General features: G+C 44.0%; 2 protein-coding genes across 9 annotated transcripts in view; both read right to left on the reverse strand.

The window, feature by feature from the left end:
- Positions 1–394: 394 nt before the first annotated feature.
- On the reverse strand, positions 395–76,651 carry CHAF1B (chromatin assembly factor 1 subunit B). 7 transcript variants are annotated; one of them, XM_029603481.1, is made up of 15 exons: positions 76,435–76,651; positions 70,431–70,557; positions 65,121–65,253; positions 45,490–45,607; positions 44,518–44,621; positions 44,004–44,100; positions 43,479–43,563; positions 42,431–42,524; positions 34,551–34,620; positions 34,315–34,406; positions 27,293–27,455; positions 12,360–12,797; positions 11,993–12,087; positions 2,666–2,736; positions 1,740–1,878 (listed from the first exon to the last, which is right to left on the reverse strand). In XM_029603481.1, the coding sequence occupies exons 2-14, from the start codon at positions 70,554–70,556 to the stop codon at positions 2,714–2,716; spliced, it is 1,638 nt and encodes a 545-aa protein (XP_029459341.1). In that variant the 5' UTR covers position 70,557; positions 76,435–76,651; the 3' UTR covers positions 1,740–1,878; positions 2,666–2,713. The 7 variants fall into 7 exon arrangements, with proteins under 7 accessions (XP_029459338.1, XP_029459336.1, XP_029459337.1 ...); XM_029603478.1 differs by lacking the exon at positions 2,666–2,736 and having other exon boundaries at positions 395–1,878; positions 76,343–76,649; XM_029603476.1 differs by lacking the exon at positions 2,666–2,736 and having other exon boundaries at positions 395–1,878; positions 76,435–76,648.
- Positions 76,652–95,488: 18,837 nt separating this feature from the next.
- MORC3 (MORC family CW-type zinc finger 3) overlaps positions 95,489–144,179 on the reverse strand; it is a 246,006-nt gene continuing 197,315 nt past the window's right edge. For both annotated transcript variants that reach the window (XM_029603483.1, XM_029603485.1), the window contains 4 exons: positions 123,232–123,431; positions 121,656–122,526; positions 99,205–99,365; positions 95,489–98,564 (listed from right to left, as the gene is read on the reverse strand). In XM_029603483.1, coding sequence (XP_029459343.1) covers positions 98,414–98,564; positions 99,205–99,365; positions 121,656–122,526; positions 123,232–123,431 — 1,383 coding nt within the window. In that variant the 3' untranslated portion in view covers positions 95,489–98,413. The remainder of the gene's footprint in view (positions 98,565–99,204; positions 99,366–121,655; positions 122,527–123,231; positions 123,432–144,179) is intronic.

A 144,179-nucleotide genomic window follows, 5' to 3' on the forward strand; every position in this document is an offset into this window, starting at 1 on the left:
TGACCCAAGACATTTCTAATGAGTCACCATAAAAGTTGGTTGTCAGTAAAGAAAATAATTAAAAAAAAAAAAATCACCCCCCCCAGATTATCTGTAAACATGTCTCTTGGGTGTAGATTTCCAGTATGCTAGAATTCTCAAAAGAAAAAAGGAAAGAGAAAAAGATACCAGGACTCAGGAGACATGTACTTTTTACAAACTTACCAACTCTAGCCCTCAAGAGCTGTAATCATAAAAATCAATCCAAGTCTTATTTAAATAAATCACTGTATGCAAATCTCATATGCCCCAAAAACAGCTCTTCACAGCCCTCAAGGACTGACGCTGGTCGTGCCTGTGTTAAAAGGCTAACAATGCAACCATTCTTCACACATGGAATGACACTCAAGCCTGATAAAAGTATAGGACAGAGAATCTTTAATCTTAGTTCTGAACACTGTTTCTCCATTAACATTTCACACAAGTGTTACAAAACCATGTGGTGACCTTTGAAACTTTTCATATTAAAATATGGTTGCAAAAGTATGCCATAATAAATTTAAATGTGTATCTAAATTGAGTCTGGATATAAGTACACCTGGGGACTAGTAGCTTTTCTCATTTTGAAAACAGGAATTAAAATTTAGTGTGCTGTGATTTGGTGAACACTGGATGTCTGCATTTGGTTTAAAAAAAAAAACAAAACACAAAACAAAATAAAAACTACTATACAAATGTCCCTGCTACCTAGAGAAACTGAATTGGGACTAAATGGATAACTATAAAAATGTAGTTTGTCAGCAAAACTTTGTCTCCATCTGCTGGCAGGGAGGCAAAACCCGGGAGTCTGGGTATATACAGGGAGAATGTAGTTTATATCTTACTTGAGTTTCCAGACTCACAAGAACAAGAAATGTATTTTCTTGGTGAGACCAAGAACAAGCCTGGAGACAGCAGAAAGGAAGGATAAAGTTGTACAAAAACAAGAATCTCTAAATACAACAAAAATAAACTTTGGCAAGCACAAAAATAAACAATTAAAATATGCTTCTTTCCTACAGCTATGTGCAGATCATTCTCTCTAACTAGTGCCATCTTTAAAAAAAAAAAAGAGATGCATGGGGGAGATATTACTATCAGTATCAGATCAGTGGATATTGCATGGAATTCTTAGATGTCAAGTCCGCAACTCCACGTTTTATCACGTACTAAGATAAAAAAAAAACAAAGGCATCGGAAATGGAGCTGCTGCTGGTCACAGCTGTACCATATATCATCTCCAACTGCTTGCAGGGAAGAAACGTTTCAAATGTTCACTTCCTGAACCGGTGTTAGGAGTCCCTCTACACTCAATTATCTTTTCCCCTGGATCCAAATGGAATAGGGGCATTTGTAACTTTAGAAATCTTCTTTCACAAACTGATGGCAGCACAAGGAAAACTGTTTCTGCACACTGTGGCGTTTTACGATCCGAAGGCATTTTGCAGTTTTGAGTCACCATCAAGCCACACAGGGCTGTTTTGTGGGTTTGGATCAAGCTCCCGTTCTGCATGTTTCTATTTCTTTCTCTTCCACCTCACTGCACAAACAAACATCGGACGGGAAACACATAGCACCAGGTACAGTGTCATTTGAGCAGCAGGAATTACAGATAGGACCCTCGGCGACTGCTGCTTTGCTGCCACAGGTACTGCCAGGCATCTACAGATTGATCTCCTGACAGGGTTATGTTGCACCCAGAATAATCAACTGTTTGGCCCAAGTCTGGCACCTACTGGGCTGGTGATCCACTGCTGCTCCGGGCATCAGGCAATAATGTAGAACCTGGGGTGCAAGTGGTCCGGAGGCGCTTACTTTCTGGAGATTTACACAGCAAGTCTTCGGAGGAAGAGGACTTCTCTAGAAAATTTAAAAAAAAAGATGCATGCGGTCATATAGTTACCTGGCATTTCTTCCACAAGCATTGTGTGAAAACTCTAAGAACCATTTTCCCCACTGGGTACAAGTGATCAACATTTATTTGCCATCCACAAAGCACAGCAGTGACGCAGCTTTCTAAAGTAATAATATTTAGAGGTCAATAGTCAAAAGGATTTTTGTCTGGCACAGTTCCAGAATTAGCTCCCACTGACTGGCCAAGTTGTAGCTAGATAAGTCATTATTTGGTTAAAACTTAGCCAGATAAAAAAAAAGGTGGTGCAAGGACATACTGGGACGGAGCAATGTTATCCAGCAAAGCTAGGTAGATAATTCTAGGACTGCCTCACAGTAACCCTAAAGTTCCAGCAGAATTAAAGGAAAAAAGAGAAAGATGTGGCTGAGCGATCAGAGGCTGGCCCCTGCCCACCCTCCTCATGGTATCACGTGAATTATCTGAGCTCCCTTGTTCCCCCTGCCCCCCCACAATCCCCCTGGACCTCCTCCTGCAAACTCCAGTTGGAGCATGGTACTGTCTCATCTGCTCCCAGCCAATTCCCACAAAAAATACTGTCAGAGTCTGCTCCAACAGCAATGTCTGTGTACACTTCCAGTGTCACTTGCCCAATATTGCTATTAACTAGTCCTAGTCTGCAGAAGCTTGTATTTTTTTGCACTGCAAAATGGCCTTAGTCACTCATTAGGGTATTCCTTCCATGCTGCACATACAACTAACATCCCTTTATGAACGACTTCCTACATTACTTACAGGCAATTTTGTTTTGTCAGCATCAACTCAAGGTTTCAGATTTTAGCTTTAGAACTGCCTCCTAAAATGTACTACACAAAAGGAAAGCAGATAGGAGAGAAAATAAAATATGCACAGTTGTATATACATGCAACCAATGCATCATCATGGTGTCAACCTTGAAGTCAAGTAGAATGCTCTGGAGTGAGGAACTTGTTGATACAAAAAAAACACAACTACAGTCCTCTGAGCAGAACTGGAGAATGAGGACAATGCACCAATGTTCCTAATTAGAAACAGAGCACCATTTAGAATGGTCAGGACAAGGCCATTATAAATAATGGATATTTCCAATCAATGGGAATTGTCCTCCCCCTCAAATAGCTCAATCTGATCCCCTTCCCCCACTGTAATCTATGCAGCCTGAACAATTTAAACAGTTTTGCTGAGACTGTTAACTGAGCATGAAGGAGAGGGAATAGAAGGTGTACTGTGGGATATACTCCATTCTGGATAAAAAGTTTTTCATACAAAGGGCCACTATTTTTTTTTTTCCAGAAAATGGATGCTTCTGCTTAATGGATCTTTGGATAAATCTTACATCAATGTACAACAGTTTTATTATGCCATGTTCATTAGCTGAGTAACTGCTTTAAGGCCCATAGCTCAAATGCTGAAAGTTAGAGTTTATTTAAGCTTATCAGTTATGGAAGCTTGCATTTGTTAAACGAACAGCATGTTCAAAACATAGATCTGTGTTGGGCTTATGAGCAGGGTATATGAAAGTATTAGACAGCATAACAAATTTAAGAATGGCAAACCAGAGTTGAATGTTTAAAAAAAAAAAGGGGGCGGGGTGTGAAAAGAAGTAATGCTTACAGGACATACAGTTGAGCTCATAAGTTTACATATCCATGGCAGAATTTGTAAGATGTGAGTTTAAAAAAATATGAGTGATCAAACAAAAGATGTCAGTTTAATTTCAAACACATTAAAAATGTTTTATACATCACAGAAAGGAAAATTGGTTCTTACCTGCTAATTTTTGTTCCTGTGGTACCACAGATCAGACAAGACCCCTGGGGTTTGCCTCCCTGCCAGCAGATAGAGGTAGAGAAAGTTTTACTGATGCTGCCACTTAACCTTGTATGCCACCTATAGCTCCTCAGTATTGAACTGTATCAAAGCTTAAGAAAGAAACTCTTCAAAAAAAAAAAACTTCCAAATACCAAAAATACTTTTAACTTGTATACATTTTCAAGATCTCTTTTTTTTTTTTTTTAAAGCGGTCTGCATTATATACAACTAGAAAATAGTCTGAGCGAATGACTCTCCTCCTCCACAGTTCTGGACTGATCTGTGATACTACAGGAACGAAAATGAGCAGGTAAGAACCAATTTTCCTTTCCCTGTACGTACCCAGATCAGTCCAGACTGCTGGGATGTACCAAAGCTTACTAGACTGGGTGGGACCTGGAGAGTCCCGCTTGCAAAACACTGCATCACTCACATCCAGACGATAATGCCTTGCAAAAATATGCAACAACTTCCAAGTCACCTTCCTGAAAATCTCTTGCGGAGAAACTAGCTGGGCCTCCGCCCACAAATCAGCCTAAGCACTCGTCTAATGAGCCCGTAACCCCTCAGGAACCGGTCGACCTTTGCTCATGTAAGCCGACCCAATAGTTTCCTTCAGCCATCGTGCAATGGTAGCCTTCGAAGCCTTAAGACCTCTCTCCTCAGACCACTCCAGAGGACAAAAAGATGGTCCGACCTTCGAAAATCATTAATAACCTTCAGGTACTTTAACACCACCCTGTGGACATCCAACAGCCTAAGTTCCCTCACATGAGTAGCCGAAGCATCCACCTCTGGAAAGTTTGGAAGCTCCACTGTCTAATTCGTGTGAAAAGTGGAAACGACTTTCGGTAAAAAAAAAAAAAAAAAAAAGAAGGTACCATATGCAGGGACACACCCAAGTCAGAAATCCTTAGAAACTGATCACAGCAAGACAAGGCCTGTAACTCGGAAACTCTCCTAGCTGAACAAATGGCCACCAGAAACATGGCTTTGAGTGGCAAATCCTTAAGAGTTGTCCTGCCCCCCCAAACCCTTAAGGACTAGATTAAGACTCCAAGACTGACACACTCTCTACACCGGGAGACGTAAATTCTTCACACCCCGTAAAAACCACACAATATCAGGATAAGTTGACAAGGCAGCACCTTCAATCTTGCCCCTAAGTGAACCTAAAGCTGCCACCTGACCCTTGAGAGAGTTTAATACCAAACCTTTAACTAAACCTTCCTGCAAAAAAGGGCAAGATGTCCACCAATGCAGCTTCCAGAGGACGCACCCCATGAGCATCTCACCAGGTCTCAAAAACCTTCCAGACCCTGACATACGAGAGAGAAGTAGACTTTCTTCTAGCCTGTAAGAGTGTTGTCACCATTGTCTCGGGATAGCCCTTGTGCCTCAATCGCCTCCTCTCAAAAAGCCATGCCGCTAGACAAAAGTGAGCAGCCTGGTCTGAAAATATGGGTCCTCGGTGAAAAAGACCCGAAATGAGTCTGAATCGAATCGGCCCATCCACGGCTATATTGACCAGATCCACGAACCACGGATGTTGCAGCCACTCCGGAGCAACCAAGACCACCGCACCTTGATGATGTTCTATCCGATGCAAGACCTTTCCCACTAGGGGCCACGGCACAAATATGTGAAGCAGAACTCCCCAAGACCAGAGCATCTACGCGCTCTGCCTCAAACTCTCTTCTCTGGCTGAAAAACTGAAACACTTTGGCATTCTGACGAGTCACCATTAGATCCACATGAGGATCCCCCCATCTCTCCTGGATGAGCTGCATTGCTACCTCCGACAGCTCCCAGTTTCCAGGATCCAACATCTTGCAAATCAGAAAATCCACTTGCATGTTTTCCACATCTGCTGTGTGTGAAGCTGCTATGCACTCCAAATTTTGCTCCGCCCATTGAATCAACTCCTGAGCCACTACTTGACTCTTGATCCTGCCCTGATGATTGATATAAGCTACTGTAGTTGCATTGTTGGACAGCACCCTTACAGACCAACCACTGATCAGAGGCAGGAAGGCCCATAGAGCCAGTCGCACCGCCCTGGACTTCAACCAATTGATCTACCAGGACGACTCTAGTCTGTCCCAGAATCCTTGAGTAGATTGGTGCTGACAAACAGCACCCCAACCAGAAAGCCTGGCATCCGTAGTAAACACTACCCAATTGGGAACTTCCAATGGCACACCACACAGCAAATTGGAATCCAGCAGCCATGAAGACTGTCTCGTGCTGCGCCCTCGAGAAGCAGAGCAAGAAAACACTCCTCCAAGAGTGGATCCCAGTGCACCAAAAGAGCCCCTTGCAAAGGTCTCATGTGAGCAAACACCCACGGGACCAGTTCTAGGCTAGAAGCCATTGAACCCAGAACATGCAAACAATCCCACACTCTGGGACCCAGCAAACACCAAAACTGCCTCTACAGCTTCTGAGCCCGCTCCTCAGTCAAGAGCACCATACCCTGTTGCATGTCAAACCAGGCACCTAGATATTCCAGAGACTGAGAAGGGACCAAGTTACTTATTGCCAGGGTTATCACCCAACCGAGCGATTCGAGCAAGTGGATCATCTTCTGCACTGAGAGCCTTGGATTTTGCCCTAATCAGCCAATCGTCCAGATAAGGATGCACCAAAATACCTTCCCAACACAACACCGCCGCAACCACTACCATCACCTTGGTGAACGTACAAGGCGCTGAGGCCAACCCGAAGGGAAGAGCCTGAAAGGAAAATGCTGACTGAGAACCATAAACCGCACAAAACTCTGATGATCCCAGCAAATGCTAATAGGCCTCTGTCAGATCCAGCGAGGCAAAAAACTCACCTACGCGAACCACTGCAATAATGGATCTGAGGGTCTCCATGCGAAAACCTGGAAACCTGAGCACAGTATTCACCTTCTTTAAGTCCAGAATCGGCCGGAAAGTGCCTTCTTTCTTTGGGACGATGAAGTAAACAGAATATCTTCCTGTTGCTTGTCTCGAGGGATGGGAACCACTATTCCTAACTGCTACAACTGACGCAGTTTCCCGAACCGCGAGCTGCTTGCTGAAAGACCCGCATGGAGAAACCAGGAACAACTCTTGAACGGGCTTTGCAAACTCTAAGTGGTAACTGTTTCATCATTGAGGACCCACTGATCTTGAGTGATCTTGGTCCACGCCCCATACACGCGATTAATCGGCCCCCTATAGAAGGAACAATGGAGTAAACCAGCCTCGACTCATTGGGATGATTTAACTCCGCTGTACTATTGGCGACTGTATCACGAAAGGGTCTCCTACCCCCACAAAAGGACTGACCCCAGGCATGGCACAAGCCAAGAACTGCTTTTGCGGTACCAAAACTACCTCTGGTTGAACAGGACCACTTGATATCTTGAAGACCAAGACCTCGCCTGAAAGAACCGCCTGCCCTTAGGCTTGTCATCAGGCAACTTATGCACCTTCTTTTCCCTCAAATCCTTTACCAACTGCTTCAAATCCTCACTAGACAAGAGCTTGCCTTTAAAAGGTAAAGACCCCAGTTAAGACTTGGAGGACACATCTGTCAATCAGTTAAGAACATAAGAAATTGCCAAGCTGGGTCAGACCAAGGGTCCATCAAGCCCAGCATCCTGTTTCCAACAGAGGCCAAACCAGGCCATAAGAACTTGGCAATTACCCAAACACTAAGAAGATCCCATGCCACTGATGCAATTAATAGCAGTGGCTATTCCCTAAGTAAATTTGATTAATAGCCGTTAATGGACTTCAACAACTTATCCAAACCTTTTTTTTTAACCCAGCTACACTAACTGCACTAACCACATCCTCTGGCAACAAATTCCAGAGCTTTATTGTGCGTTGAGTGAAAAAGAATTTTCTCTGATTAGTCTTAAATGTGCTACTTGCTAACTTCATGGAATGCCCCTTAGTCCTTCTATTATTCGAAAGTGTAAATAACCGAGTCACATCTACTTGTTCAAGACCTCTCATGATCTTAAAGACCTCTATCATATCCCCCCTCAGCCGTCTCTTCTCCAAGCTGAACAGCCCTAACCTCTTCAACCTTTCCTCATAGGGGAGCTGTTCCATCCCCTTTAATCATTTTGGTTGCCCTTCTCTGTACCTTCTCCATTGCAACTATATCTTTTTTGAGATGTGGTGACCAGAATTGTACACAGTATTCAAGGTGCGGTCTCACGATGCCGCGATATAGAGGCATTATGACATTTTCTGTTTTATTAACCATTCCCTTCCTAATAATTCCTAATATTCTGTTTGCTTTTTTGACTGCTGCAGCACACTGAGCCGACGATTTTAAAGTATTATCCACTATGATGCCTAGATCTTTTTCCTGGGTGGTAGCTCCTAATATGGAACCTAACATCGTGTAACTACAGCAAGGGTTATTTTTCCCTCTCCACGAGTTTCCTTACAGACTTGTGATAAGGAAAAATGCTTGGCGGTCCCCTTAAACCATCGAGAACTGGATCCGCACCTTCAAGTTCTGAATCTGCCTGCGGCACCTTAAGACCCAGCTCCTGAATCAACTAAAGAATCAGCAGGCCTAAGTCCTCCTTACAGAACATACAACCTTCAGGTCGTTGCCCTCAGACACCGGAATGTCATCCGCATCTGCGCCCTGTACAGGCCTTCCCGGGTCAAGGTCCAAAGGCAAATCCTGCCCAAGAGGGGTCCCCACCCCCACTGGGGAATCATCGGAACCATATGAATCCTCCCCCTCCGGGACCACAGGGGCGTGACTGGCCAAGACCCGAGCCACTATCGGATCTCTCATATACCCCTCCGAGTGACTACCACACTTGCGAGTGGACAGATACGCCTGCTGGCTTGCTAAATAGGCCTCATGCAGCAAAAGCACAAAGTCAGCCGAAAATGGCTGAGACTGCGCAGGCCGAACTATGTTGGGCTCCTCAGCCTGATCAGAGTCGCTCTAACCCCCTTCAAGGCCAGCATGGATCAGGGACAGACACGGGGGGGGGGCGGCTCTCCCTACCCTGCGCGCGCAGGAATGGCCGAAAAAGAATTCAAAATGGTTGCTGTTCCCGCGCTGAAGGGGGAAGGGATCATCCCCCTGCCACGCCATTTGACAAGTCTCTAAACGCAGCTGGGAAGACAATTGCAAGCATTTCACACTGCTTCGATCCTCAGAAGGCCTCTCCCCTGCCATGGCACACATCTAACACATGCCCTGCCTGTTCAAACTGGCGTACACTGAGCCGCATGCATGGCAGGCTGACCTGCGCCATCACACATTGACCAAGGTCCTGAAAAAAATCCAAACACTAACTTGAGCCGCTAAGGAGGAAAAAACACACTCAGTAAATTTTTTTTTTGTAAACTTTATAAAGCTAGCAACCCTGGAAAAAAAATGAACCGGGGAAGCATTCAGCTTAAAAAATGGGAATCAGTTCCCGAGCGGCCTTGTGAAGGGGAGGGATTTGGACCACCGGATTTACACCCCATGGGCGCCTGGACTGAACCTACTACTAAAGGGTCACCAAAACCCCGCTTGTCCGCCTCAACCAGACAGGGAAGAACCACCAGGATCCAATCCAGCCCTAACAACTTCAGAACTGCAGATTTTGCATCTATTATCTGCTGGAGACAGAAATACTGAAGAGTTGCAGGTGGCACATGAGGTTAAGTGTCAGTGTCGGTAAAACTTTCTCTGTCTCCATCTGCTGGAAGAGAAACAAAACCCAGGGGTCTGGACTGATCTGGGTACGTACAGGGAATATCACAATCATTTAAAAAAACCAAACCATAGCAATAAAGAAAATAATAAAATGGTCCTGTTCAAAATTTGCATATCCTTAGCTCTTAATATCGTGTATTGCCCCCTTTTGCATCAGTGAAGGCTTGCAGTCGTTGGAGATAGTTGTGAATGAGGCCCTTTATTTTCTCAAGTGGTAAAGCTGCCCATTCCACTTGGCAAAAAGCTTCCAGATCCTGTAAATTCGTTGGTGTCTAGCACGAACTGCATACGAGTTCTCCACAAAGTGGCTTAACAATGTTGAGGTCAGGATATTGTGATAGCCACTCCAGATTTATTTTATTTAGTTATTTTTTTTAATTTAATGTTTTCAAGGGATAACTGTCAAACATCAAACTAGGCCATAAGGCCTTCAACAGTACAATAGGAACATATTAACAATAATACAGCAGACAATCCAATAATTCATCCCGTCCTGTTCGACTCCATAGTACCCCAAATTTGGTAGGTTACCCTTCCCCACCTTCCACATCCCACCCCAGCCCGTATGGTAGTTTCCATGCTGTAGAGAACCTAGCAAAGCAAAGCAGCGAAAGTCAAAGCCATGATAGGCCTTGGCTTCCCTGGCTCTCAGCTCATTGCTCTAACCACAACAAACTAACTGAAAAAAACTCAACTAAAGACTGTATATCTATCATCTGCTGGAGTCAGAGAAATACTGAGGGACTGCAGGTGGCACTCTAGAATATATGGCAGTGCCCAAAGTTTTGGTTCTCTGACTCCATCTGCTGGTAAGGATGCACAACCCACTTCTCTGGACTGATCCTGTACGTACCGGGAACTATTTATACACAGATACTAATTACAATCAAACAAGGCACAGGTGTAGATACCTACTTTTTGCCATCTCAAACTGTGTGCATATTATCAACCCAAAGGGTATGTAACTAGGGCTATTTTATTATTTCACTTATTGCTATGGTTTATTTAATGATTGTGCTATTCTGTGATGCATAAGAGTTTAATTTGAAACACATTAAAAATAACAGATTATTTGTTTGACCACTCAAGTTTTCTTAAAATGCTACACATCTTACAAATTCTGCCAGGGGTATGTAAACTTATGAGCATAATTGTAAATGCAGCAAGTTGGCCTATGACTAAAGATAAGTACTGAACTTTCATGCTTATTTTTAATTGCAAAAGAAAAATCTTAAAAAAATAGCAGCACTTGTTTTAAAATGCAACACGAGTCTTTGCAGACCAATGATTATATATAAGGCTTATGGATACCAAGTGCATGTAGCATACCTGATGATGCCTATACAGTGGTCCCCTTGACTTATGAACTCAATTGGCTCCAGAGGGCTGGTTGTAACTCAAGTTGGTTGTAAGTCAAGACTATTTTTTCCATAGGAAATAATGGAAATACCCATAATGCGTTCCAAAACTCCCAAAAGCACCCTTACCTAACCATTTCTATAATAAAAAATGGTTGTATAATGTCTGTAATTACCAGAAACACCAATAATTTCCTAGTGTACTCACCAAAAAGTTATAAAATATGCCTAGCCTACCAGAAACAATTTCATCTCCTCCACCAGTTCCTTTATGATATCTGAATATGGACTCTACCTGGGTAACATCAAGCTAGGTTGAGAGAACATTGCACAAATCTCATCTTTGGGTGAGTTTCCTCACTCCGAAGGTCATCAAATCTTCACAAGAGAGCACTGTTTTGTTTGTATGCCACACTCTGAATGTCAAAGTGGCCCCTAATTCCTACACTAATACCTAAACCTCACTTCGAGTGACTAGGGGGGCCTCCCATAGAGATATAAATACCTAATCTAGCGTGAGGGCATTATAGCTAGGCTCTCTCTCTCTCCCCCGGGAATGGAAATATTTTGGTTATAACTCGAGATCTGTTTGTAAGTCAAAACCAGAATTTTGTTCGTAACTCGAAATTTGGTCGTAACTCAAGACCGGGAATGTTGGTCGTAACCCGAGCCGGTCGTAACTCAAGGGCCCACTGTATTAGGATGGTCATTTAGAGCGGTGATTTAAGGTTAATTTTTACTTAAGTGGGTTATATAGTAGTGATACATACATTTCCCACTGAGTTAGAGTGGAACAGTATTTTCATTCATTAGGTGGTACCAAATAAATGAGATAATGACAATTACTAATCAGTATCAGACAATGTAACAAAACAGATTATAGAAGTAGCTAATCTGCTAGCTTGTATGGAAGCTTAAAATAAGGAGATATGCAAATTTGTGATTTGCCCAATGCAATGTAGAACACAATCAGACGAGCTCAGAACTTTTTCTGCTTTTATTTGGCTCTCTTTCAGTAATACCTGCTATAACTGTAAAGTTCCTAATAGTAACAACAAAGAGAAAACAGTTATTCTATGATTGCCTTTTCATGGTCTCTGGGGGAAGAGACATCACAAAGAAAATCACAGATTTAGGATTTACAATTGCATGGGAGAGAAACTTAAGGAATCAGCTCTACAAGCAAATTTCTTACCATGGGCAGTTGTTTTGGAGGACGGTGAGGTGGAGGAGGGCGTTAGCTTAAGAGAGCTGGTGGTATCCATCTTTACAGGAATTAAGTTTATTCTCCTGGTGGTAAGTTTAAAAAAAAAAAAAAAAAAAAAATCAGTAGCATATTTTTGCATATTAGATTTTACATACTCCTCACTGAAATCAGTAGCAAGATTATTTCATATACTTCTGCATAACAGCCCTGTGACCTCTGGCCCATATCACTTCAGCATATGCATTAAAAATCACTTTTGCATATTGTTCCCTCTACTATGGAAATGGAACATCTCACAAAACGTGTTTTTCCCTGAGCTGTCATTACATACAGTGCTGCTAAATTAGGAACTTACCGTGGTGGTGGTGCACCTGGCTTGCTCCAGGCTTCCAATGTATTAAGTGTAATCCTCCGGGACTGCCCTGCTCTGTTATTTTGACCACTTAGCTGTGGAGTCTTTCTCTCCTCTGCTGTAGGAGTTGGAGGGAAGAGTTTGATGCCAGTGGGTGTGGAAAGCACTTCCCTGTTTGTGGGTGCTCGAGTCTGCAGAGGTGTGCAAGGACTGGGAGGGTCTATTGTCCTGCTGGTAGGGGTCCCCTCTGCTGACCGGGGGACTGGGGAGGGAACCCTGCTCCCTGTCACCTTCTTCATCTTCTTCTCCACAGTGGTGGGGGTCTTCACTATTAATACTGGCTTTTCCTTCAGTGGGATACCAAGCTCGTTTTGTTCAAACGTGACAAAGGAGCAGTACCCATCTGTGGAAGAGACAGCCAAAAAGGAGCCATCACTGGACCTATGATTGGAAGGAGAAAAGAGAAAACAAAACAGATCCTATCACTAGAAAATAAGTCAGGAGCCATGAAAAAGAGGCAAGAGACTATAGTAATGTACATACCAATAAGCAGGACTGAATGATCAAATGCTCTTTAAACAAATTCCCAAGAACATTCGGTGCCTTTAGTACAAACTACACTAACCCGCATCATTCGCCATCTTTCCACCGAGACAAAGAATCTAGTTTAAAATCAGTTTGTTTCTAATTAATCCAATGTCTCAGTGGCAGTGTTGTGCACTGCCAGAGGCAGGACTCTGGATTGATCCTGAGCTTGGTTTCTGCTTCTTGGCCACCTGGAGCCAAGGAATGCTGTGGAGGCTGAATACATAATCCTATAGTAGGGGAATGTCATCCCAACCAGTGCACAACAGCAACATCTAGTGGCCCGACACAGGGTACATGCTTATCAATTCAGATGGGAGCTGCAATCTGTGGCCCCTGCCTGAGGAAAGTTGCAACAAGAGCTGGGCTGAATGGGAGTGGGAAGCTGTTATAAAATGGGAGAACACCAAAAGTAGTGGCAAATAAAGGCACCATAGCCTTGCTAGAGGCAGGATTCAATTGAGTTGGGAGCCCAAAATGAACAGGAGGAAATTGCAGTGCCAAAAAAAAAAAAGTAATGAATAAAAAATCCAAACATTTAAAAAGGTGTTTCAAATGTGTGCAAATTTGCGAATTGTATTGTATGGAGGCCAACTCCATGTCAAAGCTACCAAATGCAGTGCACCATCCCAAACGCACACACTGAATACATAAAAAGATGTGCATAACAAAGGTTTTTTTCTCACTGATTGTCGATGAAGGGAGAGTTTCTACAACTCTGCAGTTCAAAAGCAGCAAGTTAGTTATGGAAACCATCCCTTTGCAGGGAGGATAAAATTTTGTTTAAATGAGCATCCATTCTTTTATTATGTGTAAAAAAAAAAAAAAAAGTGTTCAATTAACTCCTTAAATTTACAACTTCAGGCTAAAGCCATGCACCTCCCTACCACTGAAATTCTTTGTAACCCCTTTCTGGGGATACTGAAGCACCAAATCGAATTTGTTAAGCTCTACCTGCCTGTTTGACCTATTGCACCTGTGTATTCTAAACTAATTGCAACTTGCTTTGAACTCTTTCTGGTGGAAACGCATGTCATAAAATTGGTTATCATCTGTTAATTTTCATCCCTCAGATCCCATAGATCAGTCTAGACGAGTGGGTTTTTCATCCCAACCATCAGATGGAGGCAGAGACCAAAAGCTTCACTGAACAGTGATATTTAAGCCATTGTGCCACCTGCAGTCACTCAGTATGAACTGTACCCAAGCAAATGAATAAATAACTAACTCCTGCACTTTACAATAGGCAGGGGGAAAACTATCTACAGACTGGAGCACTCTAGAATACACCTTCTGACATAATTCATACAGAAAACAGAGCGATCTTCATAATAAATTCAGGGAGGGACTGATCTGTAGGACTTAAGGAATGAAAATTAGCAGGTAAGAACTAATTTCCCTTTCCTTCCCCCAGATCAGTCCAGATGCATGGGATGTACCCAAGCTCCCCAAAACTGGGTGGGAACCTGACAGACCCACTTGCAACACACACTCACCAAAACTAGCTGATTCTGGAGTCCGAACATCCAGTCCGTAGCGTTTGGCAAAAGTATGCAAAGACCAAATTGCCGCCCAATAGATCTCCTATGGCACAACTGACTGACACAGCCCAGGACACCACTTGCACCCTAGTGGAATGAGCTCTCAGACCCTCCAAAACTTTAAGCCCTTTGCTTAGAAAAAGCTGAAGAGATCGCCTTGTTCAACCAATGAGAAATAGTCGCCTTAGACACCTTCTCTTCCTTGCCACATCCGGAGAATAGCACAAATAAATGATCTGTTCTCCAAAAGCTATTGGTGACTTTCAAATATCTCAAGGGAATATGACGTGGATCCAACAAATGAAGTTCCCGAGCCTGAGGAATCGATGTCTCCAAACTCCCAAAGACTGGCAATTCCACGGATTGGGCTCAGATAAAAATGGAAACCACTTTCAGCAAAAAAGTCAGAAACAGTGCAAAAAGAAAACCCCCCCTCCCTCAGAATTGGAGGAAAGATCCTTACACAACAAGACTTGCAACTCAGAAATGTGTCTTGCTGAACAGAAAAGTCTTCAAAAAGACGGTCTAATGTGAGATCCTTCAATGAAGGACTCCTTCAAGGGATCAAAAGGCACCTTTCACAAGGCTTGTAGTATCAAGTTAAGATTCCATGGGTGACATACCAGTCTCATTGGAAGATATACATGTTTCACTTCTCTGAGAAACTAATGCCCAGGTGAGACACTAGGGAGGAATTATCCACCTTTCCACTATGACAAGCCAAGGCTGCTACTTGAACCCAGAGGGAACTCAATGCCAGACCTTTCTGGAGTGTCCCCTCTGCAGAAAGGGGAGAATCCAAGGAATAGATGCCCGCAGAGGAGCTTCCTCCTGCTTGAAACACCACTCCTCAAACACCCTCCAGACCCACACATAAGCCAAGGAAATTGAAGTCTTCCTAGCCTGAAGCAATGTTGTAATAACCTCCTCCGAGTAACCCTTCAACCACAACTGTCTCTGCTCTGGTCGTGAGACAAAAGCGAGCCACCTGTTCCAAGATGACTGGGCCTTGACGAAGCAAGACAGGGAGATGTGTAAATCTCAATGGACCATTTAGTGCCAGATTCACAAGGTCTGTAAACAATGGTCTCCGGGGCCACTCCAAAGCCATAAGAATTACCTGCCTGTGATCAGTCTATCATTCGCAAAACCCTGCCAATCAGCAGCTAAGGTAGAAATACGTATAGTAGAATCCTGCAGGCCATGGCTGGGAGAGAACATTGAGACCTTCCGCCCCAACTCTCATCTACCACTGAAAAACCTTTGAGCTCTGGTATTTTCCCTGGATGCCATTAGACCCATCTGAAGAACACTATCTCCAACAACTCAGACATCACCTTGCTGAACAACTCCCAGTCTCTGGAATCCAGCATGTTCCTGCTGAGAAAATAGGCCTGAATGTTTTCCATGCCAACTACATATGACAGTGACCAAATAAATAAATTCCTCTCTACCCAGCGAAACAACTCCTGGGTCTCTAGAGACACCGCCTAACTCTTGGTACCTCCCTGACCATTGATGTAAGCCATCACTATTGCATTTTATTTATTTTACATGTATTCATATACCGTCCTTCCAAGTATGATCGGTGGGATTTACATATTTAAAACATACACAGTATGAAGTTAATATAGTGCAACGATACAATACAAAACTGAAAAACAGTAAAATGAGCATTTCTCAAAGAACATTTGAGTTCATTTGTAAGTCTTAACAATAACAGCAATTCTCACTGCCTGATCTTGGATTAATGGACAAAACGCTATCAAAGCCAACTGAATCGCCCTGGTCTTGAGCTGGTTGATAGACCACGATGCTTCTGCTGACAACCAGCACCACTGCATAGTCTTATTCTGGCAAATGGCACCCCATCCTGTCAGTAGCATCTGAGGTCACCATTACCTAATCCGGGGTCTCCAATCCTACCCCTTTCTCCAAGATGGCACATGACAGCCACTAGGACAAACTCAACCTGGAAGCAGATTTTGCCCATAAATCTTTTGCTTGAGGACTCTATCGAGGATGGAGTTATGGCAGTTAGTATAACTGGGTTTAAAAAAAGGTTTGGATAAGTTCCTAGAAGAGAAGACCATAAACTATCAATCAATAAGGAATATTAACTTGGGATCTATTTAATGTTTGGGTACTTGCCAAGTACTTGTAACTTGGATTGACCACTGTTGGAAACAGAATGCTGAGCTTGATAGACCCTTGGTCTGACCCAATATGGCATGTCTTATGTTATAGAAGACCAATAATCCTGCTATTGGGGCTATTATTTCCTCACAATGTATACCTATACTCAATATTCAAAACAAATGAGGACTACCAAATTTCTCACTCCATTTTTCAAAATTTGTCCTAACTCAGGGAATTAGTATCAGAATGTTTTGTGCTCAATCGTTTAGGCTCTTGCTCTTACAGGGCTGCAACCATATTCATGGCAAAAACAGCACTTAGTTGTTAACCTCATTTACCAATTCCCATTAAACCACAATTTTTATTTATTATTTTAAAACTACTCATGAATTTACTAAATCACTTATCTTTTAAAAATGCTCCATGAAATCTCCAATTACTTCCGTCACCTCCTCTCGTGGCTCAAAACCTTATGTGCTCATTACCATCTGTTCAGTGTATCTATTTTTGTGGCTGTTAAAAACTTTTCAACCTCCCGCTTCAGGGGATTCTTCTCATTTAGTTGGCCGCTCACGGCTCCACCCTGCAGCACAAAAACCATACGGTGTCTCCACGCTTATGTTATGACAGAAGTACCTTGTGAAGTAGGCGCATATATGCAAAGGCCCAGGGAACCAGATCTGGCACCAATGCCATGGAACTTGCAAATAATCCCAAACTCTGGGAGATCACAGACAAAGCAACCTCTGAATTTGATCCTGCAACTTCCAAATCCTGTCAGAGGTTAGGAATTTCTTGCCTATTTCGGTCTCAAAACAGGCCCAGATGTATTCTAGTGTTTTTGAATGTATTAATTGGCTTTTTGCAAAATTCACCACCCAACCTAGGGACTACAGACACTAACACCCTCTGAACAGATTGCTGGCAAAGGCCCTTTGACTTTGCCTGAATAAGCCAGTCATCCAGATACAGGTGTGTAGTGGGTGGAAGGATGGAGGTTTTTTGCCTTGTAGTCTCTGAATCATATAAACACACTAAGAAAATGATACTTGGTTATAGCTTACATGAAGATATGAAAAGCTATATTTTCTGTATAATATATGCCCAGAACAGATGCTTATATAACCTCTTCTGTGACCCAGACATTCTTATATCAGCACAATAAGCAAGGGTAAATATCTTTCCCCAACTAATAAGGATTATAATATACAAAAGGCCTAATAAAAGCTTCACTTTCCTGAAAAAGTGCTCTCAAACTCTTCAGTCTGTGTCTGTATAGCAGGCTCCCTTTGGAAGGCTGAACAGTGTCTTCGCCAAGATGGGTCTTGCTGAAGTAATCTGATGCAGCTCTTGGCAAAAATTTGCTTGTCCCACTTTGTGCTGGAGATTATATGTCTTTTGGCTGGAACATGCACTGTAGGGATTTTCTTTGTTTCCCTGATCTCCTGAAATATTGCCAGACTACTGATAAGAAAAAATACTGCGTGTCTATTCTAAAATGGTGGATTTCTTGTCTTTGTTCACTAGACCTTCTCTCTCACGTGTGGGACCACTAGCTTTGTACATTCCCTAAAATTAAACACTGTTGGACACCCCAAATTAACAAAAATTAGCACAACTATCATTAAAGTTATTGTCATGTAAATAAAGGCAATCATATAATATTTCAGACAGCAAGCAAAACTATTGGCAAATCACAATAAAAGGGCAAGTAAATACCATGTGCAGTTTATATTATGTCTATAATCCATTATTTAATAAAAAAGTTTTACCGTAAATTAATCTGGGCATATGCCAGGTGTTTTCCAATTCTCAGCACTAGCAAAACTACTTGTGTTGTGCTTGGCTGTTGCAAGCAGAGCTTCTCAAGGACAAGATTTAACTCCCTAATGGCCAGCTGACACTAAGTTGTATCTTCCAACTAAGGTCTGATGTCCATCTTGTATTCTATACTTCTGTTTTTAACCTTGAAGTGTTCAGGCTTCAAGTTAGGAGGAAGGGAGGACATGGGGGGGGGGGGGGGGGGACGGGACTGAGAAAGGGGACCATGAAGGGAGGGGGGCTTATTGGGGAAGCAGTAGAGGAAGGGCTAATTAACTGCACAGAATAAGAACAAATTGCAGCCACCTTGCTTCTTGCAGTACAAGTAGAAACCATAAAGGCCTCACATATCAGATAAACTGTCAGGACCCACTGCTCCAACTTTATCTTGGTGCACCCCTCATAAGAGACAGCCAGGCATCCCAACTTTCTCTATCAAAGAGCGGACCAAGTGTGTTTGTTGTGAAGCCTTAGGAGCTCCAGAGTTCAATCCAGAGTTTTGCCGGGTCGACTTAATGGACACCCAAAAGGACTGTGGCCTTTTGGAGCCTTGCTGTTGGGAGGAGGCCCCCCACTACCTGGTTTGTAGAGTAGGGTGTCCCGGTACCTTTGTCTATTTGGGAAATTTTTTCTGTTTCCCTTGGGCTTTCCTTGGCAAATTATGCCCTTGGATTCCCCTAGGTGTTGCACTAGTTGCTCATAGCCTTCTCCAAACAACAACTAGCCCTTAAAGAGGAGAGAACCAACCTGTAACTCTGACCAAACATCAGTTGCCCAATTACTGAACCACAGGAACCTCCTGGCAGAGACTGCCAACATGCTTTTGGCCAATGTGTGAAGCAAATAATACAGGGCATCCACTATAAGCCAATCCAGCCTCTCCACCTCCTTAACAGAAAGAGGCCCCAGAGCCCTGTACCGGAATTTTTGGAACCCAGTGCAAACAGGCCCTAACCTGAAACTATGGCACACTGCCGCCCTGATACCCAAGGCAGAGACCTCAAACAGCCTCTTGAGATGGAACTCCATCTTGTGGTCCTGCAAATCCGGCTGAACAGTCCACTACTGGAATAGTGATTTTCTTAGTGACTGTGCACACTAAAGCATCCATCTTGGACAACTATAAAATCTCCAGTGCTTCCTCTGGCAATGGACAGAGCTTAGCCATGGCCCTTCTTACCTTCAAGCAGACCTCAGGTGTAACCTATTCCCTAAACACCAGCTTCTTCACCATCCAGTGAAAAGCCTAAGCAGGACCCCCATCACCTTCCATGCTGGGATCCTCTCCCTCATACTCTGATTCCACTTGCTTTATGCAGAGCTCCTGCAGCACTTGGACTATCATGGAAAATAATTCCTCCTTGTGAAAGAGCTTAACTACCTTCAGGTCATCTCCCTGTGCTATGGGGACCTCTTCCACACCTGAGTGATCTCCAGGCAAATCTTTGTTCCCTGGGTGATCTGGGACAGGATTCTCTCCTTCATTCTCCTCCAAACTTGGCGACTCAAGAATAGGGCCGGAAAGCCATTTCCTGTTAGAGGGCCAAGACGGCCCTACAACCCCTCCTCGGAGGTCACCTTCCACACTTTGGGGTGGAACCTTTGTTTATTCTACGTTGTATTCCACCAAATCCATCTCTTCAAAGCAGATTACACCTTTCACATTCACAATTTGCAAAATCATAAAAACAAAAAAAAAAAAACACTTCACATAATATACACATTAAACATTTAAAAATAATAAATTGTGGAGAGGAAGTGACGTCAGCCTGAAGTTCCGTGGGGCTGAACTTTAATTGTGGTAATACACCATCACCGGGGTACCCCCCGATCGCAAAAAATTACCTCTGGGTCTGGGTAAATCCATCATGATATCCCAGCGACGCACAGTAGACCTGGCCGAATTTTCTTACAGCGGCAAAGCCGCTAAAAATAAAAATAAAACGGCGGCCGCTGAGGGGAACAACAGGGCTGTACAGGAGGAGCATGAGCCTGTCGGGTTGACATGGAACGCCGGGGAGGAGTCTGGGCCCACCCACACAGAATTTTTGGCCTTGTTTGCGGACATTAAAAGAGAAATTATTGCCGCAATCAAAATCGAGATTCAGGAAGCGATCGGGGATCTGAGAAAGGAGGTGGAGGACCTGGGAGATCGGGTCCAAGAGCTGGAGCAGACAGCTGAGGAACAGGCCTCATCGATGACACAGCAGGCAAAAGATATTCATTCCCTCAGACAAACTACTGAGGAGCTCTCATCCAAGTTAGAAGACTTGGAAAATAGAAATAGAAGGCAAAATATTAGAATTAGAGGAGTGCCAGAGGAAGAAGGCAATACAAATTACGTTAAGCTGGTTCAAGACATCTGCCACGCAATTTTGAATACGGAGGGCAACCCAGTCTGTGACAAGGAAATACTGATTGACCGGGCTCACCGTTCCCTGGGTAAACCAGTTAACCAGCCCAGGGATATAATTGCCTATCTGCATAACTACCCCATGAAGGAGGCGATCATGAACAAAGCCAGGACCCTGGGGAACATAATGTGGAAAGGAACTAAAATCCAGTTATTTAGTGATCTCTCTACCATCACACTACAGAGGAGGAAAGCTATGAAGTACATTACAGATACCCTAAGGGCTGGCAACATCAGATATAAATGGCTTTACCCATTTGGAATCGCGTTTGCCATCTGTGGACATTTCTGCACTGCTCGGTCAGCAAAGGTGGCGGAAAACTTAATCCGGCAGGAAGGAATTGAAGTTAAAAGCCCTCAGGAACCACCGCGAAGTTCCTCAAGCAAAGACACCACCCAGTGGCAGAGGGCTGGCAAAGGTGGCAAAAGGTTAAGAAGAAACTCCGGTGGCACTGCTACGCAGAAAGATCCACCATCCTGAGATAGTCGGGAGTCTACTACGCTGGTTTCTCTATTTCAAAAGTTTGATACTGGGAATGTTTGAGTTGAGGGGTGGAAAGATTTGGAATAACTGTATTACCACTTGTAAGTTAACATGTTATTAGGCCGTGTGAGGCGACATCATTCCTCAGGACACAGGAGAGGGTGAGGGGGTAGCTTCACTTATGGAAGTGTATGGGGTGGGGGGGGGGATTACGAAGGGGTGAAAGCTGGGACTGAGCAAGGGTGGCACATGTATAGGGTTATTAGGTAGCGGGAAAAATGGCATTCAGGAGTAGTTAGTAAGCACTTATAATATCAAACCAATGGATGAGATAATCTTAGTATCTCTTAACGTCAAGGGGCTAAACCATCCGTGGAAGCGGCAACTGCTATTTGAGGAGCCTAATATGCTTCAAGCATGTCTTTTTCCTACAAGAGACACATTTGCTTAAAAAAGATCAACGTCTAATTCGTAATAAAATTTGTCCCAAATTTACTTAGCTTCTAACAGAGAAATGTAAAAAAGGGGGAGGTTGGAATCATGATCTCTAAGGACCTTAAAGCCGAAGTGTTAGACTGTAAGGACAAACGAAGTCGCTATTTGGCACTAGTGCTTCGAATGGATACCGTATTGGTTACATTGCTCAATATTTATGCATCCACTGTGAATGAAGGCAAATTTTTTACATATTTAGAGCAATCTTTGAGTGACTTCATACAAGGGTCGCTAATGATGGGGGGGGGGGGGGGGGGGGGGGGATTTCAACATAACAATGAATCCCAAAGTGGTTCAGAGCAACCTATCAAGAGACAACTTGAAAGCACATAGGCAATAGTTAAAGGTACTTATGAATACATGGGGAGTGCAGGATATCTGGCGCTGTAAAAATCCCACGGAGAGAGAGACTACTCCTTTTACTCCAGAGCACATGAAACCTACTCTCGACTAGATATGTGGCCAGATAGCAAGATGTGGACCATGGGCTGCAGGAGAATGAAGATGGGCTCCATTACGTGGTCTGACCACGCCCCTATAATGGGATCTTTTTGTTTAAAAGAGGAACAGGAGGGGCAAAATATTGGAGGTTGAACAATACCCTTTCTAATAAACAGATAAATGAGGAGGTGAGGGAAGACATTAAGGATTATTTTCTCACAAATGATAATGGGGAGGTGAAACCAGGTATAGTATGGGATTGTTTTAAGGCGGTATTGCGAGGGAAATTAATTGCCAAAGCAGTGGCACAAAAAAAGCAACACCAGCAAGCCCAATGCGAGTTGCAACAGGATACAGCTAGGTTGGAAAAGCTACATAAAGCCCAGGGGGGAAGTAGCACGCTCCGTGCTCTAGACAGTAAGAGAAAACAACTCCAAACCATTATGGATGGGGCCATACTACATCAGATGGATAGGACCAAACGTACTTACTTTATCGAGGGAAACAGACCAGGAAAATTGCTTGCCAGGCAATTGAAACAAGTCTCCCACAGTCAAATTTTAAAAATCAAGGACATTACAGGGTCTTACGTGATGGATAATACTCATATACGAGATAGATTTGTTCAATTCTACCAGGAACTCTACACCAATAAGGCCTTGATCTCTGAGGAGGATATTGATAAATATTTAAGGGACATCCCGCTACCTGCCCTCCATAGACCAACCAAAAACATTAAATGGCTTGTTCACCCAGGGAGAGATATTTATAGCTATATCCTCTCTTAAACCTAACAAAGCCCCAGGGCTAGACGGATTTTCCGGGTTATTTTATAAAAAGTATAATGACCTCCTCATTCCCCACTTGCAAAAGGTATATAATGAATTATTACAAGACCCGACATTGCCCCCCACTCTATGAATCTCGCCGGTATTACAGTGCTCCCGAAACCAGGCAAGGATAAATCTCTGTGGCTCTTACAGGCCTATATCCCTCCTCAACTTGGACTTAAAAATACTAGCAAAAATATTAGCTAGTAGAAAATAGGGTGCTGCCCCTTTTGGTCCATGTAGATCAAGCAGGATTTATCCCGGGCAGACAAGCGGAGGACAACATTCTCAAAATTGTAAATCTTATATGGAAGGCTCAAGAAAGTAAGATACCAGCCGTCTTAATGGCAGAAGATGCCGAAAAGGCCTTTGATAGAGTTCACTGGGGATTGTTTAAGGTCTTACAAAAAGTGGGGTTGAGAGAAAATTTTCAGACCTGGTTGCAAGCAATGTATGCCTCACCTCAGGCCTGTATTAAGGTCAATGGTGAATATTCACGCATAATTGAGCTGGGTAGAGGAACCAGGCAGGGGTATCCATTATCACCCCTGCTTTTTGCTCTCTTTATGGAGCCCCTGGCCACCACCATAAGAAATGCTACTGATATAAAGGGCATCAAAGTAGGGGGATCAGCAATATAAAATATCTCTCTTTGTGGACGATATTCTGTTCTCCATGGCCCATCCTCAGCTGACTCTGCCTGGGTTGATGCGGGAACTTGATAGGCTCAGTGGGATCTCGGCTTTAAAGTGAATATGTCTAAATCCGAAATACTAAATGTTTACTTTCTCAGGCTCAGGACTTAAAAGTCACACTTCCCTTTTAAATGGGCGCCTCAAAGTATTAAATATTTGGGGATCCAGTTCAGCGCAGACTGGACAACTATTTAAATTAAATTACTGATCGTTGCTAGCTCAAATGGCTCGGGACTTGGACATATGGGGACCATACACTCTTTCCTGGTTGGGCCGTGTGGCAACTATTAAATTTACGGTACTCAGACGGTGGCTTTATCTCTTTCAGACGCTACCATTAGAAGTCCCACTCAAATTTTTGAAATCCCTACATACTAAGATTTTCCATTATATATGGAGGAGACGACCACCGCAAGTGTCGAGACGGATCCTGTTTAGGGCTAAGAAATTGGAGGGCTAGCAGTGCCAAACTTTATGCAATATTATCATGTGGCCCAGCTGAGAATAGTTTATGAGTGGTCCTCACGTGCCTATGTTAAACAGTGGATAACTTCAGAGCAACAAGGAGTTCGAGAATGGCTATATAAATCGGCTGTGGGGCCTTCCGCCGAAAGAGGGCTTTGGCAGGGTGGATAATCCGTTCACTAAATGGTCACTGCGGCTACGGGATAGATGGTGTGGTACACTAACAGGAAAAGCCTCGGTGATACTGATGCTACCACTTGGTATATATAAAGGGGCATTTATGATTACAGATATGGGGAACATTTTTCAGCAAAGGGTTTTGAGGGGAATATGGTGCTGTGGGCAGCTGTTTGACAATTGTAAATTATTGTCTTTTTCTGAATTACAACAGCGATTTCCACTCTCCGATAATGAATATTTCCACTACCTCCAAGCACAACACTGTCTTAATGCCCGGTCAATGCAGCCCCATGTGACTAGGGAAAAATCTGACTTTGAAGAAATATGTTTTAAGCATACTACGGTTAAGGGGCTTATTTCTAATATTTATCTATGGCTAGGGTCTACGCCTTCTACTCCCAGTTTGAGCCAAAAGAAGTGGGAGAGGGATTGGGGGATAACCTGGACTGAGACACAATGGTCTAGATGTCATATGAACATCGCCAAAAGCTCTATTTCCGCTAGCATTGTTGAAACTAATTCTAAACTGTTATATCGCTGGTATCTGTCACCTGTTAAGCTGAGCAGGATCTACCCTTCTCGGGATAATAAATGCTGGAGACAATGCAATCAAGAAGGCTCCTTTTATCATGTTTGGTGGCTATGTCCTAAGATATCATTATATTGGAGATGGATTGAAGGACTGCTTAAACAGGTGACTTCAGCAGATGTACCATTTGATCCCCAAACTTACCTTCTTTTGGCCTATCCCACGTCATGGGCGCCAAACTTGAGAGCCCTTATTAACCAGATTCTGTGTGCGGCTAGACAGGTGATTGCTATACATTGGCAACAGATATAATCACCGCCAGTAGACGATGTAATACAAAGGTTATGGATGGTTCATTACTGGTATTACCCGACAGCTACTCAGACGGACACAGTGGAGAAACATTTTCAAGTTTGGGAGCCGTTTTTGTGATGGTACAGCCATCTATAACTTAAGTGCGGTATCCGGTGCTACATAAGGACTTAAGATGTGAATCACTCCTGTACCGCCAGAAAGAGGCGACATATCTTTTGACATTCTTTCAGACAATATAACGTGCTATGCCCTGAGTAACATATGATACTATATTAAGGTTCTTACTAGCCTTTTATGACCATGTACATAACCAAGATGCCAGATCTCTCGCTATTTGTGCGTGCCTGCTCAGAGTCGAAGTGTGTTAAGCTGAAGAGGGAGGGGTATGGAGGGGGGTAGAGGAGGCAGGGGGTACAATAAAGCTCTTGGATTGGCAGGTTGTTGGTGTTTTATGGCATGATAACCTATGTTGTATTGTGTTACTGTGTTTTATGAAAATTAGTATTAATGTATACATTAATGCCAATGCAAATAAAAATTTCAATTAAAAAAAATAATAAATTGTACAATTATAGAAACCCACTTTAAATCTGCAATGTCTCAGCATATACTTTCGCAAAAAGAAAATGCCTTTACTTGTTTCCTAAACTTTAAATAACCTCTTTCCTAACATACTATTATAGGCAGTAAATTCTACAATGACAGAATTGCCAAGGAGAAAAGCTCTATAGACTGTTGATTTCAACCGAACAGGTGCAACAGACAGAAGAACAAGTAGATTTTGCCCTGATGATCGTAACACACACACACACAGGGGCATACCATTTTAATCTTCCCTTTAAACAATACTCATTCATAAACATTGTTTTATGTGCCATAGTCAAACTTTGAAACAGATTCTTACATTTACCGGTAACCAGTGCAATTTTTTCCAATGTTACTTTGATGATATTTTACTTTTATACCCCTATCTCCTGTTTCCAGCCATGGTCTCCACTCCATTGAAGCGTCCTTCTGCCGCTAACACAGGAATTACAGACCTCAGAAGACTTTAGCTTGGCCTTGCATGTACCACATGCGCTGCAGCATATGCCATGCTCTGTGAGAGCCGCCATCGTGGAGTCGCATGCAATCCCCTCACACATGGCAGCCACCGCTCCCAGGCCAAAACAAATAAGGGCACTTACCACCACAGACTCCCAGATCAAGTCTCCCAGAGAAGGCCCCCTCTCCCTCCTGCACCGGCCACAATATAATGCTGAAAACCCTCCTCCTGAGAGCCTCTTATTTTTATTTTAAAGGAATAGGATCCCTTCCAAACCAAAGAAAATATTTCCTTGATCCACTGCCAGGAGGTCCAGGAGAGAGAGAGAAGTTCAGGGAATGAGGAAGCCAGATCACTGGCTATAAAATTCTCTCCAGCAAGCCAGGGTACTGCTAATCCAAGGGTCACTGATCTCCCTGACTGCCCCTATTCCACCAGGGGGATAGCCCTCATACAGCCTAACACCCCTGGGAGCAATTTAACCAAGTTCTTTTGAATATCATGTCTCTAATATGACTGCAGGGTTACACACCACAACCATCTGCTGGAGACAGAATATTGAGTGACTGCAGGTGGTACCCTGGCTTAAGTACCAATGGTATAGTGAAGCTTTGGTTTTCTGCCTCCATCTGCTGTTTGGGATGAAAAACCCACTCATGTGGACTGATCTGGGTAACAAAGAGGAATGATGATTTTGGATTGGCTAGGTGCCTTTGTGATGTCACAGACCATGATGAAAGTGGCTGATTGTGATATCGATCATAACATAACATTTATAATCACATAAGGGTGGCCACAGCTCTACTACATCACTGCATTCCAGTTCCAGAATAGTGTTAATGCTAGAAAAGCAAAGAAACATATGCTGTGAATCTTGAAAAGGTTATCTAAGAGCTGCTCACACAAAAGGTTTTTATAAGGTGTCCACTGATCCAAAATATAAGATACAGTTATTTACCAGGCAATGTCGCTAAGCGTATGATAATGCACATTTGACAGGTAACCAAAGGGGAACAGCTGCTGGGTATCATAGAAAAGCACAGTGTCTTCCGAAGCCACTGCAAACACCATCCGATAGGGCTGGTTAATAAGGCCCTGGTTTGGCTTCTCTGAGGTTTCATCTAAGGCAGAAACACCAAAAATTGTTAGGGGATAAAACAAAAGTAATACCAGCCTTCTGACCCCATTCCAGCAACAGAAATATCAACTCTATGGTCCCCATGGCTGGCAGAGCACTGTTCATGTGGGAGGTTTATTTGCTTATTTATATTTATAATTCGTATGTGATTTCTGCTACACATCAGAAACTGCAGAGCAAGTTACAATAAAAAGGAAAATTGGTTCTTACCTGCTAATTTTCATTCTTGTAGTACCACGGATCAGTCCAGACTGCTGGGTTTTACCTGCCTTCCAGCAGATGGGGACAGAGAAAAACTTGAAGAGCATCTCCTCTTAATCTGGTGTGCCACCTGTGTCTCTTCAGTATTAACTTTACCAAAGCAGAATAACCAGTTTAAACAATGGTCAGATCAAGCAAGGACAAGAAGAAACCATACAAATTATGAACATACAAGAAATAATCTGTAATCTTCTTCTGCAGCATGTAGGAGATCAAACAGAAAATGCTGTGAATAGAAACAACGAGCGGATTCTCACTGCCAATTCCCCCCCCCCCATGGGTGGGTGTCTAGACTGATCCGTGGTACTACAGGAACAAACATTAGCAGGTAAGAACAAATTTCTTTCCCTGTACGTACCCGGATCAGTCCAGATTGCTGGGATGTACCAAAGCTTCCCTAACTGGGGTGGGACCTGGAAAGTCCCACTCGAATGACACTGCTCCCAAAATAGTTGACATCTGGTGCCTGGACATTCATACTATATGTCTGGCAAAAGTGTGCAGAGACTTCCAAATCGCTGCTCTGCAGATTTCTTGCAGTGATACAACTGGTTCTCTGCCCAGGAAGCAGCTTGTGACTGGATCGAATGAGCTTTAATACAGTCCGGAACAGGCCATCCACAGCAAATATAAGCAGAAGCGATAGCCTCTTTCAACCAGCGGCATTGGTAGCTTTCAACACTTTATGCCCTTTCTTAGCACCACTCCACAGAACAAAAAGATGATCTGAAACCTGAAAGGCATTGGAGACCCTTTTGACATCTAGGATGCTTCAATTCTTTAGTGTGAGGAGTATCCCGATCGAAAATAGGAAAGGCCAGAAGTTCCACTGACTGATTTAAGTGGAAGGCCAAAACAACCTTTGGAAGAAAAGAGGGAACCGTTCTGAGCAACACCCCTGAATCAGAAAACCATAGAAAAGGCTCTCTACAGGAGAGGCTTGAATCTCAGCGATCCTCCTAGCCACCAAAAATACTGTCTTGAGAGTTAAATCCTTTAAGGTGGATTTCGAGGGGCTCAAAGGGAGGTTCACAACACCTGGAGCACCAAATTAAGACTCCACGAAGGACAAATTGAACGGACCGGAGGGTTCAAGTGCTTCACTTCTCTAAGAAAACTTACCACATCAGGGTGTGCTGCCAAAGCCGCACCCTCAATCTTGCCTCTAAGACATCCCAAAGCTGCTACCTGTACCCAGAGGGAACTAAAGATAACCCCTTGCTGAGGCCTTTCTGTAGAAATGCAAGAATCTGTGCCACTGAGGCTTGACGAGGAAGGACTCCTTGCTCGCTAAACCAAGAGTCGGAGACCTTCCACACCCTGACATAAGTTATAGAATTAGAGGTTTTTGCGCCCATAAGAGTGGATATGACATCCTCAGGATAACCTCTCTCTTTCTCAATTGTCTCCTCTCATAAGCCAGGCCACTAGACAAAAGCGATCCACCTGGTCTAAAAATACCAGACCCTGACACCAGTTTGGAAGATGACTTAGGCGCAGAGGACCGTCCAAGACCAGGTTGACTAGGTCCAAGAACCATGGTCTCCGAGGCCACTCTGGAGCTACTAGGATGACCGTCCCTGGGTGAGCTTCTATTCGCCTCAGAATCATGCCTACCAGAGACCATAGAGGAAACAAGTAGAGCAGAATATCACGGGGCCAAGGAAGCACTAGTGCATCTACCCCTTCTGTCCCATGTTTCCTTCTGCAACTGAAGAAGCATGGTGCCTTTGTATTCTTTTGAGTCACCATCAAGTCCAAATGAGGAGTCCCCCATCAGTGAGAGATGAGCATCATTGCGTCCCAGGACAGCTCCCATTCTCCGGGGTCCAGTCGTTGACAACTGAAAAAAATCCACCTGTACATTATCAACCCCCGCTATGAGAGAGGCTGCCAGCAGGGCTAGATGACATTCTGCCCAGGCCATCAGTTTCTCTGCTTCTAAGGCTACTGGACGACCTTTGGTTCCCCCTTGATGGTTGATATAGGCCACTATCGTCGCATTGTCGGACAATACTCTCACCGCCCGATTGTGGACTAGAGGGAGAATTCTCTGCAATGCCAAGCACACTGCTCTCGTTTCCAGGAAACTGATGGACCATTGCGCCTCCTCCTGCGACCACTGGCCCTGAGCCGACTAAGACTGGCACACGGCTCCCCAACTGGATAGACTGGCGTCTGTGGTTACTATCAACCATTGAGGCACCGCAAGATCCACACCTTGCTTCAAGTGGTTGAGGACAAGCCACCAACCAAGACTGGACCTGGCGGACTCTGTGAGTGGTAAGGGAACCTGGAACTCCTCCAAAAATCAGATCCCAGCGGGAAAGCAAGGCCCTCTTCAAAGGCCTCATATGAGCAAATGCCCACGGGACAAATTCCAGAGTAGATGCCATGGAACCAAGAACCTGTAAGTAATTCCAGACCCTGGGTACCAGCAGTGTCAAGAGACGATGAACTTGCTACGTCAGCTTGGTTATCTGTTCTTCCATGAGGAAGACTTGCCGACCCAGGTATCGAATCGCGCCTCCCAAGAAGTCAAGGACCTGGAAGGAAGCAGATGGCTCTTGGACTGATTGATGACCCAGTCGAGGGAGCACAGGCGGTGTAAAACTTTGTGTATCGCCAGTCTGCAAAGGTCCTCCGATTTCGCTCGAATAAGCCAGTCATCTAGGTATGGATGAACCAGTACTCCCTCTCATCTGAGAGTTGCCGCCACCACCACCATCACCTTGGTGAAGGTGGGGGGAGCTGTCGCCAAACCGAACGGTAGGACCCGAAACTGAAAATGCCTCCCTAAGAACCATGAGCCAGCGACATCTCTGATGATTTTTGTGGATTCTGATGTGCAGATATGCTTCCGTTAGATCCAAGGAAGCCAAGACCTTGCCACTGTGCACTGCCGCAATGACTGGGGGTAGGGTTTCCATCTGAAAATGTGGCACTTTGAGAGCATTGTTCACCTGTTTGAGATCCAGAATCGGACGGAAAGTGCCTTCTTTCTTGTGCACCACAAAATAGATGGAGTAACGCCCAGTCCTGTATTCGTCTGGGGGAACTGGATCTATGGCCCCAAGGCCTTCCAGCCTGTTGAGGGTTTGAGTCACAGTCTGCTTCTTTACCAATGCCCCACAGGGAGAAATCAGGAACAGGTCTCGAAGAGGCCGAGCAAATTCTAATGTGTGACCGTGTTCTATGATGTTTAGAACCCACTGGTCTGAAGTTATTTTGACCCATTCCTCATAAAACAGGGACAGCCGTCCACCGATGACCGGAAGAGAGGAATGGGTCGGCTTTATCTCAATGAGAGGATCTGGGTCCAGAAGACTCCGTCGTGGGCTGGTCTGCGCCCTCGAAAGAGTAGGACCAGGAATGAGATCTCCCCGATGTTTGCCGCTGTCCCAGGGAAGCTGCCCTGCTCTGTCAAAAACGTCTCTGACCCCAAAAGCAAGAATGGGGAGGGAGGAAACTTCTAGTCCCTCTAGGCTTGTCCTCGGGAAGCTTATGCACCTTATTGTCCCCTAAAGACTATCAGCTGCTCCAAATCATTCCCAAACAGGAATTTTCCCTTAAAGGAGAGCACCCCCAGCTGAAACATCAGCTGACCAGTTACAGCCACAAGAGCCTTCGGGCCGAAACTGCGGACACCATAGTCCTGGACGAGGTCATACAAGGCATCCATGTCATACGATACCGCCACCTCCAAGTGCTCTGGCCTGCTCGACTCCTGAGGAGGTCTCTAGAACTGAGGAGTTGTTGAACCCACTTCAGGCTTGCTTGCTGCATGAGACTGCTACAGACGGCAGCCCTCACCCCTAGCGCAGACACCTCAAAGATTCTCTTGAGGTGGACTTTGAGCTTCCTGTCCTGGAGGTCTTTAAGGGTTGCCTCTCCTGCCACTGGAATAGTTGTTCTTTTCGTGACAACCAACACCGAAGAATCCACCTTGGAAACCTTCAAGATTCTCCAGGGACTCCTCAGGCAGCGGATAGAGCTTGTCCACAGCTCGCTCCACTCGCAGGCCGAATTCCAGCGTGTCCCACTCCCAAATCATCAGCTGTTGAAGCATAGGATGAAAAGGAAAAGTCCTAGCTAGACAAGAACAGGATCCACTGTGTCGTGACCCAGGACATCCTGAGGGAGCAAAATTCCCAACTCGGCAAGGACATGCAGGATCAGTGGGTCAAGCTCATCTCTCTGAAATAAGCGAACCACCCTCGGGTCATCACCCTCCACCTGAACGGACCTCTGTTTCCTCATCCTGATCCAGCCCAATGAGGGGGAGCAGGAGGCTGGGGAGAGTCAGGGCCTGGGTGCCCCCACAGGTCCAAGCCCATGTGATCTCCACGAGGTGAGGGACCCTGGATCTTCCGAATCCAAACAGCCCCCTGCGGCTCCAACCGCCTGGGGACTTTCTGGGGCGGTGGGTCTTCAGGCAGTCCACGTGCTCCTACCTTGCCCGGCTGTGATCTGCTCGCTAAATAGGCTTTGTGCATCAGCATCACAAAGTCCACGGTAAAGGCAGGTTGGCCTCTAGGATCCCCTACCGGGAGAACAGGGTAGTCATCGGGGAAATCTTGAACTCCCAGGACTCAAATCCGGGGGAGAAAGTTGTGGCGGGAGATCCCCTCTCCCTGCCGCTCGAGCTGATGCGGCAGCAAATGTATGCAAAATGGCTGCCGTTTCAGAGCTCAGCGGGAACGGGTCAGCCTCATCCCCCCTGCACAGTCGGCTGCTTGCCTGCACCACGGGACTTAGCTGAATTCTCTCTGCCACTTCAGATGTTCCCACCCCGCCGGGGAGGCACCGGGAACACAGGCCTGCTTGGGAGAACTGCGAAGCTGACTCCCCCCAGGCGGCGCACAAAGACATACGCGGTATGCCGGAGAGGGTAAAAGGTAATTTCAACAAGCCTTCCCTTAATCTAGGACCTCCCCAGCTACAGTCACACGCCAAGGCCCTCTAGTCAACGCACCCCACTACCGCTATTGTAAATATTGTTGTATTGATATTGTTTAGTTCCGAATCTCCTCTACCACTGGCTCCTCTTCTTCCCAGTTCGAGTACCCCTATTTTATTGTAACTTTCGCTATCTTGATGTTCATGTTAACGTTATTTCCCCCTTGTTCCATGTAAACCGATTTGATATGATCTGTATCATGAATGTCGGTATAAAAAAAAGCACTAAATAAATAAATAAATGTGTGCGGGCGTCCATGTATGGTGCTGAGCAAGCCCTAAAAAACAAAACAAAACAAAAAACAAAACGAGCAGAGCCCAGGAGCCTGAAGCGCGATAGCAAGATAAAAATACTGCCGCCGAGCATGGAGCACAGCTTTCCTGGTTTGTTTTTTTTTTTTTTTTTTTTTTTTTTTTTTTTTTTTTTTTTAAAGTCAAGCCACTCACCCAGAGGAATTCAAAAAACTTTCCTGGAGCCGATGCGAAAGAGGGGGAGGGACTGTACCACCGGTAATCAACTCAGGCACCTTACTGGATCAAGGGAGCAGGCAGGGTGTCCAACCTCAGAGCTCCGGAGCTACCTCAAACCAGGAGGGATCGTCCCACCAGGCCCTGCCTACTCCTGGGAAGATCAGTATCACTTGTAGGCCTGCTGCACAAGCCTTCCCTTGTTGTCCTGCTTGATCTTTTTTTTTTTTTTTTTGTGAACTTCAAGATCAGTTCAGGACCGCAGGTTCTGCACCACCTCCATCTGCTGGAGACAGAAAAATACTAAAGAGATGCAGGTGGCACACCAGATTAAGAGGGGGTGCTCTTCAAATTTTTCTCCGTCTCCATCTGCTGGAAAGGAGGCAAAACCCAGCAGTCTGGACTGATCCGGGTACATACAGGGAACAATCATTTTCATACAAATTTAAATCCTCCCAATCCTCTAAAGAGACACACTAACCACTCTGTAGTGTTTTTTTGTTCTCCTGCTGATAATTAAGAATATAAAAAATTGACAGAAATGGAGCTAGTGCTAAAATTAGACAGCAACTTTGAGAGTAATGAGCTACCTCCTTCCTTAATCTCCAAGAGGCCCATATTCAATTGGCTGTGTCCAGTTAATTTTATCTGAATTTTCACCCCCGAATATGGCCAAGCTGAATATCCAGCAAAAGCTGAGCAAGTAACTGTAAACTTGCTATATGGCCAGTTACCCAGGTGACTCCGTTTGGACACAGTGAAACCATGCTTTAGAAACAACCTCCTATGCCACCTTTTTCTTCCCAGGCAACAATATGCCTGGACAAAATGCAGCCAGTGAGCAGGAGGAAAGGGGTAGGGAGAAAACTGTAAATCTTTAAAACTCAGGATTTGTCAAGCCAACTCCAAAGGTTAGCTGGAGAAACCCTTTGAATATGGATCTCTAAGGGAAAAGGGCCCTGTGCGGGCAGATACATGCTCTAATTCTAACAGAATAAACTATTTTCATGCTCTTTCAATAATTTTAATTCTACATTTTGCAGTTCCACATCTGTTCCTTTATCTTCCCATTACAATAATGGGTGCAGAGGAGGCTATAGTTGGCTAAAAAGTGAAGCTGCCATTCAAAACTATTAACACAAGGTTCACCGTACCTTTATTAGCGATTGGCCTCAATTCAAAGTAGACTGGACAGCAGCGAACAGCAAGTGTAGCCTTCGCAGGACAAGGCAGATGGGCTATGGGCCTGACAGAAAGGAACATACTCCTTAAACACACTTCGACTGGGAATACTGCTACTACTGTGCACTCAAAGCACCTTCTAAGCAGGACCCCAATGTGCCATGCAATTTAACATTTCAGGAAAAAAACAGAAGGAAGTTCAACGTACCTCTTCAAATTTTTTCTTGAGAAAACATATGTAGTGTTTGTGACATTTTCTCCTACTTCAACACATCCAGCTGTAAGAAAAAATAAAATCACTTTTCTTCACCCCAAACACTGGACATTTTAAAATTAAATTGAAGGACAAAGGGAGACTTAACAGCCTTACTTGTAAATAAATACTTATCACTTAGCACAAGAGGCTAGGATTTTTGGAAAATCATCTGGTTTTAAAAATCAATCCTTTTTATGGAGAAATTTTTACCTGTTAGTTTTCTTTCCATGAATCCTCCTACACCAGTCCAGTCCAGACAAGTGGGTAATGATTCCCTGCCAGCAGATGGAGGCAGAGCTCACAGTTTTCCTTTGTGACATCACCACCACTACTTAGGGGGTAATATAGCACAGAGAAAAAAAAACCCAACATGACAAGGCACTGAACAGATCATAAACATTCAAATTAATAAAACTCCTCCAAAACTTGTGTTTTGGAGAAAAGATCCTCTGACAGCACACTACCTGCTCATGCACAGTGGAAAACCAGGACTAACTTAACAAAAGGAGAGGACAGGAGAAACCAAGAGCTGAAAATGTACACGGCTAAACCAAAAGGGAGTACACTCTGAGTTGAAAATGCTCTTGCAAGAAACAAAAAACGAAGGTAACTGATCTAACTGGATGGGAGTATGAAGATATGCCTCCAAAAGGTCCAGACATGACACAAACACACCTTCCCGTACTACCATCAGCATGGAACAAAATGTTTCCATTCTGAATTGAGGGATGAAAAGATTGCTATGTACTCCCTTTAGGATAGGCTTGTTAGGAATCACAAAATAGAGCGAATACTGACCACGACCTGATCTGGGAGAGGATCCAGAACCATAGCTTGCAACAGCTGAAGTCTGGATAGGTATCTTGAACAGCCAACCTCTTGGTGGCTGAGACACAGGGAGATACCATGAAGGTGCTGTGAATAGGAGAGGCAAGTCCCACGGCATAACTGAAGCAGATAACATCCAGTACCCACCGGTCTGAGCTTATTTGGGCCCATTCCTGGTAAAACTGTTGGACGTGATCACCCAATTAGGGGCACCAAAGAGTGAACCTGCTGCACTTCATTGTGAAACCTGACCGGCTCCTGAGGAACTTGCTGAATCGGGTTTTGGCTTTTTGGAGACATAAAGGAACTGGTTCTTTCCCTTAGGCCTTAAAAAATAGCATGACTGCTTGCCAGATCTATAACTTCTGGAGTTTCAAATTTGACCACAACCTCTGCCTGAATTTTTTTTTTTAAACACAAATTCTGACCTCAGAGAGCTTTTGCAATTTTGGATCTCCGAGATTCTTAACTAGTTGGTCAAGATCTCCTCCAAACAAAAAACTTTCCCTTGCATGGAAGCTTACTCAGCCGAGACTCTGACCAAGAATTTGCCACCCAGTTGCAGAGCCAGAGAAGTTTTCTGGCCACAATGGCAGAAGCTGTTGATCTGGAAGAAATTCAGAGAAGATTGTAGAGGGCATTAGCTAAAAACACTGTTGCCGATTCCATTCGAGCCACTTCTTTACTTTCTGTTAGCTGCTGAATCTATTGCAAGAGCACCCATGTCACCAATCTCCACAAATAGATATTTGGATTGCAAGGGCTGCAAAAGTAAACATATGCCTTAATGGGAGCTCAATCCTCCTGTCCTGAGCATCTTTAAGAGATGTACTCCCCTCCACCAGGATAGTGATTTATCTAGTAACCACCTTGACAAGAGCATCCATTTGAGGCATCTGGAACAAATGCTGGACTGCTTCCTAAGAAAAGGGATACAGCTTACTAAAATTCTTCACTTATTTATTTAAAAATGTTTGTGTACCGCTTTTACAATTTGGAGATTAATCAAAACGGTTAACAAAAAACATACATAATCTACAATTAGAACTAAAATTAAAATTAACTAAAAACAATATAAAATACATAAAAGTTCAGACAGTAACATACCAAACATAGGGCCTTATTTTCCAAGTGGCTCGCACGTGATAAGGGATGTTTTGCACGCGAAAAGTCCCTTATTGCGTGCGATACCAAAATGGGGGCGGAGTCGGCCCCGGAATTCCAAATAGCCACCCTAAAAATCTCTTGTGGTGACACTGACATTCAGCCCAGGATGCTGCTTACGACCATGTTGAGTGAGCTCTCAGACCCTGAGACACCGAACAGCCCATACAAATGTACGCCGAAACTATGGCCTCTTTCAGCCATCGTGTTATGGTCACTTTCAAAGCTTTCTGCCCCTTCTTTGCACCACTCCAAAGAACAAAAAGATGATCGGAAACTTTGAAACTGTTAGTGACTTCCAGATACCGTAACAATGCTCGCCTCTGATTCAGACACCTTAACTTTATATACTTTATGTAGCTCTTCACCTCCTAACCTTTGTTTGCTCTAAATTATGTATATATTTCACCCGCTCCTACCTCCCTTTTCATATAACTTTCCGTTTTTACTTTACCCCTGCCCTCCTTGCACTATATTTCCTTCCCTCATAGCCTTCCCCTTATCTCCACTTTTTCTCCCCCTTTTCTTCTCTCTCCCTATTCCCCTTCAACCCCCTCTCTCCTCCCACATCCTTTCCCGCACTACTGTATCAGTCTTCTCTCTCGGCCCGTTAATCTTCTGCTCTCTCCCCCCTAAGTTTCGTTCCCCCACACCTTGTACCTCAATCATGTTCAATGCTACTTAATTATGTTCATTGTAACCAAATATTATACCCCCTCCAAGTTTTGCTCACCCTGTTCTTTGTATTACGTTCAAGTTCTCTGTAAACCGATATGATGTACCCACGTATACCGGTCTAAAAAAGCTTTTAAATAAATAAAAATAAATAACTCCTTATTCAATGCAACCATCCTATCCAAATTCGGGAAGGCCAGTAACTCCACTGTCTAGTTCAAGTGAAAAGAGGAAACAACCTTTGGAAGGAAAGATGGCACCGTAAGCAAAGAGAAACCAGAATCCGAAAACCTGACGGGGCCTGTAGCTCAGAAATCTGACTAGCTGAACAAACTGCCACCAGAAAAAACAACTTTTAAAGTGAGATCCTTCACTGTTGCCCTGCACAGCGGTTCAAACGGTGCCCCACACAAAGCTTTAAGAACCAAGTTTAGGCGCCATGGACGGCAAACTTTCTGCACCGGGGGGACGCAAATGTTGGATTCCTCGTAAAAAAGCGTACTACATCTGGATGCGCAGCCAGAGACACACCGTGCTTCTTGCCCCTAAGGCTCCCCAAGGTGGCCACCTGGACTCTTAATGAGTTGAAAGTAAACCCTTGCTGCAAAAAGGACAAAATGTGGGCCACTGAAGCCCGAAAGGGATCTACACTATGCTCCCTGTACCAAATCTCAAACACCTTCCACACCCGCACGTAAGCTAGGGAGGTGGACTTTTCTTGCTTGCAACAGAGTAGTAACAACGTCCTCCGGATAACCCTTATCTCTTAGGCGCCTCCTCTCAAAAGCCAAACGAGCCACCGATCCAAAAATATAGGACAAAGAAATAAACTAGTTAGTAATAGTTGGCACCCAATTAATTCTAAATTGTGAATGTTGCTGTATAAAATATAATTGTTTATTAAAGAAAATCTTTAAAGAAAATTTTTTTTGTAAATTATATGGATACATTTTTTTGAAAGGAAATAGACCTCAGCACCGGCCCAATGATTCTGTTAAAAAACAGAAATACATCCTTGAAAGCCGAGTTGGTACAATCACTGGTCTATGATTTATCCTTTTTTTTAATTCTTAATTTTAATCCTTAAAATTGATACTAAATATAGAATTTTATTAAAATTGTTTTGCTCAATAATGAAAAGATTATTTATTGTGAATATACTGTAAATTGGCCAATTGCCCAACCACCCAGATTTAATATTAAACTTAGTTTCTTTTTATAACAATGGTTTTCCAATTTCCTACCTAAATTTGATATTGATCACAAAATTTTTTGATAATGTCAAAATTCAGTTGTGCAAACTTGAACATTGGGTCAAACTGACTCTCAATGATAATATATGGTTGTATCTCAGACACTTCTGTGAAAAGGAGTTAGATTGTATAAAACAATTCCAATCAACAATGGTTCAATTGTATGGATTTAGGCGCTGGGTCAAAGCTAGCTTCCAATAACATTTCTTGTCAACCACAGTCCAAAATTGTAAATTCTGATGAGCAACAATTCAGTTTTAAAGGTTGCAACACAGAGCCGAACTGGCTTGCAGTGATGATGGTGCCACCCGACAGTAATGATAACAGGAAAACCCGTTTACGTGATGGCAAAAGCCTTTCTTGTCCCGACAGTGACTTATCTTATCGTCTTTTAGCCCACATATCTTATGGCTGTGCGGTCCACTTCATTTCCTTTACTGAAGCTGCCGCAATCGCTTCAATTTCTTTATAGAAGCCGCCGACGTTGGCAACGTTTCGGAACCTGCATCAGGGCGAGCTTGATACCGGACAAGACCCGACCGTAGAGATGCTCTTGTTGCAAAACTACTGCCACTGACCGATGAGAGAGGTCCTCCGACTTCGCTCAAATCAACCAGTTGTCCAATTACGGGTGGACCAGGACACCTTCCTGCTGAAGAGCTAAAGCTACACCACCATCACCTTTCTAAAGGTCCTTGGTGCTGCTGCCAAACCGAACGGCAGGGCACAAAACTGAAAATGATTTCCAAGGATCATAAACCTAAGAAACCTTTGATGGTCTGGATGAACGGAATTTGGAGATAGGCTGCGGTCGAATCTAGAGAGCCAAAAACTCCCCCTTGTTCACTGCAGCAATTACCGACCTCAGCATTTCCATCCGAAAACGGGGTACTTTGAGTGCCAGATTCACCTTCTTTAAATCCAGAATTGGGTGAAAGGCGCCGATCTTCTTTAGGACCACAAAATAAATGGAATAGCTTCCTAAACCTCTTTCCTCGACCAGCACTGGGACTATGGCCCCCAACAGATGTAGGTGATTGACAGGTTCCCGAACCACTCACTTTTTCTGCTTGTAAGTGCAAGGGGACTTCATGAACAAATCTTTTAGCTGCCGAGCAAATTCTAAAGCGTAACAGTGTTCTATCACACTTAGGACCCATTGGTCCAACATGATCTTGGCCCACTCCTCGAGAAAAGATGTTAACTGACCTCCAATGCATAGAACAGAGGAGAGGGCCGGCCCTGCTTAATTGGGAGGACTAGGCTCCAGCCTCAAAAGGATTGGGTCCAAGACTGCTGCCTTCCGACTCCTTGTCTCTGACCTCCACCCGAAGGGCGAAACTGACGGGAATGCTGGCTCAACCGGAAACAAGACCGTGTCGAAGAGAAGCTTCTGCTGAGTCTCGGCTTGTCCTCTGGCAGCTTGTGTCCTTTAGTCTCTCTGAGAAGCTTCACCAACTGCTCCAAGTCCTCTCCAAAAAGCAACTTCCCCTTAAAGGGAAGTGATCCCAGCTGAGACTTAGACCAAACATCCGCAGGCCAGTTTCCTTAACTACAAAAGCCTTCTGGTGGAAATCGCAGACATTATCGAATGAGAGGAAGTGCGTATAAGATCATACAAGGCATCCACCCAGTAGGCCACAACGGCCTCTAGCCATTTGGCCTGCTGCGCGTCCTCCGGAGATAACCACTTGTCGGACTGCAATTACCGCACAGAGTGCAATCCGGCCCGGAGCATAAAACTGCTACACACAGCAGCGCAAATACCCAATGCAGACACCTCAAAAGTCTTCTTGAGATGCACCTCCAACTTCCTACCCTGTGTATCCTTAAATGCGGCCGAACTGGCTTCTGGAGATCATTGTCTTCTTCATCACGGCAGACACTGAAGCATCCACCTTCGGCATCCGCAAAAGATCCAACGTGTCTTCAGGCAAAGGATACAACTTCTCCATAGCTCTGCCAACCTTCAAGCCTATTATCTGGAGTCTTCCACTCCCAAAGAACTAATTCCTTCACTGACTTGTGGAAAGGAAATGTTGTGGTCGGCCTCCTAGTGCTCCACATGACTGGATCCACTCCTTCATGGTCCAAATCCAATTGGGCTCTTTAATACCTATTTCATTAAGAACATACGGTATTAAGGGCCACAATTCCTCCCGGCGAAACAGGCGGACCACTTTTGGATCATCCCCCTCCACCGAAGGAGCTTGATCCCGTGCCTCATCTGGGTCCATGCCGTCTAAACAAGGATCTACCCCTGAAGAATCAGCCGCTGGAGAGTCCTTGGCCTCCAAGCTCCCTGAGCTATCTCCAGTCTTCCCCTGGGGCAACTGTCGAGCCAGAATTCTCCTAACTCTGGTTGCTCCACCAGGAGGCCCCTGCAGGTCCAGTGGCTTGAGATGGCAACGTCCAGCTGCCCTTTTTGCCAAAAAAGCCTTGTGCATTATCGAAACAAAATCTGGGGAAAAATCCCCTGCTTCCTCAGGATCCTGCTCCAGGAGGGGTCCTCCTCATCACCCAACAGAGAATCCCTGGGCCCCTGGGGGCCTTTGATCAGCTGGCAACAGCAGTGGGGGCAGGGCAGCATCCCTTCAAGCCTGGTCAGATGCGGTCGTGAAGGAGGACAAAATGGCTGCCATTCCAGCCAAAACCAGGAAGGCACTGTCGGGCTGCTCTGATCCTCCCGCACTAATTGGGGAGGATTGCTGCCTGCTCATTGCCCTCTGCGTGCTCCCCGAGCTGCCTTCCCCCAGGAGATGCAGCAGGAGCAAATGTTGGCATGAGAAAGGCGCGCACGTATGTCCCCACAAGATGCGAACTGCCTGCCATGAGGCACCGTGGCAGAAAAGCATTGGGGACCTTTTTTCTGCCTTTTTTTTTTTTTTTTTTTAAACAAAGGTAAAGTTGTCCCGGAGTGGACCACGTTGCTGGTAACCAATGCAGGATGGCCGACAACCCGCAGAACGCCGAGAAGTAGAGGCACCTGACCGGCAAAGTTTTTTTTTTTTTTGTTGTTGTTTAAAACTTTATATTTGCTGCTTCAGGCTCCAGCTGTCCACCTGAGGTAGGGGGAAGAGTGTACTTGCTCTACCAGGTATCTTCCCCCTCAGTGGGTAAAGGCAACGGGCAGACTTAAGGGTTTCCAACCCCTCCCGCACGTGAGCTCCTCCACCTGAAAAGATGGCCCCACCAGGACCTACCAACCTTCAGGGAGGGCCAAGAAACAAATCTCTAATCTCTTTTTTTTTTTTTTAATTCCTTTAAGACTGCAGGATTTGCACCACCTTCCATCTGCTGGAGACAGAGAAATACAGACAACTGCAGATGGCACACCAGGTTATGTTACAGTGTCAGTAAAACTTTCTCTGTCTCCATCTGCTGGAAGGGAGGCAAAACCCAGGAGTCTGAACTGATCTGGGTACGTACAGGGAAATACAGAGATAGCCATGAGCTATTCAAGCTTCCTGTCCCAATGTGTCCACTTGATAGATACAGAGATTTTTCAGTGCAAGGTCCCAATGCTTTGGAATGCATTACCTGAAATCCTGAGGTCTTCAGAAATCGGCTGAAAGCGTTTTGCTTTCCTCAGGCATTTGAGTTTGCGATCAGATTTCTATCACCTGGGGCTCTTTGTTTATTTTGTGAGTATTAGATTAGTATCTTGTTGGTTCAACATCATGTTTTAATTATGTGTATTTTTATATACCTTGTTTTGAATGATGGATAAGGCGAGATCTTTTTAAATAAATAAGATAAATGGGTGATTTGGTAAAGGGATAAAATATATCAACTAAACATCAACCCAACGCCTTTCTAATCCAGGAAATCTTGCACTGCTATTACTGTTGCCCTGAATAACACAGAGATTTACAAAAATAAAAAAAAAGTGATATATCTGAACTTCCATACCAGGCGTGAGAAGCAGAGATCCATCAGGTGTGAAGCTCAGCCTCCGGAAGAAGGATTTCATACTGTCATCGTGAAACATTCGATAACTTTTCACCTGCGGCATTCCAGAAAACAAGTAAACGAGATAGCCATCCTGACCCCCAAAGCATTAGCAACATAGTGAGACCATTTATCACATTCCTGCATTTATTTCAAGATTGAGGTAGGCAACTCCAGAAAATCCTTAATGAGGCTTGGGTTTCAGAAGATTCACCCTGAATATTTCATCAGAAATATCTGCAACATACATTTTCCTAAAAACTAGACCTGTTAGCGGCTCTTTAGGACCAGAGTTGCTTATTCTCACACTTGATGGTATGAGTGTGTTTACTTTAGAAACTTTTAAAATTTAAGATTTTGTAGCTTAACCAGAGTTCTCTTTAAGTTGAGCAGCCACACAATTCCCAATGTTGCACTATAGTGATTCACAGTTAATGGCACTGGCTAGGCCCCATCACAGGTACTCTGCACAACCTTGCAGCTCCTCTTATAGGAAACTAGGAGCTCAGACTTTCCCCACTAAGACCAGGCAAAGATGGAGACTTGTTTTGTTTTCTGTTGTAGTTTTAGTGATGCTACATCATTTATGCCAGTTTCCATCACATTATTATAGAGAAAACTGTAAAGAAATCTGTAGTGGCCCGTATTCCATGATATGCTCCTCCCCCTAAACAGGGAAAAGGTGACAGATTGATGAGAGACTCTAAAAAGGAACCATTACTTTCTCTCATGGTCAAACAAAAATTAAAGCAATATTACAAACACACTAGCTTGTCTCTTCTCCTGAGCTGTTTTTCTTTTTCAGACATGCGGCAGTTTGAGAGTTAAAAACAACTGCTGTCCCCAATGCCCTAGTGTATTTTCAGTAATCTGTGCAGAAGCGATTCTTCCTATGGGCGCCGTGAGGAAGGCTCTTCACGCGCAACTGCCTGTCATGATCTACAGGTGGAAATGGCTTCGCTAAACCCCAGCACAGTGTGCTGTACCATGTGGGGACAGAGTCGCTCACCTCTCCTTCGGCGGCTGCTCCGGGAGACATCTTACTGACATTAAACGCCACCCTCTTAGTCTGCGTGCTGTACACTCTCATCACACTACACAAATAAAGACAGCACCGTTAACTACATAAAAACTTTTCAACGTGCAGGGATTGTGGGTTTTGGAAGCATGACCAAGCAGTCTGAGAACTGAACTGACAGGAGAAATCTTGTAATGGCCTTGGGCAAGTCACTTCATTTCCCTGTATGTCCGTTCCAATTCCTGGCTCTTCCATGGACTGTGTGGGATCTTGGTCAGGTCATCCCTAATGACAACATTCTGGTGACTGCAGTGCTCCATCAATGCATCAATAATTAATTTGGAATAAAATGTTTGCTGGGGATAAAAATCAGTGGCTTTTGCTTTGGGTCTTCAGCACCTGCAGACAGGACAGCAGCAGCCAGTAAACTGCTCTGTCGCATCCAGATAGAATCGCTACTCAACTAAATGAGTGGCTATCAAACATCAAGAGAAAGCATGCCAGGTAGCAACCTACCGATCACAGCTTAGGGTTGCAATGTACTGTCCCAGGGGGTCCCAGGCTATGCCTTGCACATAACTCTTGTGCTCATTAAAAATTGAAACCTTTTGCCCTAGAAAAGAAATTAAATTTGCCAGGATTAAAATCAACAGCATTCTTTTTCATGTTTTCACTACAAATGACTGTATATCACATGTACCAGTGGCTTTAGCATGTGCACACACAAACAGCTTCTGAAACAGTACTAGTACAGTACACGTCACAGAGGAAAACCACAGAAACAGAAAAATCCTAGCAGAGTAAAAACAAACATTTAAATCAGAAATAGAGAATCCATACATTATTAAAAATATATACTTTGAGAACTGTAAAGGTGCAACATAGCAAAGGTCAGACATTTGGATTCTCTGGAAGGAGAGGAGCAAGTCTTGTAAAAACGGAAGAGATCAGCTGATCCAAAGGAATCCAGCCTGCCTCCTACTGGAAAAGGGCATCCGAGCTCTACACTACAGTCTCTGATGAGTTTTACCTTTACTAACATCCCACATGATAGCCGTGTTATCCATGGATGCAGACGCCATGAAGTTCCCATCAGGTGTCCAGCAGATATCATAGACATCTTCTAAATGTCCCCTAATTAAAGCAAGATATTTCTATTTAGAAAGAGCTGAACACACCAAGAAACAGTAGTAAGGTTTAGCATTTTGGTAGCAGTCATACTATTATCGCCAGTCTTTATTTTTATGTCAAAGAAATTAAATCAGCACCATGAGAAGGGAGGAAGAAAAAAACAGAACTAATGGCAGAGGCTTCGAATGTACAAACTGGAAAGAGATAAAGATAATAAAAGGTGTTGCGCACACAGGTGGCAACAGCTGCCTATGCCCAGTGAGACAAACTGTTCTTGCAGCGGCCATCTTTTTGCACACACCTGAGAAGAATTTTACTCGTAAGTTCTAATAGGGCCTGACATCAGGATGACCTTCACTAGTTGAAAGATTAGGGACATGGCTACTCTGCTTGGAAGGAGGCTTTGTCTCTGTTCAGATCCTTTACACACACTTCAATCAAGTGAAGAACCAACCTCAGAGCACATGCAGAAGAGCTGAGCTCTAGCAAGTAACAGCTTCCATATGCTTCACTGAGCTTCCCTGACTATGTAATCACAAACAAAATATAAAATCTCCAGTCCTGTTTGATATAACTCAAGGTCAATATTTAAGGAATTTGTATGGATGACATATGCTCCAACAGCAAAATCAGAAGCTTTTATTTATTAGGAATAAAGCTGCTTGCATCCCCCTTCTCTCTCAACTGGATTATGTAATTTCAACTCTAGCCTGTATTTATAGCAGTCAAACCGGGGGTAGCTTATCTTCATTTTTCCCTGTTCCAAACATATTTTCTATTTTTAATATAGTCTGTACTATTCCTCACATTTGCTTTAAAGTACTACAACACAAGCCTCAAAGCATTAGATTCCATGAAGGATTTTGTTTACCGTAAAGTTTTAACAACTGTCCAGTTCTCCTTGTTCAGGTGAATTTCGTCCTCCTCCTGGAAGGCAGTTGATTCTGGTTCTTTGCTGTCATTCAGCTTCCACAATAATATAACCGCATCTGTAAGACAAGGGGGCTTCATCATGCTAATCGAAATCCTCAACGGCAGGCCATGTGATTTTTCTCTGCAAACTACTTGTTCATGGCCTGCCGGTTGAGGATTTCGATGGGTCGATTAGAAGATTGGTGTCTGAGTGTGTCTAAGCCAATGCATGTTATTGTTGAGTAGGGTTTTGTGAATGATTGAGAGAGTTTTATAGAGAATTCTATAAGAGATGGGGGTGATATGATCATTTTTATGGGTGTTCGTTAATATTCTCACGGAGGCATTTTGCAGCATTTGTAGAGGTTTGATGATGGAGGCAGAGAGACCTAGGAGAAGGGAATTACAGTAGTCAATTTTCGAAAATATGGTGGCCTGCAGGACAGTACGGAAATCATTATGATGGAGTGGTCTAAGTTTTTTGAGGACTTGGCGTTTATAGTAGCACTTTTTTTTATGGTTGTGTTAATGAATTTTTTCATGTTTAGTTGGTTGTCAATCGTGATGCCAAGGTCTCGTACATGTTGTGTAAATGGAATAGTAGAGGGGGGGGGGGTTGCTATGAGTGGGTGTTATATTGAGGTGGGTAGAAATGATAGAAACATATAGAAACATAGAAACATAGAAATGACGGCAGAAGAAGACCAAATGGCCCATCCAGTCTGCCCAGCAAGCTTCACACATTTTTTCTCTAAATGATGATGATGGGTTTAGAGGTGTTTAGGGCCAGGTGAAGGTCTGTTAGTAGGTAGTTAATTGCAGTGAGGCAGTTTTCCCAAGTTTGGAGGGATTTGGAGAGGGATTCAGTGATGGGTATGAGGATTTGGACATCGTCCGCATAAATATAGTGCATAAGGCCTAGATCCTGGAGGAGTTGGCAGAGGGGCAGGAGATAGATATTGAAGAGGGTAGAAGAGAGGGAGGAACCTTGTGGGACTCCTTGAGTCAGTTTGATGGGCTTGGATTCTTTGTTTCCTATTCTAACTTTGTAGTGTCTGTTCGCAAGGTAAGATTTAAGCCAAAGTAGGGCTGTGCCTGTGATGCCAATTTCAGCTAGGTGGTTAATTAGTATGTTGTGGTTTACAGTGTCAAAAGCAGAGGATATATCAAGTAAGGCAAGAACGTGTGACTGGCCATGATCTAGACCCTTGAGAAGGCTGTCTGTGAGGGAGATTAGGAGGGTCTCTAATGAAACATTTCCGGAAGCTGAATTGTGTAGGAAATAAGATATGATTTTCTAGATGCTCTGAGTTGTCTGTTGACAACTTTTTCCAAAATTTTTGCTAGGAAGGGCAGGTTTGAAATGGGTCGGTAGTTAGTTGGGTCAGTCAGGTCTAGGTTAGGTTTTTTTTTAATAGGTTTGACTATGGCCTGTTTTAAGGCTTCCGGGACTATATCATGTGAGAGAGAGAGAGAGTAGTTGATTATCTCGGCTAATGTATTTGGGATCATTAAGAGAGCTTTGGTGGGGATGGTATCAGAGGGGTGTGATGAGGGATTCATCAAATATGAAGGAAGGTTCCTAGAGCAGTATCACTCCTCCAGCAAGCATTCGGAATCATAGGGTACCATTTTGCCAGTTTGTCAGGGCTCGAATACCACCGAAATAATAGTTTATATTCATTCTCAATCATTGCAGCAGACATGGAATGCCTCCCTATACACTGAAAACAAGAGGAAAATTTCATCTATCTTTTTCCCATTAGCCCCCCAAGTCCATATAAATCCTCTCATCTATATATTTTAGACATTAATTTGGGTGGTTTCTTAGCGGCTACACAAAAGCCTTCCATCAAAGGAACGCCTTTCATGATATCCCGGTGAATCTCAGAGCTGTGTAAAAAGTGTCTTAATTGAGCATAGGCTAAAACAAATCAGCATTAGAAAGAACATCCTCTCCCTGCAAAGTTGGAAACGGCTTTATGGCCCCTGCCGTCCAGATTTAGTGCACCCGAGTGAGCCCTTTCTCTTCCCATGCATGAAAGATCCAAGATTCCCATCCTACTGGAAAGTCTGAGAGTGAACAAAACCTTGCCGGGAAAAGATAGCCTCTCTTCCCAGTCAGACTCTCCCTCCATTTGTACCATAGGGTCACTGTACATCTCAAAGCTGGCAGTATGTATTGCCCCCTAAGATCCGGTCTCTTTCTATCCCAGAATGTGTCTTCAATAGTTCCCCTTCCCAATCTAAATTGTTCAATATTCATCCACTGCTTTTTACTACTTGGGAGGTGGTACTCCACCACTGCTTGAAGTTGTGAGGCAACATAATATTTTTTTTAAATGTGGAACCCCAAGTCCTCCCTTACTCTTAGTCCTATAGAGAACTTGCTGGGCCACTCTGAGGTCTTCTTTTCCAAATATAGGAAAAGAATCATTTTTGCAGGGACTGAAACCACTCATCCGCAATTAAACATGGGAGCACTTGAAACATATAGCTAAGTCAGGGAAACAAGTTCATTTTCACAATTGCAATCCTACCCATCCAGGACATCTATATCTATCCCATTTCTGCATATCTTTGTAGATGTTGTGAAGTAATGGATCATAGTTCACCCTAAAAAGATCCTTCTGATTTAATACTATATTAACACCTAGATAGCGCACTGGACCTTTCGTCCATCTGTAGGGGAAAAGCTGTGTTAATCTAGATTTTTGCTCTATTGTGAGGCTAATAGGTAGAATCTCAGATTTATCCATATTGACATGAAATCCGGAGACCCCACCAAACTGCTCTAATGCTCTTGTCACCTCCCTCAGGGACCTATCAGGATCCGTTACTGTGAAGATATCATCATCAGAATATAAAGATATTTTATATTGGTCTTTGCTTAACAGGACCCCGTGTATATCTTCTGAGTTACGTACCACTTCAGCCAGTGGTTCCACACTCAATGCAAAGAGTAGGGGTGATAGTGGGCACCCTTGCCTTGTTCCCCGATGAATGGGAAAGGTATTTGTATATCCTCCATTTATCTTAATATATGCTTGGAGTTCCTTATACAGTTCTTTTACCCATCCCAAAAAATGCCCTCCCAATCCCATCTTTTCCATCACCGCAAACAGAAATGGCCAGTGGACTCTATCAAATGCTTTTTCAGCATCGATAGTCAAAAGTACTGATTGAATATGCTCCTGTTGCACCACTGAGATGAGATTCATAATCTTCTGAATATTGTCGGAGGTGGATCTCCCCGGCATAAACCCTGCTTGATAGTCTTTGATCAACTCTGGAATCAATGACCATAAACGATTGGCTAAAATCTTGGCCAGTAGTTTCAGATCTCTTTTGTCGGCTCTCCTTCACCCGCGGCCCGCCCCCCGACGACGTCAGAGGCAGCGACCAGCAAGGAAACAAAAGGCAAGTCCCTACCTGCCTTCCTCCTTTTTTGCTGGCTCTCCTTCGCCTGCGGCTCAGCGAATTCAGCGCCCAGACCCACCGGGGTCCCTAAGCCCGAGTCCCCTGACGCCATTGTTGGGGTCCCGAGTACGCCTCTCACCGGTCCTCCCCCCACGCGGCTGAAGAACCTGCCCCCCCCCCCCCCCCCCCGACGACGTCAGAGGCAGCGACCAACAACTCTCTGAGAAACAACGGTCTACCCCTTCACTGTAAGCAACGCCCACCAATCATGTCACTACCGTAAACTACTTCAAACAGCACTTCATTAGGGAAGTAGCACACAGGCGTCGTGCGCCCCTTAGTGAGCACTCTTCACCACAGAACCAACGACGAACCTCACACCGACAGACCTGATGACTCTCAAGTGGACTTCTCCCTCCACCAACCGTAACTACCACTGCGCTTTACGCAGCCCTTCACTCTTCACCATTCAATTCTAAAGAGCTCTCACGGTGTTTATTTGCCATACCAGTCTGCATTTTTTCTGCTGTACCATTTTTGCATCCTACTTATAGCCCTCTCATTGTATCTAACATATCCTTTTCAACCTCCCTCCCCCCCTCCAATACATCCCATACTGTCCATCCCCTCTGTTCATTGCCAACAGTCCCCAATGGCATCCTACCCCATCCCTCGTATCCACTACCCCCGCTCCAGAATACCCCCCTCCCACGCCATCCTTCCACCCCCCTTCGCAAATCCCTAAACCCCATCCTTATCTCCCCACTGACACAACTGTTAGGCTTCACCACCCTCTCCTTAATACTCTTCAATGCACAATCCCTATCTAAAAAGACACCCATCCTCAATGATATCTTAATAGATTGCAAACCAGACATCCGTGCTGTCACCGAGACGTGGTTTAAAGACTCAGATACTGCCCTCATCAACCAACTACCCACCTCCTCTTATGAAATTTTCTCCATCCACAGGCCCAAAAGAGAGGTGAAGGTATCCTCTTGGCAGCCAAGAAACGTCTAAACCTGAAACCCACCCGCATAACCTCTCCACCCAAGCTTGAAATAGGCCTTTTTAGATCAGCTGCATTGCAAATCTGTTTAGTGTACGCCCCCCCCTACCTTCCTCGAGTCCAACCCCTCACCTTTAATTTAATTCATTGTTGACTTGATAAAAACTGATATCCCCTCCATTATCCTCAGACTTCAATCTCCATGTAGACTCCTTACCCCTCTCATCATGCGAAACCTTCATTCAGTCCCTCCACGCCATAGGTTTCCAGCAAATTATAGCATCCCCCACACACAAAGCCAGTCACACTCTGGACCTGATCTTTATCAACTCTAACGTCCTTGTCCCCTCCACTCCCACTTGCACCCCTGTTCCCTGGTCTGACCATTACCTAATAGAAGGCCTCCTCTCCACCAACATCCCTCTCCCAAGCAGCAACACTCTCTGCACCACCATAATATCCAGAAAATCTTGCCCTAGCGATGAGCTTGCAGCTGCACTATCGACCTCCTTACCCAGTCTTGTCTGCTCCGATCCTGTCACAGCACTAGCATCCTGGAATAACCTTACAGGAGATATCGCCAACAAGCTTTGCCCAATCTCCAAACGAATCATAAGTGCAACCTCGAAACCTACAAAGCCATGGTACTCACCGGAGCTAAAGACCCTAAAAAACAGTCTCAGGCAAAAGGAGAGAAAATGGCGCAAGGACCCAACCCCACAACACTCCTCCATCTACAAAACTGCACTACACAGCTACAGACTCTCAAACAAAACACAAACGAGACTTCTACGCCAAAAAAATCCATGATTTCAGATTCAACCCCAAAGTGTTTTTCTCCTACGTCTCAAATCTTACCACACCTATCCCCCCCCACGATATCTGACTCTGATGCAGCATCCAAATGTGAAGAACTTGCCAACTACTTCCAGAGTAAAATCTCTAACCTCCTCTCAAGATTCCCCCACTCCACCAACTGTCCCTCCCCCACCCTACCCACCATCCCTACACCCTCCCAACACACAATGGCTGTCCTCAACTTCACCTCCTCCAAAGAAGTCGAAAACATCCTCAGAAAACTCAAATCTTCCTCCCATCCCAATGACACCATCCCCTCTAAAGCCCTACTAGCCATCCCTAACTCCATAGCCAGAGCTATAGCATCTCTCATCAACTGCTCTCTCACCCATGGGACTGTCCCAGACCCACTCAAGCATGCGGTAGTCAAACCCCTCCTAAAGAAACCCTCCTTGGACCCGAAAGACCCTGCCAATTTTCGCCCAATCTCTAACAGCCCATTTATTGCCAAGCTAATGGAAAGAGTTAATTCACAACTCATGGACTTCCTCGAAAGTCATGCGATCCTCCATGTCTCACAATTCAGCTTCCGAGAACACTAACACTGAATCGCTACTCCTCTCTCTATCTGACCACCTCCTCAGAGGCATGGGCCAAGGCCAAAGCTACCTCCTCGCCCTCCTCGATATTTCAGCAGTCTGCAACACCATCAGCCATCATCACCTCCTGGCTCGTTTGGAAAACATTGGCATCACAGGCCTAGCACTTGCCTGGATCAAATCCTTCCTATCGAACAGAAAGTTCTCTGTTAAAATCGGCAACACCTCATCCACCCCCCACCCCTTACATCAAGGAGTCTCGCAAGGTTCATCACTTTCATCCACCCTCTTTAATGTCTACCTCACCCCCCTCTGCCAACTCCTCTCTGATCTTAAACTAAAGTTCTATCTCTACGCTGATGATGTCCAGATCATCATTCCTATCCACAACTCCATCTCCGTCGCCCTAAAGCATTGGGAAAGCTGCCTCGTGGCCATCAACTCCCTGCTCACCAACCTCCACCTTGCTCTCAATACAAATAAAACTGAACTCCTGGTTATCTCCTCCCCCTCCACCCCCCTAACTATCGATCCCAAGCTTAACCCCTCTACAGCACAACCATTTGTAAAGGACCTAGGAGTTCTCCTCGATCATCAACTAAACATGAAGAACTACGTTAACTCCATCCTTAAAGCAGGTTTCTTCAAATTCAATGTACTTAAAAAACTCAGACCACTACTATACAACCAAGACTTCTGTACAGTGATCCAAGCCTCTACAAACGCTACAAAATGCCACAGCAAGACACTTATCGCAAATACCCGTAAACATGAATATATCACCCCCATCCTTAGAGATCTACATTGGCTCCCTATCCTCTCCCGCATTCATTGCAAAACATTGACCATAGTACACAAATCTATTCATGCCCACAACTCCAAAAGGCTAGACATTCCTTTCAACTCTCCCCTGTCCACCCGACCCACCAGAACTGCCAACAAAGGCACCCGACTTGTACCTTCACTGAAAATAGCCCATCTCTCCTCCACACGCGACCGTGCCCTCTCAATTGCTGGCCCCGCCCTCTGGAACTCCCTGCCTCCTAACCTGCGTCTTAAACCATGTATGATTAAATTTAAAAAGTATCTAAAAACTTGGTTATTTAAACGAGCTTATCCAGAATAGATTTTCCCCCTCTCTGTCAGCCCATATGCCCCTCACAATGTGATTATACATGCTGTATGTTAAGGTTTCTTCTTGTTTTTGTTTTAATCTATATTTCCATACTGCAACTTGTTATCCCCTTCCCAGTTCCATCTCCCTGTTAATATGTATCTTCCAAGCCTAAATGTTCGAATGTAAACCGGTATGATGTCCCCCACTAATACCGGTATATAAAAGCTTTCAAATAAATAAATAAATAAATAAAATATTGATCAGTGATATGGGGCGATAAGACCCGCATAGTGTCTCATCCTTCCCAGGTTTCTGGACTATCATGATCCCAGCAGTGTCCTTGTTAATTTTTAATTTTATGAATATGGGATTGTGTTCTCTGTCCCTTATGTTTAAGTGCCAATAATTTACTGGGTTTATCACCCTGTTCATAATATTCCTGCTTCACTATTTCTAACTGTTGTGCAATCTGATCTGTATCCAATTCTTTCAGTAATTGACGTGCCTCATCTAGTTTTTGGAGCTTTATAGATCCCTGGTCCTGTTTGTGGGTTTGTTCTGGGTCTTTTATTTGGCTTAACAGCTGAGCTCTTATCACCCCTTTCTGCTTTTTATGGTAAGTCCCCAGATTAATGAGATTGCCCCGCAAAGTTGCTTTCAATCCTTCCCGAATTGTCATAGAAGAGATATCTGCTGTGGTATTAAACATTATATACTCCTCGATCTGTTTTTGCACCTTAGGGATATAAACTTTGTTTTTAATGAAGCTGTCATTTAACTTCCAGAAACGCAAACCTGGATCAAAGTTCGGCAAGTCCACCTCCCACCAAAGAGGGGAATGGTCGGACCAGGTAATACATTCGATATCAGCGTTCTGAGTATGATCACACAGAGCCTTATCTATCAGAAAATAATCGATACGCGAATATGTATCATGGGGTCTGGAGTAAAATCTATAGTTCCGGCTATGAGGGTATAAAGCCTCCATATACCAATCAATTGCCAATCATTCATAAATCTTTTAAAAGACCACCTATCCCTCTGAGTCGTGCCTCCCTCTCCCGATGAGGTATCTATAACAACCATGTGTGTCAATTGAAATCTCCCCTGACCACTAAATATCCCCCCTCTAACTGATGCAATTTCGTATTAATTTCCTACAGCACCAAACCTTGTTCCTTGGTTGGGCAATACACATTAACTAGAGTAAATTTGCAGTTATGAATTTCAACCACCAATATTATATAGCGGCTTTTAGGACCTTCAATAGTTTCAAGAACTTTCACACCCAGTGAAGAGGCAAACAGAATCCTCACTCCACTGTACTTACAGTCTGGGGTGCTGGCAGCATAATACTTTTGGGAGAAAAAACGCGGGCGTAGTAAATGCTCATGTCTCTGTTTTAAATGTATTTCCTGTATGAAAACCACGGAGGCCTGTAGTCGGGATAATTCATTACATAGCTGCCTACGCTTCAGTGGGGAGTTTACGCCCTTCACATTGAGGGACAAATTTAAGAGCGGCCATATGCCTTCCACTCTCCCTCACCAGCAGCCCATATGTTTCTATTTACCATTCTAACAGACTGTTGAACACCTGTGTGTCTTTCAGGATTTCCCCCTCCCCACCCCCCCCTACCCCTCAGATATCTAATGTCACCTCTCATTAGGCAGACCCCTAGTGGAGGAAGAATCATACATTCCCTCCCACCCCCACCCCCCCTTGATAGAAAATCAGTTCTCTGTCTCTCCGGTTCCAACGTTGAGAAATACAGTATTATCTTCATATTCAAGATTTAGCTAATGTTCAAAAAGTCTTGGCAATAATCTAATAATCAGGTCCTCCTCCCTAGTAGAACCCCACTGTAATTATAGTCACCATGTCTCCTCTGAGATCCTCAAGGAGGGAGCTGGTCTTTGTTCTCTGATGATGCTGGATTCCACAACTCACTTGAGCCCAATGTCCTCTTCAAGCGTCGGCCTCCTTTCCCTGCCATTTGCCATTTTGCGAGTTTGTAAGGGATCGCCATGCCCGTCGCTTGTAAGATGGCCACAGCATCCTCCACCGTTTTTATCCTTGAGGACACACCTTTAATGGTAAATGCTAAACCGCAAGGCTACTGCCATCGATATCTATGGTGTTCTTTTCGCAAGGCTGCTGTGACAGGTTGAAAGTCTCTGCGCCTTTTCAACGTTGCTGGGGATAAATCATCATAGATTGAGATAACATGTCCTTCCCACTCAAAGGTGTCCAGCTTTCTTGCAGCTTTCATAATAGCTTCTTTAACGGGGAAGCTAAGCATGCAGATCACAATATCTCTAGGGGCATTTCTTGGCGCTGTCCCCAGGGCGGGTAAACCCGGATCTTCCATATCCGTCGCCTCTGCCTTCAACAGCGCACTGCATATCACCGAGGTAGTCCGGCTAATATTAGCATACGCTGCGTCTTCCGGTAGGCCTCAAATGCGAATGTTATTGCGGAGTGAACGATTCTCTAAATCTTCTAACTTCAATGCCGTTTCCTCTTGGATGATGTGTAAGCTTTCAATCTCGGTATTTACATGTTTTATCCGCATGTCGTGATCTTCAAGCTGGGCCTCACTATCGTCCACACAATGCCCCAGTTCTTTAATATCTATGCGGAGTGTTGAAATTGCCTCGTGGAATTCTTCCGTTAGCGTTCTAATATCTTTTTTCGAGTCTTGAAACCAGTCCTGAAGGTCTTTTTTATTCATAGAACCTTCTCCGCCATCTGTCTCCTCTGGCATAGGTCGTTGTTTATCCCCTGCGCCATCTTGATCCACTCCACCCGATGTCTCACTCAAGGCTGCAAATTGGGAGCTGCCTGCATTGAAGGAGAATTGCTGGAGATCTACTGCTTTTTTCCTGGTAGACATGATCGCTGTTTTCCCTTCGGCTCAGATATGTGAAATCCAAGTATTTTAAGAAGCTGGAACCGGGTTATTTATGCTTTACTACTGAGGGGAGTATCGGAGAAAAGATTTAAGCAGCCATCTTTATCAGAAGACGTCACTTCCCCCCCACCCCCCAAAAACCCCTTTTTAAATGCAGCTATGCTAGCTGCCTTGACCACATCCTCCAGCAACAAACTGCATAGCTTGTTTGTGCATAGAGTTTAAATCTACTCCCTGTTAACTGAAAGGAGTGTCTCCTAGTCCTAGTGTTGTTTGAAAGGGTAAATATTCCTTACTTACCTGTTCTACTCCAGTCATGATTTTGTAGACTTCATCGGAAGTCTATCTCCCCTAAATCATCTCATCCCCAAGCTGAAGAGCCCTAACCTGTTGTTGCGCTTGGAGGTGGACCCTTGTCCTGGGGCAGTGGAGAGACATCTCCTGATAGGGAACAGAAGGCAAATGCCCCCAGAGGGGCAGAGCACTGGAGGAGACAGAGGTTGGGATGAGCTTCACCACTGGAAGCCCAAGGTCCCCCCGGGAGGAGCCCGTAGGGACCCGGGCCACTTGGACTTAGGTGGGCCTCGCAGGGTCTCCTGGGAGAGTAGAAGTCTGGCGTGCCCACTGACACAGGGAGAGCGTGATCGGGTTCGAGACTAGAGGTCCGATGGAGCAAGGAGGACTAGAATAGCGTAGGTAATGACAAGGCAAGGAACAGAGCCAGAATCTAGGGACGAAGTCAGACGAGCAAAGGTCAGAATACAGAGGTCAGTCTGTGGAATGGTCAACAAGGCAGAAGTCAGATACCGGAGGTCAGATGAGGTCACAGGCAGGCCGAAGTCAGGCAGACATGTCAAGGGACAAGCTGAGGTCTTGAGGCAGGCGGCAAGCATTCCTGCTGCCGCATATTGAGCTGAGGATTTCAATGTACTATTGACTACTCCTATATCCTTTTCCTGGGTGGAAATGCAGAAACCATCGTGGATGTATCTAAAATTAGGGCTGTTTCCCCTCCCCATCTACATCACTTTGCACTTGTCCACATTAAATTTAAGTCTGCCATTTAGAAGCCCAGTTCTCAATTCTCGCAAGGTCCTTCTGTAGTTCTTCACAATGTGCTTGTGTTTTAACTACCCTGAATATTTTTGTGCCATCTGCAAATTTGATCAGTTCGGGCATTGCTCCCCTTTCTAGGATTATGATGAATAAGTTAAATCGCGTTGGTCCAAGGAAAGATCCTGCAGTCCTACTCTCAGTTTCCTATCTTTTAGCCAATTACCAATCAACAGGACATTGCCTCCTACTCAGGACCTTTTAATTTGCTAAAGAGTGAAGTAAAGAATTCATTTTTTTTTCTGTTTTAGCTGTCTCTTCCCTAAGCACCCCTTTTATCCCTCATATCTAATGGTCCAATGATTCCCTCACAAACTCCTTGCTGCAAACAGATGTGAAAGTTTTTATTTTTTGCCTCTGACTAGCTTCTTTTCAAATTCTCTTTTGGCTTGCCTTAATGCTTTATATCTAACTTGCTGACGCTTATGTTCTTTTCTATTTTCTTCATTTGTATCTACTTTCAGTTTTTGAAAGATGTTTTTTGGCTTCCATAGCCTCTTACCCATCCATTTAACCAGGCTGGCAGTTGTTTGGTCTCCTTTCTATTGTTTTTAATACATGGAATACATTTAGTCTGAGCTGCCAAGATGGTGTTCTTAAATAGCATTCATGCTGAACGCAAACTTTTAATCTTTGCAACTGTTCCTTTTGGATTTTTCCTAATTTCCTCATTTTATTATAGTATTCCTTTTTAAATGAAATACTGCTGCAGTATTTTTAATTGTCTTCCCTTCAGTGATTTTGTTAAATTTGATTATGTTATGAACACTATTGCTAAGGAGACCCACCTCTGTTACTGTGACACTGGGATCTAACGCGAGAGGATGAGGATTATTTATTTAAAAATGTTTGTATACCGCCTTTCCAATTCAAATAATTAATCAAAACGGTTCACAATAGACATACATAATGATAAAATAAACATTAAAACAATCAATGAAATAAAAATAAAAATACAAATTAAGAAGAAATGTTATGCCCCATAAAACAAAAGACAAGGTGAGTCTGTAATTTGGTTGAAATATGAAAGTGTATCAAGTGATGAAGTGATGGTGTTGTGATTTGTCAATGAATTCTAGTTTTGAGAGTTAATAAGTGAACTGTATGCGTTCTGAAATAAATATGTTTTTTTGAATTGTTGTGTAGAAGAAATGAGTCGAAGAGAATCTGGAAGTTAATTCCATAATATAGGGCCCGCTACTGAAAACGCCCTTTTTCTAGTTAATTCAAATTTTGCGAGTTTGATTGTGGGTATATCTAAAAGATTTTTTTGACAGTGATCTGAGTTGTCTAGTTGGTTTGTAGATCCGAAGGTTAGTACAAAGCCATGTGGATGTTACATTATAAATAAGGGAGTGAATGATAGTCAATACTTTATAATGAATTCTGTATTTAAATCGGTAACCAATGAAATGAAAATAAAACTGGTGAGATATGAGTTCTGCGAGAAGTACCTGAAAGTATCCGAGCGGCTGAATTTTGTATTAATTGCAATGGATAAAGAACGGAGTCTGGTAAACCTAAAAGTAATGCATTGCAGTAGTCCAAACCGGAGAAAATCAGAGATTGCAAAACTGTACGAAAACCTCGAAGAAAAAGAAATGGTCAAACTCTTTTCAATAAATGTAATTTGAAAAAGGATTTTTTTGTAATGTTGGAGATATAGTTAACCAATTAGAGATCTGAATTAATTGTAATTCCCAAGCTATTAGTAAAAGTACTAATTAGGATAGAAATTCCCATGAAATTTAAGTGAGAGGGAGGCCCTATGGAAGAGTTAGAAATAGATGAGATGTGCAAGTGTAGTCTTAGATGGATTAGATATACAGTAGTCCCCCTTCGTTGGTACCAGGACCAGCTGCTCCATGAAGCATTCGTTTAAGGCACCTAGAAACTTCACCTACCCAACTTGCTCAAGGAGACATTTACCCAATCAAACCTGGAGTAATTGAGATCTCTCATTATTATGTTGCCTAATTTGTTAGATTTTCTAATTACTGGGCCAAATCAGCAATTAGGCAAGATTACATGACTCCTGATTTTTCACAACTGAAGTTAGCTCTAATTTTGCAACATTTTACAAGATCTTTTAAAAAAGAAAGCATAAGAAAAAACCAGTATCAATGAAGAAAAATATGCCTAACAGCAAGATGTGATCTGAGGATTTAAGTTAGTTGTTAATTGCTGCTTTAAGAAAAACTGCCCCATGTGACTAGTAACTGAAATACAAGGTCATGGCCAGCCCAGAGACAGAGAAGCAGAAGCTGTGCAATAGTGTGGAAAAGAATGAGTCTGCGATAAGAAAGAGTCTAAAGTGCCTGAGAAACTACAAGAACAATGAACTACTGAATAAGCATATGTAACATCTGAGGGGCACATGAAGGAAAATTACCAGCAAATGTAGAGATGAGAAAGCGGAGGGACGTGCAAGCCTTGTTACCAGTGCTTAAAAGACAAAGACAAATTTAAAATGACGAGTAGATTGGCATGGCTAGGTGAAAAGTTAAATTCTGTGATATTTAGCTCCTCTACTCCCAAAAGGAAACACAATCTTGAATCCTTATTGTTTCCGCTGTCTTAACTTTGTATGCATGCATGAAATAAACAAATCCTGCCAGCTCTTATAAGATCGCTAAGCTACTTAATGAATGTTATGTTTTGAAACTGAAAGTCTGTTTCTGTTGTGGTTGTGTTTTGGTGGATCCTTGGGTGCTCTGGAGATGACCACACCCACGGGGAGGAGCCCCGTGAGGAGCCACAGCACTGGGCTAGACTCGTACTATACCAAACACAGAATAGTTCTTTATTAGACAACTTGAAGAGAACCACCAGAGGTGGCAGTAGTGAGGCAATCCACTGGTTGCAGTCTCTGGGACCTCGGCAGAGGGAGCCCTTCTCTCCCTCATGACGTCAGGCGGTTCCGCAGCAGGTCTCCCAGCTAGGAGATATTGTGGATGAGACAGACAGAGTTAGAGTACTCACTAGGTGTTTGCTGTTGGTATGCAATTCCACCAGGTATGCAGTAGAAGTTACAGGCACCGAGGCAGGCCCTCAAGGAGCAAGTACCTGTTCCCTGAAAGGCACATGAAATAAAGCAGGGGGCCCCCGAGGAGTGGGTACCCAGGTTAGCAGATACCCTGAAGGGCAGAGAGAGAGAGAGCTTCCTGCGGCAGCACGGAAGCGGCAGAGTAGCGTAGACAAGAACGGATTTGAGTCCTTGCTAACTCAAAGAGCTAGCAAACTGGTGAAGGTAATATATCCGGATGGCGTGACGTCAGCATGAGGGAATGCTCTCGAGGTTCGCGTCAAGGGTGGTACAAAGACGTGGGTTGCGCGCGCGCACACCCTAGTAGGTACCTGGGAGGAGCAATGGCGGGAGGTTGCACCATAGCTGTTCTGGGGACGCCAGAAAGGTCGGCTTGTAGACGCGGCGGTAGCCATCTTTTAGGTAAGCGGGAGGAGCCATGAATAAGGAGAGGCAAACGGGGCAAAGCCGTCTAGGACCGATGGATGCAACAGTTTCATCACTGGCTATCTCTGGGGAGGAAACCAGGCGGGGTAAGTGTCAAGGTTTTTAACATTTTAGTAGCAGAGAATGGTTTGAGCGCAGCAGGTCCAGTCGGGATCACGGATACTTCTGGTCCAATCGGAACTGCGGGTACGGTTGGAAGAACTGGTCGGAACCGTATGTACAACAAATCAAGACCTAACGGAGCCACGGGCACGATTAGGCACCACGTGAGTTACGAGACCACGTGAGTATATTTTTCATTCATATACATGAGTATTTTTTATTTATATTTATTGTAGCTTGAAGTTGGCAATTTTTTTTTTTTTTTTTAAGGCATTCTAATTTTAAATGTATTATGTCATAAGGTACAGGATCCCCCAGTCCCCTAGCATTAGTTTGTGAATTATTCCCACATAAAGTTAAAATCATTACTAAGCATTGTAAGAAATGGGCATTGTGGGCGGAACGCTGGCCTGAGGACAGCAGCTTTACAGCCCTGGTTTCTGCAACAATTGCCGTAATTCATTCAGCATAAAAAGACAGGACCGTCTTTAACACGATATCTGCATTATTTTAACATGTTTATGGTTACATGGGAGCGTAGGATAGGCACCAGATTAGATTCCCAAGAGTTCAGGATCAGTTTCACACTGTATACGCTGCCCTCCCCCTTATGAGAGCAAAGAATTAGGATTTAACACCTGCTTGGGCTATAGTGCAGGGAGCCTTACAGTTACAGCCTGTTTTTAGAGTTTGTAATAAGATTTGTATGTTGTCCATAGTAGCTAGTTTTGTTTAAAGACTGTAGTTTCTCAGCCCCTGTCTCTTACATTTGTTAGCAAGCATAAAGATTTTCTTTGGCCAACTGTCCAGCACTTAATGAAAACTTATTAAGAAGTGATACTGGTTCATTTGCCTGTAGAGAGTTAAATTTGATATTTTATCCCTATTTTATGTAATGAAATACTATAAATACTGTTTATTTCGGGGAAAGTACCTACATGGCAGGATGAGGAGAAACATGCAGTTAGTTTCTGGGTGCCTCTCTCTTTGAACGGAGCGGATGTTTGAAATTGTTTATACAGAGATCTGATAGAGATGAGATAAGATTCCTTTTTACTTTTCTGCTTTAATAAATTGAAAATCCCGTGGTTAGAACGGATTAGGATTTCTTTCTTTAGTTATAAAATTCACAGTAGTCTCTTTAGTAAATAAAAAGGTCTTCCCAGTGATTAGACAAAAAAAAAAAAAAAAAAGCGTTTCTGCTATTTGCCTTTATTTTAGATGTTGTCTGTTGGCGTTCCTGCTTCCTGCTCTGCACTATAGAATTGAGAGACATGTTTGTGCAAAATGTGCTCATTTGAAGCGATTTTCATATAATAATTAGATTTCGAAAGGCTATGAGTATTTAATTTGTCAGAAAAGGATATAATTGTTTTTCCTTGTTTCAGAATTCCTAGGAGCGTTAATTACTAGTGTTAAAGTTTAGAACTTGAAAGGACACTGGCAATTAAGGGATAACAGAGAGGAAGGGGGGTGAGTGGGGGAATGCAGGGAAAGTATTTCTCAGGAGAAGACACAAACGAAGGAGGAAAAAAAACTCCATTCAATGAATTAATCTTTTAGTTTAAATAGCAGATTGGTGAACAATTTAAAGGTATTAAGAATAATAATAACCTTGATTTAGCAAGAATGTTTAATTTCGTTTGCAGTAAACAGAAATCTGTATCTTGTCAGTACAGGGAATGCGGAACTGAATGGGCTCTTCCTTTTTTGGAAAGAGTTTTGTTTGAGCAGAGCGTTACTACTGTGAGGTTTTTTGAGGGTGCGCGTAAGTGAATCTGATGGAGTAGGTTATGGCACGGTGATGTTATTCAATGTTGAAGCAAGTTAAAGAGAATGTTATATCCTAATGATGCCAGATCACATCCCTGTTTTTCTAAGTGTCTGTAATAAGAGTTAATCACACAAAAATAAATCCTGGCCAGTAAAAACTGACCTCTCAGAGAAGTGAGGCTGTTTTGAAAGCACAGGTCCCTGGGACATTGAAAAGTTATGAGTATTCCTTGGCATGGTAACACTGACAAAGCATCCAAAGATTTGGTCATCACACCGGCACACCTAAAGCACCTCCTAGGTCCTTTTCTTGCAAATCCAAATTGATTTCACCAAATTGTATATGAATTGCCTTTATGTCAAAATTGCAAGTCCACACTAACAATGATTTGCTGTTTCTCAGGGTGGAGAAGGCTTTCCCAGTAGTGAAGGCAGATATCTCTGTAGCTAAGATTCTGCTGAGAGAATTTATTCCAAGGTTAAAAACTAAAACTTGTGGTAGTGCCTCCTAGAGGCATGACAATAGAAACAAGAAAGTAGCTTCATGACCGCTATTTGCTGAATTAAGGCATATCAGAATGTTTAGTTTCAATGGAACTGTAATTTCACTGTAACCATTACCTTAAATTTGTTATATGCCAGGCTTATATTTTTCCAGATTGACTCTGCCATGAAAGATGTAACACTTGAAGAGGACATTTTTTCCCAGTTTAATTTCTTTTCATTTTTAAACTGATCTATTCTAATTCTGACTTTTTATTTTGGATCGATCCAAACACTTCCCAAACAAACACTTTTTGGTCTAATTTTTTAGCTCAAATGTGTGTTAATTGTTGTTTGTCTTTTTGTGTTATTTGTGTGTCATGACACCTGAAGAATGCAATGTATGAATGTGTGTCAGTTCAGTGAAATATGTTTCTATGTAATGTCTGAAAACTTAAGTTGTCTTCTGACTATTGCATGTTACCTAATAATAAAGTAGGAATATTATAGTTATAGTATATATGTAGGGATTACTTGTTGCAGGGAGTTATGGCCATGATGGAATCTTCTCACTGATTAATTTGAATTTGTTTTGATCTTATATTAGGTCCGTAACATACACATCTCACTTAATAATGAATTAAGAAGGCTATGCTTCGATGTCAAAAAGATACGCCATACTAAGAACTATATACGCCATGTCATTGATTTCAGAAATCATCCCATCCTTTGCCACAGAAGCCATCTTGTACCCTTCATTATATGAATTGAAATGTTGACACTTCTTGCCTGATTTTCTCTTTGTGTTTGTCTTGTTCTATGCCTTACCTAGATGCTGTTTCCTTTGTTATGAGGCAATGTACTCTTATTTGACATGTGATAACTTGAGTATCATAACAAAAATATTTTTATGAGATGCCTAGTCAATATCTAGTTAGGTACCTATTTGCAGATGCCATTATTTAGATTTTCAAATTAATGATACAGTCTGAATTAATGCAGTTTTTATTAGTTCCTACATTCCAAGCGTTTTGTTGCATTTTCCAGTCCTATAACTTCTAATTCGTATATGCATTTAGCTAAATGATTGCTTGATATGTTCTCCTCTATCTTTATCATTGGAAGCTAGTCTGATCACATTCAAGGTTCAAGAGGGATGAATAATTTTTTCTCCCTTATTTCTTGTTTTTATTTTCCCGACTTCCTTCACTTTCCTGTGCAGGGACTCGCCCAGGTGGTTTGTTAGCCCTACAAGGACATTATTTTGTATGTGGACACAAAGCATACCGAGGACTTCAGTCCAAGTGTTTTATCCTACACACACATTATCCGAATTTGTTTGTGATTCCAAATGCTAATGATTCCCGATTGAAGAGAGAATTGCAACAGTCATTAGATTTCCTTAATTCTAACAAAATCTCCCTACTTACTGAAGGCCAAAATGTAGGTTTAGCCATTACAGGTGTCATTTCATTAGTTACAAGGGTTCCTTTTTTCAATTCATGGTACAAAAAAATACAGCGCTTACAAGCCATTTTAGAAGTTCTGGCTTGTGAGTATGAGTATGCTTTTAACAAAATTATTAATGAATTATCACAGCCATATGCAGAACTGAATGATTATCTGTTATTCTATTGTAAAAGGTCAAGGTTGTATTTCCGTTGATAATTCTGAATTAGTACTGGATTTGGTCTACTTGGTGGGAACAACTGGTAAACTGGCTCACGTCCCTAGGGGAAATTGCAGGGGTTTCTTGTGGCTTGCTCTGGTTCTTCTTATAGTTGTGATAGCAGTGTGAATGTGTTTGCCTACCTGTTTATTGTTTTATGGGCCTAAACAACGTCACCTTGAATACAGTCAACATTCAGAGGTCAAGTATGACACAGAACCTCCATGCTTCCCTTGATACAGCAGCTTCCCTGGAAAGGAGTACGCCCCCTGACAACCTAAGACAGTCGCATGGCCCTGAGTGTGATGATTGTCCACAATCATCAAGAGGGAAATGAGGATTTAAGTTAGTTGTTAATTGCTGCTTTAAGAAAAACTGCCCCATGTTGACTAGTAACTGAAATACAAGGTCATGGCCAGCCCAGAGACAGAGAAGCAGAAGCTGTGCAATAGTGTGGAAAAGAATGAGTTTGCGATAAGAAAGTGTCTAAAGTGCCTGAGAAACTACAAGAACAATGAACTACTGAATAAGTATATGTAACATCTGTGGGGCACATGAAGAGAAATTACCAGCAAATGTAGAGATGAGAAAGGGGAGGGACGTGCAAGCCTTGTTACCAGTGCTTAAAAGACAAAGACAAATTTAAAACGACGAGTAGATTGGCATGGCTAGGTGAAAAGTTAAATTCTGTGAAACTTAGGTCCTCTACTCCCAAAAGGAAACACAATCTTGATTCCTTATCGTTTCCGCTGTCTTAACTTTGTATGCATGCATGAAATAAACAAATCCTGCCAGCTCTTATAAGATCTCTAAGCTACTTAATAAATGTTTTGAAACTGAAAGGCTGTTTCATCACTGGCTATCTCTGGGGAGGAAACCAGGTGGGGTAAGTTTCAAGGTTTTTAACAGATCTTGAGGACAAGTCACCGCAATGATACATAAAAATAAATAAAAATTACATAAAAAGGTAATTATTTCCAGGATTTCAATGACAGATGACAGTGCCTATAAAACTCAGAATCCATTCCATGAATATATACTTTGTGCGTAGGTCTTCTCCTGTTTGTAACCTCCCTCCTTAATTCTCCCCCTCAAAAAAAAAAAAAAGTTCCAGTACTCACCATCTGCTCCAGATGCCAGAATATCACCAATGGGAGAGAAACGCACAATGTTCACAGCTTTGGTATGACGCATCAGGTTAGACAAGAACTCCACAATAGCTTTCCCATCCGGTCCTTTCTCCACTTTCCAAAGCTGGTTGAAGAAAAGATTACTGTTAATATAAAATAATAAATTGCTGATTGGACTAAAATTTTCTTCTACATGACTATGAATGAAAATGGCGGAGAGGGTCTTATAAAGCCATTAAAGGGTAATCCACAAACTAACTGAAGCCACTCCATTTATGAGAGCAACCTACGAGTATTAGCCCTAAACTTTATTTATTTATTTATGAGCTTTTATATACCGGCATTCGTAGGACACATCATGTCGGTTAATCTTAATGGATAATCAGGTCTGTGCTGTATTTGTCACAAATATTTTATTTAAAAAGATGTTCGAGACCATGTGACAACATGGGGGAAGGAAGATGTTTCCTTCCCTTGGACCTGACCACTCACAATCTGCTCTCATCGGTGCAATTTTCTAATCATTTGAGGCAACATCTGACATTGGAAGAAGCGGTGGGTGACAGATTTTGGCCAATTTCGTTCAGGATTGTCAACCCATCTCAGAAAGAAATAAAAAGAAAGAGAAACCCAAAATGCTGGACAGGCAGGTTATTGTAGACTCCGAGCTAGCTAAACCGGGAAAGATTGCAGAACTAAAAACAGCAGTAGTAGAAGTGCTCAAACTGGAACTAAAAAGACCATGGACAACTAGAGGAAGTCTCTTCGATGGTCACTGATTTTGAATGCTGGTTCACGGAGCTAGAACAAAGTCTCGGATGTGCAGGATGATCTGCGTGATGCTAAGGCCGAAGTGACTGCTCTTCAGGATGCAGTGAAAAAACATGAATGGCTGGAGGATCTAGAAAACAGATCACACCATAAAAACATTCACCTTCTTGACTAACCAAAAATTTTGCTGGGAAAAAAAAGAGCTGCAGGGCTTCCTGGGAACATGGCTCCTGTATGAATTGGACCTTGAGAATGTCAAAGGAAACTTGTGTATAGAGCAGGTTCACAGGCTAGGCCCTCGCCAAGATAACAGTGGCAGGCCACATGTGGTCACAGCGCAGCTGCAAGACTTCATGCATAGTCGCCATAATGCAGGCTTTCGAAGAAAGCAAACAACTGTCTGCAATGTACCATGTATTTGCCCGCCTTTGCTCTAAGCTCTTTGCAATGGGTATTCAATTGGCCCTGCTCTACACGGCTAAATTACGAGTGCAATACACCAGCAGAGTTCATTGGTTTCTAACGGTGGAAGAGGCAAAGAAATTCATAGACGAGCTAGAGGAGAAAGTCACCTGAGCATTTGATTAATTCCGGACCCGGCATGGAGTTATGTTCAACTTTGGAGATGTGCTCTTCAATGTCACTGATAGTCGCGTTGGGTGCTGCATGCATTTTCCTTTATATTTCTCTTCACTTTTCATCGAAGGAACATCAGCTAGGCAGTGGACGTGCTACTACTTCACAACACAAGTTCGAGAGCTACAGTTTTGAATTGTGATGGACTGTTCCTGTTTGATTATTGCACTCATTTAATTTTTATTCATTCAATATTGTTACATTTGTTTTTTCTCTCAGTAGCAGGCAATTAATATAGCTAAGTTTGAGGGAGCTATTGGTTATTGATTTGAATGTGGGAAGATGTGTGGAGCAATTTGGAGGTACTATGAAGGAGACTTTAGATGGGAGCAGGAAGGAGTGGGTTAAGGGTCTGAATGTCTTAGGAGGGTCTCAGATAGGCATGGAGAGATGATTCTTAGAGGAACAGGGGGGATTTTTTTTTTCCCCCCAAGACTATAGGTTCATGGCTTGAGAGATTATGGGAGTGTTACATGCGATTTAGGCAGTGGTTGTTCGGAGCAAATTCTCAATGTGGATTCATGCTGGGAGGCTCATATTTTAGAAAGGGTTTTTTTCTTTCAGGTCTTGTATCTGTTTTTAAACAGACATTGTGACCCATCCTGATCTAAAACTTTTTCCTGGAATGTTTGTGGCATGGGCTCAGTGATTAAGTATACCAAAATTCTTACAAGCCTTAAGAAAAAGAAGATGGACATAACTTTCTTACAGGAAACCCATGTCAATGATTCGGAACATCAAAAATTGAAAAGATGGTGGGTGGATAATGTTCATTATGCCTCAGCAGACACTAGATCTGCAGGAATAGCAATAAATTCAAAAGACTGTGGCGTTGATAGTGCAGAAGTAAATTAAGGACCCTCATGGTTGTTACATCATGTTGGTCGCTGAGCTTCACCACATCTGTAATGTGATGCTCCTACAGTTATAAGCATGGTTTCTTTGCCAATTTGTATAAACCTTTGCTTCCTTATATATACATGATAAGTTAGTGGTTGGGGACGATTTTAATTTGGTTAGGGACCCGCTTTTGGATAAATCACATCACAATACATGACAAAGTTAATAGAGGCAGAGGGATTTCATTCTTGGAGAATAATCTGGAGATGCTTGGCACCTTCTTCATCCTTTGGAAAAGGAATTTACACACCTATCCAGAGCTCATTCCTCACACTCCAGGATAGATTATAGTCTGACAAGCCGTAAAGCCCGTTAAAACGGGCTACATCCCTCTGTCTCTCACTTCCCCCTCATTCTCTCTCCCCTCACTCTTCACCACCCCCCCTCCCCCACCCACTCCTCTCCACCCTCCCTCTCCTCTCACTCAGTCCCCCCTCTCCCTCACTCCCTCCCACTCAGTCCCCCCTCTCCCTCCCTCCCACTCACTCAGTCCCCCTCTCCCTCCCACTCACTCAGTCCCCCTCTCCCTCCCTCCCTCCCTTCACCCACCTCCATTTCCTCCCGGCGCCGTAAGCGCGACTTCCCGCAACCCTCACCCGGCTCCATTAACTCCTCCCGCTCCTGCCGGCAGATCTCGGGGGGGGTCACTCCCGCGCGCGCGCGGCAGTGACCCCCCCGAGATCTGCCGGCAGATCTGGGGAGGAGAAGTAGCGGCACCGCGCGCGCGCGGTGCCGCTACTTCTCCTCCCGCTCCTGCCGGCAGATCTCGGGGGGGGGGGCGCGGGAGTGACACCCCCCCCCCCGAGATCTGCCGGCAGATCTCGGTGGGGGGGGCGCGGGAGTGACACCCCCCCCCCCCGAGATCTGCCGGCAGATCTGGGGAGGAGAAGCAGCGGCACCGCGCGCGCGCGGCGCCGCTGCTTCTCCTCCCGCTCCTGCGGCCCCACCGCCATTTTTTTTTCTGATCGACATCCTTGCCCGCACATGCGCAGTAGAGCTGCGCTCTACTGCGCATTTGCGGGCCGTCGGTCACAGGCCATTTATAAGGTAGATCTTTCTACATGTATTCTCACAAGTTGAAAATTCAGGTACAGATAAAATACAGGTGTCTGATCATTCCCCACTATAGTTATGTTTAACTTGGGGAGGGATGATAGACCCTGTTGGGCTTGGCCTTTTCCTTATTTTTTGGCAAGGGATCCACAATCAAGAATATCTTAAAGCATGTTGGAAAGATTCCAAAAGCCATAATAGGTTTTCGTATATAGCTAAAGCAGTCCTTGAAGGAGATATTTCTTTTGTAGCAAAAAAATGGGGGAATATAGACAAGCAACTTGTACAATTGGATAAATTGACTATGAATAAAAAAAACAATTGGTGGTTTCTAACTCAAGAGAGAATAGAGAGGCCTAGTTAGCTACTCAAGTAGCACTGAACTCCTTGATTCATCAGCAAACTAAGAAATATGTTATCTATTATAAATTTAAACTCTACCAATATGGCAATAAATCGGGCAAGCTCTTGCCGAATATCATCAAAACAAGTTCTGGTCCCAAACATATTTCGACTTTAATATCAAAGATGGGTGTTAAGGTAGACTCAAATAAGGAGACAGTGAAAACCTTGGAGCTGTACATTTCTAGTGGGGGAAATATGGAAAACTGTATTCAATTTCCAGAGCAGGCGAACATGCACAAATTCACTGATGAGTAATTAGATTAGTTAAATAGACCACTTAGCTAGTGGAAGATCAAGGGGGCATTCGTAAAGCAAAAAAACTGAAAGTACCAGGCCCAGATGGTTATAATGCTGAATTCTATAAGATTTTATTAGATTATGTTGCTGAATCGCTAAGTGTGGTATATCAAGCATTATTAGAGCTGGAAGCATATCCAAAGGATGTCAACTTGGCCCAAATTACAATGATACCCAAACAGGGAAGGGATCCAACATTGCCTGCATCATATCATCCTACATCTTTGTTAAATTTTGACAAAAAACTTTTAGCAAAAACTATAGCAGATAGACTGGCCTTAATACTACTTAAGATCATTGGACCGGGTCAGGTAGAATTTGTTGCTATCAGCTATACTGTTTCAGAAATACCATACCCCTTTCATGGTCATTAGTTTCGACGCCGTGAAGATGTTTGATAGAGTGGCGTGACCATAGGAAAATTGGTTCTTACCTGCTAATTTTCGTTCCTGTTGTACCACGGATCAGTCCAGGACAGCTAGGTTTTGCCTCCCCTCCATCAGATGGAGACAGAGAAGTTTTTACAGACTCCGTCCTACACCCCTGAGGTGCCACCTAGAGTCTGTCAGTATTACACTGTACCCAAGCAGAAATATATAAACCATAACTTCAACAATAACCCCCCCAAACCACTCCATAAATGAATGAAATCATGCCCATAATCTCTCCCTGACAAGGGGGGCATTCCGTAAACTTGCAGAGAAACAAAATTATGATTACATCTCGGCCGAGTGGACTCTCCAGCTTTCCCGTGGGCGGGTGTCTGGACTGATCTTTGGTACTACAGAAACTGAAATAGACAATCTCCAGCCAATCAGATTTACCAGTCCACAAAATTCTAAGTGACATCACAGAGGCATTTTGACAAACTCAGGTCAATCAAAAACAGTTGAAGCAACTATATACACACATTTATAAAATAAGCAGGACTGAAGAAGCTTTTGCACTGTTACCAAGTGTAACAATGACATCTAAACAAAAAGGGTAAACATTTTCATCATTAAACGCTCTCTTTAAAACACAAAGTGAGAGGGCATTATTGGTGGGATAATGTGAGGGAGTCTGTACTGCCACTAATCCCAATACCTGCATTCTTACCAGGAACTTGGGGGAGGGGGACGGGGGGGGGGGGGGGGTTTGTAGAGGGCAGAACAAAGATAGTCAACATCAGCTTCTGCTGCTTATCTAGTATCTTTTAAGTATCAAATTCATGGGAAAATGTGAAATGAACTGACTTACTCGAACAGCAGTGTCCACTCCAGCTGAAGCCAGTCGGTTTATTTTGCCATCCGTTCCATGCTGGAAGTCTACGCTATACACAGGCTCCTTATTGTGCCAGGCTATTTCACACGTGATCACCTTCATTCTGCATAGCAAAACAATGGCAATATTGCATTACTATTCTTAGATTAAAAAGCAATGGCACACAGTGCAAAATATTCATAGAAACTATTGAGAGGGTAAATTTATAAAAAATAAATAAAAAAAAAAAAAGTATGTCACTTTTTATTTACCTCACTGATTCTGCCTCCAGATAGTCCTAATAAGGTAAAATTTAATCTTACCTTTTAATTTCCTTTCCTTGAGTCCTGCCAGACTAGTTCCAACATGTGGGTTATCAACTCCTACCAGCAGATGGGGACAAAGAACAATCAACTTTGCTGAAAACATCCTTAGCATAAAAGTTGGAACAGCAGACTACTTATCCTGTATGCTCACTATCAAAGCAACAAGCTGTTAAGAAAGAAAACTTTTATTAATACCATTAATGACATTTGCCAACTGGTTAGTCCAAATATACCCTTACGGTTCTCCCCTCCCCAGGCTCCAACCCGGCTGAAAGAGAAATACCATAGAGAAAGAAAGAACAGGAGGAAATTCTAAAACCCTGGAAGACTGACCAAACAACTCTTAAGGGGGAAACTGGGACTGGTCTGGCAGGATCTGAGAAAAGGAAATTAGCAGGCAAAATAAAAAATGTAACTTCCCTTATCCCATCAGACTAGTCCCAATGTGTGTGCAAAAATCATATTTTATATGCAGAAAATATGATTTGTGCAATCATGTTTTGTTCTGCTCTAAGCATTTTCTTTGAGCACTTTCTGGTTTGTGCGCATTTAAAGCTCGATGCATTAGCTTATTGCATCGTAAGTTTAAAAAAGTTAGCCTGTGCATTAAGAAACTGCGTGCTGAATTTCAGTGCATAGTTTTCACACTCAGCTTTTTATATCAGCCCCATAGACTGCAAGTTCTCTGGGGTAAGGGAAATATCTACAGTACCTGAATGTAACTCGCCTTGAACTACCAATGAAAAAGGCATGAGCTAAATCTAAATAAATAAAGGGAGACGTATCAGACATGCATTTTGGAAGCAAAAAAAAAAGTCTCTCTCTAATTTAATCAACAAAGTTGGTTATGATCCAAAAACTTTGTTCAACATTGTTAAACATCTGACCAATTCAACACTGCTGAATCCTTCAACTTCTGATAGTCTTTCCGCTGACTTTTTCCTTAAATATTTTAAATTTAAAGATAGTTTTCAATGTTTAAACTTTGAAAACGTTCCTAAATGACACCTGAATGATGTCATTCTCATCTATACCAACCTGGGAAACCTTTAATTTTGTTTCATCTATGGAGGTTACCAATTTAATCTCAAAATCCAATACCATAATCTGTCCACAAGCTCTCTGTTCCTCTACCTTGTTCAAAGCTGCTAAGGATAATTTGGCACCTCTTTTTTTCATGCTTAATTAACATTTCTTTAAAATGAAGGTTTTGTTCCCAATAGTCTCAAACAGGCAGTTGTTCGTCCTCTGTTGAAAATTTCCAATCTGGATGCATTAGACCCTTCAAATTATAGGCCAATCTCTTCACTACCTTTTTTTTCTCTAAAATTCTAGAAGTATCAGTCTTGACTCAGTTATCAGATCATGTTGAAAAATTTCAGGTTCTCGATCCTCATCAGTTTGGTTTCCGCTGTGCTTTAAACAGAACTTTTACTACTGTTCCTGACACCATTAGAAGAGGCATTGACATGGGCCATCATTTATCTTGATTTCCCTTGATATTTCATCAGCTTTTGATACTGTGGATCACATCATCCTGCTCTTTCAATTACAGGAAGCTGGTTTATCTGGCAGAGTTCTAAACTGGTTCCGTTCCTATCTAATCGTACTTAACAAGTCAAAGATCATAGTGATTTTTTTCACTGTTTCTCATATCAAAACTGGAGTCCCCCCAAGACTCTGCCCTTTCATCACTTCTCTTTAATATCTATTTAGCACCTCCTTGCAAAATCCTTTCCAATCAAACAGATTCTTATAAACTGTATGCAGATAATATTCAATTCCTCATCCGTATTCGTTCATCTTGGGCTGATAAGCAAATGTTTACATGGTTTTGTGTTTCTTCCATCAAACTGTGGTTGGAACACAACAAGCTAAGTTTAAACATGTCAAAAACGGAATTTCTTGCATTAGCTTGCCCTTACTCTTCAGTATCTGAATCGACTAGATGCATCAACTCCTCCTCTTTTGAAATAACCAATCAGGTCAAAAGCTTAGGGGTTCTATTAGACAGTACTCTCTCTTTCAAGAGTCAAGTTAAGCATGTTATAAGACAAGGTTTTTTCAGACTTCGCCTACTGGCTAGGCTAAAAAAAACTTATTTCCTTCAGAATTTCATACAGTTCTTCAGGCCTCTATCTTTCCAATTATTTATTATTGTAACACTCTGGTCTCCCCTTCCTCAACTTTACAACCTATTCATTTTTTTAAAATCTTTTATTTATTGCTTTTTTAAATTCAGTTAACAAGAATGAACTTGACAAGAAATGATATACAGAGATACATAGTTCTCACAAATCATGAACAATATTTAACAGGAATAATAAACTAACATTCATTCCCTGTGATATCCTGTCAGACCACATTTTAGGGGGGGTTCCAATGAAAATCTGAAGGAAATTAAATCTATCAAAATCAATATAAGATAGACCATCACAAAGAAAGTGAATTCTCCTTTCTATAGTCGAGGCACATTATTCGGAGCTAGTTCTAGCAATTGAGGGGTCTGGATTAAACTTTGCTATTGACAAAAGAATGTAATTGTAGGGAATCAAAAGCCACATATTGTACCCCAGCATGTTTCACCACGCATGTACAGGGGAAATCAGCCAAAAGGAGGCGCCCAGGCCTATAACAGCTGGACATATCATTACGAAACGCTTTCTTTTCGCTTTGTGGTTTTTGCTTCATCTGGGAACATGTACATTTTTTTTTACCAAAAAATAATGCATCTCTGTCTGAAGAACATTTTAAGGATTAATTCTCTGAGTCCAGTGCTAGTGTTACAATCAGGAGTCGAAGTTTTCACTTCTTCTTCAATTGAATTTTCCAAAAAGGAAGATAAATGTGAAGTATCTATTATAGGGGATAATTCAGGTCTTATATTCACTTGCAGAGAAGACTTAATAGGCAGGTAATAAGCCTTGGAAATCGGAGGAATCATTTCTTCTTTTATAGATAGTATTTCCAGAAAATATTTACGGAGCATTTCAATGGGTGAGACATTTTTTCTTAGGAAAATTTAACATCTTAAGATTGCAACGACATATGCTATTCTCGAGATTTTCCATTTTATTTTGTAGATATGAGTGTCCCTGTATTACAATGTCTACAGACTTTTGCATGTTTGTCTCTTTAGTCTCCAGGACCTCATTTTGCTCCTTTATCTCAGTAATTTGAGATTTTATGGCGTTAACTTGGTCAATTAGATCTTGTTACTGGGAAACAAAGCATGAAAGCTGGTTTGATAGCTTAGTAATAGCTTCCCATATATTTTCCAAAGTTATTTGAGGTGGTTTTAATAGTGTAAAAATTGTTACCTCTGTATTTTTGACGAGACGCTGTAGCTTGAGTCAATGCTTGGTCAAATCCAGCTCTACCCCCGTTTGTGGTCCGGCTGACAGCTCCTGGTGTTTGCTCCTCCGTAGTAGCTCCACCCAGCGCTGAGGCAGCCGGCTGCCTTCGATCTTCTGCATGCGACGAGAACTGGATGATCACGTCATCTCGCTCCTTGGGGGGGCCAGATTGAGGAGGGGCCCGATTTGGCTCCGGCGATAACGATGACTCCAAATCCAGATCAGACTGCGTTGGCTCACCTCACGCATTGCCTTCCAAGGATTTCGCTTCAGAGCTGCTTTCTGGGTTCCAGACTACATGTTGGTCCATAGGGCCAGTCACAGGTAACATCTCGCCAGCTTCGGGGTAAGATCTAGCCTTCCCCTTTCTTTTTCCCATCATTGTTTAAGAAATTCTCAGCAAGGCAATTTTTGAGAATCAAAGAGCATCCATAACTCCCGGCACTAGCATATGGCCATCTTGGAAACACCCCACGACCTATTCAATTACTCAAACTCAGCAGCAAAATTCTTGTCAGGAACAAAGCATTCAGATCACATAACACTCACTCTGATTAATTTACATTGGCTATCCATTTCTGAACAAATCAAATATAAACTTGGCATGACCCTATATAAGCTCATCAATGACTCATGCCTGTGGGCAAATTCTTTGCTGAAATTCTATCAACCAGCCTAGTCTTTATGCTCCTCACAGCAAGGCCTCCTAGAGGTTTCCTCATCAAAATTTGCACGCTTACACATTACGTATGATTGCTCATTTTCCGTGGCTGGCCTGGATTTTTGCAACTCTTTCCCCTTTGACATGTGTTAGTGTGACTATTAAAACTTTCATAACTCTTTTTAAAAAACCTTTTTGTTTAGGCTTGGTTATTTTTTATTTTCTTTGTATTATAGTTGGTGTCTTTTATGCTTTAAGAATTTATATTTTTAGTATTATTGATTTTATGTTTGTTCTTTTATATATGTATTTCTTGTAAATTGCCTAGACCTTCATTGTGTTTGGAGATTCATAAATTTAATAAAATATAATATATTCAAATCCTTCTTCCATCTGTTGATGACAAGGAGAGAGAAAAACAAAGAGCAATGTGCAAAGTCACATCATCAATACACTGGATTAGAACAAATGATATATTTGTTTAAAGTTACTTTAGAATAGTACCATAGTAACAAACATAGCAGATGACAGCAGATAAGGACCAACAACCTCACTCAGTCCACATTTGGTGCTTGTTTCTGTCTAAACCCAGCTGTCAACTATGGTGAATTTCTAGATTTCCAGCTTGAAATCCTTAGTTAAATTATACTAACTGCCTCGTAAGGGCTGGGACAGTACTTTTAGGCCTAGCTAGTAACAGCTAAAGGCAGAAGGATTGAAAAAAACATAGCTACAGCATACTAGGAAACATTTATATAATCTTTAGTAGCAGAAGCCTAAACATAAATGTAAGTATTTAGAGTTATTTACTCCAAAAAATTAAATGTAATCTCTTAGGAAAAACACAAGCTTATGCATAGGTACTAGGTACACTGAATTAGGTATAAATTCTTGGAATTCAATGAATATTGATACAATGTCTTGCATGTATAGAAGTCCCCACACTTAAGCATCCAACCCCACTTGCATGCAGGACTGGAAAAAACAGAGGGGCTATGTAGCCTAAAATTCAGCACCAGGCAGAGCAGGAACCTGCTCTATACAGCTCCCAGTACCAGATTCAGACAAAAAGGTACCTAAACAACCGCTTAGGGCTTGCTCTATAACAGACTAACACTGTCGTGCTTCTGAAGTAAATAAATTGCTCTAGATCAAAATGTACATTTTATTTATTTATAGTCATGCGATGGGGCCTCATACATGGCATAGTTTAGTTCGCAAATTAAGAGGGGGCCATCGCTAAATGAAAAATAAATAACTAAATTAAACATTACGTTATTTTTTGTAATACTAAATTTGACATAGTTTAAGGCCTCAGCACATCTTAATCCAGCCTGGACAGCCCCAATAACTCCAGGAAAGGCGGGAAGTGGAAGAAGGCATGGGACAACAGGGATGTACTTTCCGTAGCCTGTAACTTTACGTTATGATTTTTAAAGTTTGCTTTCCCTTTTCAATCGCTCTATATATTACTTTGCCAACATATGTAAACTGTCACGCCAATAAAGTCACCTGAAGCTGGATACAGAGGAAGTGGGTGGAGGAGGCGCGGCAGGGGGAGACTACCTGAGACCCGGGGACTGCGCTGCTGGGACGGTACCGAAGAGCCAGGATCGCTGTGATATCCCGAGGAGGGGGTGGGGGCAGTAAGACAGTACCTGAGAGCTGGGGATGGGTCGGTGCTGGAGACCACGGTACTGCCGCTTCTAGCACCCCCGCTGGTCTGCGGACGATTTCCCGCGCGCGCCCCGGCATTGAGACGTCACCAGTGACGTCTAAAAGAGGCAGTCAGTGCTGCCCCCGCCGCGGTGTTGGAGGACGGCATTCAGTGTTGCCAGCCTCGCTTATTTACCGCGAGATTGGGCTTCTTTTTGTAGTCATTCGCGGGTTTTTTTTTCCGATTCGCGGGTTGCTTTTAATTGGGCTATTTTTTCTGCCAGTCGCGTTTTTTTGGGCTTGTTGGGCGTCCCGCCAACAAGCTCTGAATCATGTTACAGTGATTGGCTGCTGCTGCGATGAAGCCTGTCCATAGCAGGCGCACCCTATCCCTATATTGCAGCAGTAAGCCAATCAGAGCAGAATGCAAGCCTTGTTGATGCACAGGACGCATTTTGTGGGCAGATCCAGCCAGCATCACACGTGGGCGAACGGGAAGGCCAGCAGCACAGCATTGGAGTGCAACAGCAAAGGAATCCAGAGTGTGCAGCCACAGCCACGTATCAGGAGGGAAGGAATTAGTATGTTGGGAGGGGGAAATGAGAGTGCGGGGGCCAGCGATGTGCTCGGAGGGGTTAGGGAGGGGGGAATGAGAGTGTGGGGGCCAGAGATGTGCTCAGAGGGGTTAGGGAGGGGGGAATGAGAGTGTGGGGCCCAGAGATGTGCTCAGAGGGGTTAGGGAGGGGGGAATGAGAGTGTGGGGGCCAGAGATGTGCTCAGAGGGGTTAGGGAGGGGGGAATGAGAGTGTGGGGCCCAGAGATGTGCTCGGAGGGGTTAGGGAGGGGGGAATGAGAATGTGGGGGCCAGAGATGTGCTCGGAGGGGTTAGGGAGGGGGGGAATGAGAGTGTGGGGGCCAGAGATGTGCTCGGAGGGGTTAGGGAGGGGGGAATGAGAATGTGGGGGCCAGAGATGTGCTCGGAGGGGTTAGGGAGGGGGGAATGAGAGTGTGGGGGCCAGAGATGTGCTCGGAGGGGTTAGGGAGGGGGGAATGAGAATGTGGGGGCCAGAGATGTGCTCGGAGGGGTTAGGGAGGGGTGAATGAGAGTGTGGGGCCCAGAGATGTGCCCGGAGGGGGGAATCAGTGTGTGCAGGGCCAGAGATGTGCTCGGAGGGGTTAGGGAGGGGGGAATGAGAGTGTGAGGGCCAGAGATGTGCTCGGAGGGGGGTGGGGAGAGGGAAATGAGTATGCGAGGGCGTTAAATGCTAGAAAAAAATAAAAAGTTTCAATCTCACGTGTTTTGGGCTTTTTTTGGGCTTGTTTTTTTGGAAAAAAGTGCTTGTTCTTTCATGAAAACCTGGCAACACTGCATTACACCCGCCAAGTCGGGCTGCGTTTTATATTCATGGGAGGCTCCTTGCAGCCGGCTTTTCTCCGCGCTGTCGCCAAAAATGAACCACGCAAAGGCAGTGGGAGCGACGCTCCGTGCACAGCACTAAATAGGGAAACATCACAGACTACCTCTCTACCAGAGCCTGCAGGAAGCCAACGGCAGCTTCCGATTTATCAGCGACTACAGACTACAATATTACGCATGCGCAATGGGGACTGCTGCAAGCTCTTTTTTTTTTTTTAGGTACGGCGCTGCGCAGACTTTTCTACCAGAAGAGAGCACCCAAAGAAACAAGGGTGGGGTTCTGCTTAAGTCCCACAAGGCGAGGGTGTAAATTTTTGGGGGAGGAGGGAGTCCACCAAACCCTTGTCCCCTCCTAAGCAGGCAAGTTGACTTGATAGTCACTGAAGCTCTCACATGAAACTGGTTTTACGTACTGAGCTCTCTTTAAAATAAGCAGGTGCAGATTGGAATTCAGTATTAGAGGGTTTGTTTTTTTTTGGGTTTTTTTTTTTTTTTTTTAGAATTACGGAAGACTTGTGGACCTCTGGAGAAATTCTCATACATTTGGAAGGTAGAACAATGATGCACAGAAACAAAGGTTAACAATTAAAAAAAATAAAAATATATATATATATGGTGATACATTTCTATTGTTCTAACAATACATTTCTTGACTAGCTGTCGAGTACTAATACCCTCTTCTTCAGAATTCAAATGAGCAAAATATGGCCACACCAAAAAACATAAAGCAGTATGGTTGCAATAAGTGAATTATAAACGGCATTAAGAGGAACAAGCCGGGCTGCTTATTTTTTTTTTTTATGAGTACAGTATTCCAAATCTACCGTTTTATTTTTAGATCTATAGTCTGAACTTGAAGTGCCTTGTGAAATCAAAGTGTGTGTATTACTGGAATTTCAATGGAATCGAGAAATAAGCATGAAAAGAACTGGCCACTAGAAATCCGGAGCCTTTGAATGGAAATCCATCTTCCCCGCAGTGCGTCAGTACTATGAAGCAGAGAAAAAAAATATATTTCACTCTGTGATTGTTGGAGAAGTTTTCTGTATTTTTTTTTTTAAATTCATCTTTATTGGCTCAAAAGAAAAAGATAGACATATGATTTAGTTTATTAACTTGATTGATGCATCTCCTTTAAAACCATCAAAGCCGTGAGCAAAGTAATACACAGGACAATACAATAAATATGGTAATAAAATATTTAAACAATGGTTACACACAAAGAACATTTATAAAAAGGTTAAGTAACAAACGCTAAACAAAAAATGACAAAGTATGTATATAAACAAAACTGCAGTCATGAGCAAATCTTGGCCAGAAAAATATCAATACAAATTAGAATAATAAAAAACATAACTAAGATCCAAAAGCATGTGTAAAATAAACTACATTTTAACTTTCTGGAATTTTTGGTTTTTTTGTTTCTGCTTCAGATCCAGAGGAAGGACGTTTCAGAGTAAGGGAGCTGTAAGGCTAAACATAGAATAGCCAGTGGTTTTGAGTCCAGGTGTTGTAGGTGATAGAATACAAAGTAAATCTGATGAGTGAAAGGCAAGTATTTATTTATTTATTTGAAATCTTTTATAGACCGTCGTTCAGTAATTTTATCCCATTGCAACGGTTTACATCCAGACAGAAAAGTTACAATATAAAATTAACAGTGCCAACATAAAAAAAATCCAGTACAAAATCATAAACTGATTTATTTTTAATAATCTTAAACTTTAACAATGCATTAAAAGTTATAAAATTATTCTTGCCCTAATGTTACCATAATCTAAAAAGGAACAAGTGATAAAAATGTAATAATGTCCAGCTAAAAATTTAACATGTAACCCATACATATCCTACCATTGTTTATCTCTCCTAGTACTTACAGAATGCTTGTTTGTAGAGCCATGTTTTTAGCAATCCTTTAAATAACTTATGGTTTTGCTGAGTTCTTAACTGGAGCGGAATTCCATTCCACAGAATGGGGCCTGCCAGTGACAGAGCTCTGTCTCTGACCTATGTTAAACGCGCCAACTTTATCAAGGGAATTCATAATAGAGCCTTGTTAGCCGAGTGCAGCTTTCTCTGTGGTGTATGTCACCTCAAAGCTGTGTTAAGCAATTCAACCATGTCATTATATATTAATTTATGTACAATACATAATGCCTTAGTGTATCCTTTGTTCAATTGGCAACCACTGCAATTGTGCTAATGTTGTAATGTAATCCATTTTCTTTTTTCCTGTAAGGATTCTGACTGCAGAATTTAACAAATTCTGTAATGGTCTAATCGAGGAATATGGTAATCCTAGCTACAAAGAATTACAGTAATCGGTACTGGTAAATATGAGAGCCTGAAGTACTGTTCTGAAATTGGGTATCGTTAATAAAGGTTTCAATTTTCTAAGTATCATGAGTTTTGCATATCCTTCTTTTACTTTCGCAGATATGTTGCTTAAAATTTAATTCTGCGTCTACTATAAAACCTAAATTCCATACTTTTTCTGCTAATATTATTGTTTGATTATTTTGTAACTTTAACGGGGAGCAATAGGTCTTATAAGTAATGCTAACCCTGTGCATACATTTATAATATGGGCATCCAGTACTTCATTCGCTCACACCCATTCATATACAAACAAATAAATTCTCTGAGACATTATTTGGGAAAAACAAGGCCGCAGCTTTAATCAACACTTGACCCGAGCCTTATAACACAGTTAACAAAAACAACATGAATTTTAGCATTACAAACCCCCCCACCAACTATCCGCCACCTTCCGGCAGGATAGCTTGACCAACCTTCTCTGCTTGCTCGTATGGCCCCTCACACACCAGGATAAACTCCCGCCACACTCCTGCAAGGAGCCAACCTGGGTGTACCCCCGTCGCCAACCTGCAAGGGGTCTGGCCAATCCGCTCCCGCCACCTTCCGGCAAGGAGCCGAGCCCCGCAACAACAGCCCACAGTTGTCTATCCTCGCTTGCTTGTTGCCAAAATCCATTTAACATAAACCATAAAGAAGCTGATCAGGCTCGGGCCAACCGCCACGATACCACCCCCCCCCCCCCCCCCCCAGCTGCGACAACCCTCTACCCCAACCTCACCCACACCAATATGACGAAGAAGAGGGAGGGAGGGTCAAACGACGCGCCTACCCGCTCGGCTTGCTCAAGCACCAATGACCCCCCCCCCCCTCACGCCTCGTCCCCGAACTAACCCTACAATTCAAACTCCCCTAACCAATCCCTGACCGCCACGATGCCTTCCCACTCCCCGGCCCAATCCCAAACCTCCACTCGTCCCGCCACGCGGGCATCCTCTATCCCTCTCCTCCCTGCAACCCCCCCCCCAGCCGTCCCGCGCTCCCTTTTGTCCCTTACGTCGCCGCGCGCCTACTCACGTACCCCCCCCCCCTTCACCCCCGCTTCCTCAACCCCCCTTTTTCCCCCCTTCAACCCGCCTCGTGAATGGCCTGGGCCCACATTAAATTGACCGTCCGGACACAAGGTCCGTCCGGTCTTCCAAATGCAAAAGAAAGAAAAGAGTGAATGATTGTGGAGCGAAAGAGTTGAGTGGTTATTAAGAGATCTATTTAAGAAGGGGGCAGGTCTTGCTTGTCTTTTAGAGTGATTAAATATTTTTCATTTTTTCATAAATATGTAACTAATAAATTAAACTTTATATATAAATGTTTTGGATGTTTATAGAGATGTATCTGTTCTACTGAGTATCACCAAAGTGTGTTTAGAACAACAGTAGGTTTTTATTATGGCCATCTCAGAGATTTTATTTAATGAGGAAACTTTGCTTCCAACTAATTGAGTATTAGGGTCAGCCAATTCTAAAACATCAGGATGGATGATTTCCTGGGCAGGAGTGGTTTAAAATTTCTTTTGGATATTTTCTTATCAATATGATCAGTCATCAAGCTCCTCCCCCCTCCAAATCTTTTTCTAGTTCCCTATTTTCTCCAACCAAGGCCTGGATTTATCAAAATGCACTAAATATCGCATGTGATAGGAAAAGGGGCGTGTTTTATGGTAATAGAGCACTTTGCGATAAACAGCCTATCTTAGCGCTTCGCATAGGTATTAGCGCAAACTTTTGCGATAAGTGCCAGAATTGTTTTATTTCCTACCTACAACCACTGAGGAGAGAGAGAGCAAGCGAGCCTAGTTATAAGTCGGTGAAAACAACATGTCAAGGCGATAGCTAAAGCCAGAAGAATGCTGGGCTGCATAGAGAGAGGAATATAGAGTAAGAAAAGGGTTAAAAGGTGAGGTGAAAGAGGCTATTTTAGCTAAAAAAACATCCTTCAAAAATTGGAAGAAGGATCCATCTGAAGAAAGTAGGATAAAACATAAGCATTGTCAAGGTAAGTGTAAAACATTGATAAGATAGGCAAAGAGAGAATTTGAAATGAAGTTGGCTATAGAGGCAAAACCTCAAAAACTTTTAAAAATATATCCAAAGCAAGAAACCTGTGAGGGAGTCTGTTGAACCATTAGATGACAGAGGGGTTAAAAGGGGCTCTTAGAGAAGATAAGGCCATTGCAGAAAGACTAAATGAATGCTTTGCCTCCGTGTTTACTAATGAGGATGTTGGGGAGATACCAGTTCCGGAGATGGTTTTCAGGGGTGATGAGTCAGACGAACTGAACAAAATCACTGTGAACCTGGAAGATGTAGTAGGCCAGATTGACAAACTAAAGAGTAGCAAATCACCTGGACTGGATGGTATGCATCCTAGGGTTCTGAAGGAACTCAAAAATGAAATTTCTGAACTATTAGTTAAAATTTGTAACCTATCATTAAAATCATCCATTATACCTGAAGACTGGAGGGTGGCCAAAGTAACCCCAATATTTAAAAAAGGCTCCTGGGGCGATCCGGGTAACTATAGACCAGTGAGCCTGACTTCAGTGCCGGGAAAAATAGTGGAAACTATTCTCAAGATCAAAATAGTAGAGCATATAGAAAGACATGATTTAATGGGACATAGTCAACATGGATTTACCCAAGGGAAGTCTTGCTTAACAAATCTGCTTCATTTTTTTGAAGAGGTTAATAAACATGTGGATAAAGGTGAACTGGTAGATGTAGTGTATTTGGATTTTCAGAAGGCATTTGACAAAGTCCCTCATGAGAGGCTTCTACGAAAACTAAAAAGTCATGGGATAGGAGGCAATATCCTTTCATAGATTACAAACTGGTTAAAAGACAGGAAACAGAGAGTAGGATTAAATGGTCAATTTTCTCAGTGGAAAAGGGTAAATAGGGGAGTGCTTCAGGGATCTGTACTTGGACCGGTGCTTTTCAATATACCTATATATAAATGATCTGGAAAGGAATACGACGAGTGAGGTTATCAAATTTGCGGATGATACAAAACTATTCAGAGTAGTTAAATCACAAGCAGACTGTGATACATTACAGGACGACCTTGCAAGACTGGAAGATTGGGCATCCAAATGGCAGATGAAATTTAATGTGGACAAGTGCAAGGTGTTGCATATAGAGAAAAATAACCCTTGCTGTAGTTACACGATGTTAGGTTCCATATTAGGAGCTACCACCCAGGAAAAAGATCTAGGCATCATAGTGGATAATACTTTAAAATCGTCGGCTCAGTGTGCTGCAGCAGTCAAAAAAGCAAATAGAATGTTAATAATTATTAGGAAGGGAATGGTTAATAGAACAGAAAGTGTCATAATGCCTCTGTATCGCTCCATGGTGAGACCGCACCTTGAATACTGTGTACAATTCTGGTCGCCGCATCTCAAAAAAGATATAGTTGCGATGGAGAAGGTACAGAGAAGGGCAACCAAAATGATAAAGGGGATGGAACAGCTCCCCTATGAGGAAAGGCTGAAGAGGTTAGGGCTGTTCAGCTTGGAGAAGAGACGGCCGAGGGGGGATATGATAGAGGTCTTTAAGATCATGAGAGGTCTTGAACGAGTAGATGTGACTCAGTTATTTACACTTTCGAATAATAGAAGGACTAGGGGGCATTCCATGAAGTTAGCAAGTAGCACATTTAAGACTAATCGGAGAAAATTCTTTTTCACTCAATGCACAATAAAGCTCTGGAATTTGTTGCCAGAGGATGTGGTTAGTGCAGTTAGTGTAGCTGGGTTCAAAAAAGGTTTGGATAAGTTCTTGGAGGAGAAGTCCATTAATGACTATTAATCAATTATACTTAGGGAATAGCCACTGCTATTAATTGCATCAGTAGCATGGGTTCTTCTTTGTGTTTGGGTAATTGCCAGGTTCTTGTGGCCTGGTTTTGGCCTCTGTTGGAAACACGATGCTGGGCTTGATGGACCCTTTGTCTGACCCAGCATGGCAATTTCTTATGTTCTTAAGTGATTATCCCCTTGCACAGGTCCTTGGTGAGGCCTCACTTGGCATACTGTGCTCAGTTCTGGAGATCGTATCTCCGAAGGAACAGAGACAGGATGGAGGCGGTCCAGAGAAGGGCGACCAAAAAGGTGGATGGTCTTCATCGAATGACTTATGAAGAGAGATTGAAGAACTTAAAATATGTATACCCTGGAGGAAAGGAGGAGCAGGGGTGATATGATACAGATTTTCAGATACTTGAAAGGTTTTAATGATCCAAAGTCAACAGTAAACCTTTTCCGTTGGGAAAAAAAAAATCAGCAGAACTAGGGGTCATGATTTAAAACTCCAGGGAGGAAGACTCAGAACCAATGTCAGGAAGTATTTCTTCACAGAGAGGGTGGTGGATGCCTAGAACGCCCTTCCGGAGGAAATGGTGAAGACCAAAACTGTGAAGGATTTCAAAGGGGCGTGGGATAAACACTATGGATCCATAAAGTCTTGAGGATGTGAATGAAGAGAAGAGGCATGGGGGTGGCTTGCGGGAATGTCAGCTACTACCTGGTGATTAATACCCTTATTCAATAAACATACACATGGTTAATGCGACTCTAACATTGTTCTATGCTTCAACAGCAAGAGGAAATGTGGGAAAAAGGATTTGCATTCACAAATAAGTGTGGAGTAGCTTGCTTGTTGCGGCAGTTACTACCCCAAACCAAATAAGCCTGATACTTCACTTTCAATGCATATCCAAAGTAGCTCTCTGCTTCAATAGCAGGAGGGAATGAAGATAAGAGGATTTATACTTAGACAATAACTAACAAGGACTAAATTGCACAGGCTGGGTAAACAAATAAGCGTAGGAGTAGCTTGCTTATTGCAGCAGTTACTACCCCTAACCACTTAGGCTTGATACTTCACTTTGATGCAACTCCAGCACTGTTCTTTACATCAATGGCGGGGGTGGAAGGAAATTAGAACCAAAGAGTTACCATAAGGGCCCTGACCTCAGGTCAGAGTAACAGATAAGTATGAGAAAAATAAGTGTGAAAGCTTGCTGGGCAGACTGGATGGGCCGTTTGGTCTTCTTCTGCCGTCATTTTTATATTAGGAAGGTATTTATACCTCTATATGAGGCCCACCTCGCTACTCAAGGTGAGGTTTAGGTATTAGGGTAGGGGTTAGGGGTCACTTTAACATTTAGAGTGCAACGTAAGAACAGAGCAGTGCATTCCTGTGAAGACTTGATGACCTTCGGAGTGAGGAAACTCAGCCAAAGATGAGATTTGTGCAATGTTCTCTCAACCTAGCTTGATGTTACCCAGGTAGAGCATCCATCAAGTTAGGTTGCGAGAACATTGCACAAATCTCACCTTTGGCTGAGTTTCCTCACTCCGAAGGTCATCAAATCTTCACAAGAGTGCACTGCTCTGTTCATACATCCCACTCTGAATGTCAAAGTGGCCCCCAACTCCTACACTAATACCTATACCTCACCTCGAGTAGCTAGGTGGGCCGGACAGAGGCTTACTTCTGAGGGATCTCGGAAATCACCTCAGGAATTCTCGACTGGGGGAGGGGAACCTTAGGTATCACCGCAGGAGAGTGGGGCTAGTCTTGTAGAGGTAAGATTTTCTTTCTTCTTTGGTTTGGATTTTCTAACGCTGTGTGAGTGTGTGTGGAGTCCCAAACTGTTTAGGAGACTGAGAAATTCTGAAGAGCTAAGCTTCCTGCACGGGTATATGTAGAGTGACATCAGACTGAAATCTAACTCCGTCTCCCAACTGCTATCAGGAGTACACTATACGCATTGGTCCTGAGTCCATCTACTACACGCTAGGAAATAAGGGAAGTCAATCTCTCACTGACTCACCAACAGTAAAGCAGAGTTGCTTACCTGTAACAGGTGTTCTCACAGGACAGCATGTTGTTAGTCCTCACATATGGGTGACATCATCAGGATACACATTCTTCTGAGGAAGGACCCGCTTCTGATCACTCAGAACAATGGCTGCCTTAGTCACCCCAACCTCCAGGCCCTCTCCCTGACTGTTGAAAGGTTAATACTTCAACATCTTAACCTTTCAAAGCCGGTTTCCCATGTCCTAATAGCTTCACAAAAGCCTTCCACAAGGCAGTCTTATCGTTACAAGTGGAACAGGTTTATGGTATGGTGTACTTCCATGTCCATCAATCCCTTCACTTGTTCCACACCGAAGTTTCTGGACTATCTCTGGCACTTGTCAGAGTCAGGCCTCAAAACTTCATCTATCAAGGTACATGTCAGTGCAGTAGCTGCCTTCCATAAAGGTGTCAGGGATGTACCTATTTCAGTACAACCCCTTGTAACACACTTTTTGAAGGGCTTGCTCTGCCCTAAACCTCAACATGGTTTTGGGGCGGCTCATGAAACCGCCGTTTGAGCCTCTCCAATCCTGTGATCTCACTTGGAAAGTGATTTTTCTTTTGGCGATCACATCCGCTCGCAGAGTTAGTGAGTTACAGGCCTTAGTCGCCTACCCGCTTTACACTAAACTTCTGCATGATAGTGTAGTACTCCGCACTCCCCCTAAGTTTTTGCCTAAGGTAGTATCTGAGTTTCATATCAATCAATCCATTATACTACCCCCACCTTTCCCAGGCCCCATTCAAATCCAGGAGAACGGGCTCTGCATACCCTTGACTGTAAACGTGCTCTAGCATTCTATCTAGACCATACAGCTGGCCACAGGAAATCCACTCAATTGTTTGTTTCCTTCGATTCCATCAAATTAGATGTTAGTCCTCACGCAACCCACCTGCCACCCCATGGTGTTGGGTTCGTTTACGTTTTATTTTATTTTTGCATGTATTTTGTTTACTATAAGACGAGACTGAAGGGGGTCCCCTGCTGGATGCAGGGTTGGTGCTATGCTGGGCATGCCCAGTAGGTGCCAGTCAAAGTTCTGGAAACTTTGACAAAAGTGTTCCGTGATTGGGCTCCATCCTGATGTCACCCATATGTGAGGACTACCATCCTGCTTTTCCTGTGAGAAAGAATAATGCTAACTATTTAGATACCTTGCAGGCTCACAGTGATTTTCTTAAGGTGCAAAACTTCACTTTATTTCAGGACAGTCTTTAATAGAACATTTGAAAGAGAATTCTATCCAGAGAAAAAAAAAACTGTGCTTAATTAACTTTTCTAAAATACTATTGCCCCATAGAAAATGTTTCAATTTTTCCTGAAGGAAGTTTGAATTTTTTGAAGGTATATTATGAAAGAGCTGGGAGAGGGTAGTTGTTTATGTACAAGCTGGAGCTAAGTTCGGTTTTGAAGTCTTCACAGGAAAGAATAAATAAGGCTACCCTGCTTCTGTCTGTTCTAGAGCCGAGGTGTGAAAACAGGTAGCACAAATAAGCCTGCACAGGTGTGCAAGTGGCAGCTTGGCTGATGATCTGTGGAGCTTTAAGAAGTTGGAGGGGGAGAAATTAGGAGTGGAGAGAGTGCCAGAAACAGATGGTAGGGGAGGGGGGAAGATTTGATAATGAAGGGAAATTTAAGCACAACTCTTCTGGTTTTCAGCTAATAGACAACACCTACCCAATACTGTTTGAAAAAACAGATTTAAAGTCAATATTGCACACAAACCTGGTTGTATAACTGGAAATCAATTTTGGTTTAAATAAGGGGGTTGGTGAAAGGCTCAACTAATTACATGGATGAAATGAGGAGGAAACGCATGGTCCAAAAACTTGCTCACCCCAATCTAGAGCTCGATAAATGTGGAAAAGATTGTATGTGCTAAGGCTGTTTCTAGGTTTCAACGTTCAGCTTTTTCTTAAGGTGGGTCACCAACCACATTTTAAGCATAAAAAGTTTCTCATAAGGTGTCACCCGGATAAGTTGCTTTGGTGGCTTGGGGGGGGGGGGGGGGGCGGGAATGGGATAGAGAAGGAAACCAAAGGGACACCTTCATCATGACTAGTATAACATTTTCTACACTCTTGCAAGGACAGTGGCCCAAAATTCCAAAAGGCACTCAAACCAGACCTAAGGACCCCACAGCTAGTCAGGTTCTCCGGATATCCACAATGAACATGGATTGGATCAATTTGCAATTACTTTATTTTGAGACATATGGTGGATATGTCTCTAAATATATAATCTTATTTGAATTACCAACTCAATGACAACAGCTGCTTTGTTTACCCAGGAATTTAAGTCATTCATAAAAATGAGAAGGCAACTTGAACTGTAGGTGCTTTCCATTGTCCATTGCTTAATTTACCAATTTCTCTTACATGTTGTATCACCCTCAAGTTGATTATGTTCCTTTTTCTGCCATTTTGGGTTTTAGTTAGATTTCTTTTTAACCCTCTGAGTTTTGTGCCAACTACCACACTATCTTCTGGTTCGATCACACACTATCCAGTGGTCTGCTCGTAAACAAACCACCAACAGGAAGCAAAAGATCCAGAGAGCAGGTAAACAAAAATAACCTTTTCCAAATCAGCCTTTTTTGGGACCTAGAATTTTTACATTTTTTAATGCATAGCAGCACTGTCTAAATAGAGAATATGAATGTTTTAAGCACTACCTTGAAACCAGAATGTATTGATACAACTAACAAAGGCTCATCAATCAGACCTAGCTGAATTAGCTACTTTCACTGTGCTTGGTGTCTACATCACTAACAATTACAATAGATATTTGTCGTCTTAAAAAGGTTAATTTTGATATACAATGGAGTTCAAGGGCCCAGCCTTAGAAACTTGCACTATTTAAAAAACAAACATGAGGAAGGAGTTGTCCTTGAAGTTCAGACTCCTGATAATGAAGGGCTGGGTAGAAGAAAAATTTAGCAGTCTTACAATCAAGCATGAATTTTTATTATTATTAAAACAAATCACTTTTTTTTTTTTAAGCACATTACTTTTCAACAATGTTTCTTTTACCAAGAAAACAATGTTTTAAAAAAAACAACACATCTTTACATTTACTTTTAACAATAAAAACCATTCCGTTCACCTTATCTTGAAAGCCTAAATATATAAAACTTTATGCTAGCTTATCACTCAGTATGATAATGTGCATGTACTAACACTTAGAGAATCAGTCTACATACAGAGCTTGGCAGAAAATATAAGGACCCAGCCACACAATGCAACAAAACCTCAGGTATGAATTCCATCACTAGATGACATCTTCAGCAAAAAGTAAGCATGTCACATACACCTTTACTGCAATTAAAACTTGCACCTTGGTGAGCTGAGAGCAGGTAGAAAAAAGAAATTTGCAGTTCTCCTCCTCCTCCTCCTATACTCCTGGACACACTGTGCAAAATGCAGAACTAAAAAGGACAAGCAGCAGACTTCCTGCCATCATTGGGATGTCCCATTCCCAAATACAGGAAAAACACGAGCGGGAGCATGCAGAAACCAGCTTCTGCATTTTGCTCCTAATACAAAAAACCCTGAATTTGTCCAGGGATTCCAAACTTTTGAAAAATTTTAGAGGATCAGTTTAACTGAAACCCTCAGAATACCTGTGCATTTTAAAGTCCACTTTGCACCACTGTTTAGCTTCAGTTTTGGTGAGAGAGCACACTTGTGTAAAAGGATTACACTGGAGAAAGCAAAGTTGCTTACCTGTAACAGGTATTCTCCGTGGACAGGAGAACAAATCTCATACATAAATGGGTGACATTGTATGATGCTGACAGGGAATGTGCTCAGAATGACCTAGAAGTCTTTCTGAGCATTCGCTGGTGTTTTTTAGTGCTTTCATTAGCTAAGCTTTACCTCCAAGGGAAGGATGGTGGCTGATTTGTCCTACTGTCCAAGGAGAACACCTGTTAAAGGTGAGCAACTTACTTTCTCTGTGAACAAGCAGGACGAACACAGTCACAAAAGTGGGGCTCCTAAAATGAGGGTTACAATGAAATAATTGCATTTTTACTGAAACAGCGAATGTGAAACCCAGATTAAGAAAAAAAAAAAGGATGGAAGGTGAATTGAAGCTATTGATTAAATAGGCTTTTTTTTTTTAGACCACCTGGCCTTAACCGTTTCTTTTGTTTCATTGCCTTTTCTAGTTCTCTTCAGTTACACTGTCCTATACCTCTGACTAGCCTAGCCTCCAAGTTAACTACCCTTGTTATATGTAACTTCTGCTTCTAGTGAATTGTTCTTGTTTAAGTTATACCCTTTGTTACATGTAAACCGACCTGATATGAAATTTTTTTCATGAAGGTCGGTATAGAAAAGTGTTAAATAAATAAAATAAATAAATAAATAAAATAAGCTATTATCATTGCAAGAGTCTTCAAGACAGTAGTGCTTGGTAAAAGTGTACACAGAGGACTAAATGGCCACTTTGTAGGTATCACTCTCAGACTACGTGGCACAGATTTCTCAGAAATTAACTCTATATACCCTGACATTAATTTGGGAGTACAGTCTGCACATCACCCACTAAGGATTCACAATTCACATGTTGTAATGTCATAACACTGAAGTGTTACATAAGACGAGTAACCATTGGTACAGCAGCCCCCGAGGCAGCTCCTGCGAGAGCGAAACTCGGCCAGAGTAGGGCAATATACCAATAAAGAATCCCTTGACACACCGATCACTATCGTTTGTTCTGCTTTCAGCATCATTGATCGGCTTCCGATTTGTTTTTTAAGAACATAAGAACATAAGAAAATGCCATACTGGGTCAGACCAAGGGTCCATCAAGCCCAGCATCCTGTTTCCAACAGTGGCCAATCCAGGCCATAAGAACCTGGCAAGTACCCAAAAACTAAGTCTATTCCATGTAACCATTGCTAATGGCAGTGGCTATTCTCTAAGTGAACTTAATAGCAGGTAATGGACTTCTCCTCCAAGAACTTATCCAATCCTTTTTTAAACACAGCTATACTAACTGCACTAACCACATTCTCTGGCAACTAATTCCAGAGTTTAATTTTGCATCACTATTAAATACAGTCTGAGAGCCACAAGATTGGTTTGTCAATGTCCTAGACAAATCAAAAGAAAAACAGTGGAGAAACTATTTACCTGATAATTTCATTTTCCTTAGTGTAAACAGATGGACTCAGGGCCAGTGGGTTATGTGTTCCTCTGCTAGCATATCGAAGAACTTGATTAGAATTTGGATACAACTTGATTAAACCCTTTGTTAACGAAACTTGATTAAAAATTGGAGACGGCCAGTGTACTCAACCAACATAAGCGTCAAAACCAGCCATACTGTGAATGCCCTGAACTAGGGGTAGGGTGTCAGCTTACTCGTATTCATATGGAATCTAGGTTCGCCTCATGGGCAATTCCTTGGCACCTCTCCTGGGCAGCCATGGGCAGGATGCTGAGTCCATCTGTCTACACTAAGGAAAACAAAATTATCAGGTAATTTCTCCATTTCCTAGCGTGTAGCCAGATGGACTCAGGACCAGTGGGATGCACAAAACCTACTCCCAAACGGGGCGGGAGGCTGCCCGAGGTCCAGTAGCACTGCCCTTGCAAAGGCTGCATCCTCTCAAGCCTGGACGTGCAGGCGGTAGAACCCAGAGAAGGTGTGTAGGGAAGACCACGTCACTGCTCAACAGATGGCCGCGGGAGACAGTCGCTTAACCTCCGCCCAGGATACTGCCTGGGCCCTAGTAGAATGAGCTTTGACCTGAAGGGGTAAAGGCTTCCTTGCCTCTACGTAAACTGCCTTGATTACTTCCTTGATCCAGTAAGCTACAGTAGCTCGCGAAGCTGCTTCGCCCTGTTTCTTCCCACAGTGAAGAATAAACAAGTGATGTGTCTTGCGCACCGGTTCTGAGTGCTCCAGGTACTGCACTAGGAGTCTGCCAACATTTAGATGGCGACGAGGGCGGGAGTCTTCTGTGCCCTTGTATCCCTCCGGAGACGGTAAGGAGATGGCTTGATTCAAGTGAAACTCAGAGACCATTTTTGGTAAGAAGGAGGAGACTGTGTGAAGCTGTACTGTTTCTGGTGTAAATCGAAGGAACGGTTCCCGACAAGATAGTGCCTGTAGTTGAGCGATGTGACGGGCCAAGCATATTGCCACCAAGAATACAGGCTTTAGTGTTAATAGGCGTAGCGACAGACTGCGCATCAGTCTGAAGGAAGGTCCTGCTAGGAAGTCCAATACTAGATTGAGGTTCCATAGGGGGACCGGCCACCTTTAAGTGTGGTCAGAGTTGTTTAACCCCTTTTAGGAAACGGGCCAAGTCCGGCTGTGCCGACAGTTTCCATTCCCCTCGGCCCTGAAGCAGGAGAGGGCTGCTACCTGGATCTTGAGGGTCAACCCTTTCCTTCAGGCTGTCCTATAAAAATTCCAGAATCATGGGGATTTTTGGCCGTTTGTGGGGGCACCCCGCGGCCCTCACACCAGGCCTCAAATATTCTCCAGATCCGTATGTATGCCAGGGAAGTTGAGAACTTCCGTGAACGACACAAGGTGTCGGTCACTTCAGGCAAGCCCTGTCAAGGGCCAGACTATAAGAGAATCAAGACAGATCTTCGTGAAGAATCGGGCCCTGCTGGAGAAGGTCCCGGGGGGGGGGGGGGGGGAGGCACAGAGGACTCCCGAGGAGCCTTCTCATGTCTGGGCCAATCTGAGGCCACTAGGACGACTAAACCTCTGTGATGTTCTATGTCGTGGATGATCTTGCAGAGTAGAGGCCATGGGGGGGGGGGGGGGGGGGGGAAGGAAGGCATATAGTAAGTCCTCCTCTGGCCAGGTCTGGATGAGGGCATCAATCCCTAGGGAATGCTGATCTCATCTGCAACTGAAGGACCAGGGGACTTTCGCCTTGTGAGATGTGGCCAGTAGGTCCATGGCTGGGAGGCCCCAGCGATTTACTGGAAGCCTTTGGTAGATGGCATCCATTCCCCCAGGTCCAGGCTTTACCTGCTGAGGAAGTTCACTGTGATGTTGTGTCTTCCTGCGATGTGGGAGGCTGAGATCCCTTGTAGGTTTAACTCTGCCCTTTCCATATGAGGGTCTATTTCCAGAGAGACACCTGATGGCTCTTGGTTCCTCCCTGGTGATTGATGTACGCAACCGTTGTCAGACATCGCCCGGATCGCTTGCCCCTGGATTCTGTGGAGAACTGCAGGCATGCTAGTCTGACCGCTCAAGCTTCCAGGCGGTTTATGCTCCAGTTCACCTCTTCATTGGTCCATTGTCCCTGGGCTGTCAGCTCCTGACAGTGAGCTCCCCACCCTCAGAGGCTCACGTCTATTGTGAGGACAATCCAGCTTGGTGGGGATAGGCTTACACCCTTAGGTGGACTTCCTGTAGCCACCACTGGAGCCGAGTGTATACCTCCGTTGGTAGGTGGAGGTGAATCGAGTAGTCTTGGGACAGTGGGTTCCATCATGACAGTAAGTAGCATTGGAGAGGCACATATGAGCCCTCACCCCCGGTACTACTTCCAGTGTTGATGCCATGAGGCCGAGGACTTGCAGATAGTCCCACACCTTGGGGCGCATTGTGAAAGTCAACTGGTGTACTTGGTCCATCAGTTTCCTCCTCATCGGGGGAGGGAGGAAGAGGGGAAAGGGCTTTGGCCTTCACCGCCATGCTCGGCTTCTGTACTCGCTGCCTTTCAGGTCCACACCAGGAACCGGCTACCGGACCAAGGTACACCTCTGAGGGATCTCGGAAATCACCTCTGGAATTCTCAAATGGGGAAGGGATCCTTAGGTATCACTGCAGGGGAAAGGGGCTCGATCTTCCTTTAAAGTGAAGGTAAAAATTTCTCTTTGGATTATTGCTGCAATCCCGCTAAGACCGTACTAGTGTGGGGATAGCGTCCACATCTGCTAGGAGATGGAGAGATACTGAAGAGCTGATGTCACTGCAGGGGTATATCTAGGGTGACATCAGCTTTGAAACCTGACTCAGTCTCCCATCTGCTAGCAGAGGAACACATAACCCGCTGGTCCTGAGTCCATCTGGCTACATTGCTAGGAAGTTGAGATTTTCTGAGTCTTGGTCTTTTAAATAAAATAATCAAGCTCTTCTGCCATCCATTCTGTGATGAGCTTGTTCAGCTATTTTGGAATAAGGTTTTGTTAAAAAATATATATATTGTCAGAGGCACCTGTTGTATCTGTTGATTTTTCAAAGGATGAAAATATTGACCACAGAAAATTTCAAGGCCGAGTCTCTCAGTATACTACTACTACTTAACATTTCAATAGCACTACACAACATACACAGCACTGTACAAACATACAAAAAGACAGTCCCTGCTCTATAGCGTTTACAATCTAATAAGAAACATATAAGACAGACTTGGGTATTTTATAAAACAAGACGATGGTTAAAAATAAAAGAAAGTTAACAAGATTAAAAGCAGACAATCAGGCATAATATTTAAAAGCATGAGTCTTTAGATGGGATTTAAACATGGAAAGAGAGAGAGCATGATGCACCAGTGCAGGAAGACTATTCCAAGCATATGGTGCAGCGAGGTGGAAAGCCCGGAGTCGGGAATTGGCGGTAGAGGAGAAGGCACAGCTAGTGTCTGATGAGCAGAATACATGAGGAAGGATATAGAGATTTGATTTCTTGAAGGTGACTAGAAATGAACTGTAGTTATGGTGCTTTGGAGACTTTGACCTTTTCTTTTTAGGTACTGTTCTCTCCTTTTCCAAAGGAGAAGATATTTGATATTTCAAGTTAAGTTCCCTATATCAGAGCACTTGGAGGGGATATTCCCCCACAAGTGACAGTGTTAGTCATGTCATATATGCAGAGCCAAGACAGCAGAGGCAGAGATCATGGAGATCCAGGCTGGACATCTTGCGCTCATATTTAGAACAAAACGTGAAATACTTTTTACCTGACCTGGAACTTTCTTCTGACTTGGCAGAAGACAGTAGCAGGGCAAGAATGAACTAGTTCAAAATTTATTATTTATATTTTATTTCAAAAGATTCATAACTGAAAAGGAAAAATATAAAAAAAAACTGAATATGCTAAAATTACAGCAGCACTCAACCTGAGAGCAAAATTATTTTGATTTGCTGACTGCTGCCTAGAACATGGTGCATGCTCAGAAAGGCTTCTAGGTCTAAGAGAGCACATTCCGTATATAATGACATCACCCACTCCTGCAGCTGCATTCGTCCTGCTTGTCCAGAGAAAAGTTGCTTTAATACCAATATATATAAATCAGGATAAGGTTGGGTCACTCGCAGACCCCAATTATTGCTTGGTACACCAACAGCTATTAAAAGTAACCTTATGAAATAGAAAATAACTGATAATAAAACACAAAACTACAAAACTAATGCTTATGCCAATTTTTAATTCTGTAAAATATGATTCTCAAAAATTCTATGTACATTGTTACATTCATTTGCAACAGCCACGTCTCTTCTTAAATGTATCCAATACACAACTTGACAGCATTAAATTGTACATCTTCCCCAATAACTACCCGAGGAAACATTTTTAATAAGTCTTTCTGATGCAAACAGCCAGTTTTCATCTAACTACTTTTTTACTTACTTTTTAAAATTTATTTGCACAGTTCCCACGCAGCTCCCAAGAGCACATCTGTTTTGGGACTAGTGAGACAAATGAGCTCACAGTCTGGACTTGAATGGCCCTAATAGCTAAGATGTCCAAAATGACATCACATACACAACACACAGAGTGCAAACCAGATACCAATGCATATTATGTGATTTTTGAAGCACAGATACACATTGTGGCTCTCAAGAGAGCACAGGGGAATCAGCAGAGCAGCTCATTAAAATATTTTTTAAACACTGCACATGGTAAGTATGTTACCTTTTAACACAAGTGGCTCAGATCATTTGTCTTCCTAAATAAATTACCCAAAGCTTATGGTAATTCCACCTGCAGTATGCATGTCTGGACATGTCATATGAATATAAAAATGTTTCTTTGCCCACCTTTTACCCCTTGAATATTCATTTACAATCATAACCCTTCTACAATGCTGGCAGCAGGACTGACTGCAAACAGTTAAAAAGAAAAAAAAGCCCCTCATCCCCAACACCTCCCCCCTCCCCCAATAAACAAACAACCTTTACTTTCTTAAATTAAACTAAAAAGTACAAATCACATATGTACATATAAAACAAAGGTTTCACCTCCAGCAGCAACCCCCAGGTTGGCTGGCTGGCATTATTTAATTGTGCAACTACACAATTTCTCTACCTACTCAAAGTGTACCTTTTTCAATTGGCAATAAGTGGAACATGGGCTATAGGTAATTACCCAAATGAGGTTGTTTTAATCATACTGCAGAAAACAGAAAGTTGTAAAGCAAAGATGAGCTGTTCGATGACCGGAAAAAGTAGAAGCTCAGTAGACAGCACTGTTTCTTTTTTTCTGGAAAGTATTTTACCCTTTCCATCAAGTAAAGTCAACAACTACACAGCTCCAGTTTTAAAATTGTTAATGTAGCTTTCTTGTTCAAGAAAGCAAACCGGTAACCGATCCAATGTAGTGGACAGCAGAAAGATGAAAAGATGGAATCGGTTAAAAATGGACTTTATTGACTTTATTGAAACATTGCCCGACTCTGGCCGAGCGTTTGTCAGAGCGGTATATGACCGGGTGCCATTCTATCAAAGAATCGCATCAATACTGCTTACACAAGTGACTTATGAATCACAAATGACACGTCAAGATTCGGTGTGTTGACTCATGTTCCTTCATCCTTGAAAAACATTGGAATTATATAGAGCCAAGTTAATGGTTCAATAAGCCCCTGAGGCAGCTCGACAGAGCAAAACTCGGCCAGAGTCGGGCAATGTTTCAATAAAGTCCATTTTTAACCGATTCCTTCTTTTCATCTTTCTGCTTTCTTGTTCAACAAATTTAAATGAAGGTTTTACATCTTATCTTTCCAATGCGACTTAAATACAGGGTATTATTTTGAAACTTGTATTCTTCAGCTGATAAGGTACTTGGCTATAAGACCCCATTTTAATGAATATGCTAAGATATTTCCCAGAACATATTTACAATGCACAGATGAAGACACTCATTAAGGCCACCTGTTTAAGAGACCCTAGAAATGTAGGCAGGCCTTAAAGGCTCCCAAGCACAGGATTTGTCATTACTGTTATGCCTAAGGAGCATCTTCCCACCTCATCTTATGCCACGTAACACACAAAATATGCTTCACAGAAGGTTATGTGGATGGTTACTGGCAAGACAAAGGAAGGTTACTGGCAAGACTACCTAACTAGGAATGATTTAAGGAGAAAAGTGATAGGACGACATGGAAATGAATTCAAAATCAGAGAACTTTACATCCATTTTTGGGGAGTGGGCGAAGAATAAAATGTCAAACTTTATATTTAAATGAGAATTCTCTCTATAGTATTCAACAAATAATCCCTTGAAGACATGATATATGTAACCTCATGAAAAATGTACAGCCTGCAACACAAGGCACCTAAATTCTAGATGTCATTTGTTTAAAATAAAAAAAAAAAAAATCCTCTTAAGTACAGCATTTCATTTCATGATCAAATCAGGACCTATGCTTTACCTAAAAGGCAGCCTCGCTCAAGACACATTCAGGAATTTGAGACTAGCATCTGTGAAATTTCTCATATTTCCATAAGGTTGCATTCCCAATCACGATTCCTCTGAACCCTCCTCAACCTTGCTGACTTCAATGAGCATATGGGATGTGTTGGAAGGGACAAAGAAAGAGGGTTTCTAATAAAAGACCTTTTTTTTTTTTTTTTGCTGGTAAGACTTTTCTTATCCTTCATGGACTATCATTGGCTAGCTCTGCTCATGACAGTCTTTTTTACCTTCCACTCAAGGAACAACTGAAGCAGATTCAGTGGTAAAATGACTACATGCTGCTGGTGAAAGTTTGAGTCATTAGGAAATCAAAACAAAATCCAATAATACAATCCAAACAGATTCCAGAAATGTAGCATGTATGATACCTGAGGTAATTTTTTTTCTTTTATAATTTTTTTTATATATGTGAATAGACTCTTTGAGCAAAGTTAATTACATTAATGTACATTTGAAAATTATGAAATATGAATAAAACTGAGGTAATATACATGTAAGTGCATACGACTTGTTGGATTAACTTCTAATTACCCTCTTGCCTTAATAACAAAACAGAACCTTGACAAACTCTGAAGATGAATGCTGTAAGTCGGAAGATCAAACAAAAGTTTTATAAATCACTCAAGTACAAGACATTAGGTGCTGGTTTCATTCATTTGTTCTATTACTTGTCCTAACATTTCATCAACCACATCAACATCATAATTCACTTGCTGTAAATCTAGTTCAGGCATTATGGTAGCCAGTAGCTGTCCAACATGAACTCGAAGAGACCTCAGCTTGAAGCTGTAAAGACAGATAACATTAGGTTCATTAGACTTATAGACAGTGAGCATGCCTTCGTATAAAAAAAAAAAAAAAAAAAAAAAGCAGCTGTATGGTTTGTACTGCTCAGTGTTTTAAAAGCACACTGGATATGTAATCATTTTTTATTTGAACTACAGCGTTTCCAAGTCATCTCTTGACATTCTTTCAGCTGTGCATATCAAAAACCACTCTGCATACACTGGATCTAGTTGGTCCATATTGCCATCACATACATCACACAAAGAACCAATCAGGTATCAGCATATTTCAGACACTTTTTTTTCCCACTGAGCCATATTTTCAGTATGTTAAAATATAAGTATGCATAAAGTTATGTATTCTTGAATACAATATGCATATCATGATCACACTGCACCTATCATGTTCTCATCACAATATAAAACAGAGAAGAACAAACCAAGCATGGTAATGTACTACCCACAGACATTGCTGCCCTGTACTAGAACACCTTTGCACAAACGAAGAAAATACATGATATGCTTTCTAAACATTAGGAGACTTAAGATTTCTCTTGAGCTATAACAGCATCTAAAATAATTAATCAGTTCAACTTTTTCTTTTAGCTACATCATGTACACTAGACTATGTTCAGGCATACCTTTCATCCTGTGATGTACTCACAACATTTTCAACTGTGCTGGTTGTAGCATCTTCTCTCTTTGTCATTCCTTGAATCATAAACTTTAATTGTGCAACTTCTGTCTTAAACTCAACACATTGATGATTTAGCTGACTTTTTTCCATTTCCAATAGTTCTATCTAGAAAAAGAAAAAAAATATGAATAAGTGAAATTGTTATAAGCATTAATTGGGGGGGCATAAGGGAGACTTGCACAAGATGAGTAATTATAAGAACATAAGAAATGCCATGCCAGGTCAGACCAAGGTCCATCGAGCCCAGCATCCTGTCTCCAACAATGCCCAGTCCGTTTGCAAGTACCCGGCAGATCTATTTCCTGTTACTCATTCCCAGGGACAGCAATACCTTTCTATAAATCTACCTGGCTAATGTTTTATGGACCTTTCCTCCAGAAAAGGTCGTGACTGACCCATCCTCTGACTGGGAGGGGCCGGGCTTGGAAAAGTTCTGGGAGTCCAGCCCTCCCTGGGCCTCCTCACAGTGCTGACACAGTAAGGATTCCAGGTCAGACTGTGCAGCACAAAGGGAGTGTCGCTTGAGCTTCTTAGCTTGTGCATTCAGCCGGCTAGTGCCTCTCAAGCGTGCACAGACCCGCCTCAACACACGTAAATCTAAGTGGTCCTGAGTCCATCTGGCTACACGCTAGGAAAACCTCTTTTAAACCTCACCATGCCAACTTGCTTTGACCATATCATCCAGCAACAGAATCCATAGCTTGATTGTGCAGAGTGAAAAAGTACTCTGTATGATTTGTTTTAAGTGTTTTGTGGAATGTCCCCTCATTTTAGAATTATTTGAAAGGGTAAATATGAGAACAGAACACTGTAAAATTCCATGCAGCTGTGAAATGAATGGCTCAGGAATACAGGGCATTAAGTCTTCAAGTTACCATTTTAAATTTGGCTTATCAGTAGTCGCCAACATCTTAAAGCTATAGGTGGTCCATTTGAAAAGGATTGGTGGTCTCAACCCAGTTCAGTGTACAGGTAGTTTTTTTTAAAGCTATTTTTCGTTTTTACGCCATAATCTACAGTGACAACACAACTCCAATAATACAATGCTTCTCAGTATTCGTACAAATGTCAAGCAACCTATTTATATATTTCCATTGTAACCAAATCCCCTCCCCCCCAAAAGACAAAAAACCCCCAATCCTACTAGCCTCCATCTTACTCTTCCAGCTCCTTCTTCCGCCATTCCCAATACAGATCCCATATGCTTTCATATCTGTCTGGTCCCTTAACATTAAGGTTAGTCTCGTCATCACTGCAATCTCAGCCACCTTGATCTTCCATTTTCACAAATCAGGCATAAATTTTCATCTGTGTGCAATTGTCAAAAGCGCTGCATGAAGATGGCGGCCCACCAGTCTCCAGTGCAATGTCCAACATAAGGCCCTGCGGGCCAGAATGTGGCCCACCAAGCCTATCCGGCCTGCGGATCGGGTGCAAGGGAGAGATGCGGGGACTTTCGGGGAGAGGATCGGTGCGAGGTAAAATTCCCTTCCATATTTAGCAGCCATTAAAGCAGCGGTTCCCAAATGGGGTCACAGAATTCTCATTTGGGGTCACGGCTGCCTTCTGATGGGGAAAAAACCCCCTCCGATTTGGGGGAAAAAAACCCCCTCACTTCCGGGAAAACAAGCCCGCATGTTCTGAGCCATGTGCTGCAACAGGGACGGACGGACCACTCTGGCAACATCTCGTCCTCCCATCTCCCACACTATCCTCTCACCTCCCATCTGCCGGGTCCTGGGTCGACTGGTGACAAAGGCAATTAAAGGTTTCCTTCGCCTTCCTCTGCTGGCGTCAGAGCCTTTCTGTTATACTGCCCCCCCCCCCCCCCAATGCAACTTTCTGTTGTCAAACGGGCAGGACGCTATGTAGGAGAAAAGGCCCCAATGCCGGCAGAGGAAGGCAAAATAAACCTTTAATTGCCTTTGCCGCCGATCGACCTGGGACCCAGCAGGTGGGAGGTGAGGAGGTAGAATCAGGGATCTGAGAGTGGGGAGTGGACAGTGTGTGAGCGAGCTGTATATGTGCTGGACCGGGGGGGGGGAAGATGCATGGGAGAGCAGTAGATGTGCTGACCTGAAAGGGGGGTCTGTGTGTGGGAGAACTGCATAAGGAGGGGACACAAAAGTTGCCTGAAAAGGAGGGGCAGAGCAGAGTTAAAGTCTGTTTCAGTCCAGCCCAGCTTTTACAGACACCCATTGTAAATACTTACAGCAAAAAATGGCTGCATCTGCAAATGGAAGTAGGATGAGTAAAAAAAAAACGTAAAGTTGATGTTGAAAACCGTGTATTCAAAAGCTCATGGACGGATGACTTTTTTGTGGTGGAATATGTAGGTAAAGTTTTGTGCTTGATTTGTCAAAATTGCTGTTCAAATGGAGTACAACATAAAGCAAAATTACACTACAAAGCATGCAAGTTAATTCGATAGCCTCATTGGTCAACCACAAACTGATCACATCAACTTGTTGAAACAAAGCATAGTCTGCCAAAAGTCTTTGTTTAAAGTAGCCAATCAGAGTTCCGAAGCAGCAACAAAGGTCAGCTTTTTAATAGCAGAAACCATAGCCAAGAAAGGAAAACAGTTTGCAGACAGGAATTTGGTTAAGAAACGCTTGGAACTGTTTACGGATGTGGTTTGCCCAGATAAGAAGTCTGTGGTGCAGAATGTCAGCCTCAGACTATTTCTGGAAGAGTTGATGACCTGGCAACAAACATTCAAGAGCTCTGATCAAGAGACTTGATACTTGCAAGTTTTACAGCTTAGCAGCTGATGAGAGCACAAACATAAGTGACAGCTCAACTGGCAATATTTGTAGAAGGATTTACAGAAACGTTTTCCATCATTGAGGAACTGCTTGATATCTGTCCTATGAAGGGCACGACAACAGGAAAGGAGATCTTTGATAAAGTCAAGCAGGCAATGGAGAAGTTCAATCTGTGAGAACAGGATGACTGGCATAACAATAGATGGAGCGCCAGCCATGGCAGGGAAGCGGAACGGATTTGTGACCTTACATAAGAAATTGCCATATTGGGTCAGACCAAGGGTCCATCAAACCCAGCATCCTGTTTTCAACAGAGGCCAGTCCAGGCCACAAGAACCTGGCAAGTACCCAAACATTAAGAAGATGCCATGCTACTAATGCCAGTAATAGCAGAGGCCATTCCCTAAGTCAACTTGATTAATAGCAATTAATGGACTTCTCCTCCAAGAACTTATCCAAACCTTTTTTAAACCCAGCTACACTAATTGCATTAACCACATCCTCTGGCAACAAATTCCAGAGCTTACTTGTGCGCCAAGTGAAAAAGAATTTTCTCCAATTAGCCTTAAATGTGCTACTTGCTAGGGGAGCCAAGATGGCCGACGCATAGGACATGCAGGAGGAGCTCTCTCAGCGTTCCTTTGTAATTTCCTTTTGAATATTGCCTTAAACTATTTGCTTTGCAGGATGCCGCATACAAAGCGCAAAGCTAAATTGAAGAACATTTTACCTTTGAAACTTGAGGACACCCAGCAAAGCAGAATCGAGAGCTTTTTCGATTCCAACATGAAGACGCCGGAAACGAGGGCCGCGATGAGTGAGGGCCAGGAGCTCAGCTCTCCCTCAATGGCCGAAATGATTTCGTTGAGCCCGGGGGCTCCGGACACTCCCTCCCCGCCGCAGATTCAGACGGAGGTTGGAACTGAAGATCTACCGCAGCCCCCGAGTGTGGGTGAGAGGGAGTTGGCACCTTCTGGTCTGGATGAGGCGAGCGAGGAAGGAGTAGACGAGGGGGATGTGAATGTCCTGGTGAGAGGAATCACATCAACAACTAGAAGCCCAATGGCTCCACCGGCAATAAACATCGAAGGACCCGATTTGCCCCAATTGTTGGAAGGATTAATTTCAGGTAAAACTTTCTCATTGAATAAACCCTCGATTGTGACACTAGACACTGTTTGGTCAGCTTCAGTGTCTATTGAAACTGCGATAACAACATTGACTTACGCTCTGTGTGGAAACAAATAAAAGAGGGTTAAAAATGGAAAAAACTGTGATACAACAAGAAAATCTAGAGAAAGTACAAAAGAAGATAGTATCGATGGATCAGATACAGACAAATTTGATTAAATCAAATACTGTGACTGAGAAAAAATTTGAGAATATTGAAAACTCTTTACGTATGTTTAATTTACGGGTGGTGAATTTTCCTGAGTTAAAAAAAGTATCACCGATAGATATGTTTAAGAATTATATGAAGGAGTGTCTTAAAATGCCACAAGAGATTTTTCCTGTAATAACAAAAGCCTTTTTTACATCAAGAAAAACTGGACTACAAAAGAGCCCAGGAGTTCAGGAACAATCTACAATGAATATAACTGAGTTACTGGAGTTATCAGTTCAAGATCAGATTACCACAAGAGGAACGTTGTTAATATCATTTGCACTGGAATATAATAGAAACTTAGTATTAAGACATTTTTTCAGAAATAGATTGGCTTGTTTCCATGGCCAACAGGTCTGGATTTATCCAGACATTGTACGTACTACACAAGAACGTAGGAAAACATTTATTCTGATGAGAACAGAAGTTATGGAAAGAGGGGCTAGTATGATACTCAGATATCCTTGCAGATGTTTGATAAAATATAATAATGAAAAATATGTTTTTCTTGAACCAGAACAATTAAGGGGATTTCTGGATGGGAAGCCAAGCAGGGTTTAACGGGTGGGAATAATGTTGGTACTGTCTTATGTGTGGCAATACTTGTAATTGTATTGTAAATGAGCTCCTATTTTCCTGTAATAGTTCTTGGCTCCCAATTTTCCTTTAATTAGAGAACTTGACTTGTGAATATAGCAGTAATTGTTTCCTGTGAAGTTCTGAAAATAGAAATGTATGATCTCTTATTTTCCTTTATTGTGATATATCTGAAAATGCAAAATTAAAAATTAAAAAAAAAGTGCTACTTGCTAACTTCATGAATTGCCCCCAGTCCTCCTATTTGAAAGTGTAAATAACCGATTCACATCTACTCGTTCGAGACCTCAATCATATCCCCCCCACCTCAGCCGTCTTCTCCAAACTGAACAACCCTAACCTAACCTCTTCAGCTTTTCCTCATAGGGGAGCTGTTCCATCCCCTTTATCATTTTGGTCGCCCTTCTCTGTACCTTTTGGAGAAATCAGTGCCACAGGAAGTAGTCAAACACCACTGCATAATTAATCAGGAAAGCTTGTGTGCCAACAAACTGGAAACGAAGAATGTAATGTTGTATCAAGTGTCAACTTCATACAATCCAGAGGTCTGAATCACAGGGAGTTTAAATCATTTTTGGAGGAAGTGGGCTCTAATCATGATGATGTGATTTACTTCAGCCAAGTTAGACGGCTCAGTTTGTCAGGCATGCTATCCAGATTCTGGAGTTTACGTGATGAAATAAAAGACATTCATGGCCAAAGGAAAGGATATAAGTTTCTTAGATGATAATTCGTGGGTGAGTGACTTAGCGTTTCTGGTCGTTATGACCAAATACATGGCAGACTTGAACTTCAAGGAAAGAATCAGCTGGCGCACAAATTGTATGAACATGTCTATATTCGTTGAGAAACTGGAGCTTATTCATTCACAGTTGATTCTGAAGAAAGTTGTACACTTGACAGTCCTTTCTACGAGACCTACTGACATAGTGCAACATGAGTACTCAGAATTAGTTGTCATACTGATTGATGACTTCAAACAAAGGTTTGAGGATTTCAGAAAACATACTGACATCATAAGCTACTGAGTAATCAGTTTCAAACTGATCCGAAAGAGTGTGCTGATAAATACCAGATGGAATTCATTGACATTAAGAATGACAATAACTTGAAGAGAGGTTTTACTGAACATGATCTTCTGAGATTCCACAGTTCTTATGTTTCACCGCACAGGTTCACCGATCTGTTACAAGATGCCAATAAGTTCATTGCTTTGTTTGGTAGCACCTACTGCTGCGAACAGTTTGTTTTCAAGAATGAAAAACGCAAAAACAAAGTCACGGTCTCTGCTTACAGATGAACATTTAACAGCATCACTGCACATTGCAAGCTCTACAATTGGAGCTCACATAGACTACTTGTGTAAACAAAAGCAGTGTCAGATTTCCCACTGAACATGATTAGCTTATGACATTGCATCCTTATGACATGAGAGACTTTGGTTACATTTTTAGAATCTAAATTTTAGAGTACAGTCAACTGTTGGACTACACTGGTCTAAAAACTCTCTCAAGTTGTAATTTGGTGTTTTCAATAGCGATATTGTTAATCTGGCCCACGAGCTGTTCAATCATTCATGTGGCAACCCCCCAAACCAAAAGGTTGGACAACACTGCTCCAGTGGCTCCTCATCAGTCCTCTGTAAAGCCAGAGACCCAGCAAATATAACTGGACTTTCCTCCATGTGCATCTGGGGATGGGTGCCTGGGCATGAGAGCGAGAGCTTGTGTGGGTAAGGGAGTCAGAGAAAGCATGAGCCTTTGTGTTCGGTAAGAGAGAGGAAGGGAAGAAGATAGGAGAGAGAAGAAGCAGAAAGAGAAGAGTGACCCTGGAGAAAGAATTAGGAAAAGACTGACAAGGGGAAAGTGAAGAGAGATCTGGACCAACTGATTAGAAAAATAAAAAGGACAACAAAGGTAAAAAAAATAAATTTGAGATTTTAGCAATTGGAATATGCCATCTTTGGGTATGTGCGTTTCTTTTAATTTTGTATTTTGCTCTTTAACCTTTCACTGTTCAGAGTCTGGTTTCTCAGGCTATTTCGATTTTTGTTTGCATGTTTCTATTTCTAAACTATTTCTAATCTTATTTCTGTATTAGGTAAGGGTCAGTCTGTGTTCTGCCTGTGTGTGACTGAGGTGCAGTACTGCTGCTAGGGTATAGTTTTTATAGATTTGTAGCAGTCTGGCAAAGCGTAGGAAGCGCTGGTGTCCTTGACGGATTGGAATATGAAGGTAGGCCCATAGGTCCAAGGAAGTTAGGAACTCTCCTGGTTGTATGGCCATTATCACTGAGCGTAAGGTTTCCATATGGAAATGACTCACTTGTAGATGATTGTTGACACTCGAGGTCCAGGATAGGACAAAAGGAAACTTCCTTGTGTACGATGAAACAGATGGAACAACACCCCGTATTTTCCTGGTGTGTAGGTACTGGGATTACCGCCCTCATCCTGAGGAGCCTTAAAAGAGTAATCTCCACTGCCTGCTTTCTGTGCTAGGGGTGGCAAGGAGACATCATGAATATGTCCCGAGGAGTGCTGCGAAATTCCAGCGCATATCCTTCTTGTATGACTTTCAGTACCCATTTGTCTGAAGTGATCTCGACCCATCATTGGTAAGAGACAGTTGACACCCTATCTCCTTGTTCCGAAGGTTAGTTTTTAAAATTTCATTGGGAAGTTCGGGACGAGCCTGATCCAGAGCCTGCCCCTCTCTTGGGCCATCAACTATGAAAGGACAGTGTTCTCCCAAAGGGCCAAGACCTCTGAAATGTCAAGTTTCTGTAGGGGTGAAAACGTTAGGGGCCTTTGGACTGGTCCCTCATAGGCGAGGGGCACGGCAACTGCTTCCTCCTATCTTCCAGTAGCCAGGGAACTGGAGATTCGCCCCATTTACTGGCCAGTTTTTCCAATTTGTTTTCGAATAGGAGTGATCCTTTAAAGGGCATCTTTGTAAGGTTGGCCTTGGAGGTTGCATCGGCTGACCAATTCCACAGCCATAGCTGTCTTCTGATCGCTACCAGTGAAGCCGCCACTCTGGCTGAAGTATGGACTAAATCAGAGCCTGTATCTGCTAAAAAGGCGGCGGGTTCCATAGCCGCTCTGGGATTCACCCAAAGTCATCCACCTCCTGAGAGAGAAGTAGGCACGAACGAGCTACCAGGGCACAACAAGAAGCAACCTGTAAGGTCATTGCTACTGCGTCAAGGACTTGCTTAAGGATGGACTCCATCTTTTTATCATGTGTATCCTTTAAGGCCGCTCCTCCTTCCACTGGGATAGTTCGCTTACAGATGGCGCAGACCAGTGCATCCACTTTAGGGAAACGCAAACACACTCACTGTTGGGTCTAGCGGGTAAAGAGCTTCTAACGCTCGACCCCATTTAAAACTTTCTTCTGGGGCATCCCATTCCAGGTCAGTCAACTCCTGGATGGCTTCCAGTACTGGAAAGTAGCAAGAGGCTTTCCGCAGAAAAATCAGAATGGATTCTTCTTTGGTTCCGGCAGAGTCCAGCCCAGGAACTCCCAGCTTCTTCAGGGTCTGGGAAACCAGGGCCGGCAATTCGTATCTATGAAAGAACTGTAACATGATTTGATACGGTTCCAACCCAGGGGGAATTTCCCCTTCTTCTAAGGGATCTGGCTCCTCCTCAGTCTGTACCATCATGGTCCCTACCATGGATACTCTTGGTCAGGCAAGGCATGCCTCGAGGTCTGCCGATAGGACTGGGAGAGGCTGCCAGCTGAGGCCCTGTCCGGACAGGGGCAAATGAGGTACTAGACTGCACCTGCACAAAGGCTTGCAAGCCCCTGGAAAAATCCCACCCAAGAAAAGGCCACCAGGTCTATGCTTAGCCCAGAGGTAACTGGGGTGGGTCCAGGTGAGTTTCCCTCTCCTACGGATGACCGAGTCAAGGGGGAACTCAGATCCAGAGTACTTCCCGGTAAGGCTGTGACCAACCCATCATCTGAATGGGAGGATCTGGGCTTAGCAAAGTCTGGGGCGGCCAACCTCCCTTGGGCTTCCTCACAGTGCTGACAAGTTGGAATTCAGGTGAGGCCGTGAAGCCCTAATATGACAAGAAGCGCAGAAAGTAAGGCGCTTAGGTTTCTTGGTTGCCGGCACCATTGGCGGTGGTAACTGTGTTCGTTCAGCTTGCGCCTAAAAAATATATGCACCCAAAATTTGAGCACCTAAACAGCGTACGGTGAGGCGCATGCTCAACCCATGTGCACAGCTCTTCCTGTATTGCACGCTTTCAGAATTGTGTATGTATGTGCAGAGCCAATACTGCGCGTACTGATGTCCTATGGAGGGCAGTACTGCATGCACAGAAATGCGTGCAAGATGGCGCCGACATGGCCTACCATGCAGTGTGCCGACCAAGCCTAAAGCGGGGCCTAGCCCATTGGGGCTGTTCAACCCGCTTGGAATCCCAATTCCCCTTAACCCCATGGGAGCGGGAATGAAGTCTGTATGGCGCTCTGAGCACGGAGACTGGAAGAAAACCTACCAAAAATCCCTCCAATCGTCTCTGAATCAGTAAACCTTCTGCGGGGGAAGAGGGCTTTGTCCGTCGTTGCCACGCTCAGCTTCTTGCACCCGCTGCCTTTCAGTTTCACAAGCAGCATAGGCCACATCGGGAACAGACTACTGGACCAAGGCATGACTGAGGGATCTCTGAAATCGCCTCAGGAATTCTCAACTGGGGGAGGGACCTTTAGGTATCACCACAGGAGAGTGGGGCTAGATTATTTTCTCCAATTTAAATGTAGAATTTCTCCTTCCAAAAATACAACAATCCCCATAGGGAGAGGTTGTCCAAATATGTGCTGGAGACAGAGAATATTGGAGGGCTGAGATCACTGCAGGGGTATATCTAAGGTGACATTAGTGTTGAAATCCAATTCCATCTCCATTTGCTGGCAAGGAGCATAACCCATTGGTCCTGAGTCCATCTGGCTACATGCTAGGAAGAGAGAAAAATAACCCTTGCTGTAGTTACACAATGGAGTTATCACCAGGAAAGAGATCTAGGCATTATAGTGGATAACAAGGGAATGGCAAATAAAACCATCCCATGAGACAGGGCCCACGACCAGATCTGGACCATTTCCTGACACAGGAGGTATGATCCTGTGTTTCCCTGCTTGCTGACATACCACATGGCTACTTGGATGTCGGTCTGAATAAGGACAACTTTGTTGGAAGCAGATCTCTGAAAGCCCATAGTGTGTACCTGATCGCCCGGCTCTCCAGGAAGTTGATTTGACAAGAACGTTCCTGAGCAGACCACAGGCCCTGGATGCCAACCGTATCCACATGAGTTCTCCACCCCAGGGTAGATGCATCCGTGATTAACACAATTTGAATAGGGAGACTCTGAAAGGAAATCCACTGCTCCAGACTGGGAAGTACCCACCAGCAGGACAAGGGAATCCCTGAGACACGGGATGACTCTGATGCAATCCTGGAGACTCGAGTGGCTTGACGACATCGGGGTCCATTGGGCTCTGCGCATGTGCAAATGTCTCAAGAAGTGACATGGACGGTTGAGGCCATATGGCCCAACAGCCTCAACATGTGCCAGACTGATACCTGCTGGTTCTGTTGAACTTCTACCGCATTAGTCGCCAAGGCGATGGTCCTCTGGCTGAGCCGTGTCTAGCAGGACTCCAATTAAATCCATTTGAGGCGACAGACTAAGATGGGACTTTGGATAGTTGAGAACGACCCCAATTGCTTCAACACCCGAATGGTCAAGTGCATGGACCTGAGAAGTGCTCCTGACCAGCCAATTGCCCAGATATGGGAAAAACATGCATTCCCAGTCTGCAGAGGTGCGCTGCCACCATGGCCAGACATTTCGAGAAGACGTGTGGAGCGGACGTGAGCCCGAACGGAACACCCAGTACTGGAAGTGCTGTTTTCCTACTACAAATCTGAGATACTTCTTGTGACCTGGGAAGATCTCGATATAGGTGTATGCATCCTTTAGGTCGAGGGAGCTTAGTCAGTCCCCTTTTTGCAAGAGGGGGATCAAGGTGCCCCAGGAAACCATCTTGAACTTTTCTTTCTTTCTTTTTTTTTTTTTTTTTTTTTTTTAGAAACTTGTTCAAGGCCCTCAGATCTAGGATGGGATGAAGTCGTCCTGTTTACTTCGGAATCAGAAGTACCTGAGTAGAATCCCTGCCCTCTTTGCCTTGGTGGTACGGGTTCAACCTCTCTGGCCATTAAGAGGGAGAAGAGCTCCGTTGTTAGTACCTCCTACTACCAGCCCCCAATATGGTCATGGAGGACAATCTGACGTGACACCCAACAGATTCAATTGGTACCCCTGATGGACAGAACCCACTGATCCGAGGTTACACTGGGTTACTGTGGTTCACAAAGAACTGCAGTCTGCCCCCAACCAGAGGGTCCATCACCCCGGGTACAGGTGACTGGCTTACGCTCCCTGCGACCCAGTCAAAACCCTGTCCCCCGGGTTTGACTTAGGAGCCGGCTGGGGCTTGGGAGCTCTCTGCTGCCCGTGACAGCAGTGGGAACTTAGATGGTGTTGATGGGATCGAGGAGGCAGAGGATAGTACTTCCTTTGGCGAAAAAGATTTTCTTTGGCCCCGGCCTCCTGAATGAGGAAGATGGCTCTGGAATACTGGCAGAGAGTTGTTGGAGGGTTTAATGATGGTCCCCGAGTTGAGCCACAGCGTAATTCTATGTTACGAGACTGAAGAGGGACCCCAAGTGGATACGTGGTATAGGGCATGCTGGGCATGCTCAGCGTGCCTAGTCAAAGTTCTAGAAACTTTGAAAGAAGTTTTCCGCATTGGGCTCCATCTAATGTCATTATTCATGTGTAAGGACTATCATCCTGCTTGTCCTCTGAGAACTGCTTTTTATACAGGATACAGTCATGTACATAATGACTGAAGGTATATTCTGGGCAATAATTTTTACCATTTTCAGAAGTATTAGGAGTTTATGTACCTGACTAAAAATTTGTCATAAATAAGATTGGAGAGTGAATTTTTCAGTGTAGTACACAAGCAGTCCATTCCCTCAAAAAAGATTGGGAAGGTTCAATCCATAGAATAGTTTCCTAAAAAGTGTTGCATGTGTCTGCTCAATTCCTAATCCAATCTCTCACCTCTCCCCATAATTTCAATCCTCTCTCCCCTCCCTTGCTTGATACACTTCCCTTCGGTGCTTCCTCATCAGTTATCCTCTTCTGATTTTAATCATCCCACTCTCACCCTTCTGATTTTAATCATCCCACTCTCACCCTCAGTTTTGCCCCCTTCCCAAAAACAGCTTATTCCCTCGTATCAGACAGGCCAATGCAATAAGACGCATGCTCAAAATAGACACTTGTATTTAGAGCCTGTTGTCTTAATGGGCGTGCAGCCACATCCCCTGGGCACCCGATGCAGTTTTTAATTGATGGAAGTCGGGGCAGCGTAAAAAAGGGTTCGCTAAAAGAGAACTGCACATCTGTAGTGCTCAAAAGTCGTTTATTGCAACGGGAGCTCAATACAGCATCTGTTTTGATCTGGCTTTTTTTTTTTTTGCTGAGGTTGCTGGTGTATTATATTAGGCACCCATTGCTACAGGCGTCTATATTGTGTGGCTGTAAGGCAACTGAATCAAGTCAAGATCATTTTTTCTCCACCGCAAGCAGTAAATTCAAGAGCCACAACAATACTAAGGAGGAGGACACACTTAACACAAAGAGGACCATATATTTTTTTAATGTTTCTCATGAGCCCTTAACTGCAAGTTAACTTTACTCCATCTCCAGGGTTGAAGTTAAATTCCCAGCATAAAAAAATGTGCATTGGGCACCCAGCCTTTGAGCACTCTCTCCTGCAGATGGTAATAGCTAACAGCCTCATCTACATGAAATTTAAATGTGGTCGGTGTCAGTTGGGACTCGTTAGCATGCGCCAGTCTCCTTACTGCATTGGACACTGGTCTAGCACCTCCAACTGTGAGTAAACCTTCGCGCTGGGCTGGGAACACTATTGTATTGGCCTAAGAATGGGTAGACAGGCTCTTCCCTGTCCCCCAACCCAGTCAATTCCTGTGCGTGGAAAACATATTTCAGCAATTCAAAAAGAATAAAAAAAAAAAAGTGGGGCTGGCATTGTAGTTGCCTGGTTGCTTGGAACTGGTTCAAAAGATGACTGGCTGGCAAAAGACTTTGTAATGTCAGACTCCATTTATGAGAGCATGACAGACACATTGGCTTTTATTATTATAGGATTCAAAGGAGGGCATGTTGCTTAATAGTAACATTATTAGATATGTTAATGTCTCAATGAGGCAAAAAATGCTCTGAAACAGCAGAATTTTACTTTCCATTATTGCTCATTCTTCTTTCTTGGAGTCTGCAAGTATGCAGCAGCCATGTACTCTAGTACAAAAGATAAGAAAGCTGTTATTTCAGAGTACTTCCAATGGAGTGTAACTAAATGGTTCTCTCCTTATGCCACCTGACTGCAAAAAGGTTATCTTTCCCAACACACATGGTTACAGGATGAATAGATTTGTGTTCTGTGCAGAAGGGATTTATTGCTTTTCCAGGGGAAAATTGTACAGGGTTTACTTATACTTTGGAGGCTGGGGTTGTGAATGGAGCAGTAAAAGGCTTTATGGAAAGGACAGCCTACATTTGTCTGTAGCAGGAAGGAAGATGCTAAGTGAGAAATTCAGATCATATATTATCAGGCATTTAAACTAAAGAATGGGGGTGGCAGATAATGGCCAATGAAACTGACATGTCACCCCTAAGCAGCAATACAGGAAGTGGGTGGAGAAAATAACAAAATCAATCATCTGAACAAACCAGAAAAGGTGACTGAGAAGTGCAATAAAACGAGAGAAATATTGGAAAGCGATGACTGCAAATGCTCGCAGTTTGGGCAATAAAATCCCAGACCTGCAGGTCCTAAAGGTGGAGGCAGACATGGACACTGTTGCAGTCCCAGATTCACATGATTGGGATATGGCCATACCAGGCTATAACTTGTTAAGGAAGGACAGGGAGGACAGAGAAGGGGCAGTAGCAGCTCTTTATGTCAAAAACAATATACAAGCAACTGAACTGCAGGGAATGAGGGGCAGAGAAGAAGTATTATGGGCCGTCAAAAAAAAAAAAAAAAAAAAAGAGGATGGTGCATCCATTTATACTGGAGTGATTTATAGATCTCAGACTCAATTGGATTAACTGGACAGAGAGCTGGTCAATGACATCCAGAAGGTGGGAAAGAAGGGAGAAGTGGTGATTGTTGGAGATTTTAATCTCCGGATGTAGACTGGAGAATCCCTTCTACGCAATCTACCAGAAGTAGAAAGATTGTGGATGCCCTGCAAGGGTCTCTGTTCAAACAGATGGTAATGAAACCCATGAGGGAAAATGTGACACTCAACTTGGTGCTCACTAATAGGAATGTCACTAATGTCTGGGTGGGAGCCCACTTTAGCACTAGTGATCAAACTGTACAGTGTGATATCACAAATAGGATACAAAGTCGTCACACAAAGACCCGGAATTTGAATTTAAAAAATATGTACTTTGTCAAAATGGGGAAGTACCTGGAGGTAGAACTAGAAGACTGGGAGAAAAAGGGAGAGGTGGAACATCAGTGGACCAAACTAAAAGCAACAAATGTGTTAGAAGAGTAAACAGAGGAGAAATAAGAAACCAATCTGGTTCTCAAAGGAAGTGGCTGATAAAATAAAAGCAAAAAGAACAGCTTTCAAGAAATATAAAGGATCCCAAAAGGAAGAACACAGGGAAGAATATCTGATGAAACTGAGGGAGATAAAGAGGGAAATCAAGAAAGCTAAAAGTCAGGCGGAAGAAAGGATTGCCAAAGAGGTAAAGAGGTGACAAAACATTTTTCAGATATATAAGAGAAAGGTCCAAAGTGGTATAGTGAAACTAAAAGGTGACAATGAGAGATGAAGAAAAGGCAGAAATATTAAATACTTCAGTTCGGTGTTCACTAAAGAAGACCCTGGAGAAGGACATTTGCTGGTTGACAAAACCATTGGTGGAAATGGGGTAGATGAAACTCCATTTACAGAAGAGAAATTATGGGAAGAGCTAGGAAAACAAGGCAATGGAGCCAGACGAGGTTCATCCCAGGATACTGAGGGAGCATAAAGATGTTCTGGCGGATCTGCTGCATGACCTGTTCAATAGATCCCTGGAAATGGAAGTGGTGCCGAGTGACTGGAGAACAGCGGTAGTGGTCCCGCTCCACAAGAGTGGTAGCAGAGAGGAGGCTGGAAACTACAGGCCGGATAGCCTCACCTCAGTGGTGAATAAATTAATAGAGACTCTGGTGAAGAAAAGGATAGTGAACTATCTACAGTCAGAGAGACTGCTGGACCCGAGACAACATGGATTCATTAGGAGAAAATCTTGTAAGACAAATTGATTGTTTTGATTGGGTAACTAAAGAATTGGATGGAGGAAGAGCACTAGATGTGATCTACTTGGATTTCAGCAAAGCTTTTGATTTGTTCTGCATAGGAGGCTTGTGAATAAAACAAGAAGCTTGGGAGTGAGCGCCAAGGTGGTGGCCTGGATTACAAACTGTTTGACGGACAGAAGACAGTATGTGATGGTAAATGGAACCTACTCTGATGAGAGAACGATGTTAAGCGGAGTGCCACACAGATCGGTGTTGGGATCCATTCTGTTCAATATGTTTGTGAGCGGCATTGTGGAAGGGACAGAAGGTAAAGTTTGTCTGTTTGCGGATGACACCAAGATCTGCAACAGAGTGGATACGGAGGGAGTAGAGAGAATGAGACATGATTTGAGGTAGCTTGGTTGAAATATGGCAGCTGGGACTCAATGCCAAGAAGTGTAGAGTCATGCATCTGGGGTGTGGTAATCCAAAAGAACTATATGTGCTGGGGGGGTGAAGGGTTGTTGTGCACGGAGCAAGAGAGGAACCTTGGGGTGATAGTGTCTAGCGATCTAAAGACGGTGAAGCAATGTTACAAGGCATCAGCTAAAGCCAGAAGAATGCTGGGCTGTATAGAGTGAGGAATAACTAGTAAAAAAAAAAAAAAAAAAGAAAGAAAGGGTGGTGATAATCCCCTTATACAGGTCTTTGGTGAGGACTCACTTGGAGTACTGTGTTCAGTTCTGGAGCCCTTATCTCAAAAGGGACAGAAAAGGGATGGAGGCGGTCCAGAGAAGGGCAACCAAAATGGTGGGTGCTCTCCATCAAATGACTTATGAGGAGAGGTTGAAGGACCTAAATATGTATACCCTGGAGAGGATGTGGTGGTAATCCAAAAGAACTATATGTGCTGGGGGGGTGAAGGGTTGTTGTGCACGGAGCAAGAGAGGAACCTTGGGGTGATAGTGTCTAGCGATCTAAAGACGGTGAAGCAATGTTACAAGGCATCAGCTAAAGCCAGAAGAATGCTGGGCTGTATAGAGTGAGGAATAACTAGTAAAAAAAAAAAAAGAAAGAAAGGGTGGTGATAATCCCCTTATACAGGTCTTTGGTGAGGACTCACTTGGAGTACTGTGTTCAGTTCTGGAGCCCTTATCTCAAAAGGGACAGAAAAGGGATGGAGGCGGTCCAGAGAAGGGCAACCAAAATGGTGGGTGCTCTCCATCAAATGACTTATGAGGAGAGGTTGAAGGACCTAAATATGTATACCCTGGAGAGGATGTGGTGCAGGGGAGATATGATACAGACCTTCAGATACCTGAGAGGTTTTAATGATGCACAATCAACAACAAACCTTTTCCATGGGAAAGAAATCAGCAGAACTAGGGGGGTCACGAAATAAAACTCCAGGGAGGAAGACTCAGAACCAATGTCAGGAAATATTTCTTCGTGGGAGGGTGGTGGATGCCTGGAATGCCCTTCTGGAGGAGGAGGTGAAGACAAAAACTGTGAAAGATTTCAAAGGGGCATGGGATAAACAGTGTGGATCCCTAAAGGATAGAAATAAAGAAATGAGTGCATGGGGGTAACATGCTAGTGTGGCAGTTACTACCCTTAATCAATAAGCCTTCATACTGTTGCTGCAATGCCAGCATTGCTCTCTGCTTCAACAGTAGGGGAAAATGGAGAAATTACTTACCTGATAATTTCGTTTTCCTTAGTGTAGACAGATGGACTCAGGACCAGTGGGTTATGTGTTCCTCTGCTAGCAGATGGAGTCGGGTTTCAAAGCTGATGTCACCCTAGATATACCCCTGCAGTGACCTCAGCTCCAGTACTCTCTTCGAAAAGCCATTGTGGACATATATATCGAAGAACTTGATTAGAATTTGGATACAACTTGATTAAAAACTGAAGACCACCAGTGCACTCAAGCAATGTAAGCGTCAAACCAGCCATACTATGGATACCCTGCACTATGGGTAGGGCAACTGCATACCTGTATTCATATGGAATCTAGGTTCGCCTCATGGGCAATTCCTTGATGCCTCTCCTGGGCATCCGTGGGCGGGATGCTGAGTCCATCTGTCTACACTAATGAAAACAAAATCATCAGGTAAGTAATTTCTCCATTTCCTAGCAAGTAGCCAGATGGACTCAGGACCAGTGGTATGTACAAAAGCTACTCCCAAATGGGGTGGGAGGCTGCCCGTAGTCCAGTTAGCATCGCCCTTGCAAAGGCCGCATCCTCTCGAGCCTGGACATCCAGGTGGTAGAACCTGGATAAGGTGAATGGGGAAGACCACGTCGCTGCTCGACAGATGACGGCTGGCAACAGTAACTTAGCTTCTGCCCAGGATACTGCCTGGGCCCTAACAGAATGAGCTTTGACCAGAAGGGGGGCCAATCCAGGGCCACTAGGAGAATTAAACCTCTGTGGTGTTCTATCTTGTGGATGATCTTGCCCAGTCGAGGCCATGGGGGGGGGGGGGAAGGCGTACAGCAAGTCCTCTTCTGGCCAGGTCTGGATGTGGGAGTGCTTATCTCGTCTGCGACTGAAGAATCAGGGGACTTTCGCATTGTGAGATGTAGCCAGTAAGTCCATGGCCGGGAGGCCCCCAGCAATTTACTAGGAGCTGGAAAGCCTTTGGTCGACAGCATCCATTCTCCCCGTGTCTAGGCTTTCCCTAAGAAAGTCCGCTGTGACGTTGTCTTTTCCCACAATGTGGAGGCCAAAATCCCTTGTAGGTTTAACTCCGCCCATTCCATAAGGGGGTCTATTTCCAGAGACACCTGATCCTCTTGGTTCCTCCCTGGAGGTTGATGTAGGCAACAGTTGTTGCATTGTCAGACATCACCTGGATTGCTTGCCCCTGGAGCCTGTGGCTGAACTGCAGGCATGCTAGTCTGACTGCTCGAGCTTCCAGGAGGTTTATATGTTCCAGTTCGCCTCTTCCTTGGTCCACTGTCCCATGGCTGGCAGCTTCTGACAGTGAGCTCTTCACCCTCGGAGGCTCACGTCTGAGGTGAGGACGGTCCAGCTCGGTGAGGATAGGCTTACGCCCTTTCTTAGGTGGATTTCCTGTAGCCACCACTAGAGTCGAGAGCATAACTATGATGGTAAGTGGAGGCGAATCGAGTAGTATTGGGACAGTGGGTTCCAGCATGACAGTAAGGAGCGTTGGAGAGGAGACATGTGAGCCCTCACCCACAGTACTACTTCCAGTGTTGATGCCATGAGGCAGAGGACCTGCAGATAATACCACACCTTGGGACGCATTGTGGTCATCAACCGGCATACTTGGTCCATCAGTTTCCTCCTCCTTGGGGGAGGGAGGAAGACCTTGTTCTGCTTAGTGTTGAATTGGGCCCCCAAGTACTCTAAGGACTGGGAGGGGCTTGAGGCTGCTCTTGTCCATGTTCACGACCTGAGTTTCTGTAGGAGGGTCCTGACCCTGCCGGTCACTGGAGACTCTCTTCCAATGATTTCGCCCGGATCAGCCAGTCTAAGGAGTGCACCAGGATCCCTTCTTTCCTCAGTGTTGCCGCTACGACCACCATAATTTTGGAGAATGTTCTGGGGGCGGTTGCCAGACCGAAGGGTAATAACCCGGAACTGGTAATGGCAGCCCAGTACCGCAGAGTGTAGAAAATGCTGGTGGTCATGATGGACTGGAATATGAAGGTAGGCTTCGGAGGGGTCCAGGGAGGTTAATAACTCTCCCAGTTGCACTGCCATTATGACGGAGCAGAGAGTTTCCATGCGGAAGTGCAATATCAGCAGATGACTGTTGACGCTTTTGAGATCCAGGATGGGCAGGAAAGAGCCCTCTTTCTTGGGCACAATAAAATAGATGGATTAACGCCCCGTATTTACTTGGGGTGTAGGTACCGGAGTTGTAGTCCTCAGACTGAGGAGCCTTATCAGTGTGGATTCCACTGCCAGTTTCTTGAGCTGGGAGTGGCATGGTGATATCATGAACTTATCCCGAGGGATTCTGAGAAATTCCAGAGCGTAGCCTTCTTGTAAGATGTCCAGTACCCATTTATCCAATGTGATCTTGACCCACCACTGGTAGAAGAGGGAACGTCAACCGCCTATCTCCTCTTCCTGTGGGTGGGTCAGCCCAACTTCATTGGGAAGCTCGGGTCGAGCCTGAGCCCGAAATCCTCTTTTGGGTTGCGGGGTTCCGAAAAGACTGAGACCTCCCTGAGGGTTGAGGTGACAGGAACGATGGGTTTCTGCAGGGCTGGAAGCGCTGGGAGCCCCTGGCCCGACCCCTCATGGGAGAGAGACGTTGAGACCTCTTTTTCCTGTCTTCTGGTAGTCGAGGCACTGGAGATTCGCCCCACTTACTGGCTAGCTTGTCCAACTTGCTTCCAAAATAGGAGGGATCCCTTAAAGGGCATCTTTGTGAGGTTTGCCTTAGAGGTTGCGTCCACTGACCAGTTCCGCAACCATAGCTATCTTCTGGCTGCTACCACTGAGGCTACTCCTCTGGCTGAGGTATGCACTAGGTCCAAGCTTGCGTCAGGAAGGCTGCAGCGGGTTCAATCACCTCTCTGGCGTGCGCCCCAGAGCTAGCAGAAGCAATCTGCAGCATCATTGCTGTCACGTCGAAGGATTGCTTAAGGATGGATTCTAACCGCCTATTGTGAGCATCCTTCAGAACCGCCCCTCCCCTCAACAGGGATGGTTGTTCGCTTCCGAGACGGCACAGAGCACGGCGTCCACTTTTGGGAAACAAAGGCATTCCTTGACTGTTGGGTCCAGAGGATACAAGGCCTCCAAGGCCAGACTTCCTTTAAAGCTTGCCTCCGGGGCATCCCATTCCAGGTCAATCAACTCCTGGATGGCTTTCAGCATTGGGAAATAGCGAGAAGCTTTATGAAGAGACACCAGGATGGGGTTCTTCTTTGGCTCCGCCATAGGGTCCATGTCTCGAACTCCCAGAATATTCAGGGTCTGGGAAACTAGTGCCGGTAATTCATCTCTGTGGAAGAAATGAAGCATTGTCCGGTATGGTTCCAGGCCTGGAGGGATTTCCCCGTCCTCCAGTGAATCCTCATCATCTTCGGTGTCTGGGTCACTATCTAGGATACTCTTGGTGAGGAGTGGCATGTCTCAAGGCCTACAGGTAGGGCCGGGAGAGCGAGTCCCCCCCAGTTGGTGTTCAACCCGGGCAGGGACAGGGGTTGACTGCGCCTGAACAAAGGCTTGGAGGCCCTGAAAAAATTCCAACCAAGAGAAGGCTGCCGGGTCCATATTTGTCCCAGGGGGACCAGAGTAGGGGCCACTGAACTGCCCTCTCCCGGGGAGGACGCCATCCCGGAATTACTCAGGTCTGGGGAGCTGCTTAAGGTCGTGACTGACCCGTCCTCTGACTGGGATGGGCCGAGCTTGGAAAATGTTTGAGAATCCAGACCTCCCTGGGCCTCCTCACAGTGCTAACACAGGCAGGATTCCAGGTCAGACGTGCGGCTCTAATATGGCAGGCTGCGCAGAGGAAGTGTCGCCCGAGTTTCTTTGCTGTCAAGTCCATAGCCTGTGTGTTTTCTGCGTTTAGCCGGTTATTGACTGTTGCACACCGACTCGCCTTGTGAAGTTATGCACGCAGCTATGCGATTATTTACGCGCACGTTAGGCACACAGAAGGCCGGCTCGCATCACTCATACAGATAGCCGAAAGGGGAAAATGGCATCACACCCAAACGCACGCAAGATGGCGCCGCCAGATGCCACATGGAGAGTCCACTGAGCCAAAAACGGGGCCTAGCCCATCGGGGGGGGGGGGGGGGGGGGGCTGCTCGGAAGCCCCGTTCCTTGCCTGAACGAAGATCAGGAACAAAGTCGGTACTGCGTGCTGAGCAAGGAGACCAGAGGAAAGACTTACCAAAGCCCTTCCACATCTCTGGATTGGAGGAATTCTTCTCTATTTACCTGATCTCAGCACTTACTGGCTGTGTACAGAGACAGTCTCTGGCTGTGGGGGGAGAGGGCTTTAGCCTTCACCACCGCGCTCGGCTTCTGCACCCACTGCCTTTCAGCTGCTTCAGCAGCTAAGTCCACGCCGGGAACCTGCTACCGGACCAAGGCACACCTCTGAAATCACCTCAGGAATTCTCAACCGGGGGAGGGACCCTTATGTATCACCGCAGGAGAGCGGGACTATCTTCCTTTAAAGGTGAAGGTAAAAATTTCTCTTTGGATTAGTGCTGCAATCCCGCTAAGACTGTGCTAATGTGGGGATAGCGTCCACATCTGCTAAGGAGACTGAGAGATACTGAAGAGCTGAGGTCACTGCAGGGGTATATCTAGGGTGACGTCTGCTTTGAAATCTGACTCGGTCTCCCATCTGCCAGCAGAGGAACACATAACCTACTGGTCCTCAGTCCATCTGGCTACACACTAGGAAAGAGGAAAGGAGGAATTAGATTCAGACACAAAGCAACAAAGATATTGAATTTGACGGTCTGAGAAAACAAACACAGGGGTAACTTGCTGATGCAGCTTTACTACCCTTAACCAATAAGCCTGAAACTTTTGATGCAACTCTAACATTGCTATCTGCTTCTACGGCAGAAGGTAACAGGGAATTGGACTCAAACAGCAAGCAACAAGGGCCCTGCCTTTGACAGTCTGGGAAACTGGCAAGTATGGGGGTAACTTGTATGGCACGGCAGAAACTACTATGAGCTTCCTGAGCAGACTGGATGGACCATTGGTCCTTTTCTGTCGTCATTTCTATGTTTCTAGGATATTTTAACAAAGCAGTCAATTTGGACATTCCTAACAGTTAAACCTGTGAAGCAGCATTTCTAGGGATATAACACTATGTCCCAACAAATCAGATTAGAATGTTCCATTTAAGTTCATGTAGTTACCTTGGAAATACATGAATCTTAAAACCAGTGCTTTACTTGGCTGTTTGACATGCCTGTGAGGTATACTGTGAGACACAGGGATCAAAGCTAGAAATGCAATTACTGAAATGAAAGCGAATTGTTCTAATGCTTGGGAAAAGCATGAATTGTAGTGGTAAAAACTGCTAAAGTGTGGATAACTTGCTTGATTCTAAAGTTTGTGATATCACATTAGTATCTTTACCTTGCCATATTAACAAGGATAAAATGGAATTGTCAAAAAATACATCTTTCATCCATCTGCAACTAAAGGTCACCTTATAGCAGTCATTGTAATGTGTAGTAGCAAACTACGTACCTCACTTTTATACCGGTCCTTTTCAATAGTGCATGCGTCCAGTTGTCTGAAAACATTGTCAAGTTGTACAGCCATTTCATCTATGTCATGATTATTATTTTCTCCATTTTGGTTTGAAGCACATTTACTGCATTCAGATTTCAAGTTTTGGAGTGTGGCACACTGCATTTTCAAGCTTTCTACCTCCTTCATGGCCTGCTCATATAGTGAAGTCATCTCCTCCAGCTGGGCCACATCACTTCCAGCAACCTTTTCTAAACTTGGGTCCGTCTCTGTGGCCTGATTGCAAAATTCTTTTTTCACGTACTTGTTATGCATTTCCACTAGCTGCTGTTCCAGTCGTTTCATGTCTAGTGTTAGCATGTCACACCGTGTTCTGTAATTGTCTCTTTCTTGGTCAACTAAGAGCAGTTGTTTTTCTAGTTCATAGACTTCAGCTGTTGTGTCTAGAGCAGAGTGGGTAGAATCTATCATGTTTTGTTGCCTCTCTGATGCAGCCACTGAGCTGTTCTGCTCAGTGCACGTATTCTCTTCTTTTTTAATAAGGAGCAGATTATTATCCGTTTGTGTTGCTATAGTTAACTGTTCACATTTTACAACCATCTTAGCCTCACCATCTGGCTGGATGTCATGGAAGCTTTCCATTGGAATGGGACCTTCCGTCACATCTACCTGCTTTTTGGTCTCAAGCCTTGATGCATCACAATCCGCTTTGGGTTTGGGAGTGCTGTTCTCCTCCAGAATGATGACATCTGCATCATCACCATCACCATCTTCGAGGACAATGAGCTCATGAAAGTCCTTCTCATTTAACTTTGCTTTCTTAGTGGACACTGGCGTACTGTTGCTGCTAGAAAGTGGGCGTTTATTGCTGTAGGAATAGAAAGACACTTCTCTTGCAATTAACTTGCATAAGACATAACAGATTTACCCTGATAAAATCTGAAAAACATAGGCCTTATCACATGAAAGGCTTTATCTACAGACTTGAACAGTCTACTATTAAACATTCGCATGTAATATTTCACCTTTGTCCTACCTCTAACTACTATGTGGTATCTTAGCATCTTATGATTTGTCTTGTTCTGGGCCTATTTAAATCATTAGGGTATAAATATACACATGATAAATCAAGCTCTTTTTATATAATTAATTTACAAAACTATGCTAAAACTTGAATGAATGAAAGTTACCCTCCTGTAATAAAAGTCATTGCAACAGAAAAGTGTGTTCATGTTTTTTTAATTTTTATTTAAGAGATGCCCCAATGCAGAAGGGCAGTCATTGCCTGATGTTAGTTCAAGGAAATAAAATATGCAAAACCCCACAATCTTTAGTTTATGATGCAGTATCTGAATGCATTAAAGGAGGAAACAAGTCCTCTTTAATCAGCTCACCAGATGTGAAGTCCTTCAGCAGTCCCAGAGGTTATTAGCTCAAAAGTCTTATTTTCACATAGTTATACTGGCAGTATGGTATGTACCCAACTTACCAATATCTAAACTAAAAGATGGACATAGCTCAGGAAGATGTTCCCAGCACATGACTCATAATCTACTTAAGTGTTGTCACTGACCTGTAACTGTCAAAAATAGACTGAGGTGAAGACATGATCTGAACAGCACTTGTGGTGTTAGATATTGATGCAAAGTTACTTGAGGTCACGGTTGGGCAAGATTTTGTGACAGACTCCATTCCACCTATTAAGGATCGCAGTGAAAGATCTTTATTTGGAGAGACAGTGGACCATTTTGCCACAAAGTTTCCCACAGGACTCTGTACAGAAGGAGATATTTTACAATATTTGATATTAATGAGGGAAAAAAAATACCAATATGGCTTAAAAGCAGCTTTTCAGAAATCTGACAGGCTCTCTTATTGATATACAAAGCTAAACATTTGGAGCTAAAATTACTTAAGTAAAAGTATTTTTTTGCTTTGTATTGCTAAGATTCCAAAATATTGGAGACAGTTTATTCTTCCTCAGCATCATAACCACCTCAGAACAAGCACTAATAGGAATTTTAATCTGTTAAGATAGGGCCCATCAGGTTTTGGAGGAAAGACTTGATTTCAAGAATTTTTTTAATTAAAAAAACAAAACAAAAGAAAAAACAAAAAAATCTAACACCACTGTCTTTACCAAAACCTTTTTCCAATCAAACTGTTGCCATCAACAGTGGCCCACTCATATCTGAAAATGAGAAATTACTACTTACCTGGTCATTTCCTTTTCTTTAGGACAGTTAGATGAATCCAGAACAAGTGGGTTATGCACCTCTTCCAACAGATTGAGACTGAGCAAGTTAACGACACAGTATATATACACCCCTGCAGCGACATCAGCCTGCCAGTATTCTCTTCAAAAGCAACTGCGGACAGACTAGCAATTGATTAAACAGATAACCATTTTAATACTCAGCCAACAGGCAACACTGAGTTCAGACAAGAATGTAATTAACATTAGTCTAGGAGGGGGGGTTGGGGGGGTACTTAGAGGTCCATATTGGTTTCTATGAATGTATGGTAGCCCTTCTGGACCAGAGTCAGCCATTCATGAGAAGTTTCTTTCATATACCAATATGGCGGGGATAGTTTTCTATGTAGGGAGTTACTTATGAAAACCAGCAATGCTACGGTTTTCTAAGTATTATGTCAAACTTAACTTTTGTTTATGGTTCAGTATCTTGTAACCTGTTATAATTTGAAATGATGTTTGGTGTAGTTTGTACATATTTTAATAAAAATGTTCTAAACTACTAACACAAGTCTATGGACTGGACAAACACCAGTAATCCCTATAACACATAGCTATGGAGGACGACCATAATACAACCATTTGGTAGCCAAGGGAGGGAAGCTGGATTCATCTGACTGTCCTAAAGAAAAGGAAAGTATCAGCTAAGTAGTAATTTCTCATTTCTTAGCGCCCAGGCAAATGAGTCCAGAACAAGTGAGATGTAACCAAGCTACTCCCGAATAGGGCAGGAGGCTGTCCGCGGTCCAGTCAAAACTGCACTTGCAAAGGCTGTGCCCTCCCGGGCTTGCATATCCAGACGATAATACTGGAAAAAGTGTGTAACGAGGACCATGTCGCAGCTCGGCAAATGTTGACAGACAACATCTTCACTTCTACCCATGACAATGCCTGAGCCCTAGTGGAATGAGCCCTAACCTGAGAAGGTAAACAGCTTTCCAGCATCAATGTATGCAGCTGTGACTACCTCCTTAATCCAATGAACAATGGTAGCTATAAGGCCAGCTGTCCCTGCCTAGTACCAACATGAAGGACAAACAGGCAATCCATCTTCCATAAAGGTTTAGTAACCACCAGATACCGGACAATATGTCTCTTGACATCCAAGTGTCGCAACAGACGATACTCTTCTACATCTTTCTCTTTGTCCAGAGAGTGCAGGAAGATGGACTGATTCAAGTGAAAGTCAGTGACCACCTCTGGTAGAAAAGGAACAGTATACAGCTGTACTGCCCCTGGAGACACCCGGAGGAACGGCTCCTGGCAAGACAAAGTCTGCAGTTCAGAAACCCTATATGCAGTACAAACTGCCACAAGAAACACCATTTTCAAGATCAGTACCCACAAGTTCAGTTAAGCATCGTTCTAAACGAAGGACCAGCTAAGAAATCCAATACCAAATTAAGACTCCATAAGGGCACCGAAAACCGCAAAGGACGATGAAGATGTTTCACTCCTTTCAGGAAACGGGCCATATCAAGATGAGCCGACAAGGATCCACCATTTCCACCATTCACCTGACCTCTGAAACAGGCGAGAGCTGCTACTTGTACCTTTAAGGAACTGACGGCCAAGTATATCTTGCAAAAATTCCAAAATGGGTGGGATGCTGACTGACACCAGGCCTCAAACATTCGCCAAACCCACACAGACTAAGGAAGTGGAGAACTTTCTAGCTCTCAACAAGTTGGAAATCACTGCCGCAAAGTATCCACGTTTCAGCAAGCGAGCCCTTTCAAGGGCCATACCATAAGGCAAAATAGAGCCAGATCTTCGTGAAAAATAGGACCCTGTCGCAACAGATCCCTGTGCGCCAGAAGCCAAAAGGGGCGATTCCGCTAGGAGCCACCACAGATCCACATACCACGGTCTCCTGGGACAATCTGGAGCAACCAAGAGCACCATCCCTTTGTGACACTCAATCCCTTGGACTAATCTGCCTAACATGGGCCATGGAGGAAAGGCATACAGCAACTTGGCTTCAGGCCACTCCTGCACCAAGGCATCTATCGCCAACAACTTTGGATCTCTCCTACGGCTGAAGAATTGGGGAACTTTCTCATTGCGAGAAGTAGCCAGCAGGGCTAAATACGGGAGACCCCAGCGATCCAGAATCAGCTGAAACACCTTGTTTGATAGCACCCATTCTCCTGGATCCAGACCTTCCCTACTGAGAAAGTCTGCTCTTACATTGTCTTTTCCTGCTATATGTGAGGCTGCGATCTGCAAATGTAGTTCGGCCCATTCCATAATATGATCTATCTCCTGCGACACTTGTTGGCTCTTGTTTCCTCCCTGCCAATTTATGTAAGCCACAGCTGTGTTGTCAGACATTATATCCTGTTGCCAAACTGCAAACATACAAGCCAAACTGCCCTGGCTTCCAAACAATTGATGTTCCAGAGAGACTCTTCTGCATCCCAGTGCCCTTGCGCTGTCAGCTCCTGACAGTGAGCTCCCCAACCATGGAGGCTCGCATCCATCATCAGTACTAGCCAGTCAGGTGGCGCCAGGGAAAATCCCTTCCTTAGGTGATCCGGCTGAAGCCACCACTGCAGTCAGGAGGAGATCTCCATCAGCAGATGAAGCTGAATTGAATAGTCCAGATACTGCGTGTTCCACTGAGACAACCGAGAGCGCTGATGAGGACGCATATGCGCTCTCGCCCAGGGTGCAACTTCCAGGGCTGTTGCCATTAAACCAAGTACCTGCAGGTAGGACCAGAATATTCATCAATAGACATAGCTGTACCATCAACTTCTGAATACGAGCTTCCGGCAAGAAAACCTTGCCCTGCTTTGTATCGAACCGAACCCCAAGGTATTCAAACAACTAAGCAGGCTGAAGACTGCTCTTGACCAGGTTCACAACCCAGCTGAGCTCCTGCAACAGGGAGATCACCTTGCGGGTCACTAGGCAGTTCTCCTCCAGTGACATTTATTTAACAGCTTTTTTATACCAGTATTCGTGGGTACATCATATCTGTTTACATAGAAATAAATGAAATACATAAAACAGGGGAGGGGAGCAGATGAAGAAAGAATATGTAAAGAGGGAAAAGTGAGAAGTAAAGGGATAGTAATTAACAATTGAGGCGAACAGTAAACTGCATTATACAATATAACCAGGTAAATAAATTAACAAAGGGGATAGGGAGAAGCATGGGTAGGGGAGCAACTAAAATTAACTAACAACTATAGTGAACAGGAAAAACTGCATTATTCAATATAACTAGACATATAACTTAAGGGGGTAGCGGGTATAGGGGTAACTAATAGGAAAAATAAGAAGGAGCAGGGGGGAGTCTAAAGAGAGAATACTAGGGGGAGGGGAGGGGAGGGCGAGAGGGAGAAGCATATTTAGATGATTTAGCTTGAATCAGCCAGTCATCCAAATATGGGTGTAGTAGGATCCCATTCTCTCTCAATTCTGCCACCATTACCTTGGTTGAGGTCCTGGGAAAGGTGGCCAGACCAAAACGCAGTGCCCGAAACTGATAATGACATCCCAGAACTGTGAAACGCAGAAAGCATTGATGCTGTAGATGAATGGGAATGTGAAGGTACGCTTTGGACAGGTCCAAAGAGGTCAGAAATTCCAACTGTACAGCCATTATCACTGAGAGCAAGGTCTCCATGCGAAAGTGCGTCACCCACAGATGATGGTTGACAATCTTGAGATCCAAAATGTGATGAAAGGATCCCGCTTTCTTGGGCACAACAAAATAAATTGAGTGTAGCCCCATATTTTCTTGAAATGTGGGCATCTGAATCACATCCCTCAGAGTGAGGAACATTACCAGTATATCCTCCACTGCCTGCTTCTTCTGCGGGGAGTGGCAGGGAGAGACCATGAACAGGTCCTGAGGAAGACTGCAAAACTCCAGCACATATCCTTCTTGTACCACTTCCAGGTCCCATTGACCCGATGTGATCTCGACCCACCTCTGATAAAAGACAGAAAGGCGTCCCCTTATTTCCTGCTCCTGGGGGTGGGTTGGCAAATCTTCATTGAGCGGCTCGGGACGATTCACTACCCAAGCCCATGCCCCTTATGGACTGTCTGGAACGAAAGAACTGAGACCTACCAAAAGGTTGAGTCTTCTGAAAGGTTGCTCCTCTATAGAGTCAAACGCTTGGGTCCCCTAGCATGACCTCTGTTTCTTATCTTCCGGTAATCAAGGAACCGGTGATTCGCCCCACTTACTGTCCAGTTTCTCCAACTCGCTCCCAAACAAGAGTGAACCTTTAAATGGCAATTTCGTGAGGTTAGCCTTGGATGTTGCATCAGCTGCCCAATTTCTCAGCCATTACCGACGCCTGGCCACTATTACTGAAGCCACCCCTCTGGCTGAGGTATGAACCAAACCGCAGCCTGCATCTGCCAAGAAGGTGGCCGCTGGTTGCATAACTGCCCTGGAATTTACCCGAGACAACAACCTCTTGAGAGAGAAGTAAACAAGAGCTAGCCAACAGGGAACAACAAGAAGCTATTTGCAAAGTCATTGTCACCATTTCAAATGCCTACTTAAGGATAGCTTCACTCCTCCTATTGTGTACATCACTCCAAGGCTGTTCCTCCCTCCATGGGGATAGTCGTCTGCTTGGAGACTGTACATACAAGTGCATCCACTTTTGGAAAACACTCTCTCACCACCGGATCAGAGTACAGGCCTTCCAAAATCCAACCTCCTTTGAAATTAGCCTCTGGGGCGCCCCACTCAAGATCAATCAATTCTTGAATGGCCTCAATCACAGGGAAAAAACTAGATGCTTTACGCAGAGAAACCAAAATAGGATTCTTCTTTGGCTCAGACATGGAATTTGCCCCAGGTACTTCCAGCATTTTCAAGGTCTGGGAAATCAGGGCTGGCAGTTCATCTCTATGGAAGAACCACAGCATAGTCCTATACAGTTCTAATCCTGGAGGAATTTCACCATCCTCAAGACAGTCAGGATCTGCATCATCATCCGTGCCATCCGAATCTCAATTGGGTAGTCCTAGTGCTTCTCTACGAGTACTCCAGCGCTTATCAGTAGGTCCAGGCAAGGTTTGCACCTGCGACTCTGTCCTGGGAGCATTGGACGGGGCTGAGGACTGCACTTTAAGAAAGGATTGCAATCCCTGGAAAAATTCTACTCCAGAAAATGTAGAAATATCCAGACCAGGAGGTACCTGAGGTATACTCACTGAGCTGCCTTCCCCTGCTGAAGAAACAGTTAGGGGAGTTCCAAAATCAGGTGCCCCACCTGAAAAGTCTTTACCCAGACCTACATCTGGCTGGGAAGAAGCTCTGGCACAAGTCAGTGGGCACTCCTGGTTGAGATGCTCGAATATGACAGGCAGTGCAAAGAGAAAAGTGTTTAGGTTTCTTAGATATGGGCGCCATTAGACCAGTAGCATGCTGATTGGCGACTGGAAGCATGCATCCAGCTTTTTTTTGTGTCCAAAAATTCTAGGCATCCAAAAATTAGATGTCTGAATGCCTAGACATTCCTAGGATAGGCACTGTAAAAAATAAATAAATAATACAATAAAATAAAAATAAGTGCACAGCAGCACTCAACTTGTGCGCACAGATAAGCAGACGGCCACTTAAGGTGTCACTTAACTTGGATGCACAGATTACTAGGCCTGCCTAAGCATCCAAAAATTGGACACAACTTGGACACACAAACCGAACAGACAATCCTGTAGAGGGCAGCCTCAAGAACATTCGCAAAATGCCATTGAGGCCTACCACGAAGTGTAAAGCGAAAAGCCTCAGAGCAGGGCCTAACCTACAAAAGCTGCTCAACCTGCCAGGATGCCCATGTCCCTTGACCACCCATGGAGCAGGACGAATGTCAGAACAGCATGCCGAGCACAGAGACCTGGGGGGGGGGGGGGGGGTAGGGAAGGAAGAAGCCCTAAAGCACAAAACCCTCTTCATCTGTCTGGTTTTTTTTTCTTTGTTTTGTTTTTTTAATTTACCTGAGCTTAGCCTTACCTGGCTGAGTACAGAGATGGTCTCCCACTGTAGGGGGAGACGGCATTTGCAGTTGCGCTCGGCTTCCTGCATCCCGCTGCCTTTCAGCTGCTTAACAGCTAAGTCCACACCAGCGGAAAAAACAGCTACCGGACCAAGGCACTCATCTGATGGACCACGGAAATCACCTCAAGAATTTTCAACTGGAGGAAGGACCTTTTTGGTATCATCGCAAAAGAGTGGGGCGAATTTACTTTCCTTATTTTTCTTTTTTTAAATTGAAGTAATCCCCAGTAGGGAGATGCACATCCATCTGCTGGAGACTGAAAACACTGGCAAGCCGTCACTGCAGGGGTATCTATGCTGTGACATCAGTTTGCTCTGTTTCCATCTGCTGGTAGAGGTGCATAACCCATGTGTTCTGGTTTCATCTGACTGGACGCTAAGAAACCAATTGTTTACACAACTATAAACATATTACTAAAGTTCCTTATTGACCATCTCATGGAACAAAAGTTACGATTTAACTTTACCAAGATGGTTAACCAACAACATACTTTCACACTTTCCACTTCCACCCTTTCTGCTCTTCACATGTTTGCAGGCAGTGTGTTTTGGGGGGTGATGGAGAGATGAGTTTGTGAAAGTGGTGTGATGTGTGAGTGGATGGAGTGTCATAATAGAGTTTGTGGTGGGTATGTGGAGAAGATAAGTGTTGCACATGGTTGTGAAGGAATGTTTTTGTAGGGCGAGTTCCTGGGAGAGATTAGGTTTTGAGGGGTTTGGAGTGATGTGACAGTTTGTGGTGGTAGTGTGGTTTTTTTTTATAGAGTTTGAGGCGTATGGTGCATTGTAGGTGGTGGCACTGTCAATGATGTGAGTATGCGGTGGGTGATTGGTGTGACAGGGTTTGCAATGGTGTGGGTGGTTGTGTAGGGTACATTGGGGGTGAATGGGTGATGAGTGATGGTATCAGTAGGAGTGGGTGTGGAGAATCACTTAACAGTGGCCATGGAGGGTTGCATGCAGGTGGGAATGTGTGAAGAGATGTCAGAGGAAAGGTTTCTGTGCTATGTATTGGTAAGGAGGTGGCAAATGGGTAGTGGAAATCATGTAAAGTGGGGATTGTCTGTGACAGGGGTGTGGGGAAAGCATGGAAAGGTGTGTGTGTGGGGGGGGTAGTATAGGAGTGTTGGCACTTTTTTCCCTGCAAACTCCATGATGTCATCCTCTGTCTGTTTATTTTCTCACCCTCTCTGCCTCCCTCCTGAACACTCTGTACTTGTCCCTCCTCTTCCTCCTTCCTCCACTCCCTTCAACACATGCACGGTTGTTTGCTAGTGGCTCAAGTTTCACAAGATTTGTGTACCTGCTCCTTCAGATTGTTGTGCTCATCTTCCTCTACATTCAGTCAGGCCAGTCCATTACACATGGGATGCACCAAAGCTATTCCCCTCTGTGGGTGGGAAGCTGCTACAGCCCCAAGCAACATAGCTGAAGCCACAGCGGCTTCCCCCCTAACTCTGACATCTAGACGATAATGACTGGAAAAAGTTAGGCAGAGATGACCAGGTTGTCACCCTATAAATCCAACAGCAACACCAGCTGGTTCTTCGCCACGAAGCAGCCTCACTCTCATGGAATGATCTCAAACCTGTTTTGATAAGGGCACCTCAGCCACTATAATCATTCTTTAATACAGGTCATCACTATAGTCCTAGAAGCTGCTTCACCCTTCCATACACCAGTATACAGCACAAAAATATGATCAAATTTTTGAAATTCAGTCTTGAGATACCTCAGAAGATGCAGAAGCGCATCCCTCTGCTTACTCAATGACAGTAAGGACAGACTAATTCATATGAAAACTGGATACTATATTCAGATGGAAAGAGGGCATCGTGCAAAGCTGTACCCTCTCCTGACTAACTGTTAAAAAGTATCTCTACAAGAAAGAGCCTGCAACTCCGCTACCCTTCATGCCAAACTGCAATCAGACACACAGTCTTCAATGTGAGCAAATACAGAGAAACACTCTTGAGAGGAATGAAACAAAGACTTGCCAAAAAAGACAACTAAATTCAGATCCCAAAAAAAACAAGATCTGGAGTGGTGGTCAAATGTGTTTAATACCTTGTAAAAAAAAAAAAAAAAAAAAAAAAAGAGACATCTGGAGGGCAGGAGTCAACCCTGAACCCATCCTCTATAGCAGTGATGGCCAACCTATGACAAGCGTGTCAGAGATGACACGCCAAGACTTTTTTGCTGACACACGCAGCGTTTTGTGGACTATCGCAGAGCCTTTTTTTTTTTTTTTTTTTTTTTTTAATCGGCTGCGCCGACCCTTTAAAACTAGTTTTTTATTATCCCCCCAATGCCCCCGGGCGCAGCGACAGGCAGATCGGCAAGGCCAAGAAAAAGATCGCGTTTAAACGCACTGATGCTCCTCCTCCTTCCTGCCTGTGCGTCCCCGGAAGTACACGTTGCCAGAGCCGCGTGGGCAGGAAGGAGGTGAAGCATCAGCACGTGCAGAAGTGGAGTGGTGTGAGAATGACTGGGTGTGTGAGCCTGCCTGGGTGTGTGTGTTTGTGTGTATGTGAGGGAGCCAGTGAGTGTGAGAGCATGAGTGTGTATGAGAAAATCCAGGGGAGTAAGAGTTTGTGTGTGTGGGGGGGGGATGGAGGGGGAGAGAGTGTTTTAATTGAAGATTTAGCCAATGAAATTCAGCAACAAAAAAGTCACTAAGCAGGTAAGGTAAAGAATTATTTGTTTTTGCTTTATTAATAAATACAGAACATATATTAAAATTATAACTTTTTGTTATTAATATTAGAGCTACAAATATCACAAAATTATGGATTTTTCTAGAAGTGACACACCACCCGAGTTATGCTCGGTTTTTTAATGAATTTTGACACACTGAGCGCCAAAGGCTGGCCATCACTGCTCTATAGCAAGAGAGCACCACTATCTGCACCTTGAAAGTAGAGAGTAAACTCTTGTCTAAGACCCTCCTGCAGAAAATACAAAACCTGGGAAATAGAGGCACAGTTAGATACCCAGCCATGTCCAGAACACCAATCCTCAAACACTTGCCACACAAACATAGGACAAAGTAGAAAACGTCCTGGCCTTCAAAAGTGTACGGATGAATAACCAGTCCACCATTTGCACACTTTACAGGGCCAAACCGAAAGATATAATCAAGTCAGATCCTCAAGAGACATCAGACCTGGCAAATCAAGTTCCCGAGAGGCGAGAAGTGAGAGGACAGTCGCACAACAGGCGTAATAGATCCGTATACCATGGTTTCTGGAGCCACCAGGACGACTAAGCCTGGATGTTCAGCAAACTTTTGAACCACCCTCACTATCATGGTCCATGGTGGAAACGCATACAGAGTTTCTGTTCTCAGTCAATTCTGTATTACAGCATTAATTTCAAAGGACTTCTGATCTTCTCCTGCGACTGAAAAGTCTGTGAACCTTCGCATTCTCACCTGTTACCATCAAAACCCATGAATGGCGGATACCACCTGATGATAATGGGGTCGAAAGCCCCATTGGAGAGAAATCACCCTCTGGAAATGAAGACAGGACCCCCATGCGCTCCTTGCAAGGCAGAAGGGGATCCTAGTGCTGAGGAGCCCTCTGTCCCTCCACTCTTGAAACAAAATGTTGAGATTACTTACCTGATAATCTCCTTTTCCTTAGTGTAGACAGATGGACTCAGAACAAGTGGGTATAGTGTGCTCGTGCTAGCAGTTGGAGACGGATCTGACGTCAGCACGGGTACATATACCCCCACAGGAAGTGAAGCAACTCAGTAATCTTCCTTGCAAAAGCTGTTATGGATATATGTGTACTGACGATCAATGAAATAGTGAAAACAGGATTCCCCTGACCGATTGATAGTAGCTGGAGACCGCCAGCATTCCCAACTGGAAGGCGTCGACACCTGGCAGAGGGGACGCTCTTATGTAAGAAAATGACATGGCTTACCTTGAATCGGTGAAACCCATGTACACCGGCAGCCGGGCGGGATGCTGAGTCCATCTGTCTACACTAAGGAAAAAGAGATTATCAGGTAAGTAATCTCAACATTTCCTAGCGTGTAGCCAGATGGACTCAGAACAAGTGGGATGTACAAAAGCTACTCCCGAACTGGGCGGGAGGCTGCCTGAGGACCGCGTAGGACTGCCCTCGCAAATGCTGTGTCCTCCCTGGCCTGGACATCCAGACGATAAAACCTGGAGAAGGTATGGAGGGAGGACCATGTCGCCGCTTTACATATTTCTGCGGGCGACAGCATCCTAGATTCTGCCCAAGATGCTGCTTGGGCTCTGGTAGAATGAGCCTTGACCTGTAGAGGTGGTGACTTCCCGGCCTCTACGTAGGCCGCTCTGATAACTTCTTTAATCCAGTGGGCGATGGTGGGCCGAGAGGCCGCTTCCTCTTGTTTCTTTCCGCTGTGAAGGACGAACAGATGGTCCGTCTTTCGTACGGCTTCTGTCATTTCCAGGTATCTGGGCAGCAATCTGCCGATGTCGAGATGGCGTAGCAAACGTCCTTCTTCTGATTTCTTCAAACCTGCCGTAGTTGGCAAGGATATCGTTTGGTTGATGTGAAATTGTGAGACTACTTTAGGTAAAAAGGAGGGAACCGTGCGAAGATGGATAGCCTCTGGAGTGATTCTGAGACAGGGATCACGGCAGGACAGTGCTTGTAGCTCCGAGATGCGGCGTGCTGAACACACAGCCAGCAAGAACACCATCTTCAAAGTTAGAGAATGGAGAGACAGGCCCCGGAGGGGTCTGAAGGTGGATCCTGCGAGGAAATTCAGAACTATGTTGAGGTTCCACAGAGGCAATGGCCACTTCAGTGGCGGACGAATGTGCTTGACTCCTTTCAGGAAGCGGGAAACATCTGGCTGCGTGGCAATAGTCTTGCCTTCCCTCCTGGGACCGTAGCAAGACAACGCAGCCACCTGAACCTTAATGGAGCTGAGGGAGAGACCCTTCTGAAGCCCATCCTGCAGGAAATCCAGAACAATAGGAATTGTGGTCGCATGTGGATCGGTGCCATGAGTGTCGCACCAGGCTTCAAATACTCTCCAGATCCTTATGTAGGTGAGGAATGTGGAAAACTTGCAAGCTCGGAGGAATGTATCTATCACCGGCTCTGAGTAACCTCTTTTCTTCAGTCTAGCCCTCTCAATGGCCAGACCGTAAGAGAGAATTGAGCTGGATCCTCGTGAAGGATGGGACCTTGACGTAGCAGGTCCCTGAGCGGAGGCAGGGGAAGAGGCTCCCCTGCCAGTAGTCTTCTCATGTCTGCGTACCAGGGTCTTCTAGGCCAGTCTGGTGCCACTAGAAGAACTAGGCCCCTGTGCCTCTGAATCTTGTGTATAAGGACACCCAGCAGGGGCCACGGAGGAAAGGCGTATAGCAGGGTCCCTTGGAGGCCATGGCTGAACCAGGGCGTCGATCCCATGAGAGAACGGATCTCGCTTGCGGCTGAAGTATCTGGGTACTTGAGCATTGGACCTGTCCGCTAGTAGGTCCATGTCCGGAGCCCCCACTGATCCACAATCATCTGGAAGGCTGTGGGGGACAGCTGCCATGCTCCCGGATTTAGGCTTTCCCTGCTGAGGAAGTCTGCCGCGGTGTTGTCCCTTCTGGCAATGTGGACGGCGGAGATGTCCTGGAGATTCGCCTCTGCCCAAGCCATCAGCGGGGCTATCTCTAGGGACACCTGTTGGCTTCTGGTTCCGCCCTTTCGGTTGATGTATGCCACTGTGGTGGCGTTGTTATACATCACTCTGAGTGCTCTGTTCCGCAGTCTGTGAGCAAATTGCAGGCAGGCCAACCGGACTGCCCGTGCCTCTAGTCTGTTGATGTTCCACCCCGACTCTTCTCTGTTCCACCGCCCTTGGGCGGTAAGCTCTTCGCAGTGTGCCCCCCATCCGCTCAGGCTGGCATCTGTGGTGAGCAGAGTCCACGTGGGGGAGGACATCTTCGACCCCCTGCTCGTGTGGTCAGACTGCAACCACCACCGTAGCTGGATCCGCACTCTGGCTGGTAGAGGGAGATGCACGGAGTAATTCCGGAAGCGGGGGCTCCATCGAGAGAGGAGGGAGCGTTGTAGAGGTCTCATATGGGCCCTTGCCCAAGGTACCACTTCCAGGGTGGATGCCATGAGACCGAGAACCTGCAGATAATCCCAAGCTATGGGCCGACTGGCTCCCATCAAGGACCATAGACGCGTCTGGAGTTTTAACCTTCTCTTGGTGGTGAGACTGACTTTGTCTGCCTGGGTGTCGAACTGGACTCCCAGGTATTCCAGTGATTGGGAAGGCTGTAGGCAACTCTTGTTTAGGTTGACTACCCATCCCAGGCTTTCCAGAAGAGCGATCACTCTGTTGGTTGCCAGATGGCTCTCCTCTCGTGATTTCGCCCTGATCAGCCAATCGTCTAGGTAGGGATGGACAAGGATTCCTTCCCGTCTGAGCGCTGCTACTACCACTAAGATCACCTTGGTGAAGGTCCGCGGCGCCGTGGCTAACCCGAAGGGCAAAGCCCGGAATTGGAAGTGTCATCCCAGAACCTTGAAGCGTAGGTAGCGCTGATGATCCTGATGGATAGGGATATGCAGGTAGGCTTCTGACAAGTCTAAGGCCGTGAGGAACTCCCCTGGCTGTACTGCGGTCTTGACTGAGCGCAGAGTTTCCATGCGAAACCTCGGGACCCTTAAGTATCGGTTGACCGACTTGAGGTCCAATACGGGCCGGAAAGTGCCCTCTTTCTTGGGTACCATGAAATAAATGGAATAGTGCCCAGAATCCATTTCCCATGCAGGTACTGGGATTATGGCTTTCAAGGACAGGAGCCTCGCCAGGGTAGCTTCCAATGCCGCCTTCTTGTGGATTGGACACGGAGATTCCACAAACCTGTCTGGAGGGATGTGATGGAAGTCCAGATAATACCCCCTCTCGGATGATGGTGAGGACCCACTGGTCCGACGTAATCTCGACCCATCTGGGGTAGAAGAGGGTTAACCTGCCCCATATGGCTCCGTCCCCCGGATGGATCGGCCGATTCTCATTGTGAGGTGCGGCCGGGACCTGAACCCGAGCCGGCTCCCCTCTTGTGCTGCTTGGTCCGAAAGGACTGGTTCCTGGCCTGAGGACGAGGTGCCTGGTAGCGACTCCTATAGGGAGTGAAGCGTTGGGAGCTTCTATCTCTGGAGGGCCTCGGAAAGGCGCGCTGGTTCCTCTTGGACCTGTCTTCCGGCAGTCGAGGTACTGGAAAGGCACCCCATGTGCTGGCCAGTTTATCTAGGTCACTGCCAAACAGGAGAGAACCCTTGAACGGCATTCTAGTGAGACGTGTCTTCGAAGGAGCATCAGCTGACCAGTTCCGTATCCAGAGCTGCCTCCTGGCTGCTACTGAGGATGAGACCCCCTTAGCTGTCGTATGGACTAGGTCAGAGGCGGCATCCGTAAGGAACTAGAGAGCAGACTCCATATCCGCTGCCGGAGCATTGTTCCTGACCTGTGACAAACAGGAACGTTTCACCACTGTGCAGCAGGTTGCGATTCGCAAAGACAGGGCTGCCACCTCAAAGGTTTGTTTCAGGATGGCGTCCAGGCGGTCATGAGCCTCCTTGAGGGCCGCTCCCCCTACACTGGAATGGTAGTGCGCTTGACCACACCGCTAACCAAGGCGTCCACCTTAGGGCACGCCAGCATATCCTTGATTGCCGGATCCAGGGGGTACATACCAGATAGGGCCCGACCCCCTTTGAATGAGGCCTCCGGCGCATTCCACTCTAAATCGATCAGCTGTTGCGCCGCTTGCAGGAAGGGGAAATGGCGGGCTGTGGGACGAAGACCCTCCAGCAGGGGTTCTGCATAGATGTCTCCATGGTACTGGGGCCTGGAATAGCCAACTCAGTCAGGCACTGAGACACCAGGACGGAGAGATCTTCCTTGGGAAAGAACCGCCTCATGGTTCGATATGGCTCAATCCCCGAGGGAAGGTCCCCCTCCTCGGGGGGTTCGGACTCGTCCTCAGAGACATCAGGGTCCGCATGAGCCGGACTGCCCGGAGGCGGGTGCCCGCGAGAAGGTCCAGGGGCAGGGTCAGCCGGAGCAGCAGCAGGGCCTGGATGGGAAGCGGACTGCATTTGTACAAAGGCATGAATCCCCTTAAATAAATCCACCCAGGAAATGGAAGCGGTCTCTAGCCGTCGGGGTACCAGGTCCCCCGGGATTCCTGGTTGTTCGAGACGGCCTGCTAAGTCCGGGGTGGCCCCTGGGGAACTGTCGGCAAACCTCAGCTGAGACTGGTCCTGGCCCGAGGCTCCCACGGCCTCCTCACATTGGGCACAAAGGGAGTCTGGCTCCTCGCTCTGCGTGGCTCTGAGCTGGCATGCTGAGCAGAGGCCGAGAGCTTTCACGCCGGAGTCAGGAGGTGCCACCTCTGGAGACACCGGGTCGTTTAAATGTTCCATCGCGTCTTGCGAATGCAGGGCGCCGGCGCTTATGCTGCCAATATCGCTCAATAATAATATGCGCTCAATAATATACAATATGCGCTCAGTAATACGCGGTAAGCAATATACGCTCAATAATATACAATATGCGCTCAATAATACGCGGTCAGCAATATACGCTCAATAATATACAATATGCGCTCAGTAATATGTGGTCAGCAATATACGCTCAATAATATACAATATGCGCTCAGTAATATGTGGTCAGCAATATACGCTCAATAATATACAATATGCGCTGTGTTGTGCGCCCATCAACAGGCGCCTATCACGGGCGCTCAATACCTGAACAAGGCAGACAAAATGGCGACCTCCAAGGGTTGCCGCATGCAGGCAACGCCGCCGATCCTCGTACCTCGGAGACCAAAAAGTAAGAGATGTACGCCTTACCTGATCCTCGGCGCTTCCCGGCTGGAACCCGGGCGGTCTCCGGCTGCGGGGGGAGAGGGGAAATACCTTCACCGCCACGCTTGAGGAAATGCACCCGCTGCCTCTAAGCCGCCGAACTCGTCTCGCTCGGGGCTAAGTCCACGCTGGGACCGAGGCGCCTCTCAGCCAGGCCCGAGCCCTTCTCGCTCGGGGGCTAGATCCCTGCCGCGATTCGGCCACCGGACCGAGGCGTAGACCTCCGAGGGATCGCGGAAATCACCCCGGGAAACTCAACTGGGGGAGGGACCTGAGGGTATCACCGCAGGAGTGTGGGGCTCGACATTGAGAAATTTGGAAAGTAGAAAGTAGATTTGGAAAACACGCTCAGCGAGCATGCAGGCACTCCAAACTGCTTTGGAGACGGAAATTACTGAGTTGCTTCACTTCCTGTGGGGGTATATGTACCCGTGCTGACGTCAGATCAGTCTCCAACTGCTAGCACGAGCACACTATACCCACTTGTTCTGAGTCCATCTGGCTACAGGCTAGGAAAGGACCAATATTTGGTAATTTCATAGAGATGGAACTGGCTGCCAATTCCACAGCCATAAAAACATCTAGTGGCCATTCTAGAAGCCACTAAAAACCCAAAAGCCAGCAACTGATAATCTGGCTGCTCCACTGTGACAGAGGTCCTGTTGTGCCTGCATTTGACTCATGCCAGACCTTTGCACCTTTTTCTTCTAATCTGAAGCACAGTACCCTCCCATAGAGGGTTTGCCTTTAGGGGAAAAGGTAACAGAAGGGCACACCATGCACTATAACCAGCAGGGGAAATCACAACTGCCGAAATGGGAAACAGGAGGTCTGAACCCATTATCAATGGGCTCTAAGGTAGGAAATCCAACTGTGATCAACAGAAGGACCACCGCTCCAACAAGCGACTGTCAAGAATACCAAGTGAGCCAAAAATGCTTAAGCACGCACAGTATGAATACACTAGGAACACACATTATCTATCAGACTCAAAAATGAGTTCTATACCTAAGAAGAACTAACAAGGTTCCTACTAATATGACCAGGAGACCCACAGAAGTGGAAACTTTTTTTTGAGTGTCACTCCAAGAAAAGACAAGCTAATTGTACTTAGAAGGAGCTGAAACTATTGAGGACAAAGGCACACCTAGGCAAGTCTTGTTCTCCTTCACAGGCATAGCTAATCCCAAAGGCAAATCCCCTCCGAAATGCCCCTGCACATAGAAAGTAAACCTGGAAGAAATCAACAAATATTGAAAAACCCATGCCAATGTTCAGTTTTACTCAGAGCATCGTGGCAGATAAAATTACAATCGCAAACATACGATGTCATGGCTGTCCTTCATGCCAGATAAACTAAAAAGGCACATTAATGGGGAACAGGTTAGCCGAGACACTGGCCGGGAACCGGGGGGGGGGGGGGGGGGGAGAGGAGGAAGGGAAGAGTCCTCTCAACCTGCACCCCCTCCCCTCTTTCCCATGCAGCAGGATAGCTATTGTTCCTGCCTCCAAGAGGAAAATCTGCAGGAACATAACGCAGCAAGTCCTGCTGATGCAGGTCCCCCCCACAAAGGCAGCAGTAACGACACTTTCTAAATCCACCATTTCTCAAGCAGTGCCAGCACACACTACAGCCGCAGTCAGGCACAAAATTTTCTACACTTCCTGAAGTGGCTCGGATTCAAACTTGTTCACTGTGCTCCCACTGAGCTCTCCCCATGTGGGTCATAGCCCCTAATGCAATCCCTGTCACCATCAGGAGATTGCCCATTCCCAGGGAACTGCTGCAGAGCTCAGTTAACACCAAAAATGCCCGCTAGTCATGTTGCCACAAGCTCAAATCTCTGCCTTTAATATGGAGGAAAGCATCCCAAATGGCCCTATTTCCCCAGGAAGCCTTCACTGATGGAGCTGAGCTGTCCTGGTCTCCTTTGGTTGTTTGTTTAAAAAAAACCCAAACCTCAGTTGAACAGAAACCAAGCACGAAAATAAAAGGACTTCAATCTCATTTTCCATCCACAGTGAAGAAAAGTGGGGCCGCCAGTAGTTGTCCTATCCGCTGCAGAACTTCACAGAGAGGGGGAACCCAATGCTATCACCTCAGGAGCTGCCAGGTCTGAGTACTGCTCAATTGAGGGAGCGAGGTTCAGGTGTCACCTCGAGAGCTACCCACCATAATCTTTCTATTCATCCGGCCTAACCAGGCCTCAGCTTCCAGCATGGGAAGCATGTCCATTATCTGCTGGAGATAGAGAATACAGGCAGACTGGTGTCAGCACAGATATAAGGAGTGACATCGGCAAGCCTGTTGATCTCTGTAACCAGGTGCTGGTAAGCATGCATAACCCATGAGAATGGACAGGCCTGACTGTACGTAGAGGAACTAGCAACTTGCGTATGCTCCACTGCTTAAATCCTTTTCTTAATATAGAAGACTTCTGTTCTGTATTGCAAGTTTATATTTCCCTCTCTTGATTACAGTATTTCATTTTATTCTGGTCTCCCTGCTAAGTCAATAAGGACACTTCAGATCATGCAGAATTTGGCAGCCCGTAGATTAATGGGGACCAGCATAAGGAATCACATAACACCAGATCTTTGCTCATTTCATTGGCTTCCCATACAATGGCGGGTGAAATTCAAAATGGTAATGCTTATACACAAATTACTTAATACTGCTAGTACACTCTGGATCAGTTCCATTTTGAGAATTTATACTCCCCACAGGCTTTAAAGATTTGTTCATCTTATCCAGCTGGTTGAGATGCATGACCAGGCATTTTAAATTGCCAGTCTAAGAACATGCCATACTGGGTCAGACCAAGGGTTCATCAAGCCCAGCATCCTGTCTCCAACAATGGCCAATCCAGGCCATAAGAACCTGGCAAGTACCCAAAAACTAAGTCTATTCCATGCTACTGTTGCTAGTAATAGCAGTGGCTATTTTCTAAGTCAACTTAATTAATAGCAGGTAATGGACTTCTCCTCCAAGAACTTATCCAATCCTTTTTTAAACACAGCTACACTAACTGCACTAACCACATCCTCTGTCGTCAAATTCCAGAGTTTAATTATGCACTGAGTGAAAAAGAACTTTCTCCGATTAGCTTTAAATGTGCCACATGCTAATTTCATGGCGTGCCCCCAGTCTATTATCTGAAAGAGTAAATAACTGATTCACATTAACCTGTTCTAGACCTCTCATGATTTTAAACACCTCTATCATATCCCCCCTCAGCCGTCTCATCTCCAAGCTGAAAAGTCCTAACCTCTTTAGCCTTTCCTCATAGGGGGAGCTGTTCCATTCCCCTTATCATTTTGGTCGCCCTTCTCTGTACCTTCTCCATCGCAACTATTATCTTTTTTGAGATGCAGCGACCAGAATTGTACACAGCATTCAAGGTGCAGTCTCACCATGGAGCGATACAGAGGAATTATGACATTTTCCATTTTATTCACTATTCCCTTTCTAATAATTCCCAACATTCTGTTTGCTTTTTTTGACTGCCACAGCACACTGAACCGATGATTGCAATGTGTTATCCACTATGATGTCTAGATCTCTTTCTTGGGTGGTAGCTCCTAATATGGAACCTAACATTGTGTAACTATAGCATGGGTTATTTTTCCCTATATGCATCACCTTACACTTATCCATATTAAATTTCATCTGCCATTTGGATGCCCAATTTTCCAGTCTCAGAAGCTCTTCCTGCAATTTATCACAATCTGCTTGTGATTTAACTACTCTGAACAATTTTGTATCATCTGCAAATCTGCTTACCTCACTTGTCGTATTTCTTTCCAGATCATTTATAAATATATTGAAAAAGTACAGGTCCCAATACAGATCCCTGAGACACTCCACTGCCCACTCCCTTCCACTGAGAAAATTGTCCATTTAATCCTATGTTTCCTGTCTTTTAGCCAGTTTGTAATCCACGAAAGGACATCGCCACCTATCCCATGACTTTTTACTGTTGTCTGCTAGTTTCACATTCTCTCCTACAACAACTCAGCTTAACAGCTGATCATAAGGTGTTTAAAAAGGCCTTGAAAATGTTTCTTTTAAAAATGCCTTTAAATTGGTAGAGTAGTTGTTTCAATTTGATCACCTCATGTAGGCTCTCGATAGCTCTCATTTTTACTCTCCAGAAACGGTGATTATTCTTGTCTTTCATATGTTTTGTAAGGTTTTTGTGTTTTACCTGTACACTGCCCCAAAATTTGGAAAGTACGGGCTGAAAATCTATCAAATAAAATAAATTATATCAATCTCTCTCTATATATTCAACTCTTTGTACTATACAGTCTATTAATTCTGTAACATTTAACTTCGATTCAGTTATTTCTGTAACCAATAGGTAACTTTCGCCTTAGTTATTTTGTAAGCAATTTTGTAAGTAATTTTAGTGCTGTGTAAATTTGTTCCTGTATATTTATTCTCATCTTTTAGTTCCTCATATCTTCTGTTCCTGGTATTGTATATATATTTCATGTTATCTGTCAAGCGCCACTCAAGCGTAGTTTCTCGTTTAATGTAAACCGATGTGATATCCCCAATGAACATCAGTAAATAAAACAGTTAAATAAATATATATGTTTGTGTGTGTATGTGTATATATATATATGCACACGTACAATATGCATACACAATTCTTTTGTTCTGGGTAGCACAAAGTGTGGGAGAAGTTAACCATCTGGATAAATCTGAATCTTTGAAGATACAGATCTCTCTCTATATATAACTAAAATACATACATATACAAATATTTTATACTTTTTAAATAAGATTTCAATTAACTTAAACCAGCAGACATGATCATTTGTGCTAAAATGCTGCTTTAATTCAGCAGCATGCCTAGATCAGAATGATCTGTTTTACTACCAACAATATAAATGAAAGATGCAACGAATTCAAACATGATCCCAAAATACTTTATTTTTTAATATTAACAATAAGAGTCCCCTGTGGGGCTGATGGTCTGGAAGTACATTTCCATTGATAGCAGAAGGCTGCCAAAGTTCAATATGAAGTGGGCTGAGTAGTGCTAGACCAGGTAGGTAAGAGAAATGGCAGTTTGTGAAGAGAACACTAAATCTAGGTGAGAAATGAGAATGGTACATGCTGTGCAAAGGAAAAGAGAAAATAGGTTGAGGAAGTGTAACAGGCTTTGGCAGCAGAAGAAAGCAAGTGTTGCTTACCTGTAACAGGTGTTCTCACAGGACAGCAGGATGTTAGTCCTCACATATGGGTGACATCATCAGGATGGAGCCCAATCACGGAAAACTTCTATCAAAGTTTCCAGAACTTTGACTAGCCCTTACTGGGCATGCCC

Source organism: Rhinatrema bivittatum, chromosome 5, assembly GCF_901001135.1.
Source record: "Rhinatrema bivittatum chromosome 5, aRhiBiv1.1, whole genome shotgun sequence".
In the NCBI taxonomy this organism is placed as follows: domain Eukaryota; kingdom Metazoa; phylum Chordata; class Amphibia; order Gymnophiona; family Rhinatrematidae; genus Rhinatrema; species Rhinatrema bivittatum.

What these genes read in the sequence shown, in the direction of transcription:
- CHAF1B (XM_029603478.1), bottom strand. Translation starts at nt 70,556, where the DNA reads ATGAAGGTGATCACGTGTGAAATAGCCTGGCACAATAAGGAGCCTGTG. An exon ending in TCAAGAAAAAATTTGAAGAG is followed by an intron (nt 34,407 to 34,550) that starts GTACGTTGAACT and finishes CCTTTCTGTCAG; the next exon opens with GCCCATAGCCCATCTGCCTT. An exon ending in CTCCAAAACAACTGCCCATG is followed by an intron (nt 1,879 to 11,992) that starts GTAAGAAATTTG and finishes TAAATTTTCTAG; the next exon opens with AGAAGTCCTCTTCCTCCGAA.